Source organism: Acanthochromis polyacanthus, chromosome 6 (genome assembly GCF_021347895.1).
Source record: "Acanthochromis polyacanthus isolate Apoly-LR-REF ecotype Palm Island chromosome 6, KAUST_Apoly_ChrSc, whole genome shotgun sequence".
Taxonomy (NCBI): domain Eukaryota; kingdom Metazoa; phylum Chordata; class Actinopteri; family Pomacentridae; genus Acanthochromis; species Acanthochromis polyacanthus.
Window position 1 is genome coordinate 38,339,029 of NC_067118.1, and position 137,148 is coordinate 38,476,176.

The 137,148-nt window shown below is 41.4% G+C and overlaps 10 protein-coding genes and 1 long non-coding RNA gene across 16 annotated transcripts; 6 read left to right on the forward strand and 5 right to left on the reverse strand.

Moving 5' to 3' along the window:
• Positions 1-16,289: 16,289 nt before the first annotated feature.
• adora1b (adenosine A1 receptor b) lies at positions 16,290-21,786 on the forward strand. The gene is made up of 2 exons (XM_022215379.2): positions 16,290-17,466; positions 19,003-21,786. The coding sequence occupies exons 1-2, from the start codon at positions 17,126-17,128 to the stop codon at positions 19,808-19,810; spliced, it is 1,149 nt and encodes a 382-aa protein (XP_022071071.2). The 5' UTR covers positions 16,290-17,125; the 3' UTR covers positions 19,811-21,786.
• A 5,852-nt stretch (positions 21,787-27,638) lies between these two features.
• On the reverse strand, positions 27,639-33,288 carry LOC110966131 (uncharacterized). Its single transcript, XR_002596722.2, has 3 exons — positions 33,192-33,288; positions 30,411-30,471; positions 27,639-28,607 (listed from the first exon to the last, which is right to left on the reverse strand). It is a non-coding gene; the product is annotated as an uncharacterized LOC110966131 (long non-coding RNA).
• mmp9 (matrix metallopeptidase 9) lies at positions 31,919-36,353 on the forward strand. Its single transcript, XM_022215388.2, has 13 exons — positions 31,919-32,278; positions 32,533-32,771; positions 32,909-33,057; positions 33,175-33,303; positions 33,404-33,577; positions 33,685-33,858; positions 33,947-34,120; positions 34,215-34,370; positions 34,477-34,657; positions 34,753-34,892; positions 34,978-35,128; positions 35,399-35,502; positions 35,619-36,353. The coding sequence occupies exons 1-13, from the start codon at positions 32,141-32,143 to the stop codon at positions 35,741-35,743; spliced, it is 2,034 nt and encodes a 677-aa protein (XP_022071080.2). The 5' UTR covers positions 31,919-32,140; the 3' UTR covers positions 35,744-36,353.
• A 337-nt stretch (positions 36,354-36,690) lies between these two features.
• On the forward strand, positions 36,691-50,460 carry LOC110966129 (zinc finger protein 335). Of its 4 annotated transcripts, none has more exons than XM_022215383.2 (28): positions 36,691-36,876; positions 38,751-38,944; positions 39,066-39,351; positions 39,477-39,554; positions 39,830-40,951; positions 41,033-41,215; positions 41,336-41,500; positions 41,596-41,854; positions 41,948-42,125; positions 42,216-42,328; positions 42,430-42,448; positions 42,792-42,908; positions 43,109-43,185; positions 43,301-43,461; positions 43,562-43,782; positions 44,286-44,385; positions 44,481-44,569; positions 44,683-44,939; positions 45,090-45,204; positions 45,296-45,493; positions 46,349-46,491; positions 46,596-46,735; positions 47,387-47,484; positions 47,605-47,691; positions 48,084-48,170; positions 48,273-48,332; positions 48,450-48,555; positions 49,759-50,460. In XM_022215383.2, exons 2-28 carry the CDS (start codon positions 38,753-38,755, stop codon positions 49,878-49,880), a joined length of 4,773 nt encoding a protein of 1,590 aa, XP_022071075.2. In that variant the 5' UTR covers positions 36,691-36,876; positions 38,751-38,752; the 3' UTR covers positions 49,881-50,460. The 4 variants fall into 4 exon arrangements, with proteins under 4 accessions (XP_022071075.2, XP_022071078.2, XP_022071076.2 ...); XM_022215386.2 differs by having other exon boundaries at positions 39,881-40,951; XM_022215384.2 differs by having other exon boundaries at positions 39,066-39,342.
• Positions 50,461-51,167: 707 nt separating this feature from the next.
• Positions 51,168-53,201, forward strand: LOC127534542 (uncharacterized). The gene is made up of 5 exons (XM_051949916.1): positions 51,168-51,467; positions 52,143-52,269; positions 52,371-52,489; positions 52,619-52,665; positions 52,764-53,201. The coding sequence occupies exons 1-5, from the start codon at positions 51,347-51,349 to the stop codon at positions 52,920-52,922; spliced, it is 573 nt and encodes a 190-aa protein (XP_051805876.1). The 5' UTR covers positions 51,168-51,346; the 3' UTR covers positions 52,923-53,201.
• Positions 53,202-53,619: 418 nt separating this feature from the next.
• LOC110966123 (pepsin A-like) lies at positions 53,620-56,453 on the reverse strand. The gene is made up of 9 exons (XM_022215378.2): positions 56,350-56,453; positions 55,931-56,072; positions 55,701-55,818; positions 55,005-55,123; positions 54,704-54,900; positions 54,498-54,614; positions 54,239-54,383; positions 53,929-54,027; positions 53,620-53,839 (listed from the first exon to the last, which is right to left on the reverse strand). Exons 1-9 carry the CDS (start codon positions 56,403-56,405, stop codon positions 53,705-53,707), a joined length of 1,128 nt encoding a protein of 375 aa, XP_022071070.2. The 5' UTR covers positions 56,406-56,453; the 3' UTR covers positions 53,620-53,704.
• A 2,969-nt stretch (positions 56,454-59,422) lies between these two features.
• Positions 59,423-62,045, reverse strand: prok1 (prokineticin 1). The gene is made up of 3 exons (XM_022215381.2): positions 61,816-62,045; positions 60,242-60,367; positions 59,423-59,868 (listed from the first exon to the last, which is right to left on the reverse strand). Exons 1-3 carry the CDS (start codon positions 61,888-61,890, stop codon positions 59,749-59,751), a joined length of 321 nt encoding a protein of 106 aa, XP_022071073.1. The 5' UTR covers positions 61,891-62,045; the 3' UTR covers positions 59,423-59,748.
• Positions 62,046-65,222: 3,177 nt separating this feature from the next.
• On the forward strand, positions 65,223-70,820 carry lamtor5 (late endosomal/lysosomal adaptor, MAPK and MTOR activator 5). Its single transcript, XM_022215380.2, has 4 exons — positions 65,223-65,373; positions 65,464-65,525; positions 67,533-67,650; positions 70,459-70,820. Exons 1-4 carry the CDS (start codon positions 65,339-65,341, stop codon positions 70,517-70,519), a joined length of 276 nt encoding a protein of 91 aa, XP_022071072.1. The 5' UTR covers positions 65,223-65,338; the 3' UTR covers positions 70,520-70,820.
• A 128-nt stretch (positions 70,821-70,948) lies between these two features.
• Positions 70,949-101,103, forward strand: slc16a4 (solute carrier family 16 member 4). Of its 2 annotated transcripts, none has more exons than XM_051949884.1 (11): positions 70,949-71,567; positions 71,936-72,015; positions 74,928-75,064; positions 84,240-84,372; positions 84,632-84,764; positions 84,948-85,091; positions 85,227-85,388; positions 85,486-86,136; positions 91,755-91,966; positions 96,276-96,369; positions 98,441-101,103. In XM_051949884.1, the coding sequence occupies exons 4-11, from the start codon at positions 84,256-84,258 to the stop codon at positions 98,647-98,649; spliced, it is 1,722 nt and encodes a 573-aa protein (XP_051805844.1). In that variant the 5' UTR covers positions 70,949-71,567; positions 71,936-72,015; positions 74,928-75,064; positions 84,240-84,255; the 3' UTR covers positions 98,650-101,103. The 2 variants fall into 2 exon arrangements, with proteins under 2 accessions (XP_051805844.1, XP_022071069.1); XM_022215377.2 differs by having other exon boundaries at positions 71,939-72,015.
• Positions 101,104-104,918: 3,815 nt separating this feature from the next.
• rbm15 (RNA binding motif protein 15) lies at positions 104,919-109,588 on the reverse strand. The gene is given in 16 exon segments (XM_051949894.1): positions 104,919-106,961; positions 106,964-107,023; positions 107,026-107,260; positions 107,263-107,334; positions 107,336-107,406; positions 107,409-107,712; positions 107,714-107,936; positions 107,938-107,958; positions 107,960-108,051; positions 108,053-108,105; positions 108,108-108,195; positions 108,197-108,267; positions 108,270-108,653; positions 108,656-108,716; positions 108,718-108,977; positions 108,980-109,588. Coding segments are annotated over 16 exon segments (2,526 nt in total). The 5' UTR covers positions 109,422-109,588; the 3' UTR covers positions 104,919-106,872.
• A 2,645-nt stretch (positions 109,589-112,233) lies between these two features.
• Positions 112,234-119,616, reverse strand: alx3 (ALX homeobox 3). Of its 2 annotated transcripts, XM_051949897.1 has the most exons (5): positions 119,375-119,616; positions 117,086-117,413; positions 113,373-113,647; positions 113,113-113,238; positions 112,234-112,968 (listed from the first exon to the last, which is right to left on the reverse strand). In XM_051949897.1, the coding sequence occupies exons 1-5, from the start codon at positions 119,510-119,512 to the stop codon at positions 112,621-112,623; spliced, it is 1,215 nt and encodes a 404-aa protein (XP_051805857.1). In that variant the 5' UTR covers positions 119,513-119,616; the 3' UTR covers positions 112,234-112,620. The 2 variants fall into 2 exon arrangements, with proteins under 2 accessions (XP_051805857.1, XP_022071074.1); XM_022215382.2 differs by lacking the exon at positions 119,375-119,616 and having other exon boundaries at positions 117,086-117,574.
• Between the last annotated feature and the right edge of the window lie 17,532 nt (positions 119,617-137,148).

Genomic DNA, 137,148 nt, shown 5'->3' on the forward strand with positions numbered 1-137,148 from the left:
CCTATACCAAGATTTAAAAAAAAAATGCACAAACAGGAGGAGAAATTATGACTTGGAGGAAGAAACCAACATTGGAACATGTTCAAAATGTTGACTGTTCTCTTTGTATTGTTTGTTCTCCATCTGCTGTCCTCCTATACCCACCATAACCCCTCATCCCCACTCTCACCCCAACTGGTCGGGGCAGATGGCTGCCTTCCCTGGGCCTGGTTCTGTCAGAGATATTTTTTGTTCCCCTCCCTCTTTAGAGAGGGTTCTTTTGGTTCCTTCCCAGCTTCCTTCCTTCACGGGGAATTCACAGCAAACTCTGGATTATTGGATTCTCTGTTCTTTGTTGAAAATTCGTAAGGTCTGTGCCTTATTATGTTAAGTGCTGTGAGATGAGATATACTGGGGAGCTGGCACTTCAGTTCCCAATATATGTATGCATTTCAGATCAGTACTGGCCCTTTACTGCATGTCATTACTTTGTTTTCTTTCAAACTTCTGCACCACAGCAAATACAAGAAAAGCACTCAGAGAGCACAGCACCCCACTAAGGCTGCTCAGTCTTGTGTGTGTTATGCATGTGTACGTTACGCACGGATCGCATGACCTAAATATGTAGCAGCCACTGTTAATTGATGGGACTTGCAAACACTCCCACAATTTAATCAGTTGTTCCTTGACATGAGTCCCGGTCGACTTGTAGTAGGATTGCAATCATCTAATCATCAGCAGGCAGCTAGTAGCGTTCACTTGTTGTCATGGTAACAGTGACACCATCACGCAATGGGAAATCCTTAAGAAATCCGTGGAATCAGACTATAAGCTGCATCACTGTCAAAATCTAATGAGGTGGTCCTTGTGTCATGTGTGACCTTCCCTGAAAATGTCATCCAGATCCGTCATTCCATTTTTGAGCAATGTTGTGCACTGACAGACAAACGGACGGCGATCATCACATAACTCTGCCGCATTCCTTGGCAGAGTAAAAATTGAACTGAATTGAACATCAGCAGCTCAGTTGATTTCAGATCAGTACTGAGCCTTTACTGCATGTCATTCCTTTGTTCTCTTTCTAACTTCTGCACCACAGCTAATAAAAGCCAGCAAATGAAAGAACAAAGAATGGTGCAGAATAATTGTTCCCTGGGAGTCATCATGTAATCTAACATTACTTCAGACATCTTTATGTTGACGTGCTCGTTGGAATTATTATGGTCATATCTCAACTCTTCCGTCAGCCCAATATAATCTCATAGCACAAAAATATTCTTTTTACAGTCTAATACACAGGCATGTTACAACCCTATTGAGAAAATTTGTGGTTTAAAAATGTCAGCGTTCACACGATCACACCATTAATCAGTATTCATGGTACAATGCAGGTCAGCCCAGCAAGGCAGAGTCAAGGAAGAAAAATACAGAACAGGAACCCTGAATACAGCTTGCATCATGAATATTTATGTCACTGAACATGCAATGCAGTTCACATGTACACTGCCTGCAGAAATGCTGTGCAGTTCCCACAGTTCTGAACTATAAACCATTGCGTGTGAGTGGATTTTTTTTTTTTTTTACTTTAACTTATTTAATGAAATGTTAATTTCTTCCCAATTTAGTTCTCTCTGGTAGTGGAAAATTTGCATGCATAAAATATTGCACACCTCTGCAGTACATTTATCACCTAGCACGTAGAGGAGCAGCATGTGAAGATGACACAGAACAATGTGAAAATGGGACCCTGGCTAATCATTAGTATCCACGTGAAGGGATCTTTGAGCTGCTGTTCACATGTTATTGTTTTCTGTATTCTGCCGGGAAGACCGTGACCTTCTCATTCCTAACAACTGCACTGTAAAAGCTGCAATTCATGGAGGAAAAAAAATCATTCTTTTGAATCTTAACTCCTCTGTATTCTGATTTCAATGACAAAACATTAAGGTACCTGCAGTTAGTCACAATGGTTTCCAATTAATTTTGAAATAGAACAAAGGAGAAAATGGTTAATTTATGCTACAGCGAACAATTATATAATCTCAGATCTGCAGACAAAGCTTTTCCGACTGTTCCTATTTGTCGACTAAAGCCAATGTGCACTAAAAGATTGAGCATTTCTTCTACAAACAACCTTGTTTTGCACAATGCCTGAGGTAAAGCTTATTGTTGCATGTGTTGTTGGCTATTAGCACATTCAATGGTAACATTATAAATGTTGCCTCTAAACTGATTGAACAAGAGAAGTTTCTTCTGAGGCAATCGATCCCATTGACCTCACGTATAATTTGTGTGAAGCAGCCTCGTGGTTGAGGGTCATTTTAACCCAGCAGAGTGTTTAGCTTGATGAAAACACTCTGGCAGATGATATTTTATTGTCCAAAGTGTTATTGTGTAGGTGAACGTATAGATTAGGTTTCAAATTGGCAGTAAAGAAACATCTGGAGTATACAAAAGGCTTTACTCATGGGCAAGATCTCTGCATTTATCATGAGACAAGCAGATGTTTTCATAGTAAATGTTATTTGAGGACGAATTTCTCTGGTCAACGACTGCAGCATTTCTCTCTGTTTAATAATTTCATATTTACGTTACCAAGAAGCCTCGGTTTGCAGCTGCAGCTTGTGTCTGTTCAGTTGTGTCATACAGAATCAATTCTTGCACATGAATATGCTAATAGAGGAGGAAGATGCCTCTGGTGCTTTCACTGCCTTGTAACACCTCAGCTTTAGTAGCACTGAGTCAGTCAGCAGTTTGCCAGCATTGATGGTAATTTGTTTGAGGCCCGAGGTGTTCAGCCGATCTTTGTAGTGACTGATAAACTCGTTCTCTCAATCCCTGCGTAATGAAGCATGGGGGCTCCAATAGCCACCAGAAAAAGCAGTTGTCAAACAGAGGAAAACTCCTGCGTAATTCTTCTCAAGGACAGTCATTTTCGGCAAAATCCTGAGATGTTAAAAACACACTTTTCTTTCCACGTCGCTTCACATTTGCTGACAAATTCTGCCGTTTCTTTTTCCCCAAAGGCCAGCAGCCCTCATATGACCCTACTGGTTTGGTATCTTACTCCTACATCCACTCTCCATCTGGTATTTAATGGGCCCACTCACACCTGCAAATAGGAGGTCTTGATCCTTGGTGACCTCTTTCACTTTATTTACTGTCACAAAATCTCTGCAGTGCTGTGTGCATTAACACCGATCACCCAGGCGTAAAACATTTAAGTCGTTTGCAGCCGTGGAGTTAAAACCTGTGTTAAAGGATTTGAGAGGAAATGAGGGGAAAATGCTCACTTGGCGGTTTTGCAAAAGCAGCCTCATCTGTTTTTCTCAATGTTTACCCTCTGAAGCTCCACGCCACTGAAAACTAAAACATTTATCTCGACTTACCCACAATTAAAGACGTGCTGCATGTGTGCCTGACTGGATGTGAGTGATTCTACCACTGAACACTTCAAATGTTCACAGAAATTTAAAAATGGGATTGTTCCCATACTGACGTCTGTTACCACAGGAACAAACACGTATTCCCATCAGGAGGCTGCTGGATGATGGGGAGCGCATACATCAATGGGTGAGGAATGAATTTTTGCTCCGAACAAAGCAGTTAATCAAGAGCTTTTCCACGGTTGCCACATGGGCTGTGAGGGCCACTGGGCCGAGAAGTAATCAGAGGAAATTTCACACAAACTTGCAAAGCCATGAAGCAATCTGCATATAGAAATATAACATACAACAAGGTCAGCACATGCAACCAGCTGCCTCTAACTGGAGACCACGGTCATGTCAGTTATTTTGGTGTCGGTTGTGTTGCTACATACTCCTACATAGGATCGATGCAATGCTTGACAGAAGTGCCTGTAAGAAGGTACTATTTACAGAGTCACTTATCTGAACTAAAAGTCAATCAAGCATAAACATAGACGGATACTGGATGGATGATGATAAACACAATGGAAGAAAGGATGGATGTCTATTGTCCGCCTGAATGGATTGAGAATAGCTTAATGCGTGAGTAAAAGGACTGCAGACTGGATGGAGGATGAACAAACGGAAAATGGATGGACAGATGTATGGAAGTGTGGTTGAATGGATGGATCTATGAATGGATGAATACAAAGTTGGGTGAATTGAGAGATAAAAGGAATCAGAGGATGGTTGGATGATAAAAGAAGCAAGACGGCTACAATATCAGCAACATCTACTACACTGTTAGTGAAATGCAAATGAAAATAAAGACGACGACCACATGCTCCTTCACCAATTAAGCTGCTCTTTGATTTAAAAAGTTCATTAAAACCTGTTTGCGGCGAGTCAATCAAACCGGAATCTAGTGAAGTCTATTCCAGCCTAATGATGCAGGGCATAGTTTACTACATTGATGATTGCCTTGATAATTTAAACATGAAAATTCAAGTGACAGAGTAAAATGGTCCCTGCTCATTCTCTTCTGAATATTAATAATGCATCCTCCTATTTCACTCGGATTTTATCCCCTCCACCGGTGACAGAAGCGCTCACTTTGCAGAACCCTTTTTTTATTGCCTGCTTCTACCCAGCACCTGCACACAAGCAGGAATAATGCATTTCACATTGCTCTAATTATCTCCTGTCCAGGCGCAGATATTTAACCCCTCCTGCCAATTGTGTAAACAGACACGCACCGTTCTCCAAGTGGTGCTTTGCAATTTCAGATCTGCCAACAACTTCTTTAATATGCAATATTGCTTTTATGGTGAAATGGCAAGTGGCTGGAGTGCAGGGCTTTATCTCATTAATAAACTATCACAGCTCCTCTCAGGCCTCAAATGACTTGAAAGGTGCTCAGGGTGGCAAGAGGCCCTTTAAAGTAAATTCTCAGTTTCTCTTCTGGGGACGGCAAAGAAGGTAACTCTGCTATAAAAACTGACAGGGAAGAATTGTGTCCTTGGTTTAAACTATTTGCACAAAACTCACCTCCCTCCTTGTTTGTGAGTCAAGTGCTTGTTTGTTTTTAAGCCTTACAGATAGCAATATTTATGCTCCAGAGGTTGTCAATTTTTAATAGAGTGGCCAAAGAGAGTATTGGTTTCTGTAGTACCTGCCAAGCAGTGATTCTTATTCATAGAGATTTATCAATGCTGGAGGCAGTAAAGGTAAGAACATAAAGTTTTTTCCCCCTTCTGTGTTTACACCATGTGCTCTTTGTGCTATTTCAAAACTCTCAGACCCCCTTTACATATCTCCCTCTCCACATTTTAGTCGAGGGATTTCATTGCTCAGAGGTGGTGAGCGGAAAAAAAATGCTGCAGCAAAGCCACAGAAGCCGGCACGCAGAGTGAATGTAGCACAATGCAGTGAAGCAGGAGTATCTTGACTGCTCATTTTATTCTGTGGGAAGAGCAGATGGCCTTGAGGTTGGACTAAGAGTATATACAAGCACCAACAAATCCCCACGGATTCATAGAGGGCGAGCTTTGTGTCATGGAAACACATTTTCTTTATGCACAATGCACAACATGTTCAGGTATAAAGAAAAACTACAGGATGTACGTTCTCTCTGCACACAAACAAAGGATTCGGATTTTTAGTGGATTCATATTCATATCAGTAAGGGTATATTAGAAACAGCCTCTCAGTGTAATGCGATAAAAACTGCAGCCTCCAGAATGACCATAAAATTTAACCAAACGCTCCAAAACAAAATAGAACCATTACTTTTATGACGGTTGGATTTATTGGAAGGCTGTTTTTGTTTAAGTTGTGTTAGTTTTAGCTTGTGGCATTGAATTAACTGAGTAACAAGTTCTCCAGACTGATTCAGCATATGTGCATTCCCTTCAGTAGAACATGTTTTCTGATCTTAAAGGACAACATCACAATTTGACAACTGTTTTCTGACCTTATGGGCAAAGTTTGATCATCGAAAGGCTGGTATTTCCATTAAAGTAATAAATACATAGGTAAAGTCAAGAAAATATGGTGGTTTGGGTGTAAATTTACAACTCTGTTAATGTTTAGTGACCTTGTGCATGATGGTTATAGCAATATCCCCTTACTTGCAGTATTGGAAACTACAGCAGCCATGGTTTAAAAGGTAAACATGGATTTCATTTTTTCAACTAATGCTCTTGCTTTACACAGAAGCTCTGGCAGAACAATTCTTCCATTTCTGCTGACAGCACAGCTGCCAGCTGACAAAGTAATTATTCTGTGGAAGCCTAACTTTAGCTGTGTTTTTGCTTGTCTTTTTACTGCAGTCTAAAGGCAAAGGAAAATCAGCTCACTAATGCATGAAAATGCAACATTTCTGACTTGTCAGTTTGTGTGTGACTGTACTATACTTTTGTCCAGCTGTCATATGCTTTCTTCTGTGTTCATGTGTCAAAGCATAACAGAGAACAACCATAAATGCAGGTGTAGATTTTTATAAAATAATGAGAGTACTTGACCCTTTATATCCATGCTTACATGCCCCATCCCCAAAGTTATTGTACCTTTGAACAGTCCTATTCCCCAAGCAGAGACTTTTTGGGTTAAAAAAAAAAACAACTTCATTTAAATCCTCGTCTCTGTAATGGAAATGCACAAAGTGTCTCCAAAGGGACTTAGTCTGTGAGAAAAATGAGTCTCCTTTATTACAAGGGGACTTTGGGGGTCACCAAATCAATAGGTCTGTGTAATTACATGCACTGTAAATGTCAAAAAATATTATGTTAGTAGCTATTTTGGAAAATGTAATCAATAAAAAGGTGGTTCAATGACAGTTTGACTTAATTAGGCCACCAAGCAAAAGGTCACTGGGTTGTCAACATCAGCAGTGGTTTGCTTGTATGTTAGTGTTCATCTGCATAGCGGGTGTCGTTCTTTAGAGGAAAAAACCAGGGGAGGAGTTTCAATGTAACAACACAAGGCGCTAACCACGACCCATCAGGAGCAATTAGGGGTTAGGTGTCTTGCTCAGGGACACCTCAACATGAACACAACAGGCCGAGGATCGAACCTGCAACCCTCTGGTTGAAAGACAGCCACTCTACCTACTGAGCCATGCCGCCCCCATGATGGAACAGATGTCACTAACAGGACAACTGGAGGTGGAACACCCAGAAGATCAAGGTTTTATTTTAAAGAGTCTGTGATGTCCTCCACAGTCCATCCAACCTGTTCACATGGTGCAAAATAGAAACACCAGCATGTCCCATGTGTCACCAAGGCAGGAACCCTTTAAACACAACCTGAGGAACTGCTCTAAGGCACTTGGTTAGGACTGCCATCTCTGAAGACACAACCAGGTCCTGAAATCCATCACTGAGGCAGTCAACAAGGGGATCAGGGACAGTAGCTAAGCTCATGTTGGACTCAAGACCATCAGAATTGTCATGGAGACAGAGGCTAAACGCAAGACCTAAAAACTGCTGTGGTGGTTTGCTCACCTTCGGCCCAAAGTGGGTGATGATAGTTGACCTGGAAATGCTGCTGAAAATTCCATCACACATCAGCCAGTCCCCATTAAGACCAAGAATCATGTTGGTCTTCAAAGTCACAAGAAAATAGATCTAGTTTTAGTGCTTACTGTGCTTTAGGAGGAGAAGATGGAGAAGGCATATGGAAATCAGGGGGCAAAATACCAAGAACTGGTGGAGGACTTTTGTAGGAACAGGAGGAGGACCATGCGTGTACGCCAGTGGAGGAGGATCACTGGAGCAGGCAGGAGAGAGCAATTAGAAACAACATGGAGGCAGCAGAGAAAACATCCACATGGCTCTGGCTAAACGAAGGGAAATAGTCCAGGCACAAGCTAAGGTCTGATCAACCTCAGTCGGGACACCCAGAAGAGTGTGTCTGTTGTAAGACCCAAAACACCAAATGATCAGAGCGTTTTCTCCACGGAAAAACAAATAGCCAGACTGAGGCAACCATGTGATCTTCTCTCCAGAGTCCATGGTGAGAAGATCACGTGGACTCTGTGTGGTGCCGGCCACGCAGTGGCCTCTTTTCAACCAAGCTGGTTCCAGTGCTAGTTTGGAGCCAGTGCTTGACTTAACACCAGTTCTTTGTGCTTCCACCATCTAAGCACCGGTTCCAAGATCCAAAACCTGGTGCTTTCTTAGGCACCAACTCTTTGCTGGGTCAGAGTTAAGAACCAGGTACGTCACGGGCTGGGTGGTAACTACTAACTATCTACTAACAGTTTGATTATTTGTTTGTGGATCGCAATGTAGGCTTGCAAAATCAGGAACGGCGCTGGCATGGTTGCGGTGCGCAAACGTTGTTAAACAGCTACACATGCAGTGACACACTAATGTTTTACAGTGACGCAATGATGTGGCTCCAACTTGGCTCCTTGCCAATGGAAAAGCAAACCGGTTCTTAGGAGGCACGAGATTTAAACCCACGAAGCACTAGCACTGAACTAGCATCTGGTTCTTTTTGGTGGAAAAGGGGTAACTGTGGTGCCAGCCATCAGCGTGGTGCCGGCCTTTAACAAACCAGTGCAGCTCTGAGTATTAATAGAACACAGCAATGACTTGCATATTTTTTTTGCTAAAATCAAGACAAGCAATAAATTATGCATCACGTAGCCTATAGACAATAAAGTAAACACAGAGGCAGAGATCCAAATACATTGGGAAATGAAATGCCTTTGCAGCCTAATCAGCAGAATCTAAAATATGTGTGTGTCGTTCCCCAAAGTATGTCAGCATCTGATTAGTGGCATCCAAACTGTTGTGCCTGAAAGATCGAGAATAGTCCACAGTCCCAACCTAATTTCATTGCGTGGTATAGCGAAGAGAATAAGAAGTCACAAATTAAACACACAGCCTTTAGTATGCAAACTGTGTACACTGAATACCCGTGCTTCGTGATGTATCCCGCTATAGAATTAGGCTTGATTATTAATTCTTTCTTTTACAACACTGGCTCCTGACAGCCTCCAAAAATCACTGAGCCCACATCAAAGAGGCTGAAGCTGGAGCACAACATTCTCTCCCACAGAGAACCCAAACTACATGTTTGACCCAGTTTTCTTTTACTAGTCAAGACCTGCTTTTCCAAAGTGTGTCTTCAAAGGAACATCGTGGCAAAATGGGCCGAGACTTAAAAGACACATTCTGTAGTGATAAATGCACAAGAGGCCGCATCAAGTCCTTTGATTCCAGATTGACCACACCTCTCAAACAGATTAGATTCAGAGTTTTGTCATTAACCCACACATTTTTTCCACCTCTACCTCCATTTCCTTTCATCTCCTCTCTCATCTGTCTTGTCGCTGCACAGAGCTTTAACTGATACCTCTCTCCTACTTCTCTATCTAATTATATTCTCTCTCTCTTTCGCTGATTCTCCCCCAGTTTCCTCTGTGGTGCCTTTATAGGAACTGAGAGAGTTCCGAGTTATTGAAGCGAACAAAAACCTGGTTTCAAAGGAAAATGCTGACTTGTGTTTTGACTTTTAAAAGCTATAATTATTCTGTCGTTACTTTTATTCTCCTCACTTCTGATGAATATGAAGTGATTTAATTTTATGCAGTGAATTTATGCTGTAATAAGCACCCACGGACATTAAAAACTCCCCTATTCCCCTAATTATCACCTTTGTCGACTAATTAGAAATTTGCCGTCAACAGCTGAAACAATACAAATCGTCAATATTTCATGAGCAAGCTGTGATCGTGTAAGAGATCTTACTGTACATACTGCTTCCACAGTGCTTCCTGTAATTGCTGTGCAGCACATATTTTGAAAAGAAATTGGCTGTTCTTTCTAATCATCCAGAACCCTTTGAACATGTGTACAATCACACAGAAAAACAATCTACTTCATAATGTTAGCATTGGCTATAGGTTAATGGTGGCTAATTTAAATACCACCAGAAATAACATCACCTTCATGAAAACAGGATGTGGATTCGACACCTACATTTTCACACATTTTCTACATATAGCTGAGTCTTTATATAGTTGTGGGACTTTTTGTAGCACAGTTGATGCTTATCATAGCTGACATTTTTGCTGTTTTCAGGCCTAAAATCAACATGGCCGCCTACAACCAAACACCACATGGCATTTTTACACAAAGATCCTTCTAAAATATTATACATACAATTGACTAAAATTGAACTAACTGAAAGTTATTTATAAGGATATCGTAGTAAACCTGTTGACATGCCATAAATCCAAACTTGACTCACACACTACTTTATATGAAATAACTCAGAAAGCCTGGGAGTCTTTTCTTCAGGAGGAAATGACATCATGTGGAGCAGGTCATGTGATCTGGAATCAACACTTCCTTGAGAGGTGTTTTTGTAATGGGGAACTTAGTGGAAAGTGATTTCTCGGACATAGATACAATTTGTTATTTTCCGTATAAAATTTGATATATTGCCAAAAAAGAAATATTTGTCAAAATGATCTCAACTTAATAAAAGGAGCACAATTTTTGAATGAACTCATTTTATTATTGTTCATCTAATTAGAAAGTGGTTATTACTAGTTAATATTTACGTGACGTTCAGTCATTTTTTTTTTATAAAAATGTATGCAAGACATATACTATGGACTTCAAAAGTCCCTCAGTTATATACTGACCCTGCTCTATATGTAATTTAATATGAGTGTGCAGCTAAAATGTTTTCATCCAAATCAGCTGTTCATTTGCAACCAGGCTGAGCAGTCCTCACTGAATATTAAAAATGCCAACATCCAACAAGAATTATCTGCTTAACCTTGATGCGTTGCGAGGAGCACAGAGCAACACTCACTGCTGTCTGTTTTCTGTGAAGCGCAGTGGGAGATACAGCGGAAGCATTTGAGAGGCTCAGTATTTTCTGCACCGTAATCTTATTTGGGGCTGGTGTTAGATGACAGGGAGACGCTCTCCCCACGGAGCTGCATTAGGGAGCCTGTGGTTTCGGTTTAGCGTTTTTTGCTGGAGTGGTCCTCCTCTTCACATTTTACTGCACTTACACACAGTCATACGCATGAGGAGACACAAACAGGTTGGGGAATCCCCCTATTATGCTCCAGCTAAAGAGGTATCATTGAAACACCAAAGAAAGTCATCACAGAGTAATCCACCAGAAAATATGATGAGATATTTTCTTGTACAAATTGCTAAGGAGGAAGATATTGTTACAGAAATGTGAAGATTGATACCATTTTTAGCTTATAATAAAGACTGAGACAGTGGAAACAGCTAGCAAAAGGTAATAAAATCTACCAAACAGCACCTCCAATGATCACTATTTAGCACACGTCTTTATCTAATATAACCATCCCCTGTAAAAACGGCACAGTGTTTGTTGAATGGATGAGAATTAAATACAATGTGCTAGTCAGTGAGTTTTCAAAATCACTCTCACCCTAACCAGTCAAGGCTGATGACTTCCCTGAGCCTGGTTCTGCTGAAGGTTTTTGTTGTTGTTTATTTTGTTCCTCCTTTTTAAAAAAACAAAGAATTAAAAGAAAATTTTGTATTTGTTGGGTTTCTCTTTTAACAGTCTGTAAGGTCTTCATCTGACTATGCGAAGTGTCATGAGATGACATACTGTATGGTGTGAATTGGCACTAGAGAAATAAAACTTCACTGAACTGAACTGAAATTTCATGGTGCTGATAGACTTTGTTCTCGGTGCTAACCCAGCTAAACATTTGTTAATACAAAAATGTTCCGACAAAGTTCTATTAATGCTTTTAGCGGGAAGCTTTTTTTCTTTTAGGTCTGAAAATATTCTTCTTAAAGGAAGGATAACTAAAGATGTTCCAATAATATTTGGGAATAACACTGTTAGATCATTATGCTCTAACATTTTCAAAACTTGCTACACTGAGAGCGCTCTTCCTGTGTTATTATGTAGCATTGTGAGAGCTTTAGATTCTATAATATGCTGCCTCGACAACACCCTTTAAATGTCCTCAGAACATTACAGGCAGAATGTTCCACCTCTGCTAATATATGACATCATAGGAACACGTTATAAAGAACGTCCTGTCATCTGCGATCTCTATGGCATCTTGAAAACATTATCATGTAACATTGTGAGAATCTTTATAGACAGACGTTCTATAATATGTTTTCTCAAAAAAAACAATGTTCACTTTTAATATATAAAATTACAGGAACATTATTAAACGTTCTGTAGACAAAGCATTCTGTTATACGAGGTCTCCATAACGCCTTGAAAACATTTTCAAAATGTTGCATTGAGAACACCCTTGTTCGATGTTTAATTATATAAACAGGATCTGTGTTCATGTATAGATTTTATTGAAGTTACTAAAGTTTATACTCAATAGATGTGTTTCTCAAACTATCAAAGTATAACTTCCTTTTACAAGCTGCAGCTACTGTTGAGGTCTTGAGTTTGTGGTTGTTACTTTATTTCAAAGATTTACAGCTTCTAAAGCTGCACGTGATTCATGGATGACTGTTAGGGGATTTTGGATATTGTTGACAGCAACTGTATGTGTGTAAAATATAATTTATTGATAATTACAGCTTGAGTCACTTCGATGATCAGAGCTGACGTTTTTGGTGGGTAGTCAAAAAACTAGATGACTCATGATCTCCGAATTTCTAAAGTCTGGCCCACAGCCGCGTCAGCATTTGGCAAAGCCTCCTGTATGCCACGTGGAAAGATTCACACATCAAAATACCCCCGTTTTGATCGTGGGAGGGCTTTTCTATGGTACCAGACAGCAGGCTACCACGCTAGCTGTTGACATTTTTCATTTTCACCCTGTCAGCTCCAGCTTCAAGTGGGAGTGGTGGCAGATTTCCCAGCGATATTGTGGGTCAGCAGCAGGCAAGATGATGTGGGGCAGCGCAGCTGGCAGCTCTAAGAGGAGCTATTGCAAAGTTGTTTTTCCTGAGTGTAAACAGGAAGTCAGGACATATTCAAGTACTTCCATTCACAACACTGCAGCTGAATCATAATGACACTCACCAGTCAGGACTCCAACCAGCTTTACTGTATTTTTGTGAAGTGTAACCTAAAATCTGGGTCACATGGATAATGCACAATTTAATAACAGTAAATGCATTTTCACTGCAGTCAAATGTGCAGTATTTCTGACCATAAAATCACCTCTTCAAAGCTATCAAATGTATTATTCCTGAGGTAGTAAACCCGTCTTCAGTGGATATTCTCAATCTGCAGCATATAGCTCTTTATTATGATCTTAAACAGCATTATGAACTTTAATTTTGCATTACATGCATATTCATTTTGCAAAGGAAACAATCTGTGGTAATGACTGTATTTATATGGGAACAGGGAGCCTCTATAGAAGAGATGACAACACTAATGTTTTTTCTGTGAATGATCGTGTTATGCAGAATTTCCATGTAAATTACACAGTCACGTCTATTCCCAGCAGCTGCAGTCATTTGGAGGCTGTTCTGGTGCTTGTCATATCAGGATTTATGTGAGTGTTCAGCAATCTCATGTTTGCGATTTTCATTAGAGGTTTTCTGATCAGCAGAGCGGCCGGCCTGTCCATGTCCCTGATAGCAACACCGCAATTTTATTCCTCGAAGGCAGCGGTCTTGATTGGAATGACTAAACTGTTTCCTTGTAAAGAGTTTTTGCTAATAGAATGAGATCTGAAGTCTTTAATCATGTTCTTGCTGTCTGGTTCAGTGGTCCACTCAGAAGGCCACCACAGTTCATCACTGGGGCTTTTTTTAATGACAGCAATGTTGCTTTTGAACCCAGTGCAGCAGACACAGGGGAGGAAGACGCTATCTGATCTGTTCTCATTTGAATATGGCTTGTTGTGTGGTTCTTGAGCCAAGCAGCTGAAGCTTTTATATTATTTTGTTTGCATTAGAATAAAGAAGTGATGTTCTGTATACGCTGTTAGGAGGTCACATTATGCCGGTGCCTATTAGTGATCTATCTGTCACCTACCAGGACATGATGATTTACATTTAATGAAGACGTTTCACTGAAACTCAGTATTGAGGAGCTTCCCTTTCGATAATCAAAAGCTCTCGAGCTGTGGTTTTTACAGGCCGTTAATACGCTGTGGCCTTTTGTAACAGCTGAGATATTCTTTGATTCGGGGCTCAGTTAGAAAAGTGCACTGAACTGTGGAATCTGTCTCATGCAGCTGTAGCACCCTGCAATTCACTGGTCACACGCGGCAAAATCTGCCAAAAGCTTACTGAAGCATTTCCTCATTTCCAGGCTTTGTGGACTTCCTGGCAGTTAGTTTAACTGAAATGTCTGTCAAATAAGTGACAGTCAGGGTTGTTGAAATTCACCCCTGGAAGGTCTTGATAGAAGAATCTGTATAAGATGGAGGGAGCGCTTTGCATCTCGCTCACTGTCAGGCTGCAGCGCTGTATTTGGTGGAGGCGCTGACAGTGAACAACAACAAACAGTATTGTGAGCTCTCTGTTGGCCATGTTAAGCATGTGTTTCCAGCTCTGAGTGTCTGAGCTGTGAGAAAACAGTCTGACTCTGAAAAGTACAACTTAAGGTGGCAAACATGCTCCTGGTGGATCTATAACTGCACAAATAAAAATAATAATTTAAAAAAGACGAGAATAACTCGACTTAAATAAAAGATTTATGATTCCTTAATGACAGGAAAAAAATATGGGTCCAGATACATAGTTTTAAATTCCAAATGAGATAAAACAACTTTCACTGATCAAAAATATTATTAAACAAAAAACTGGATAATAGACCCAGAAATGTTAGAACCAACTTTGGCCAACAAAACTAGCAATTAGTACATTATTGCATGGCTATTTAAAGGAATACATTTGAGGAAATACTGCGGTGGCCATGGGTTCAGATCCAGCCCATGGTCCTTTGCTGCAGGTCCTTCCCACCCTTCCTGTCTCAAAAAAGCCAAAGAACAGACATTTTTAAAAGGCACAAAGCTGTGATAAGACCTTCATTGAGGTTTCAAAGGCTTTTCTTGGCCTCTATCTTTGCCTTCCTCACTCTTCTGCCAACTTGTCTTTGGACTGGCTATCTTTTGGCTTTTTATATTAATCCATGGAGCAAAACTAGAAACAGAAGGTAACAAGTCCGGTTCAGCTCGACGACTTCGACGCGTATTTTAAAGAAATGAGCAAAGATTCAACCTGTAAGTTCTCCCTGCAGTTTGAGGAGCTGAAGAACATCGATTTGGATCTTTCCCATGATGCGGCAGATCTTCAACAGACCCAAGAACAGATACACCAACATCCTGCCCTGTGACTTCAGTTGGGTGAAGCTGATCTCGATGCAAAATGCTATAACAAAGTCATACTATAACAAAGATTGAGGCTTATTTCAAAGTGAAAATATTCAGAAACTTGACTGTCGGCCTTTTTGGCTATTAGTTCACACATAGTGCACCACAATAATCTCACTCCATGGCCACCATGCTCATTAAAATGTTCCAACTGGGTCGGATGGCATTAATTGTTCTGAGGCCATATGTCTCCTTCCTTTCTCAGTGAACATTGGCTGACCTGTATATCTCCTGCTGATAACTTTCACCAAACTGTGACGCTCCCGCTGACTGTCGGCCCTCCTGCCGTCTCTCGGCGTAAACACCGACCGCAGCTTTGCCTTTTTGCTTTCGTTTCACTGTGAATCACATGCCAACTGTCAGCTGAAACCCAGGACTTTCACCCTGCCTTCTTCCATATTGCATAAGTTACAGTGAGTGAGCGCAGTGCACCATCTGTGACGCCTACACATCCAATCAAAACAGTCATTCCTGCCTGGTCGGTGATCCTGTCAGAGCTCACACTGCCGCCTGCTGTTGACCTTTTTGAACCCCAGCAAGTGAACACATGACGCCTGTGGTTTAGTCCTGTACGTCTGCAATGCTTGACTTGTCGGGGTTTGTTCTCCGAAAGCAACAGGGAAGGTTATCGATCAGAATCAGAAGCAAGAAATATCCAGATGATTTTTTTAAAAGGATGATCAATAGATCTAAATCCGTCCTAATGCTTCCAAGTCTTGTTTGCTGGGCTGGCCTTCGGCTCAGAGAGGAGGTTTTTGAAGTCTGAAGGATATATTTAGAATGACCTGAATATGAATTTGTATTGCAGATTCATGCTTGTCTGAGGTGTTCTGAATAAAAAGCAACACGAGTGGGCTTTTTTCTTTACTCTCTGCCTTCATATCTGTGTTCTTTATCTAGTCCTTATAGATTTGGTGCCATTAACTGTTTTATCTGTTTTCTGTGTGGCAGAGAACTATTGCCTCACCCCTCTGCAGAACAATGGGCAATTGAGCAAGGTCCACAAACGTTTGGAAGGGCGTGGGAGACATGGTGCTATACAGAAAGTAAGAGTTCAGATCACCTTCTCTCTACTTCCCTGGGACTGTCCCACACACGGCTAGAGTGGCATTTATCTATTTCTGCAAGAGAGAGAGAGAGAAAATGAAGAAACCAGCAAAGAAGGAATACATGGAATGAAGGCAGCAGGACTATATACCCCCATGCAACAAAGGCAGCAAATGGAACAAAAAAGGCGAGAAAAATCACACCGCTATTTTCAGCAACTGCATTATTGCTCTTGCTGAAAGCACAACGTTGGGGGAAAGGAAGTGAGAGAAAGAGAGAAAGAGAGCGAGAGAGAGAGACACAGAGGGAGCGCCCGCCTGCACAGGAGCTGAATCCGTGCGCGCTTTATTCTCCACAAGGTACTTTCTTATTTGCAGTTTAAAAACTGCTTTGTTTAGAAAGAAAAGAAAAGAAAAACAACCAAAAAAGAAAAAGAACAAAACGTGGGTTGATGTGCACGAGTCGCCCTCTTGGATCCAGCATGGAGAGGATGCTGCGCTCAGGAGAAGCAGGTGTACTGAGCCAAGTGGAGGCGCAGGACGAAGAGCGAGGAGCGACGCACCACCACCGCTGATCCACAGCACCTGCTCCAGAAAGGAAAACCCCCTCATTATTAGAGATGCTTCTCCTTAACGCACCTTTTTTTCTTCTTCTTATCCCTCTTCTTCCAGAAATAAGTGGATTTTTCTGCACAACTTCTATCTGACCAGAAGAATGAGGGCGCCGTGACACTGATGAATGCGCAGCTAATTTGGGAAATACTGTGGTGGCAAACGCACCTCAGGGACTAATCTGCTGGCTCGTCACACGGCTGCTTGACTGAGATCAATCTCGCTGCTTATCAAGGACGTTGTTATCTGCAAGGATGTCCGGGGCGCTTCTCTCAGCGGAGACCCTCTACATTGGGATGGAGGTGCTGATTGCTGTGGCGTCAGTAATCGGGAATGTGATGGTGGTTTGGGCGGTGAAAATTAATAAATCCTTGCGAGACACCACGTTTTGTTTCATTGTCTCCCTGGCTCTGGCGGATATTGCGGTGGGAGCCCTCGTCATCCCTTTGGCCATCACTATCAGCATCGGACTTCAAACTCACTTTTACAGCTGCCTGCTCGTGGCGTGCACGGTGCTGGTGCTGACGCAAAGTTCAATCCTGGCCCTCCTGGCTATTGCAATAGACCGCTATCTCAGGGTCAAGATCCCAACCAGGTAAATGCAACAAAAAGAAAGGGAGACAAATCCACATTCACATGACAACAAGCAGATGCATCCAAAATGTGGAGATGTGATGTTGTTTGAAGTCCATCCTGAGATGTGGTGATTCCATTCTTCCGTCCATGCCAGTTTCTTTCTGTGGAATTAGACATGGCAGCTAAACCAGAGCGTGACTAATCAAGCAGCAGGTTTAATTAGGGCCTTGTATCCTCAGGAACATGTGTGGAAAAGTGACACACAAGTGGCCAGATCTGCCCGTCAGTGATGTTCAGCTCAATCTTCCACTTTGTATTTCAGACACATGCCACCAACGGTTTATCATGCCAGGCCCAAACACAAGGCTGGCGAAAGGCTGAACAGATAAGCTCAGCAGAAGAGGGGGAATTTATTGTCTCTGAATACTGTCTGTGGTAGCCTCAGACGCTAATCTCCTGTGTAAGACTTCCAGGCTTAAGATAGCAGTTTATCACGAGCTTTAGCTTTTGACTTCTTATTCTGTATTAAACCATCCAGGATTAATCATTTCCTCTGTCTGCAGCAGCTACATGTGTCTGAGGATTCTGGCTCGGGTTATTAAAATCACAAATTTTGCCGCTCCTTTCCCACCACGATGGACAATAGTTGAAATTACCAGTTGGTCGTGCTGCTTCCTGTCACTTTTTTTCTCACGCTTTCTGTTTTTAGATCAGCATCTGATCTCTTCCGAGCAGCCTGACGCTCAGGCTCAGTGTGTGAATAATGATTTTCTCGCTGTGCTTAAGAGACAAGCCTAACTCAAAACATACATCCCTAATCAATACTAATCCAACACATGGGAGCCTACCTGTGACAACCAGGCTAAATTGCAGCCTCGTGTTTTGCTTCATTTCAGCAAAGGTCAGGGTATTTTTTTAAACTGCTAACATTTCCCTTACAATTATAACATCAGACACGGTAAACATCGCCCATTAGTAACTAAAAATGATCAATCGCTGCTGCACACGCTCTCCACCATGAGCTTGAGCAGATAAGGGTTTTCATCTCTGCCTCGAGGCGAGTATCAGCCCGACTCTCTCTGTGTCATTTCTTGCTCACAAGGCAGGACAGCAGTGATAAGATTTTAGAGCCTCTTTTTCTTTTACCTTCTGCTTCTCACCCACAAAACATTATGCACAACAGAAAAAAGCCAAACCTGTACAGCTGGAAGCCTGCCAAATACTGCAGCTTCGTTGTAGTGCACTGCTGTACTACATTAGAAAGTAATACTGAGCCAATTTTAGCGATTCAGCTTTGCCCTTAACAAAAGAGCCATGAAAAGCAGCAGTGCAGTGAAGGCCAGCGCTTACTGATGAGGGCTTCACAGGCACACTTCAAATGGAACTTTGTGCTGCAATGAGCTGTTAGTTAAGTGTCCAGGGGCTTAAAGGATTCTTGTGAATAACACCTTTTGCAATCCTAAGGCCACATGACAAATGAAGCAAAGAAGAAAGCGTGCGCGTCCCAGCTGTGAGGGAAAGTGCTGACATGATGCTGTGCTGTTTGCTCCTGCAGGTACAAGCGGGTGGTGACCACTCGGCGAGCGGGGCTGGCGGTGGTGGTATGCTGGACGGTGGCGTTCATCGTGGGTCTGACTCCCATGCTGGGCTGGAACAACCTGAAGCGCCTCCAGCAGAACGGCTCCATCAGCTCCGACCTCGTCATCACCTGCCAGTTCGAAAACGTCATCAGCATGGACTACATGGTCTATTTCAACTTCTTCGGCTGGGTGCTGCCGCCGCTGCTGCTCATGCTGGTCATCTACGCGGAGATTTTCTACATGATCCACAAGCAGCTCAACAGTAAGAAATTCTCCACCAGCCACACGGACCCCAACAAGTACTACGACAAGGAGCTGAATCTTGCCAAATCTCTGGCTCTGGTGCTTTTTCTCTTCGCCATCAGCTGGCTGCCACTCCACATCATCAACTGCATCACGTTATTCTGCCCTGACTGCAAGAAGCCCATAGTTCTCCTCTACATCGCCATCCTGCTTACTCACGGCAACTCCGCTGTCAACCCAATTGTCTACGCTTTTCGCATTAAGAAGTTCCGCTCGGCCTTCCAGAAAATCTGGCAGCAGTACTTCTGCTGCAAGGACACACCAGCTCTGGAGATTCAGCCCAGCGACAGGAAAGAGATGCCCAATCTAGAGTCACAGCAGGCGACAGCAACACAGCCCCCTCAGGAAGAAGTCTCTAAATCTGATCTACTACAGCAGCAGCAGCAGCAGCATCCACCAGACCAAGAGCAGGATGAGAAGACCGAACCACCTCAGCAGCCTAAAGAACATCTGCCCATATTAGAGCAGAACACAGTCTAAGCGAAGGAACAGAGCTGATTCCTGGAGAAGTAATGATCGGAGCACAAGTGTTGGCTCTCTCCTCAATGAATGCAGCCTAATGAGGAGCATGAATTGCTGCACAGGGCTACAATGCTTCACTGATTGAGGTGACTCGGATCACTAAAAGATCATTCCTCTTTGCTCAGGAGGGTTGTATTTACTGAAAGTTGGTCAGAGCGGGAAAAAAAGAGAGGCTCAAAGGGTTCCTTTAAACTTGCAATAATGGAAGTCATTCTAACAGTGGCTGTGTGTTTGTCTTAGTGACAGACTGAAAACATTAAGCTTTCACTGTCTCTTCATTATGGTGAAACAGTTGCTGTGAACGTTACAAAATGTGCAATCTAAGTTATTGTGGTTGGTTAGTATCCGATTATCAAATGTTAGACCTTGCTTATACGTTTACCAGAGCAGGTTAATCTTACTACTGTGTATGTAGAAACTGACAGTGGCTAAAAGAATATGAATGTAATGATGTAAATACGAGACTGTAGCATCGCAGCTGTGAATGCTCATCTCTTCTTCAGGGTCTTAATTGCACAACAACGAAGTGGCACTATGGGAAAGGATTTTTTGCAGCCCGGAGGTCCGTGTGTGTGCTGAGCGTTGTGTAACCTGTGAACTCATCTCGGCTGGAGCTGAGTCCTGTGACCCAGCAGCACCGGTCCATTGCAGACGAGATGGACACCGACAGAGAACAAGCAGATGGAGGGAACAGGAGATTGTAACCTTTTAGGAGCTGCGTGCAGAAGGCTTGTAACCGCAGGACGACAGATAGTCATGGGGGAGAAAAACACTCACTGCACTTAAAGCCCATCCTTATCCAGCCTCCATGTGAGCTGCTGCTGCTGAAAGCCAGGCTTATTCCTTTTTATTTTCCCCATGTGGAGAGATAATAACGTTGTGACAACTCACCACCAGAGACGGCGGCTTCCTCGGCCTTATTCACTCCTTTACTGAGAATGAACTGAACTCTGTAAGTGACCCAGAAGTGACAACATGAAGATTGTGAGTGTTTGCTACTCTGTATGCTCAACATTTTTGCATAATTGCCAAACTTTGGCGTCTGTAGATTAGTAATTAAACTATGTTCCACGCCACTGACTTCAAGACACTGTATGGGAATGTACTGTAATTTTCTTTTTTGTCTCTTGTAAAGACTGGCCAAGACACATCAATGCTGTTCTCCTACACTGTTGACAATCTCTCATATAGGATTACATAATTTTCTATTACTGTCATAACAAACATCTCAGTAACAGACAGTGAATATTCTGATTCATTAATGGCTGAAAACACAGCTTAAAGCAATCCACCCCACCTGTATCTACAATCTTATATAGGCTGGGCGGACTGTAAATAAATACATTTAAGAGAAAAGTGGATGAATAATTATATGAATAATATGCTTTCTATTAATAATCCTATATGCAAAGGTTTACAGTTTTGATTCCAATTGAAAAATGAAATATTCAGATGTGTCATTATTATTTTATGTCATTTAACAGGTTTATAAATGACTCTTGGCACAAATTTTACAACACAATCAAACCGTCTGTTGTGAAAGTTAAGACAGAAAATATGATTTGAAGGAAACCCGGTGTGTTTTTTTGCTAATCCAACAAGGAAAAAATGTGAAATGAGACACTTTGCAAGTCACAAAATGTTGACGCTGCACACGTCTTGCCATTTTTAAAAACATTTTACTGATTCATTTATAAGTTTAGGCAAAGGTTGTTGTCTTGGTTGACTTTAAGCAGGAGACACAACTTGCTTGTGAACATTTAACCCAAATTACAACCCTTACAAAACCATTTTCAGAGCACTTTTGTAGGCTGAACTAAACTACAGAGTCTGGGTGCAACCTCCAAGTCTGTGGTGTCATAGTGTGTGCTTTGTATGACAACATTCACCATCTCTATGTGACAATATGTTCCATAAAGGTTCTTCTTCTTTTACGAGGGTTGCCTCCCTGGGATGTTTAACTTTGTGATGTATAACTTACTGACAGGGTACAGGATCTTAGTGCACTTGTTTAGTCATTTGAAAAAGTAGCTACCATCAATATTTTGATGTTAACATGGGTTCTTATCACTGTGTGAAAGAGGTAACAGTTGATTATTGGAAAACTCTGCAGTTCCCCTTTGATGGAGGTTGTGGAGTCTTAGCTTTTGGTTTTCTGGTCCTCAGGAAACCACAAGACTGAGCTGCTTTGGTTCAGTCTGACTAACAGAGGAAGAGGAAAATAGATCTTACTTATTAGTTAGCAAAGATCAAATGAGGGCCAAAAGCTCAACACTTCCTCCAGTATGGTCATGTTGCTATCTATCTTAGGATATGTGAATAGCAGCTGTTTGTTTACAGTTTTTGCCGTATTAACTTAAAGGTCCAGTGTTAAGGATTTACCAGGAATTTATCAGCAGAAATAAAAATAGTAATATTCACAATTAGTCTATAATCAACTGAAATAAGAATCATTGTGTTTCCATTATGTAAGAGTGGATGTAGGTCCTCTATCATACAGTCTGCCTTGTTGCATCACCATGCAGTAGCCCAGAACAGACAAACCAAAGACTGGATCTAAAGAGGGTTTTTACATTATTAGCATTTATTTAGTTACGTACTGCAGCTTCACAGCCAAGTGCCTCTAAATAGTGTCCTTTAAAAGGTAATCACCAATTCTTTTTTTTATTTTTATTTTTTTTTTTTTGGAGGGGGGGGGCATGGCTCAGTGGGTAGAGTGGCCGTCTTGCAACAGGAGGGTTGCTGGTTCGATCCTTGGCCCATAGAGCTCATGCCGAGGTGTCCCTGAGCAAGACACCAAAGCCCTAACTGCTCCTGGTGGGTCGTGGTTAGCAGCTTCCGCCTTCATCAGTGCGTGAAAGTGATGTATCTTGTAAAGTGCTTTGGGTATCTTTCAGGTACAGTAAAGCGCTATATAAATACAGACCATTTACCATTTTAAAATCCTCAGTAAATGTAGTTTTAAAGATTGGAACTTATGAGTTTTCCTCCTTACTCCTAAAAAGTCAGCACTTTCTACACACTAAGAGCGGATTCACCCAAACACACCACGTACCCAGTGCATCTATTTGTGATATTTCTTTTAAAATATATTGGTTCTTTCTACCTGTTCGGACCTTTTTACGAGTCATCACTTCTCGAGTTGTAATTACTCTACAGCAATCAACACTATAAAGCCCTCAAGTTTTTATTGGTACCTTACTGCAGCTCAGCGGTGCTGTCAAAATTCTCATTAACGTGCTGCAATAAGGCAGCGAGTGGCTGGTAGATAACAGTTGAGAGTTGTCACAGCCCTGACAGCCCATTTCTCCTCTCAGTATATGAATTCCTTTGATATTTGGAGACGTATGAAGTTCCTAAAAAGACCGAGTAATCCCAGTGATGACTGCTCACCCTGACTGTGTCTGCAAGGTCTCCTCCTCACAAGCTGTCAACAGACTCACTTCACTCTCCTTTTTTTCACATATAACACATGTCCAGAATCCATAGAGCAGAAGATATGCTGTATGTGCACGTCTTTATGTTGACCAGAATGCTTTTGTAAATCAATGAACTGGTTCAATGACATTATAACAGTAATCGTTCAGTCTGTGAGGCTATTTTTAATCATGCGCACTTTCAGGAGAAGCTAGAATATCAAGAGGATGCAGACTTGAGATAAGAACAGCAAATAAGAGGAAAGGAAACACTGGAGCTGTGTATTTCTAATAGGCCAGCAGAGGTGACCTTTCCCCACAGCAGCCTAGTGTCCTTGGGGGTAATGTGTTAACCACAGACCCTGAGGGAGGGACATGGATCTCTGTTTACACACTTTATATTTTCATTCTGCAGTAAAAAAAAAAAATGCAGTTCAAGCTACTTTCAAGCTACTCCAAATCTATTTAGTAAATGGATTGGTGTACATTTGCAAGGAAAAGTCTAAAGAGATGTATACTGTGGTGTCTGTGTTTTTGAAAAGGATGGGAAACTAATATGTAACAGAAAAGGGTACAGATGACCTCCACACTTCTGAACCTGCCCTCATCTCCTCTGGTGAAATGCACAGAAGTGGATCGATATTTTTTTCTGGGTGGCTTGTTGCAGTTTTGTTCCAGGTCAATAAGGGCTTTGTACATTTGCCTGAGCTCAAACCAACACAGGCTTTCAATCCTCCAAAGACTCCCTGTAGCTCCAGTAAGGCAGGCTGAAAGGGGGGGGAAATGCACAGCGTAATAATTGTGCCCCTTTAAAGAGCTTTTTCCATTAAAAACAGAGGAGTGGATTGATCTAACTGAGCTGTGATCAGGCGTCATGAATCAGCTAGCATGTTATGCCCCCGGTGCCGCAGCACAACAGGAAACACAGCTCCCTGTCAAAGCTCTTTACAGTATATACCATCACAACATCTGCCTTAGGGAAGACAGATGTTAGCTGTAACACGGAGCTGTGGAGACTGCAAAAAGGATAAAACCCTACTTTAAGAAGGTTTTAGTCAAGTCATGCCAGCCCTCACAGCATGGTGGTGTACAGCACGGAGCAACAGCCACTGTCACATAAATGTAATCGTTGGCTTGGTTTGTTCTGCATGTATGACTTCACTGAGACGCAATCAGTCATAAAAACAAGGCCAACAATTCTGCCTCTGCTGAAATAGCATCTGTGTCAGACTCATCTGTTGTGATACAGCAGTGTGGGAACATCAATTCCTGGTTGGCATCGCAGCTAATGAGAGGCTGCATCCAAAATGATGAGCATGAAAATGAGAAGTTGGAAAAAAATACGGGTCGATGCAAATTTGCAACAGATGGAAAATTTGCATTTATCACCAGCTGAACACTGCCTGTTGGGATGTGATGACACACAACATGTCAACTGTCTTTTACTGTCCTACAGAAATGGTTTCCATCCGCTCACTGAACCTCAAAAAAACACCAACAGACTGTCAGAACGTTAAACCGTTCAACAAAACGGCATCGGGGCGCTGCAAATAAAACAAACTCCTTCCCCACTAACAATCAATTATTCACCAAACAGGCTTACAAAATTAGAACAACATCAATATTTTATCTCCTATTTTAAAAGAAAATCCCATTTCTGCCTTGGGAGGTATCCTGACAACACAGCCTTGAATCAGGGTTGCAAAATTTAGAGGAGCTTTGCCTCCTGTGTGAACCCAGACTAAAGAAAAGACAGACAGTAAATCGTTCACACGGCTTCATTGGAATGACATTTTTACAGAGCAGATTGAGCAGTGATGATTTGCTGCTTTGTTAGTGGCGCAATTCACTTCCTACGGGTAAATGAGAGATACTCCAAACGCTAAAGCTTGATGCTGCATTTTCTTCCTGACACTAATTCCCTGTACCAGAGCTCTACTTCTAACGCCCCTTTGCCCTCACTGACTGTCCTGATGACAGAGTGCCACCTGCTGGAAAACTGAGAGGAGAAGCTGCTGTTGATCCGACTCACATCGGGTTCCCTCATGAAGCTTCTCCTCTTCTCATGGGGCCAAGAACACAAGAGGGGAAAAAAAACGACAACAAAAAAACAAGATTCACTTTTGCACATGACGAATTCACTCTTCATCTACAATAACACGGTGCAGATTTAACCACCACATTATAAAGATTGCTGCTCAGTGGGAGCACACACTGGTTAAACTGGACTTGTGGTTCACGCAGTTCAGCAGAAAAAAAACAAAATGAAGAATTTGTGCTCCCGTAGAACTTACTGTCGAATTTACAAGATAGTGTATCATCTGTTTTTATCACAAACAAAGTGTCTGTGGATCTCGTTAGATTTCATGAACTTTTTGAAGTTGTTAACTATCTCGCAGCGATGCTACAGGTATGATGGCGACAATGTTCCCTCATCCCTCTGAGGCCACCCACCACTGTGCTAAAAATGTTGTTCCTGTTGTCGAGGGACCCACTCATGAACTTCAGTGTGATGTTCCTACGTGTAAAATACGCTGTGGATTCTGTTTGTACATTTTAAACAGGTTACTGATGGTAAAATGTTTGCTGTCCAACGTAGTGACACAGCAGAGTCATCAGCAGAAGTGTAACCACAAGCAGTAACGTCAGGGTTACAGGAGCGTTCGCTGCATTACAGTAAAATGACACAGCATGAGCACAACAGCGTAGTTTTTTGTCCCCAGGGAAAAATGGAGCATTTATCTTAGGCCATGCCCGTTCCAACCTCGACAACCCCACATGCGGTAACAGAAAACTCAAACCCCAAGAAACACACATCAGACGGAGGGATAATTGCCTGCCTCAACAAGTCTGAACCAAAGTGTGCCGAGGCAGCTGAAGTGCTGGACCTGACTCACTTCCCGCCTGCTATCAGCTGATTGTCCTTTATCAAGAAGGGGAAATTCCCGTCTCCTTTCCCATTTCTGAAACAGTGGTTTTTAAAACCTGCTGAATGGACTTAACCATACACAGCCATACACAGCCTCTTTGGTCTATTTTTGGGGGGAGTAATAGGTCACAAATGCCTTTTTTTTGTTTGGGTTTGCAGCCCCGCTGTTCCTTGTGGCAGATTTTTTAAAAAACAACTCTTTAAAAAAGTTATGAAGGCATTGCTCCACATGCAGTTAAAGAAGCAATAATAATATTCAGTGCAATCAGAGCTCCCATCGTGGCCCGTGGTGTCCCTCCTTGTGGCTGTGCCTTGGATGGCACCCGCCCATAAAGGCCACTGCTTATGACTGGCAGTAATTAGCTTTTAATGGTGGTGGTGAAAGATGGCTGTCCATAAAGTCAACACAACTCCGCCTGCCTCAACTTGTTCTGCACTGGCAGCAGACACAGTCTGCCCTCACGCTTGGCTCCGAGCCAAGCCCTCTATTATATAATTACATGAACTCATACAAATTGCTTACAGTGTCACTTAAAATTACATCTCCCCAGGGCTGCCTGAAGGCCCAGGGGGTGGGGTGCCGACCATGAACCACAGTGTCCCCAGTTCACTTCCTGCTGGGGACCTCTGCTCCTTCTCTGACTCCTTTTGTCTTCTGTCACTATCTAATAAGCTTCTGTCTGTCCTCAGGATATTTTCAAACTGGTGACATACGTACACAACTAGGATGACATGTTTGATTGTCAAAGCCCCAGAATGACCCAATGAAGCACCAAGAATGTTATAATCAAGAATATATCAACACAAGGTTCCTGCAATAATGACTTGCATCCCGTTGGTGTACACAATTGCATGAAATCTGTGGGTCTGAGACTTTTCTGTCATATCCTGTTTAACTCATCAGTGCTACTGTGTCCCAATCCTGTGGAGTACCTGAGTGGAAACAGAGGAAGTGCACATTTTTGGTTTGCAACTGCTTCCAAAAGACTCTGAGCCAGAGTTACAGGGAAGAGAATAGTGAAAACCTTTCCATGCAGGTTTTAACAGCCGTGATCAAGCTGCTGGCACGGAGATTTGATTCCTTCTGGTGTAGTAGAACGTCATTTCTCTGTATCATTTGGAGAATAACCGAGATGTGCTAATGACGTCCAGATTATGTCTCCAGATTTCCAAAGCATTACATTAAGACAGCTATACATATTTTTCATTCATTTATCCATCCATCCATCCTCTATACACCGCTTTATCCTCACTAGGGTCGTGGGAGGTGCTGGAGTCTATCCCAGCTGACTCGGGCGAAGGCAGGGGACACCCTGGACAGGTCACCAGTCTGTCGCAGGGCTTCATACATAGACGAACAATCACACTCGCATTCACACCGACGGGCAATTTAGAGTAGTCTCATTCATTTATTTCATTTTTAATAATATTTAATGTCACCCTTTGCTTTATGTTGTTCATTCTGGGCTGGATGTGACAGAAGATGACACATCACTATGAGAATCAGCATTTTCACGATCATTCAGCATCTGAAAGTCCAACAGTGAACTGGAAAACATTAGAATTTATATTTATATGACTAATATCAGCGTATATCACACCCTTATAATCCCTCTTTTGTATCTCCTAATCTTCACAACATATTTATAGAGGGCTATGTGTTTGCACAGTAAAGAAAAAAATATTCCCAAAGGTGAGTAATAGTCTAGATTTTGATAAAGTGATTGTTGAAGCAGAAGTAAGACTCTTGGCTGCTGCTTCAGGGAAACATGAGTCAAAGCCATGGCCTCTTCCAAGCCCATTCAGATGACTGTACACAACTTTATGAAGTTTCTTCATGGAATTATTTCTGTACAACTTTTAGTGTTGACTTGTGATTCATTACAGACAAGTTGCTATATGAGTGACATTTGAGGGCTCAGAGGGCGAAACATGGTTTCCGCCTTGGCGATAGCTTGTTTTGATCACTTTTTGTTTTGGTTGTGTCATTTGTTTTGTTTGTTGTGCTCTAAGGATCTTTGTGTGCCAGTTTCACCCACAAGCATGCATAGTATCCCGACAAATTGCAAAGGGTTACGAATATTCAGACACAACACGTCAAACGAGCTGCTCACTACTGTTTTGGATTCATTGTTATTGTAATAATGAAGCGAACAACCCAGAGTGATCACAAATAAAACAAAAGGAAACACAGAGGCTCTCTGAGAAAGCCAAAATAAATTGCTGTGAGAGTTTAGTGGAGTATAAAAACAAAACTGTTCCCAGAATAACTGTGAGGCGCAGCAGACTCAGCAGGGCCTGGTAAAGTACCTGGACGTGGTGATGGGGTAACATTTCCTCCACATCAAACGCAGTGACGGCCCTGTGTGTTGCACAGTCTCCGAGTCCCACCGCAAAATCAGCAAACCAGCTGTCACAAAACACAACACAGCTGAATTAGGGAGCTGGCCAGGGAACCACATCAACTGGGGCAGACAGGAAGTGATTTTTGCATTTATAACCGCCTGCTAGAAACATGCCATAAGACATAAACAGCTTGCTTTAACAAGGCATTTTGAAACTAAACAAGGCCTGTCACAATTAAGAACAGAGCTGCAAAACTTGCTGTACAGTACTGAACTGTAAACACTACAGAATCTAGGCCAGCTGAGGGAAATTAGGGCATGATATATGCTGAGTTTTGGTGGAATACGCTAGACTCAGAGTTTTCTCCTTAAGCTAGTGCTGACCTTAAAATGCCAATATCCGTGCATGTGTTACGGTGTTTTTGTAGTATTCTGCCTCTCTGTATGCTTTAGCAGCTCCAGGAAAAACAGAGAAATGTTACAAATGACGACTTTTTCGGTATTACATGGCATTTTCATGGTTAACTTAATCATACAAATCCCGCCCACGTGAGTATAGAGGGGCTCGCTGCTCTGCTCTGATATTATCCAGCTCCCCGATGACGCAGTTGGCCACCTCATACAGCTCCATGGTTGGTGCCAACAGGCTCTGCTGCGACTGAGGGCAATTTTGGGAAGAATGCCACACAAAAAAAAAAGTGTATTTTTTCGAGGTTCCATGTGAGACGTCTTTTTGGAAGCGGAGTGGCGAAACCAAATGAAATGTGGCATTTGTTAAAATGCATGGAGCCGTGTTCATTAAACCTTTGACGCCATGCAAAATGAGTGGCAGATGTTTTCAAAGGAGGTCTGGGGATCCTCTGAGGAGCCACACAAAAACCAGAAATAACCTTAGGATTGTGCCTGAATGAAAGAAGAAACACATTACATGAAAGGAGGTTTGTGTCAGCTTACGGTTTAAGTTGGATGTTTTAAAGTTTGAAAATCTGGGAAAAAATATATATTTTTACAGTGAAACTTCTGATGTCCACATTTTCAACATTTTTTGAGAACTATTTGAAAATTTTTAGGTGGAAAAAAAGAATGTTAAAAAAATGTTTCTTAAGAACATTCACGAAAAAATCAACCAAAATCCAGCGAAATTCGATTTTGGTTGATTTTTTCGTGAATGTTCTTCAAGAAAATATTAGAAGTTTTACTGATATGTATGTAATCACTTTAGATATTTTTACTAATTTTTTGAGGATTTTTACTAATTTCTGATGGTATTTACAAGAATTTTCTTGCCAAATTTGGGGGATTTTTTTTAAAATAAACCTTTTAAGGGAAACTTTTGAGGAATCATTGGAATTTTCTTCCTGAAAGTTTTGCAAATTTTCAGAAATTTGGGGGATTTTTCGGCTGAATTTTTGGATTTCTTTTCAGACAGGAGACAATATTTCTTGGTGCACGTAAATGAAGACAACAGGAGGGTTAAAACCATTATATTTTCAGTTCAGGGGCAATTATATTGAGTATTTTCTAAGAACAATGTGCCAGGTTTGAACATCTGGAGAGGTATGTGAGAGGTATTATCAGGAGTAGGAACACACGCGAAAGGCTCAAACTGTACTCATGAGTAGATTATAGTGATATGCAAAAGACACAGTGTGTATTGCTATTGCTGCTGTTTTTGGGGAAAATCACGATAAATATCAGTAATATAATTATGGAAACAGGAAGACGTGCTTAATGTGAAGAAGGTGACGACATTACAGTAAAGGACATGCATGTGAAATGTGTGAGACATCAACCACATCAGGAAACCATTAATTTCAAAAAGAGGAAGCATATCTTTCTCATCACACAGCAGGTCCAAAAATTCTCACCTCCTCTTCACTGATAGGTACAACATCTTCTTTGACCATAAAAGGCAAGCAACTGGACAATCTGTAAGACAAAGGATGTGCACCACTTTTACAGCCAGTGTTTCTGTATGTATTCACATGCAGCCTTCCTCTATCCACTTTACACGGCGTATTTTGACTGTGTGCATCAGTTAAAAAGGCTTGTTTATTTTCCTACAACTGAAAATGCTGCGGAGCAACTAAGTAAACATGTTTGCATGAAAAGAGAGGATGTCAGCAGCGTGTTCGCTGAAACAGAAAGAAAAAAAAAGCCCCTCATCGGCAGCTTTGACCATTCATGTGGGAATGGAATGTGTCATGATATGCTGGCTGAGACACATCCTTGCCCACCTTGATGCTCACAGAACCCAAAATATCAACATATACACAGAATACACACTCCTGTGCATAGCGGGCGCTCTCAAGATTAACAGATTAACACACAAATTGTTTTTCAGGATAGAAAGTTAAAGGCATATCTGTGTTTTGAAGTGTATTTGGCACAAGACTTTAAATGTTACACAACAGAAATGTGCAAAGGAGGAAGGTAAGATCCTCTTTGAAGGAAATATACAAAACACTTGATGCAATATTCATTACCAAACAAGACATGTGAGTTACTGCTAATAAATTGACTCATTTAGGGGATGAAGTCAGAGGCATTATCTGTGCAGTGATGAGGAAACTGCAACCTCCAAAAAATCTGGTCTGTGAACATAGTGTATTGGCAAATATCTCAATTAATAACAATTAAGTAAAGACAAGCTTTCACGGGCAATCTGACCAAATAAGACAGCAGAAAGCATGTTTTTCCAGTTTTCTTGTGAGAATCTACTTTTGGATTGACCTAGTTTGACATTTTATTTGGTGCCAACTTTAGATAAAGAGGAAATAAATTTATATTTATGAAACAAAGAGGGAACCAAGCTTTTTTTATGCCAATACCTTACGCATATAAATAACAGAAGTGTCTGACTGGGTCCCATGATCAGTCTGCTGCACTGTAAAATACATGAATATATAAAATAGAGCTGTTTCCATGAATTAAAAGAATCACAACAATGCACACTGAGCATCTAAAATAAGTGGTTTTGCTTTTTTTTTTTTTTTTTTCCATCAGTTTTAATGTTGCAAATTCCAGTGGTAATAGCAGCTTTAAGAGCTTTCAGACTAATTTGTCAATTGGTTAATGAATTGTGTGGGTTTGCAGGAAACAGGCATTATTTTATTATCATGGCGTAAAACACACATCCTAATTTGCCATAACTGTTCTTATCCACCACTGCCATTGTTAAGGCGGTACCACGCCCTCAAAATATCTCCAAAAAAGTACCATTAGTTAACCACTCATTAGGTGTTAGGTAAGGCTAAATGTGGATATTTTGGAAATTCCCCATGTCCATTCAACCGATACGGTCTGTCAAGATGTAAGTAGGAGGACTGAGGTTAGTAGTAGGCGGGGACGAGGTTAAGTGACTAAGACTCTTTGGTGCATAAATACAAGGTCCACAACCCCAACCAGGAACACAAAGCAGAGACAAGAACAAGAGTAGCCAGTCAAAACAAAGACGGAAGACAACTAAGACTGAAGGAGAAACACCTTTGATCCGCAGGGGAGAAGCATTTTGAATTTTTTGGTGTCACTGAGCACTTGCTGACTGCAAACTCTAGATTTTTGAGTATTTGGGAACAGTAGTACAGTAGATCTCATCATGAGATACTGTGCTTCAGTTGCGTGTTTGCTTTTGGGGATAAGTGTGCAGGTGATATGGAGCGTTCCCCTCAAGTCCAAGTATATCACCTTCCCAGGAGACATCCTCAAAAACATGACTGACTCGGAGCTGGCAGAAGTGAGTAGCAGATGGTTTATTTTGTCCTGATTGATATTCAGAAACAAGATGCAATCAAGCTGTGCAGGAAACTAATTACCTGCATGGAGATGCCTATAACAATACTAATGAAAATTTATTTTTTCTAAAACTACATGATTGTGTTAAAGTGAAAGCAGATGTCATATTACATGAGGATAAAAAAGTTTGTTTTAGTCAGATCCATATGTAATCATCTAGTTGCATTCACTGATGTCTTTTTTCATGTGCTCTAGAATTATTTAAAGAAGTTTGGCTACATGGAAACCCTGCACCGCAGTGGCTTCCAGTCGATGGTGTCCACTTCCAAGGCTTTGAAGAGGATGCAGAGGCAGATGGGGCTGAAGGAGACTGGGGAGCTGGATAAGTCAACCCTAGAGGCCATGAAACAGCCTCGCTGTGGGGTTCCCGATGTGGGCAACTATAAAACCTTTGATGGAGACCTCAAATGGGACCACAATGATGTTACTTATAGGTGAGTAGAAAGCAAGAGTCCGTGACATTTTGGCACAATTTAGAAGGTATCTCCATTTTCTGATGAGACTTTATCACTAAACATCTTCATTAACACCATCAGTTACACTTCATATGTCATTCTACGCTCCTCCACAGGATATTAAATTATTCTCCAGACATGGAGAGCTCTCTGATCGATGACGCCTTCGCCCGAGCCTTCAAGGTGTGGAGCGACGTGACCCCTCTGACCTTTACCCGCCTCTTCAGTGGCGAGGCTGACATCATGATTTCATTTGGAAAAGCCGGTATGTGCTTGTAGATTTAAATCCTTTTGTACATACGGATGTCTCACACCTGCATTTTGTGCTAAACACAAGTAGAAAATCAAACATAGATGTGCTATTCTTTGATTTATTATTTAGATCACGGAGACCCATACCCATTTGACGGTAAGGATGGCCTTCTGGCCCACGCCTACCCTCCAGGTCCGGGTATGCAGGGAGATGCCCACTTTGACGACGATGAGCACTGGACCCTGGGAAAAGGACCAGGTAATCAGACTTAACATGTGGAATCATGTACAGTTGCCTCCCCCTAGTGTTCACTTTAAGGATTTTTTCACCACATGTACAATCTTTTCTATCTCCTCAGCTGTGAAGACTCGCTATGGGAATGCAGATGGTGCCATGTGTCACTTCCCCTTCACCTTCGAGGGCAAATCTTACACCACCTGTACCACTGAGGGCCGCACAGACGACCTGCCATGGTGCTCAACCACAGCCGACTACGACAATGACAAGAAATTCGGCTTCTGCCCAAGTGAACGTAAGCCTGACAATTTACTCTCCAAAGCAACACACAGGTCAAAAGGGCATTTGCTTTTGCGAGATGCTGACTCACCTATCCCTGCCTTTAATTCTTATACCCGACAGTTCTGTACACATTTGGAGGAAATGCCGATGGAGCTGAGTGCGTCTTCCCTTTCATCTTTCTGGGGGAGGAGTATGACAGCTGTACCACAGAGGGTCGCAGTGATGGCTACCGCTGGTGCGCCACCACAGACAACTTTGACAAAGACAAGAAATTTGGATTCTGTCCCAGTCGTGGTGAGTGGCAGGAAACCCTGTGCAGAAATGCTGCCATAATGGCTTGTTTTTGTGTTTAACTGTTGTTGTTGTGTCTCTGTTTGTCCAGACACTGCTGTGATTGGTGGAAACTCAGAGGGCGAGCCCTGCCACTTCCCCTTCGTGTTCCTGGGTCAGAAGTACACTTCATGCACAAGTGAGGGACGAGGAGATGGCAAGCTGTGGTGCGGCACCACTGACAACTATGATGAAGACAAGAAATGGGGCTTCTGTCCCGACCAAGGTAAGAAAGACGGAGAAATTTGTGCAGATTAAAATTCAAGAGATTTTGATTTTTTCTAACCATTCTTTGATTATGTTTATGATATGTTTTCCAGGTTATAGTCTGTTCCTGGTGGCAGCCCATGAGTTTGGTCATGCCCTTGGCCTGGATCACTCCAGCATCAGAGAGGCTCTGATGTACCCCATGTACAGCTATGTGGAGGACTTCTCTCTGCATGAAGACGACATCGAAGGCATCCAATATCTCTATGGTAAGGTCACGACAAACTGCTGTATTGTGCTACATCACATCAAAATGTTAGCATTTCTAATTTCTTCCAATTATCCTCAAACAACACTGTTTTAATTTATTTTCAGGAAGCAAAACAGGCCCTGACCCCGAACCCCCAACCCCCACCACTACCACCACCAGCGCCACCACCACCAGCGCCACCACCACCGCTGTAACCCCTGTGGATCCGACCAAAGACGCCTGCAAGATTACCAAGTTCGACACCATCACTGTGATTGCAGGAGAACTCCATTTCTTCAAAGATGGGTGAGCAAATCTTTCTAGTTTATATTTGTCAACTATGTCAGGATAAGACATTCAGCTTCAGGAATACTGATGTGCTCATTTTGCTCGATCGACAGACTTTACTGGAAGATGTCCAGCGGCAGAGAAGCAGAACTCAAAGGACCCTTTTCCATTTCTGACAAGTGGACAGCACTGCCAGCTGTCATTGACTCTGCCTTCGAGGACGTTCTGACCAGGAAACAATACTTCTTCTCAGGTAATGATGCCTCACATCAGCGTTTAATGGACCACTGACACATTAGTGAAAAGTGCTGATGATCATATTAATTTTCTCTCTTCAGGGACCAGATTCTGGGTGTACCAAGGAAACAACGTTTTGGGTCCTCGCAGCATTGAGAAGCTCGGCCTGCCCAACACCATTCAGAAGGTGGAGGGAGCTCTGCAGAGGGGGAAAGGCAAAGTGCTGCTCTTCAGTGGAGAGAACTTTTGGAGGTGAATCAAAATTATGCCTTTTGTATAATTAAATGTGAAACACTCAAGCAGATAGTGTGTTTTTTTTTGCATTTAAGTGAAAAATGACAGGTTGTTTTTACCTTTTCTTGGGGCAAACCTCAGGAGGTGTGTTTAAACTCTGCCTTTAGTGCATTTAAATGTGTAAATCTGCTGGATTTTTTTATTTTTTTTGCATCAAACAGAAGAACAACCAATTGTTTTGCAATTTTAATGCATTATCTAACATGATTTTGCATTCGATCAATACAGGCTTGATGTTAAGGCCCAGAAAATCGACAGAGGCTACCCCAGATACACTGATGCCCACTTTGGTGGTGTTCCTAATGATGCTCATGATGTGTTCCACTACAATGGTGAATAAACCTATGCATCTGCAATATTTATCCACTCATCTTAATAATTAAAATCTGCAAAAAGTAGGGACCCTCATCTGCATTCTGTTGCTTTAATTCCTATTTTTCTCTTTTAGGTCACATCTATTTCTGCAGGGATCGCTTCTACTGGCGGATGAACTCCCGCAGGCAGGTGGACCGTGTTGGCTATGTGAAATACGACCTCCTCAGCTGCTCAGATTCCTCCAGCACTCGCTACTGAGGAGATGAATGCACAGATGAGCTGGGAATTGTCTGTAATGCGGCAGCACCTATTTCTCTCTTTCTCTCTGTGCAGGTGTCAGGGAGAATGTGATGCAGTGTTTATGTATAGCGCCTGTTGTAAGATGCGTGTGCTTTCTGAGATGTGAATAATTAGGCCTTCACTAATGTTGACCAATTGCAAAACATGCAGCATTGGCCTAAATATAGGTACAGGAACGCAAATTGCGACCTTTGGCACTGCCCTGCCCTCAGTCTGATAATCTGTGAACTGATGGTAACTGTGGCTTGTAACCACAACTTTCCTATTCTCAAATGCTGTCTGGATCAGAGTCTAGATTTGCTGAATAATTCTGATGTCTGACAGGCTCAGACTCTTAACAGTATTGGATTATTTTGGTATTTATAGCAATATCTAATATTATTTTTGTGTCTCAAGCTTATTTGTTTTGTACATGTTTGTTGTTTTCTGAAAATGGCTTCAGGGCCACTTTACTTGCACTGGAAGACAATGCTTGTCTCCTTCACTGAAATTATTTATGAGTCTAATAAAATTTTTTGTATTAAAGTTTAAACTTTCAATGCAATAAACATTTCATGAGAACAACTTACCCCTGCCTGCAGTCTCAGTCATTCACTAAAACTATGTATTTTCTGACGTCCACAAGCTCATCATTAAACATTTGAATCCAAAACTCCATTGCAGTATAAATATATACCATTAAGCAACAGTTTTTGTCGTAAAAATGTAGCTTTATTAGTTTTAAATTAGGTCACAACTGCTCTAAGTGGATGCATATTACTCCGCACCCAATTGCGTAATACGCCTTCCTCTAAAAACAATAGTCCACTAAGTGATTAAAAACAACACATTATCCACAAATATCAGGAGCAACATATGACATGTAAGAAATTAGTAGAAACATATTGTTAAAATGGGAAGGTATACCAAGTTTGGGTTTAACAGAGAATCAGTTTTCAACAAAAATAATAAATAAGATCCGGTTGCGCTGACAGGAAGCAAGGAGAGACTCATGGCGCCCGACTAGAATGAAGCGACAATTATCGGTTACAAATTCCTGTTCGATTTAGCGCCTGTCCACTAAAGGACGCCCTTCTACTCGAAAATACACGGTAAGAAAAATTTGCAAAGATTCCAGTGTCGGGGAGAGAAAATATTTTCATTTTCTTCAGGGAGAGTATTCGGACGGTCTGCCGCAGCTCAGGCCCTCGAGGTCCCCAGTAGAGCTTTAAGAATGCCTGAGTGTAAAACGGGGCTGCCTAGTGGAAAATGGCGACGCGGAGCAGGCAGGACAGAGGGCAGCTAGGCCCGTTTAAAAGCGGCTAACATACGCAGTTGTGGACGTAAATACGTGTGATATGTCGACTTAACCGTGTCGAGTGCAACTGCATTGTAGTGTCTAAACACGCAAGCTGTCACTTTATAAATATAAGCTATTTATGTTTGGTTTTAGTCTCATCAAGCACACCATTAAGCTAACAACCGTACTGGTTAGCATACTGGGAGCTAACTAGCTAGCTGTTGTGGTCATCGTGAGCTAACGTTACTGTCCGTTGGCCTGTTTCTAAATAACTTTGTGTCCGTGGCAGTCATACGGTATAACAGTGAGCAAATTCATTGAGTTCATAAAAAAATTTGGTCTATTTATTAAAGTCACAGAAGAAGAGTCGTCCTTGAGAGGAAACGCAACACATGGCTAATGTTGATAAGCAAACTCATTGCGTAAGCACTTAAAAATATAATTGTTATGTGCATGTCATTGGGTTATAACTAAGGGATGCATAACAAACAACATGTTTAATGCAGTTGATGTTGGAAAGGACAGCTTATAATGTACTTTAGGGCAAAAATACCTGCATCCAGGTGTCTGAGTTTAGCATATACTGGAGGTAGTATAACACATGAGCATTAAATTTAGTGAGTAAAGGTATAAAGTTGCATAAAGCCACAAATGTCAGTTTCTCTAAGTGTACCTTAATAAATGTATTTTTTTACTTTCCTCTTTAATAGGGTGACCATATTTTGATTACAGAAAACGGGGACACTTGACCCATCAAAGATGCCTTATAATTTCAATACATTTAAAGTATGCCTCCTCTGTATGGATAGAAAATTGTTATATTACCAAATTATATCTATAGCCAAAGACACAAATTCAGATAGGCTCTTCAGAGGTTACTCAACATTTTATTATCGCAAGTTTCAAAAATAGCAACTGAAAAAATAAAGATAGAAATAATGTCTCCTCTGTATTAAAAAAAAAACTAAAAAAAAAAATGCCTCTGTTATATTAGCAATCCAACTTCAACAAAAATAGCTCTCTCAAACTTACGAACAATATGTATAGCTGTACCTATAGGTCAAGTTAGTGGCCCAATAAAAAACAATGAAATGCAAGACATTTTCTACAACCAGGACAGCCAGGACAGGACATAAAAACAGAACATGTCCTGTTAAACAGGATGTTTGGTCACTCTACTCTTCAGGACACATAACATGGACCAGTTTGGTGTACTTTGTCCTGATGTGTACTTTAGTCGGTTCTTCACGAGGACACACTAAAATGTAAGCTGTGTACAAAATCCAAAGTGACCTTGAAAACCTAAAACCAGGCTGCAAACACTCCAGAGTTAAATTGTAGGTTCTCCCTCTGAGTCAATGATGAATAGGCAGTATACAATAACCAATAACTATGTTTTCCTTAGCAAGTGTTTTAAAGTTAGCTTTCCCAACTTCGACACTTTTAGGAAAGTTGGAGACAGTTTCTGTTTTTGCATCTAATATGTCTCAAAGCCCTGAGTGTAGTCATTCCATACATTGCTGTTTAATGAGTGACAATTAAGCTTTTGCTATAAAAATATCTTCTAGCACTAATAACCAAAAATTTTCTAGTTTTGACTAGATATGAGTTGAGGATCTTGCAGTAATGCTAAAGGAAACTTTAATGACAAGTTTGATATTGGATTTGTTTCATTTCTGTGGATAGTCATGGATTTGGAGGAGAATGAAGTGGAGAGCAGCAGTGATGCAGGGCCCTCAGGGATGGAGGAGCCGTCTGAAAGCGGTATGGGTATGGAGTCATCCGAGGCCATGTCTGCAGACAGCAGTGATGCCGCTGCCTCTCATGCACAGGCCCCAGAGTCTGACTGCCATGTTGGACAGAGCTCAGAGGGACTTGTGGTGAGTGCTTTTGTTTTGTTGTTCAAGAAAACAGTATATTTAACTTAATTAAAAACAATGCAGCTGTTTACACTAAACCTTTTTAGACATGACCATGCTTTTCTTACTCCTCCCTGTGAAGGTGTTCATCCCAGAGACCAGTTCCAGTACAGATGTCAGAGTTTCATCAGTCCACCTCCCAGATTCCTCCTCTGTGGCCCAGTCCACCAGTGTTTCCAGCGTCTCCACGGTGACTCAGTCAGTGCTGGTGTCTGAGTCAGCCCAAGTGCTGGTCCACTCCAGCGCTGTGTCTGAAGGAGCAATGATGGTTTCAGACTCGACTGCCTCTACCTCATCAGATCTGGGTTCTGCCATTGACAAGATCATAGAATCCACCATCGGCCCTGACATCATGAATAGTATTTCTAGTGATTTCTATTTTCCTTTATATCCTTGTTGATGTAGTTGACTGAGGCATTTTGAGTTTGTGTTATTTTGAAAACTTTATCATTAAGTATCTTGTATCTGATCTTGTCTGCTACTTTGCCATTAGGCTGCATAGCTGTGACCAGTGCAGAAGATGGTGGTGCAGAAACAACTCAGTACCTGATATTACAAGGACCAGATGATGGTAAGTGTGCTCTTACTGTTAGCACATTAGTCCCTCAGTCAGTTTCAAATTATTTTAAACTCTGAAAAAAATCACCCTCATCTTCATCCACAGCAAATGTTTGCATGATATAAATTTAAAGCACCAACTTTGGTTTAGTCCTCTAAGAAGTAAATTTGGACTTTTTACAGTTATTTAAAATCTCTTGAGGCTGATGACTCACAGCAACTCATAAATATGGGAATCCTTTTTAATGAGTTGCTTACAGTTCATCTACATGTGTTTTTCTGGTGCAGGGGCTCCTATGGTAGCTCAGATGTCATCTTCTGCCCTGTCCAATCGTATAGCCATAGAAGCTCTCGCTGAAGGTCCCACATCCACCTGTCTGGACCAGGGAGACCTGCAGGGCAATCTGGAACCTGACCAGCCCGACGATCAGCCCGGACACTCAGGTTACCCAGAGGACAGCAGCAGTCAGCCTGACCAGCCGCAGCATTCCCACCCATCCCAGTACATGGATTGCAGTGCAGATGGTCCTGACCAGACAGAGGAGTCTTCGTCTTCCTATGTGGAGTGTTCGGGTGAGGAGCCTGACCAGACACGCTCTCAGTCCGGCTTCCCTGACTACAGTGGTAACAACAGCGATCAGGACTTGCCTGGATACGTGGAGTGCAGCGGAGCTGACTCAAATCCCACCAGCCGAAGTCACTATGTTGTGGAGTGCAGCGCTGGCTATCTTGAGTGTGCAGAAGACGAGGAAGAGCAGCCACATCACTCACGCAGTTACATTGACAGTAGCGCAGATCACCGGACACAGACAAGTAGACAGTATGCTACTGAGTACGGGGGAGAATGTGTTGCGGCTGCAGACTCTGAGCAGCCAGGTTGTTCTCGTTACCAAGCAAGGGACGAGGATGAAGACGACGAGCAAAATCAGGATCCAGATCAGCCACAGCACTCTCAACAGCAGCCACAGCACTCCTGTTACATGGAGAGCAGCAATGGTCCAGAGGCCTCTCTCTATGCTGATGACAGCTCCTCATCAGACCACCCTCTGGCAGACACGGCTGGTTCAGGCGGACTTCCCGAAGCACTGGAATGCAGTGAGAGCCAGCCTGGGCCCTACATCAGCAGCAGTGGCACGTATACCTCTAATCCAGAGCCTGAGCTGGCCCAGCAGTGCTCACCGAGCCAAGAAGAGCCCCAAGGCTCCCAAGATGAAGCTGGAATGGTCGGGGACATGGAGGCATCAACTGTGGAAGAAGGCTCTGGAGACCGACCTCCGAACCTCGCAGAGTTAGAGGAGATGATGGAAGTAGTGATAGTACAGCAATTCAAATGTAAGATGTGTCCATACAAGAGCGCCTCCAAAGACACACTCATCAACCACATGAGAGATAAACACTTCAAACCTGCAGGTACACTAGTTTATTATGCATTACAGTGATATATCGCTGAGCAGACTTGGTAGTTACTTTTCCTTTATGTCTGGTTTTTAGGAGACACACCAAAAAAGCGTAAACGTGGACGACCTCCTAAAAGTGAGACGTTGGCCCGTCAAAAGACAGAGAGGGAGGAGGCAGGGGAGAGGAAGGAAGCAAAGGTGAAGGCTGCTGAGCCCCAACAAGCAGAAGAAGAGGAGGATGATATTGTAGATGCTGGTGCTATTGATGATCCTGAAGGTCAGTGGGAACAATTTTCATTTCACACTCAATCAGGTCTTTCCAAATAGTTCAGAACATTCACACTGTCCTGAAGATGAAGAATTACTTTCACTTATCCTTCACCCTGTTCATCTCCAGAGGACAGTGACTACAACCCAGCAGAGGAGGATAGCAAAGGAAGACCACCCACCATTCTGAAGAAGCCCACTACTCCCATTTCCTCCTCCTCTCAAGGACGTCCTCGACGTAAGGTTGGTCGTCCGAGGAAGTACTGCGTTTTAGATGAAGGCTTACGCAGCAAAGGTACGTTTTCATTTTGACCGAGCAAAAGAAAAAGCAGCCCATATTTAAACCTTTAGATTGCTGTGACTTCATACTTTTTTGCTTGTTTGTTTCAGAAGCAGAAAGTCTGAGTAAGAAGTCCAGGATCAGTGCAGATACTAATGCATCTGAAGAGGCTAGCTCTTCTGGGCTCGGGACTGGCCCAGGTGTCATCACAGATGGAGACACAGCTGAGGCAGCAATAAGCCAATCAGACTCTGAAAACAAAGACCCTTCTTCCAACACACAGCCAGAGGAGGAGTTCTTCCCGAGAAAACGTGGCAGACCATCCAAGCGCTTCCTTCGCAAGAAATATAAGAAGTATATGAATCGAAAGTAAGTGTTCTGTTATTAGGATTTTGTAATAAATTGTATAAAAAAAAGGTTTCACAACACACTAATTGCATTTTCCTCTTCATTACTTTCCAGTCGGTACTATAAATCCCTCAAACCACTCCTCAGACCTCACAACTGCTGGATCTGCGGCTCACGTTTCCTCACCCAGGAGGATCTGCGCTTCCACGTGGACTCTCATGAAGGCAACGACCCAGAGCTCTTCAAGTGTCTGCAGTGCAACTATCACTGCAAGCGCTGGTCCTCGCTCAAGGTCAATAAAACGGGTCACAAAATTCAGACTGCCTTCAGTTTACATGCATGTTTCCACAGCATTTCAAAAATCACTGGGGTTGTTTTGCAGGAACACATGTTCAACCATGAGGGCACCAAGCCATTCAAGTGTGACGAGTGTGATTACACAAGTGTTTATAAGAAAGATGTAATTCGCCACTCAGCAGTGCACAACAAAGAAAAGTAAGTAGCAATGTACACACACAATAAATAACTGCTAAAACAAAACATGTTGTGTAGATTTTTAGATATCATGACTCATTACTTCTTATTTTGTTCTGCAGGAAAAGGAAAACAGAGTTGGTAAGATTTTCATTTTGGTCACATTTGAAATCTATGTGAAATGCTAATGGTGTAGGAGTAATTTTACAGTGTTAGAAATGCAGCAACCATGGGGGAGTGAGTGGCGAAGGAGGCAGGGACGTCATAGATCTGCACATTCTAGAGGAAACAACAGTGTAGAGTCATATTTAAGCAGTTTATTTTCATGGAAACGGTCTTCTAAATATGACAATTTGATTCACAGAAATGAGGTTTTGTGCATTATTACAGTCAGTTTCTGTTGTGACTGGTTGCTGCTGTATTTTGGACTGTTGGCAGAAATAAAAAAAATGTGATGTAATTAAACATATTCTGATCCTTGCAGGTACCAAAGGTTTTAGAGTTTCCCTGTCCAGTGTGTCACAGAGTTTACCCCATGCAAAAGAGACTGACCCAGCACATGAAAACCCACAGCTCAGAGAAACCACACATGTGTGATAAGGTCAGAAATGAGACAATGCAACTTAAGAACAATTATATTTCATATATTTGATCATTTTAATTTAGATATATACCTTGCATTATGGCACTGACTATTGTAAATGGTTACTAACATTTACAAGAGACATTTCCCTGTGTTTGAGAAAGAGAGATCAGGAGAGATCTAAATCTCTTGTGAATGTTTCTATTCTGTCTTTGCAGTGTGGCAAATCCTTCAAGAAGCGGTACACATTCAAAATGCACCTACTGACCCACATCCAGAGCCTCGGAGACAACAAGTCAGTACTCAAGCTTCTTTTCTTTTGTCATGTATTGGTCTGTACTCTTTCAAAGATGAGTAGCTGGGAATTTTGGGTAGAATAAGTTGCTTTGTTTGATGTTTCAATGTGCCAGGTTCAAGTGTGAGTTCTGCGAGTACACTTGTGACAACAAGAAGCTGCTGCTCAACCATCAGCTGTCCCACACTAACGACAGGCCTTTCAGATGTGACTACTGCAAATACTCCACATCTAAAGAAGAGTTCCTGGTGTCACATTTGGCCATCAAACACACTGGTCAGTGCGGCAGAAAGGCCTTATTTTAAAAAAGCATAATTTTTCTGTTTACCTCCTGAATGTCTAATGCCTGTTGATGTCGCTTTATAAATCTCTACAGGCGAGAAGCCGTTCTCCTGTGAAATGTGCCACTTCATGACCAAGCACAGGAAGAACCTGCGTCTTCATGTGCAGTGTCGCCACCCTGAGGCGTTTGAGGAGTGGTCTGTGTCTCACCCTGAAGAGCCTGTGAGGAGACGACGAAGACCCTTCTTCACCCTGCAGCAGATAGAGGAGCTCAAGCAACAGCATGATGACACACAGGGCATGCAGAACACTATTGTAAGTCTGTTAAAGATCGAATAGAATAGAATAGAATGTCCTTTATAAGTCCCATAAGGGGAAATTTACATCACAGCAGCAAAGTGACAGTAAGAAAAATGAAGAAAGCACAACTATAAATTAAAGACGTGCGATATAAACTATACATACAATATTAATAAGAAAAACCGAAGAACAAAAGATATTGACAACACAAATGTAAGAATAAATACAGAAATGAATTGCACTTTGGATTATTTGCACATTGCAGTTTGCTAACTGTCATTAAGTGAGTGTATGTGTGGTCTGGTGGGTGCAGTGCTGATTATAGAGTCTGATACCAGCAGGAAGGAAGGACCTGCAGTATTTCTCTTTCAGTCTGTCCCTAAAGGAGCTGTCCAATGCCCTCTGAGTGTTGTACATGGGGTGAGAGTCCCTGTCCAGCAGGGATTCTGCTCTATTGTTTTAATATTATTATCCAATGATTATTAGTTGACTGTAACTGCTTCACTTTGCTCCATCAGGTTGCCGTGGATTCTGCAACACTACAAGCCATGCAGGGTATGGAAAATGCCTCCGTGTCCCAGGATGCATTGGGAAACACCACAATCATCTATGAACAAGGTCAGTTCGGATTTCTAAATAAACCTTTTTAATAACTATGTTGTGGTATATTACCCTAAGGACCAGTTCTAATTTTTCCTCCATTTGCTCCTCAGCTGAATCCAGTGATCTGTCTGCTCAGAATGCCCTGGACCTGCTGCTGAATATGAGCAATGCACGGGAATTAGTTGGAAACTCCTTACAGGTTTGCTCATGAAAAATTCCTGTTAACATAAATCAGCATTTATGTAGAAGCCAGGCTTTAGTTTTTTTTCAAATAAGTAAATGGTGTCAAACTGCCTTGATTGTGTTCTTTAGGTAGCAGTGCTGAAGTCAGAGGGAAAAACATTGGAAAAGGGTACTTGGAGTACAGTGGCCACAGCGCCAGGCCAGGCCCAGAAGATCGTGACCTTCCATGTGTCTGAAAACGGTGAGACGGTGCTACAGGAGGCCTACGAAGCAGCCACATCTGAAACAGGAGAGCTCACCCACATCGCTATTGAAGCGTACGAGAGGGGAGAAGAGTTCAGTGTGGTGGAGCAGGCTGCTGAAGAGATCCATAGCCCAGAATACAGGTAATATTATGCACAATCAATATTTCCTGCTTAGGAGCACATGCTGTTACACTGAGAAACACTAAATTACAACGAGACTGAATGCAGATTTGGCATTCTGGTTGCATTTATGATGTCTCAGCTCATCCAATTAAACTGCTGTGTTTGTAGCAATGGTGAGAGCAGTCCTTCTCAGGCTTTAGAAGTCTCCGGGTCAGAAAGCCAGAAAGGTGACAAGTACTATCTTACTTCAGCGCTGGGTGATGGCGTTTTGCAACAAGTGGAGGTAACTGTCAGCCGTAACTTTGAATTTGCTGCATGTTCAGATGCACTCTTCAGTATCCAACTTTCTGACTGTGTCGTTTGTTTTCTCTCAGCTGAGCAGTGAAGCTCCGGCCTCTCCCTCTGCAGTGAGCTCTCCTAGTCTCAGCACCAAAAGGTTTTCCTGCCGAATCTGCATGGAGTCTTTTCACGGACGCTCTGACATGGAGAACCACAAGAGGGCGCACTTGGATGCCAACACCTTCAAGTGTCCAGACTGTGACTTCACATCAACCTCCTGGCCTGAGGTCAAGGTATGTTACCAGTAGAGGCAGCAACAACATGTATATCTTATCAAATAAAATCTACACAGGGTAAAAGATCACAATTTTTTTTTTTACATTTTTTATTTAACCTTTATTTATCCAGGAGAAATCCCACTGAGATTAGCAACCTCTTTTGCAAGGGAGTCCTGGCCAAGATAGGCAGCAGCAAATACAAAACACAGTTGTAAAATTACACAGTCAAAGCATAATTAAAACACAACCAAAAACAAACAAAAGGGACAAATAAAAAATTTAATTTACAAGCAAGTTATGAAAAACAAGTGCATGCTGTGGAATCGGCCTCAAGAACTCGCAGTTTGGATTTAAAAACACTCAATGAGATTAACTCAGTTAATTTCTGGTCTTTCTGCAACCTATTCCATGCAAAAAGCACAGAGTAAACAAAGCCTTTTGTACGAACAAGGAGCAGAAAGCAACAAATGATCTTGTGAATGGAGGGAGTGATCAGAACTGTTGTGTGCAGTCAGAGAACAAATGTAGGTGGGCAGTAGTCCAAGTACTGCCTTGTCTAGGAAAGTATACCAGTGACTGAAGCTTCTGGTGGTTAAAGCAGGCCATCCCAACCGAGAGTCACAGTGGTGTGTTGATATTTTACAGTTTGTAATAAACCTCAAAGAAGCATGGTAAACGGTGTCAACATTAGAAAACATTGAGCAGAAGCATTCAGATACAAAAGATCGGACATCAGATGAGTATTTCCATCCTCATATTTATGTACTCAAGCACACTTGTGTCTTTAAAACCCTTCCTGTCATTTTAAACCCATTTCTGTCCCGCTGACCTTTGCTCCTGAATGTGACTGATGTCCCGTTTCGTTTTTAGTCTCACATGGGGCTGCATTCCTACTTGCGTCCTCACAAGTGTCCAAACTGCAGCTTTGCTTCCAAGAACAAGAAAGACCTGCGCAGACACATGATGACCCACACCAATGAGAAACCATTTTCATGCAAACTTTGTGGACAAAGGTGTGCGCATAACACACATATCTGTCTGTTCCAGTTAGGTATAACAGGTACTGAACGGCTAGCAATTACAGTGTTTTTATGTTTTTTTTGGTCCTTCATCCCAGGTTTAACCGTAATGGCCATTTGAAGTTCCACATGGAGCGTCTCCACAATCAGGATCATCCCACTCGGAAAACCCGTACCACGTCATCTCAGCAAACCATAATAGTCAACAGTGATGAGGAGGCCTTGGCCACACTACAGTGTAAGAATCACAGCTTCATACCACTCAAGACTTACAGATAAATGTGTCCTGGAAATAAAAATATATGATAAAGAATAATGCAGTGTGTTAGGGTTCATATCAGGTTTATAAATATACTAGTGCATCTCCAAAAATTAGAACTTTGCAAAAAAGTTTAATATTTTCCATTGGTTGTTTATGAAATTCAAGACTGAATATATTCTATTTCCATTACATATAAAGTGAAATATTTAAAGCCTTTTTTTAAAATTGTATTTAATTTTGATAATTGTGGCTTGGATCTCATTAAAATCAAAAATCCAGTTTCTAAAATTAATAAAGATCAATAAAAAGTTGGATTTACAGTACAACTTTCAGAAAGTATGTTTATTTATTCTCTCAATATTTTGCTGGGGCTCCTTTCATACAAACGACTGCATCAGTGCAGCGTGACATGGAGGTGATCAGCCCGTGTAACTGCTGAGCTACTGAAGCTCAGTTTTGTTTTGATAGCAGCTTTATGCTCGTCTGTATTTTTGGATTAGCTGTTGCTTATCTTCCTCTTGACAGTTGTTTTGAGATGCACTAGAGCACAATCAGTGTAGAACAAAACCACAAAAATAATCTCCAAATTAATGTCTGTGTTTGTGTGTTTTGGTGGCTTTGCAACAGCCCTACAAGCACATCAGACGGTGATCACTCCAGAGCGGCTGCAGGCTCTGGGACAGGAGCACATCATCGTGGCTCAAGAACAGGCTCTATCAGACCAGGTATTCACACTGAACCCAACACACTTGTAATTTATCCTCTTGCAAATAGGTTATTTTTAGCTGCAGTTTAAAACCACTCTGCATTTTGTCAATAAATATATTAATTTGTGCATCTATCAGGAGGAAAGTGCATACATCCAGCAGATAACCACCATAGATGGACAGACTGTGCAGCACCTGATGACAGGAGACAACCAGGTGACTGAGGTAAGATCCTTTCTGGAAATTCTACCAGTGTTTGTTTTAATGGGCATAAAACTGACTGTTTTACAAAAGTTACAAAAGCATTAATTTAGGGGGATGCGTTAAGAAATGCAGTGAATGTTGTTTATTTGTCAGTTATCGTTATACAAAGTGCAAAACCAGAAAAAAAGCATGAATAAAATGTGTTTGCTGATTTGTTGTAGAACTCTCGCTCCATGTGTGTGGGCTGTTTTCAAGTTGCAGAAAGAATTGTAGACCTATCTGCTGGTATTATGCAATAGATATCAATCCTAACATCTAAAGTGCCTTAAACTTTTGTATAACACTATATATGTTTATTGCAGAGTTATTATTATATTTTAAATATTTGATTTCACCTTGTTTGTCTGTTTCAGGTCCAGTATATCATCTCACAGGATGGAGTACAGCACTTAATTCCCCAGGAGTACGTAGTAGTAGCATCTGATGGCAACCACATACAGGTTAGTGTGTCATGTCCTGAGACCTAATCTTAACTGATCAATGTGTGCAGTGTTTGAAGGTGAGAATGGCTTCTTCTACCTGTTTCCTCTTTTCTCCCTCAGATGCCAGATGGACAGATCATCCGATACGAGCACGACAGGGCCTTTGTGCAGGAGCAGCAGGTGAAGCAGCTTGTAAAAACTGAAGCTTGTTTTGTTCAGGTTAAGCAGAAAATGATCTGCACTGAGAGGTATTTGTTTTGTCCATAGCTCACTGCTCCATGTCTGCTGTGTTTTCAGATTGCTGTGAGTCATGACGGTCAGATCCAGTACCTGCCGGTCAGCTCAGAGCAGCAGATTGTGAATTCTGAAGATCTGGAGGCTGCTGCTCACTCTGCTGTCACAGGTCGGCTCTTTTATAGAACAGATTAGTTTGATATTCACATCTCTCCTACACTGTTTTTTATAGAGGCTCCCGTTCAAAAGTTTGGGGTCACTCAGACAATTTCATGTTTTCCATGAAAGCTCCCACGTTTATTCATGTGCTAACATAACTGCACAAGGGTTTTCTAATCATCAATGAGCCTTTCAACACCATTAGCTAACACAATGTAGCATTAGAACACAGGAGTGATGGTTGCTGGAAATGTTCCTCTGTACCCCTGTGGAGATATTCCATTAAAAATTTCCAGCTAGAATAATTATTTACCACATTAACAATGTCTAGACTGTATTTCTGATTCATTAATGTTATCTTCATTGAAAAAAACTGCTTTTCTTTCATAAATAAGGACATTTCTAAGTGATCTCAAACTTTTGAACGGTAGTGTCTACTATTTTGTATGTAACATTTTTCAAAGCATACCATAACTTTCAAAAGTTGCAAAGTACCTCCACTTACTTTAATATTAAAATCTATCAGTGCAAAAGCATCATACTTCATTTATTATGCAGCGATCCATTAACTGTACATTTAGTTGTTGCTTTTTAAAATTTGCAACATTACAATCTCTTGCAGCCAAGAGCATCGCTCGTTTTCAAAATGCTACCTGGTGACGTGTTTAAAAATGCTCCCACACAAAACCGACAGTCAGTTACCAAAGTGCATTTTATTCATAAGCTCTGATGTAAGTCTCTTGAACTGGAAGCCTGCTCCTGAATATAAAAAGCAAAAAGATTTTAGGTGAGAAGTAAAATGTGTTTAGGAATCGTTGAGCAGAATCTAAATTAAGCTTTCTAAATTGTTATTTTAGAATCTGGTTGACAACCCTAAAAAACACAAAACCAAATTAAAAAAAATAAAGCAAATGAAAGTGTTGTGGTTATCTTTGCTCTACATGTGCACTGCTGTTCAAACGTTTCGGTTTAACTTTGGTGAAATGGAACATGAAATTGCTAAAATGCTTTTGAAAATTGTCAACATCTGTATTTAACGCGGTGAAACTTACTGAAATACCCGTCTGCTCATTTTTGTGGCTAGCTCAGGATCTTGTTCATTATTAATAATTCTAGGCTTGACAGTAGCGTGCAGTCCTCATCATGAAGAGGACTGGTCAGCACAGCAGCCTGACAGCAAATCAAACTAACAGAAGAACGTTTGCTCTTGTAGCTGTTGCAGATGCAGCCATGACGCAGACCCAGACCGTCTACACTGAAGCCACGCCTGAACAGCTGGAGCAGCTGCAGCAACAGGGCATCCAGTACGACGTCATTACTTTCACCAACGAATAGCGTTAAAAGCGTGCGCAGAGCAGGACCAGTAGAAACCACTATGAGCTGATAGAACAGTGACCTCAACTTATTTATGCATTCAGCAGGCTGTGAACTTAAAGCCTTATATTCTCCACAGCATCACCTGCTCGGTTGTTTCAGATCAACAGCTTTTTGTACATTCAGATTACTGCACCCACTGCTTTTAACTTACCCATAGGGGCTGTGCATTTAAGAGTTAATTTAAGCAAGGCTGATCTTTTCTGTAATTGCTGAACCAGATAGATGCTTATGTGCCTCAGCTGCTTGGATTTGCAAGGCAATGTTACCAGGGGAAAATAAAAAGGCTTCTATCATGATTGAGGAAAATGCCCGAAAGAACATTTTAGTTTTTGAATGAGTGAAATGAAAAGGGAGTGTTTATTTTCGATCTGTAATAAGATATAACTGTTAGAATGCTGCAGCGTTGTGTTTACTGAATGAAAATGTACATAGGTTCTGACTTTATGTTCTGTCATGTGGTGGAAGATGTGGTTTGATTTGGCAAGTATAAATGTTTAATAAGTTGAAAGCTGACACCAAATAAATCATGTTGTTTATACTTGTGTTTATTCTTTAAAAGTCTGATTCTATATAAATGAGTTGCTGCAACTCTGGAGTCATTTTGATGATGCATAATGTTGCGTCTTATTGCATTATAATGTGCTAATGGAAATCCCAGAGGGTGGCAATGTTCTTGTGACAGACATTTGCACAGGAAGTTGACGCAATAGCAAGAATAAATGTGCAGCGTAATGAATCCACAACACACCTACACACACAATTGTAAAAATTAATCAGATTCAGTCAACTCGTTTATGAGAGTGTTGAGCTCATAATTTTCAGCAGAGTTGTTGTATTTGACCATACTCAACAGGTTTTGCTCTTTTGTCTGTCCCTCTACATCTCTGTTATGGAAACAGTGAACATGTTTGTTCAAGACGCTAAAAATGGAATATAGAAGTGTACTGCAACGGTTCTAAAAGGGCCAACAGCCTCGTGAGCAACATGTCTTTCTCTGTCCTCCAGCTGACACACTGACAACTTCCTCATCTTTCCTCGGGAGGAGCTTTCAATCCTGAAAAACTGCAAAAACACTGCTTAGATCCAGTGAACGAAACAGTCAAGATGAAGTTTTCTTTTTTCTTCTTACTTTTATTGGGTAAGATGAAAAAAAAAAAGTCCCATTTTGCAATTTTCTGCACTCTAGTGTCTGTAAAGGGACATTAATTAGCAAGAAATATGTTTTCTTTCCAGATATCCCTCTTCTGAAAGGGCAGCAGAGGATCGCGGCATTTGATCAGATTTTGCTCAGGCTCTCCTTCCCTTCATTTTATAACAGCTACAGCAAGTCCTGCTGCAAACTCTATCCGGGAGGATGTTACAAGCTGCTGGACAGTGCAGGGTTCACCTGCGAGTTACTGAAAGGAAGACTTACCAAAACTGAGATGGATGGCTGGATTGAATTTAAAATATCAAATGTGCGATTTGGGGATGGAGGCTTTTACAGATGTGGGGTGCTGGGAACCCAAAACCACATCTACATAGACTACTATGTGGAGGTGCTTGGTAAGTATTTTTTATAATTTTCATGGACATGATGTGTTATAAATGTGTGTCAAATGTATTTAAAATCATACTTCAATAAATCTGCATCCTTAGTATTATTACTTCATAGTAGGGATGTCAGTCCGCTGATATTATCGGACCGATATTGGCATGGAAATGTAATATTGGTCAATATCGTTATCGGGGCTTTTTTGCCAAACACGAAAACCGATAAAATAATGCTTGGATTTTGCCTGCATTTATCAGCTCATAGAGTGAGGGAGTGAGAGTGAGAACATTTGTTCTAGACAAAGAAAAATAAATATGTCATAAATATAGCACTTTTTCCATAACTTAAGCTGAAGTAATTTTCTTATTTTCCACAGACAATGTTTACATTTGGAAAGCCTTGTTGCATTTCAGAATGCATCCAATGGGGCATCACAGCATGATGTGTTGATTCCACAACAGGACATATGTGATGCTAAGATTAGTTAAATAGCCCACGTATATCGGTATCGATTGATATCTGAATCGGAAATTGAGAGATGGACGATATCGGCATGTCGATTATTGGATAAAAGCCAATACTGGACATCCTTTCTTAATAGTCATACATGCATATTTCAATGGATACAAAGATGATTTTTTTTTTTAGGAACTCAGAATAATTATTTAATTCTCTTGCAATTGCAGAAGCTTCACATCATCACAGCCAGTCTCAGCCTCCAGTCACAGCAACCATCAAAGCCCTCAACGCTTCCACAGCACTCCCAGACTCCACTGGGGCTGCCCTGACTCAGGACCACAGCGACATCAGCGGGTATTCACACCGCAGATTTCTACTTTTTTTGTTGCTTACTGGTCAGAATGGAGCTGAAATTAATGGTTAATCTGAACTTCTCCTTCTCATCGTCTTTCCAGAGTTCCATGGAGTTTAGGTCTGCCTCTAGCTATCAGCGTGTCCATAGCAGTGATGATCTTCATCGCTTCAGTTATTGGGGTTTTTTGCTGCAGAGTCAAGGCGAAATATAAACAGTCGGGTTAGCGGTTTTCTATAACTCATTATTGCAAAAATGTGATGGTCTGCCAGGGTTTCTGACAAAAATACACTCTTCCTTTTTCTTTGTCTTTTTTAGAATAATGAAGCAATGTGATGTTTTTCTTTGCAGACGAATATGGGGAAACTCGGTGTGAGTCAGTGAAACCAGAAGCCCCGGTAGGCGCTAAAACAGGACACATGTAGACTCCGTGACTCATTGTCAGGTTAAATATGAGACGCTTCAGACTTGTATTGACAAAGTTTGTCTCCTCTAGGAAATGAGCGGCATCGTCTACTCAACCGTGGACTTCAGAGCGCACCAGAAACCTGATGAAGTGTACGCAAACCTGAGCGTCCACAAAACACGAGCAGAGGCCCCCGACTCAGAGCATGCTGGCATGGTGGAGTACTCCACACTAGCAATCCCATATTGAATTTCAGATTTGAATATACTTTTTGATTTTTCTTTTTAAAGGGTTTTTAACTTTCAGTTTACTTTGTAAAGTTTCTTAAACAGCATTTACCAATGCAACAAAAAGCTGCAGTTAGTTGCATTATGGAAATGTAGGATCTATCATATGCTGGCTTCAGCTGTACTGATTTATTTTTTGTTTGTTTGTTTGCTTGTGTTCCAATCTTTATGGAAGTTTGTAAAAATTATTGTTGCCATGAAAAATCGAATTATAATGACATTAAAGGAATAGTGAAAGTGATGGATTTGTGTTTTATCTGGATTTTTAACACTTGTGTTCACAGGCTGAGACAGCAGCAGAGTTGTCAGATCATGTCATCAGGTTATCGTTTGTTATATCAGCCTCTGTCCTTATCAGCTTCTTTTCGATTACAACGACAGCAGCCGCCTGCACCTCCGCTATTCTGAGAGCCTCTTGGCACTTTGTTCTTGGCTGGTTCTTCCTTCGCACAAAAAAAGCTGGTGATTTCCTTTTTTGTATCCTTTGTTAAAGGTCAAGTTTATCTTAAGAGCGGATGAATGAATGAACGAATGGACCGGACTGATTCTTTTTCCTGTGACATTTCAGCACAATGCAAAATTCTTTCTGTACTGATGTAGGATAGTGTTTGATAGTCACTAAAGTCAAACTGTCACACACACACAAATGCACAGAAGGCTTGTATTTGCTTCAATATGTTTAATGCAAAGGCAGCTACAACATGTTTTCCACAACCTTCCTCTAGAGGGAAATACATACTCATATTACACAGACTGGGCCAGACCGATGTACTGAGACTGGGGCTTGAAGATGGCGTAGTACTCCCTGATGAAGACATCTCCCAGGATCCAGAGTCCCATGTCACTCTGGCCAAAGCCAACGTTGCAACCGTAGGAGCTCTGTGTGTAGACAAGAGAGAAAAAGGTTTACTTCCTCAGATCTTGAGGAGCAAATTTCATTTTCTGGTGCCAAAAATAGTCTGACTGACCTGAGAGACGTAGGCAGATGCAGGGACGGTGAAGGCATTTCCATTGATGTTGAAGGTGACAGAAGGCATGCTCCCGATGTTCTGGCAGCTCACGGTGCTCTGTTAGGAGAACAAAGTTGAAAACCATGTAGTGGCAAAAGCTGTGTTTATTGGTATTTTAAAGGCTTACAGCTGAAGCAGCTAACCAAGTCCTACTTAATCATTTTTATTTGAGAGTTTTGACGTCAGAGCATTAAATGTCAGTTTACTCTGGGTCCAGAAAAGAGGGAAAATGTTCGTCAAACTGTTATGGCACCGTAGTATGACTCACATCTCCGTACTCGTCGGTTGAGGCTCCAATCCAGGAATTAATGTTGCTGATGGCATTGGTTGGGCCAACGATCACAGAGGTTCCAGTGTCGAGGATGGCCTGGCAGCCGCCAGAGCAAGCCACGGTCTGTCCGTTGATGGTAACACTGAGAGGAGGAGCAGCAGGACATGGATTACAGTTAAAACAAGAGGCAACTTATGTTGGTTCACGATACAATTGCCAGCAGTTTCACTCTATGTTTGAATGCATTTCTTTGTACCTTTCCATGTTGAACTGATAGTAGGTGGCAGAGGACAGAGGGATCCAGGCGATCTGTCCAGTGAAGCGGCTGTAGTCAACACCACCAAAGACCACCTCGCTGCCCTGGGCCTCGTTGCTAAGAGAAACAAAACCAAACATATGTAAACCGAGAGTGAAAATAGTACAAAGACTCCCAACCAACAGATTTCCATCTTGTTTCTGTACCCGCTCAAGTAGACGGAGAACATGGGCTCAGAAATCAGTCCCTGGCTGACCATGTTGTCAAAGACCGGCACGACATTGTCAGAGGCAATGGACTGGAAGGCCAATCCCAGGATGCCGTCAGCCTGCATGTTGGCCATGAAAGAAGCCTCTGACTGGCTCAGTCCAAACACCTGGTTGGCCACAGAGATGCCACCCACCTGGACATATGAGACAGCTGTCAGTCACAGTTCAACAGACCACAGAGACACGCCCGTTTGAAGTCTAAATAGACTATCCATTTTGTTCCAGAGGTTACGGTTACCTGAACAGTGTCGCTGCCCAGAAATCCAGTCATGCTGCCAGTGCCATACTGGATGGACAGAGACTGGCCGTTCCACTGAAAGCTGGAGGACTGCTGAGGGTTGAATCTGTTGTGGTTCTCTGTAGACAAATGGTATCTGAACTTTATGACAATGCCAAGCAACTTGGAACCTCCTCTAACCAGGCAGAACTGCATTCAGCCTCCTACCACTTACACTTAATAAACTTTTAATAAACAAGCATTTTAATCTTCTTTAAAATTATCACTACAACAAACTATAAGAAAGGGAACAAGCAAAATGAACAATTAGAGAAAATTAAAAAGTAGTATGAAAGCTGCAAGTGGTAATACTGTAACGAATAACTTGTGTCTGTATAATACTGCTTTGGAATTATTAATAAATTAATTCTGAAGTTTGACATGTTCTAATCTTTTAGCTACTTTTTAGCTTTACATATGGTCAGATAATTTAATCTATGACAACCTAAGAATTATATATACAAGATAATTGAAAGTTTTTTACAAAATGACAAGTTACAATAGTTGCCAAGTAAACATTGTGCAGAAAAATGAACAAAGCAGCATATAGTAGAAAAAGAGTTTTGATGTTAACTTCATTTGTACTTCGTCACACTTTGTACATCAGTGTAAAACAAAACTTTCAAAATGTTTAAAATACGTGTAAGTGACACTCACGGCAGGCCTGGTCATTGCAGTAGGTTGAAGGAACCCACAGGTTGGAGGAACCGCTGTCAAAGATGACAGTGAAGGACTGAGGAGGGGTGCCAATGGAGATCACACCATAGTAGGACAACTACAGGGGACACAAGAAGACAGAATAACAAAGACACAGATAAGCATTAACCTTATTTATATTTTTTTTTTTTTTTAAACTGTCCGAAGCTTTTTGCTTGGTGTGGACGTACGTCAGCATCGTTGGTCATGGACTCCACACCGGTCTGGACGAACTTGGCCTTCGGGTTGAACGGGTGCTTCTTCCTGTACTCCTCCCAGAGGCCTTTCTCCTGCAGGCTTTGCCTGGCGGTCTTACCCTTGATGAGAGGCATCCTACAAAATGCAAAGAGAGCAAAAAATCAGCAAAAACATATGCACACATTCCCTCCATTTTACATCCAAAGAAAAGTTAGCTCTACGTTCAACTTTGTTTAAAAGGTGTGACAATTCAAAGTAAGACGGAGCGAGACGGCCTTCAGATTTCCCCCTCAGGAACACCACATGGTGAGACCATCTCCCACAGTTAAGCCAAGTCAAGCATAAAATCTCAAAGGAAAAATGAAAGTAAAGAAACAGGTTGCTTTTGTTAAACCAACCAGGTCGTACTTACTTGTGGAGGCACTCGGAGAAAGCCACGAGGGCTGCAAGGACGATGAGCAACTTCATGTTGATGTCTTTGCTGTTGGACTCAGTTGAGTGAAGTTCCAGCAGCAGAGTCCAGTCCTTATATACTGTAAACCAAGGTCGTGTCGACAAAATGCCCTTCCACGTACCGTGATAGCAAGTATCAGCTGAAGATAAGAAATGAGTGATATGGTGATAAATGGTTTCATATCGGTGAGTAAATATTACAGTAAACTGACGAACACGCAATTGTGAAATTATTCTGTAGCACTCATTCCCTCTAAACGAAAACTAACTTTTTAAGGGGGCACTTGTATCTTATGTGAATATATAGAATGTTGTTTCCTTAATAATATTAAGAGAAATTATCCTGAATATATTTTTAATCACGACTTACTGAAATGTTTTTCTACTATTGCAGTGAAATCTTGCTGTTCTCAGTCTCAACAACAATGAAACACACTTAACCCTCATCAGTATACATGTGGCAAAACCTATTAATCTGTACACTTGGTATTTCATCTGTTTCACAGTTCTGTACCTGTCCATATCCTCTGAATATATATTTTACTAAAACGTGGGGCATCTATAGATACAAATATGAAAGAAACCATGACATGACTATTGATGATTACTGACATAGGCTGCACAGTGAAGTAGTGGTTAGTACTTTCGCCTTGCAGCAAGAAGATCACCAGTTCAAATCCCAGCCTGGATCTGGGATCTTTCTGCATGGAGTTTGCATGTTCTCCCTGTGCATGCGTGGGTTTTCTCCGGGTACTCCGGCTTCCTCACAGTCCAAAAACATGCTGAGGTTAATTGATTACTCCAAATTGTCTGTAGGTGTGAATGTGAGTGTGATTGTCTGTCTGTATATGTAGCCCTGTGACAGACTGGTGACCTGTCCAGGGTGTCCCCTGCCTTCACCCGAGTCAGCTGGGATAGACTCCAGCACCCCCCGCAACCCTAGTGAGGATAAAACGATGTATAGAGAATGGATGGATGGATGGATTACTGACATGTAATGCTTACAATATTAGTTTAAGAGCTCCTGAATTGAAATGAAACACAATGCAACTGAAGCAGTCATCACAAGAGCAACACAACACAAACATACATAAATAAAAGATGCACAGTCCAGCTGGGGTCTGGCTGGGGTCCACATGGACATCAAACAAATTTTTATATATGCACCACAAACCCAATTGCAATCAATTAAGCTTTGGTGTATGTGATGAGAACTAGGTGGGTGACAACTCCCCGAAGGGACTGAAAAATCCAACTTGCAATTCAAAAAATATGACAAGTTATATACTCCTGTGGCCCACATGGACCCCAAGTGTACTGATGAGGGTTAAGAAAACAGTTTAGTAACATGTATATTTCTAATTCTTAATCCCAGGCGACAGATTTTATTATCTAACACAGTTTATTTTCATAAACTGTAAGTGTTAAATAGATGGTTAGACTTCACCAACACTTAACATGTTGATTTGCAGATCAGGTGATATAAAGACTTTCCACACAAATTTCTAAAGGTGTGGCCTGAGGTGACTTGGGCAGGGTTATCTGATAGCAATAATACAAAAAACAAAGGTACAGTGACATGAGGTGTGAGCAAAGAATAACAAAACAGTGACTCAGTGACTTTGCAGACGCTTACTCAAAATCCAGTGTAAACTTTTGACTTTGATCCCAACGTTCATTTCATGTCATGTTTACATAATTAATCTTACATGTTTAAGTAACTTTTGTCCAAGCACAGTGGTGGAAACAGCATTCATTTACATTACTGCAATGTATACAGTGTTACTGCAATAACACAATGGAAGCATACTTAAACACAAATCCTGTATTCAAAAATGCAACCTCATCGTGAAGAAAATGGCTGCTGTTAGCCATTTCAAATCTCTATCAAGTAAGCCTGCAAAATAAATGGATTTAAACTTCTGTTCTTGATTTCACAAAGAACAAATGAAGAAAAGTTAATCAGATGTTTCTTGCTGGTTCCTGTTAAAGCTCTGGCTGGAGCATTTTGGATCAGCTGGAGACTTTTTAGAAAGTTATTGAGACATTCGGGCAGTAAGGAATTATAACAATCCAGTCTAGAAATAAAAAAATCCTACACTAGTTTTACGGAATCACCTTCAGAAAGGATGTCCTGATTTTGTCAGTGTTGCCCAGGTAAAAAAAGGACGTTTTAGAGATTTGTTTTATGTCTCAGTCAAAGGTTCCTTACAGCGCTGAAGGTCAAAGTAACATCATCCATAGTAAAAGTAAAAGTTCTTTTAATTATCTCTTATTTTTATTGCACTGCTTTGAGAACAGTCACTTTACATTTCACTGCACAGACTAACTAAAAGCTCTTGAATCTTGAAAGAAGATTGCAGGTAATCCAGCCCTTTATGTTCTTCAAACATGATTTAAGCTTGAAATTTGATCCATCTGGCTTCATAGATAAATATAGCTGTCATCTGCATATTAGTGAATGTTTATGCAGTGTTTCTAGTAACAAAACTGCCTCTAATATAAAAAAAATTGCTATTATCAATAATAATAATAACATACGTAGCCATGAGATCCGTATGCCCTCAACATTTCCTTCCATAAGAGAGGGGAAAAAGGTTTTGGTGACATAAATAAAGATCCTAAAACAGGACAAATATCCATTTAACTTTTAACACTGGCTGTTTTAACTTTAATTGAGAAGTTACAGGAACACATCTTTCCAAATGAATGACCTTTTCTCTCAAACAACTGCAATATGATGTCACATTGCTGCTTTATTCGGTTTTTATATATGTTAAAGCTTCTTGGGCTTGTTATGCTAAAACAATTTCATCTGTTTTTTTTTATAAAGCAAAACAAAAACGCTGTTAAAAATGTTCCCCTGAATTTACCTTTGAATAGCACCTGCACAGATCAAATACGTTCGCCAAGGTCGTCGTTTAACTCTCGATGTGTGACCTTCATCATAATCACACTGCGATTAAAGCCACTTTATGTCACAGACAGATTAAACATGGAAAAACCTCCACGGAGCACGAACCAGACGATAGTGTTGTTATACTTTTATTGACAGTAACGCTCGTACATTTTCTCTTGATAAATTAACATAAAATTAGCACACAAAAAAAGGCAGATGTTTTAATGGCTCACAAATAACTTTCTGGGTAACGTCGGCTTTTATGATTACAAAGTGTCTCACATCTATAGAGGCTCTTGTTTAATTGCCTTTACATCTCTTTTCATTTTGTTGTTGAGTGCATCAGTAAAATCCAAACTTCACATTTCAACACAAAGCGAACAAACGAAGAATACAGTCGGTGAAGGTGATTCTGGTTCAAGTTGCCCTCTGCAATTCTGTTTTCATCTCAATGTTTGGTTAAAAGTCCATGTTTTTGAAGTCGTCAGTACATCTGTACTTGCTGTCGGCGTACCTGGTGCAGACCAAGTGGGGAAGACAAGGGCAGGTGTGGTGTTGTCTTTTCCCTGCGTAGGGCACCTGGAGGAGTGAGACAGGAGGAAATGAGTGTGGGAGGATAATCTGACAGTTTAAATCCTCCATCAGCTGACATGTAGAGCTGCTAGATATAAAAAAGTTTCCTTTAAAAGTGTGAATTTCTGTGATGGATGTGGTGTTAGCCGAACTGATTGTTGCCTTGTCCAGATAATCAAAGAGATGTACGACTCTGATTCACTGTCGAGAAGATCAATAGTCTCTGCACTTATCAGCAGCTTTTCTAAAGCTTCAGCCGACCTGCCAGCACTTGATGCAATCTGGATTTTTGAAAACAAGAGTGGGAAGGAAGGGAAAAGACATTCGACTGTGTGTGTTTGTGATGCAGGAAGATTATCGACTTCACGTTTCTCCTCACCTTGTGGCTGAAGGGGTGGCATTCATCCCCTTCCACTCCTCTGGGGACGCACATCCTCAGACCCCTCAGCCACAGACTAACAGCACAGCAGAGACCGAAGCCACACTGCCTATCTCTCTCACAGGCCTGCAGGGCAGATGGAGAGACGAGATGGTGGAGGTACACACAGGAAAAGATAAAAAGGACCAGAGATGCAGAACGTTCTTTTAATTGCAGTCAATTTTATTTTTGTTCATGCTGACAGAGATAGACTGTTAGGTTTCAAAACATTGCATTTTTACTTGTTGCGGCAGAGATACCTTCTCATGTTCGTACAGTTAAAGTCAATTCATCCTTTGCCTGTCATCTCCCTAATCCATTTACAAATGAATATCAATCAGACGGCTGAGATAATTTCCTCTGGTTTTTCCAGCGGAGGAGGATGTGGACTCTTGATTGTAATTTCTAATCATATATAATAGAATATATATGTGTGTATATAGACACACACACACACACACACACACACACACACACACACACACATATATATATATATATATATATATGATCAAGAGCAAATAATTTGGATAATCCAGCCATTGTTTGCTATTTATCTTTCAAACTTGTCCAACAGTTGAATTTGCATCTTTTCTCTGTTTTTTGTTGCTGCAGACTTCAAATCTTTGCGTATTTAGTTTTACTTCAGACTAAACAAGGCACTTTGAGGATGCTGGCTTGGACTCACTATATGTCTGATTAGCATCTTACAATATTATATGTGTTACAAAATGCATGGTTTAGTAATCAATCAAAACAATTGTTAATAGATATTAACAACTGATAATCTTTGAAAACAAAGTCTATGTAAATCTTGATCAAACTGATCTGCAATGATCAGCCCTAGTAAGTAACTCTAGGATTCATGTTTAAAACACAATTTCTTAATACACATTATAAAAGACGAAGAAAGAAAACTTCTACAGAATGAGTGGATAACAACAAGGTAAAATGTTATTTTAAACTTGACGGTATACTCAAAGGAAAAATTAAAGTAATTCTGATCAAAAACTGAAAAGGACTTTACTGGACACACATCCATATCGCACACAACATAAACACTACACTCACAGCACATATTACACATGACATAAACACACATTCATGCATGCCTTTTGCACACTTTGCACATTTCAGAAGAGCTACATAAAGACTATATTCTTACATTATTAAACATGACAACAACAAGACTACAGTCACTTTGTATTTAAATCTTCATACTCAGTTGTAAATATTACTACACTTTTTCTGTATATATTGTTTATATCAATACGGATTCTGTATTTTGTATGTCTTTTTTGTTTGTTTGTTTTCCCCATTCCCTCCTCTGTGTGCTGTCACTGTGTGTACAAGCCAGATCAGGTGCACAAAACATTTCACTACGCAGCGTACAACTGTGTATGTGACAAATAAAATCAGATTTGATTTGATTTAATTGATAATTCAGACTGATTAAACATACCTCTGAAAAACTGGTCAGCTAATAAAATATTACAGTTAACAGTGAGCAACCGAACCAGAAAGTTGTCACTCACCCCTGTGATGACGGCTCCTCTGGAGCAGCTCAGAGACACCAGCAGGAAGGACAGCAGCACCGCCCTGAAGCTCATGACAGCAACAGGAGAAGTGGACCCTCTCGACGCCCTCAACGGTGAGCAGCAACAACCACGAAACAGACTCTCCGGCACCTCGCACTGGATCCCTGACTCTTCAGCCAGTCATGAAGGTTCCCAGATCTCCTTAGAGAGGAGCCTCGGCGTCTCCCTCTCTTTATCCACCTGCGACCCCCCACCCAACTCTCTCTCCTCCCTCCCCTCTCTGCTCCCTCCTCATGTCGAACATCTCCCCTCCCTGCCTGTCTGGTCTGAAGCTTCGTCATCTTACTCATCCAGATGACAGCTGATGAAGGCTCACTGTAGTTGTTGCGCAGCTTTTGACTCCACACCTTCCCTTTCCACCAGCATTTATGACTCAAGTAGTTCAAACTAACAAAAACATGATAGAAACAATATACAACAAAACACTACTAAGTTGGTTTCCATATAAATTTCATCACTTGTTGTGGAGAGCAGATCAGAAAGTGATGAACTGGATTTGAACTAAAAAGAATCTGGCACCTCTTTGTGAGACAGAAGGGCACAGGTGGAATGAAACCCTGAATTATTTGTCCGTCTGAAGGGGCCAAGACAAAACGAATCAAAATCAAAGCTGTATAATGAGTTTACCAAAATTACCACTGGCCGACTCTTGGACGGGGCATTATGTAAAGCAGTTATAGGGAGGGAGATGATGTTCATTATATTATATTGAGATATGTGTGCCTTGATGCCATGCACTGTGACAGCCGTCGTCAACTATCGCTGCACAGCACAAATGAATCCACACTGACAAAAAAGAAGACAAAAAACCTATAAATATATAAAACCAATCATCCTGGCCCAGCCTTCCTATATGCTTATCATTGGTTCTATTTTTACTAATAATGCCAGCGATATTTTCCACCTTTATTGTAAATATCAACAATTGTGGCACCTTATGTCTTCAACCAGCACGATTTTCACTTTTATTGCATGTTCTTTGTACACTTCTTTCCTTATCCTTCTTGAATGCAATATATGTGAGCTACTGGATACCTTGAATTTCCCCAAGGAGATGAATAAAGTCTCTGACGATCTCTATCTCTCTATGCCTCTATCTGCAGCAATACATTTTCATAGTGTGTGGAAGTTACAAACTACTGGAAAAACACTTGTTTTGATTGTAAAATATGCTATTTGTATTCAGAAAATCAAAGAAACTGCAAAAAATGAATCAAAATTGATCAAATTGCTCGCACTATTCTTCACTTGGATTGCTTACTAACCTATAGTGTCACTAAATGCATCCCAGAATAGTTGTAACAGGTCTTGATATCCCTGAAATATAGCAGCTGTTATACAGTACGTCAGGGTGCTGATACACTGGCTCTGATCTCTATTTGGGTTCCAGCTCATTTGCAGATTTACAGCAGCTGTAAAGTGGATATTTGCTACAAATAATGGGATCGAGTATTTATGTCTGCCTCACTTTGAACAAGACTGAAGATCCCTTGCATGTGTTAAAGTGTTTAATGTGTGTGCGTTATGCGAGTGACAAGGGATGAAGATAAGATGTGATTCTAGTAAATAATTCTGCGTTCATAAACTTAGACTGGTGTTTTGCCTACGTGCATACTGGCATGGTGATGGGCAGCTGGTTGTCAGTGGAGGCGGGCGGGTTGTGATTTAAGCTGTGAGGAGAGAAATATGAGCGTGAGAGGAGGAGAGGCTAAGATAGAGGAATTAGAGGGGAGGAGGGGGAGCGTACCCGTGGGTTAGTCAGCAGGACATTACCCTGCTGCTGCTCAGGTGATGGATTCCTCCAATGCAGCGGCCACATAATTACATTCAGCCATTTCTGCCCCGTCAGCAGGAGCACTGAAGCCTCACCGTCTTGGGACAGCCAGCAGAAATCATGCAGGATGGTGAGCCAAGAGGCCTCAAGCTAACTTTTGAAGAAAACACATTAAGAGAATCCATCAACAAGAGGCTGTAAGAAACGAGGCTTAAAACTCGTAGTATTAACACCATATTTTATGCTCAGTAAGAAAGCCATTGGTAAAGATCACATTATGTCGGTAAATGTATTAAGCGTTTATTAAGCTGAGTAATGTTTGACTCAGATGGTAACAGGGGTGGTGGAGATGATTGTGTTTCTGCACGTGATTTCTCAGTGATTAGATGATAACGTCAAACAAGAACATCACGTCCAAATAACTGATTAAGCCTGAGAATCATGTGGCACTGGACCTGTGTTTGGCATCTTCAGCTTATTCCAGAAAGACATCATATGTGCTTCCTTGTGCAGTCCTTTAGAACACAGTGGAAACTGGATTATGTATAAAATTAAGTGAAGATAAGTAATCTAATTTTATGTTAATGCATCAAAATTCATCTCTTGTGGAGGCTGGTAATGAAGACAGATCAGTGATGAAATATTGAGCAGCTGAGTTTCTAGCCAATTCAGGTTAGAGGTAGGTTCTCTGTATATTTGCATATCTTTCTCTGTTAATTGTCACTAATTGTATGAAATTGTAGGATTATGTTTACAATAGTAAACTTCAGTGTAACTGTTTCACTATTTCATTTATTTAATGAAAAACAAATATTTGTAAAATTATAAATTTGTAAATTTTTCTTAGCATTATTTAATTTTAAAAAATCTTTAGAAAAAAATTATTTCTCTCTTGTCATAATTGCATCTGCTTTTTAAGCATAATTGCAGTATCAAACTTGAATTTAACAGTCTCATCTATTGAAATAAAATATATATATTCACACATTGTTATGCGTTTAATTGTATTGTATATTTTTGTGTTTCAAAAAAGGAGGGAAATATTAAAAATTAGTTAATGAAACGTTCTGACTTTCTGAAAATAAAATTGCAAATGTATTTTAGCAATATTTTATGTAAAAAAAGTTTTTACAAATTTATATATATATATATATATATATATATATATATATATATATATATATATATACCCCAAAAAAGAACGTTTTGTGTTATTTACTTACATATTTTTTATGTAATTTTATATATTGTTTATTGTATTGTGTCTCTATTGCATTTCAAAAAAGGGAAAATATTTGGTGTGAATTATTGAAAAGTTACAGTCTAGTTGTTGTTTAATTGCTTTTTATAATTTGATATGGACTATTAAGTATCTATCTATCTATCTATCTATCTATCTATCTATCTATCTATCTATCTATCTATCTATCTATCTATCTGCAGTATAATAAATAAATAGAATATGATACACGCAGCAGTTTTTTACATTCCTAAAAACGACTGGGTTTACAGATACTCGTCTTGCGCTTCAGTTTCCGCGTTTCGTCTATTTTGGTCCTCATGAGGATCCTTAGTGCACGTAACGGTCACCTGACTGCACCCGGAAACGTTAAGGAAGTAGACAACAACAAGAGCAGACCTTCATGCAGAAAACTTGAATTTCTGAGTTCTTTGGGAGTGACAACGATGGAGTCGACCCTCGAACAGCATCTTGATGATACGTAAGTTAAAACCGCACCGTGACTGAGTTTGTATCATTAAGTTTGCTCCGTTAACGACAACTTTCCGCTCCTTGTCGGTGTTTCTGGCAGCATGAAGAACCCAGCAGTGGTCGGTGTGCTCTGTACGGATCAACAAGGACACAACTTGGGCTGTAAGACAACACTTCTTTTTTCTTTATACGCTTTACAGTAAGAATGCATTTCAACTGGTTTCACATTGAAATAACTGACTGTTTGTCCGGTTCCTGTTCCTGTTCCTGTTCCTGTTCCTGTTCTTATCCCAGAACAGCCCCCTCCCCATCACACCACATAACAAAAGTAAACACATAAAGCCATTAACTAGCCATTAATTAAAGCTTTAAACCCCCAAACCAGAGCAATGGTACCTTATCAGAATGTGATACCAGTATACATTTAGCTCTAGAAAATCACTCCAGCTCAAACTCAAATAAATCACACAGTGCTATGTAATTGTCCAGGCATAAAATCCTAAAATTTACTAGAATCTGCTTCTCAGATTAGAACGTTTTTTTTTGTTATTCTTAGTCTTCTATGACAGTCAGTCAGTAAGTTTTTGATGGCATTCCAATGTGTCGCCGATAAATCAGGAAAATAATCGGCATGTTGATAATGGAAATAACTCAAAACATTTAGTTCATGAGTAAAAATAAATGTCCGAAGCATTTATTGAAAAGTAAAGATATTTCTCAGATGAAACAAAACCTAATATTTTCTTTTAGGTCAACATGATGAAAGCTCTGTAAGCCACAAAGATGCATTAGATGCTTTTAATTTTTCCAACAAATGACGATAAATGTATTAGCTGTTCTTAGGGCTGATCTAATAAAGCGAGCATCGCCCCTCACATTGACAGGGAAGAGATACCTACACATTTGAATTCTTTTTGAAAGCAGAAAGAAATGCAAAGACAGTTGTGAGAAAATGAACTTTGACTTGTTTGACCTTGTTTTGATGGTTTGTGCGAATTTAAGCAACTAAAAAAACATGAAGTAGACCATCATTATAAAATGCTTCAGATGGAAAATGCACATTTTTAAACTTGTATGAAACAAACGGCTCATTTTGTTCTGTCCGACCGAGTCACGAACACTGAACGGTTTAATCACAGACACCAGGGCAATAACTGCTTCGTGTCGGAAATTACTTTGGAGAAATTCGTGTTAAATGAATTACTGAAGAAAAATGACAAAGTGAAGTTATTTGTGAGCATTGCTGATAATAAGTAGCAAAGCCAGGTGTAGCAAATGACCACCTTTCTGTGCACTGACATGTGGACTTTAATGACTAAATATCACAGAATTCACTAGTCTTGCGTATGCTGTATCATTTCATGTAGTTTTTTTAGTCATCTTAAAAAATACTTATCTGATAGAGATGAGGAAAAACCTCAAAAAACTGTAACTACATGAGCTACATCCTTAGAAATACACTCTCACTATTTAACTGTTTGTTCAAAACAAGAGTCAGAGCCAGCTTTACAGGCTGCATACAAGAGGAGCTTAGAAGAATAGTTACATATCCATGGAAATGTGCTTATTCGCTTTCTCACTGAGATTTAGATGAACAGGTTTTTTTTAGCTCTCTCATGTCTCCATAGTAAATCTGAATATACAGGCAGCTGCCAGTTAGCTTAACATAAAGACCGAAAACAGGAAGAAACAAAAAGCCTGGATCTTTCCAAAGTCTGCAACCGTCACTAATTAACACCTGATACTGTAGTAGGTTGTTCTCATACATACAAAAACTGAAGCCTGCAAATAGCAAATTGTGTTTTTTGGAGTTTATGTGCCAAAATCCTTGTGTGTTGTTATCATTATGAGTTTGCTAAGAAACCAGCAGAGACTCCAGGAAATGAGTTTGCTCGTCCCAAAATGTCTGACTGTTCTTTTAAGGGCAGCCAGGGCGACTTCACAGCTGTGAAAACTCAATCAACTCGTCACCTTTATGAAAAGATGTCAAATCGTTCATCGCAAAATGAAGCCGAAAACATGCTGATTTGGCTGCTTGATTGTTAAATGTTACGAATTTGGAGAGAAACATGTTGAGTTTGCAAATTTGATTTTAGTTATCCACATGGATTTTTAGCACCATCATCGCCGTTTCTTTAATATTGTGTCGTAACTCTGTGTTCTTTGCAGGCCGTGGGTCCCTGTCGGATGAACATGGTGGAGTCGTGTCAGTTCTGGCCAAACAAGCTGCAGCTCTGACCAGAGACCCGACCGACACCCCGACTGTGTGTCTGGAGTCTGAGTCGGGGTGAGAACTGACACAACCTCTTGTCTAGTTTTGCTTGACCGACTCGACTCGTTTATCTCTGTCTCAGTGGATTTCAGGGGCGTCTTTGCGGGTTTTGATTAATATGTGGGGAGGTCAATAACTCGTGAAGGAAGTGTTGAAAGAGATCCAGAATCAAAGATTGTGTTTCTACCTCCAAAGCCTTGGTGAGGGAGCTTATTTTTGTGGCTGCACTGCCACCTTCTGGACTCTGCAAAACATCATCTGCTGATCCGGCATCAGTTCCTTCAGCTCTCAGCTGTACTTCTGATTATTAGAGAGAAGTGATCTGTAATGTTAAACCTTCTAGTGATTGCATACAAACTGTGTATGGACCTGCTATTGGGCTGGCATGTTGGCTGCTTTCAGTTTGATGACACGGTTTGTAAATAGATGACTTGATAACAAATGTGACAAGTCATTTAATTTTATCCCATGATGAAGCATTTCTATCCCGGTGATAATGCCTCCATCCAAAAAGCTTAAGGGCTCACTGAGTGGTTTGATTATAAAAATGAATCATTTGTGACCTTTGCAGTCGCCAGAGCCGACTGAAATGAATACCTGCTGGAGATTTTGGATTGACACGTTAGCTCTCTGAATGACTGACTATCTTTTGGAAGAATGGAGTTCATCCCTCTAGTAAGGTTCTGGATACTTCTAGAATTAAAGCCACGATGCACTGAAGCTGTAATCATGTGGCCCAACACCTTACAAAGACACTCCTGTTGGTTTCTCCATTCCTTTGAAAAATACCTACAAGCATTTCTAAACCTTTAAAAAGCAGAACATTGTTTTCATACAAAAAATCCTAGAACGCTTCTTAAATGATGAATCTAGTTTAAAGCATGAGTGGGGTATGGATTTCAAAAGGCAGTGTGAGTCCCTGTGACCCCTCTCCAACAATCTATATTTCACAAACACAACAATCATCCATATTTTCCAATTTATATTATACAGAGAAACCTTCTTCCTGGTTTTAACAGATGACCTCACATCTCCTCTATTCTGCCTTCTCTTCATCAGCTTCCTGTCCATTTTAGCATTGATTTTAAGATTTTACTGATCACTTTTAAAACTCACCAGGCCCCTGAATATATTTTAGACATGTTAAACCCGTGCATCCCTTTGCGCAGCCTTAGACCCTTGAGTGGGTCCCTCCTGATCCTTAAATCTCAGGGTGACCAGTCCTTCTGTGTCAGGACCTCGGCTTTGGAACCACCTGTCTGAGGAGATGAGGCTCGCCGAATCAGTCACTTCTTCAAACCCACTTCTATAGACTCGCCTTCAAGTAGAGTTCTCTTTTATTTCTCTTTTATCACTCTGCCTTTTTATCCTTTTTAAAATTTCCACTGCTTGTAGTCCCTCATTCTAACCTCCTGATCTTATTCTATTTCTTTTATTTTCTCTTCAGCTTCTCTCTTCACCCCCTTGTGTGATATCTTTTTTTTTTTTTACCATCTTTTGATTAGCTATCTATTCCGCAGATTTTTGCCATTTTTTATGTTCTAGCTGTTAAAACACTTTGTGAATGTTCTTCCTTAAAGGTGCTATACAAATACAGTTGCTATTGTTATTTTTATAAACCCAACAATGCCCCTTGAGCAAGCATTTGGCAACAGCGAGGAGGAAAAACTCACATTAAGTCTCCTCTCTCTGCTCCTGTCACATTTCTACTCACTGTGGGCTCATTGTTTTAAACTGCAGTATAAGATCCTGCACTTCTATGGAAAAGGGAGAGATTAAAGAAGTCCTCTGAGCAACATGACGAAGCTATAATGAAACATTTTACAAAAATGTAAAATAATTTGGATTCAATGTGCACATTTTTTTCAAGTGTTCATAGGTGTTGCCAATACTGGAGAAAAAAACAGTGACTCTACATATTGTAGCTATTTTACTACTTCCATTTTTTATTTGTTTCCTGTCTGCTCTGTGTAAACACAGCCTGCAGTTCAGCTGAAGTCCCTGAATCCCTGAGTCACTAATGGCTCCACAGTTGCACCAAAAAGCACAGCATTTTTTTTACTTTCTTGCAAATGTTTTATTTTTGGACTTTTTTTTTTTTTTTTTTAAATAAGCCAAGTAGAAAGTCGTACTTCTGATGAGCTACAGTGGTCTTTGGTGTGGTTAAGTTACCTCACTGAATGGCAGTTAATGGATGTGTAGTTTAAGTTTTTGTTTCTCTGTTTTTACAGTGTCTGGCTCTGATAAATGCTGTCATTTTGATGATTTAAAAAAAAAAAAAAAAACAGATGCCATGCCTTTCAAACCTCCTGGCAGAGTTAACCAGAATAAACCAAACAAAACCAGACTCAGGAAGATCGGCTGTCTGCAGACAATAAACAAGGAGCTGGGTGGTGCAGCCTGTAACTGCAGATCAGAAGTATGCAGCTCTGGAGCAAGAAATACCTGCTGAAAGGTGCAGAAAGAGAGAGAGAGAGAGGACGGAGAGGACAAACGGCGGGAGAGACACAGTTAATAACATGCAGCAGTGGCATAAATGCATGCAGAGGAGAGGTGCCCGGTGCATCATGGGAGCTCCCCCAGCAGCCCGGGCCTCCAGCAGCATAAATAAGGGATGCTTCATGAAGATGATGTTGCTAAAAATAAGTCGCAGCATCCCAGTAATATTGCTTTTTAGTAAGTTTTGAGGAGAGAACGTAGTATTGATTGAGCATCCAGTAGCTGCAGTGGAGGTGAACGACTGACTTCATCACTTTTAATTTATCGCTGTTGTTTATCAGGGGAATGTTTGTCTCAGTGTTTTTATTTGTGTTTGTTTTGTAGAAACATCCTGGTGAGGAGTCACGGCACCATCACAGTAGCAGTTCACAAGATCGCGTCCTGAAGTCAACCACTGAGGAGTTTTATTGTAAAGAAAGTCACACAATCTGAGAAAGAGGAGTTTCTACACTGATCTGCTGTGTTCTTTTTGTAAATTCATATTCCAAAAGCTTGTTAACTTTGTGTGCTCTTCCTGTCTTTCTGTAAGTAATGCTCTTCTACTGATGTCATGTACAGAACAGGGCTTGTCTCATGCTGAATGCAGCCGTGTTGTTGCTGTGTGTATGTCCCTTGTGTTGTCTTTTATTCCCAGGCAGTCATGCACAGTCATGAACAACCCTTAATAAACTTTAACCTGACTTTGAGCATGCCCTCTTCTGTGTTAAGTATTCATTATTTTCTCCTTTGCCTTGGTTATCCAGTTATTTTTCCCTTTGACACCTGCGAAACATTCATGCAAGTTTTGAAGTTTGTAATCATTAATCACAGTGCCATGAACCCAGTCCTACTCTGTACTCAGCTCTGCTTTATATACAGACAGAACAGCAGCGTGTAGGAACCGGCAGGATTGTGTACTCTAGATGATTCTTGGGTATTATTTGTAGAAGTTTCTAAAAGGAAAACCTGCTTTCCCCTTTGCGCATATTAGATTGCAGTGAGTCTTGGTGGCGCACCGCCTCCTCTCCAGGACCTGAGGAAAGTCCTGCGGTGGCTCTGATGTTTTGACCGCAGAGCTTTTTCTTTTCTTTTTTCCCCCCCTACTTCCCACCCTCTGAGCCTTCAAATGGGGTTCATTGCTACGTCTCAGTCACGTGGCTTCCCTCGGTGAAGGCTTTTTGCTCTCTGCGGCTCCTCGGCACAGCGAAGCGATGCTGAGGCTGAGGTGTGAGATGCAATCCAGAGGCTCAGGCGCATAGAGGCGAAGAAGTTATGGCACGGCCATCCTCGGACAAACAGGTCCCGCAGCAATCCCTCTCTGTGTCAGAAAGCCCCTCAGTGGTGCCGCGCAGGTCTTTCAGGGACGCACAAGCCCGGAGCGAGAAAACGCCAAATTACGCGTCAAATTAATTTCAATCGGAGAAAAACAAGTCGACGGCAGGAGGAGAATCCAGGTATGTGCTGCTCCTTGTTGTTCTTCTGTCTGGTGTGAGAATGGATAACTGACAACACATTTGAACGATTTTAGATGTGAAGAAGACGCTGTGTTTAAAATTTAATTCATTTCTTTCTGCGCTGCCCCGTGCGTAAAACATAAATCTCCCCCCCCAAACTGTTCTCCTCTGTGACCCTCCAAAGTTATTTTTGGGTGTAAAACTTTCACCCAGATTCCGTCAGTGCTGGTTTTAGAGCCTCTATTTTGTGTTTTTGCTCAGATGGCACCCAGATGACTTCTTGAAATTCACCCGTGAAGTGTCTGAAATTTTTTCGCATCTGCTTTTCGACCCCCTTTTTTTCCTCCTCTCTCTCTCTCTCGTCCAAGCAGCAGAGTTGAGTTGAGCTAAGGACGCAATGCAACAGGCCTGCGAAGTGAAGATAACAACTGGCTCACAGCTACACACGGTAAGACCACCCTGTTCTCTCCCCCCACCACCAGAATAATGCGCGTTTCTGTGTTCAACCTGCGGACTAAGCCAAAAAGCTTTGAGCTAAACAGCCTGCATTTACTACATAATCTCACAATTCCTCAGGACTGATGTCCGGCTTTTCTCAGTGCAGAAGTGAAGCTGTGGTCAGAGTTGGAGGCTCAAGGTCGGGGGTTGTTTTGATGGATGAAAAAAATTCGAAATGATCTAAAAATTAATTAGAATATGATGAAAGTGAGACTTTCTGAGAGTTAGAAACTTGCTCAGACCTGCACAAAAGTAGATTACTAGTGTTGGAAGAAGCTCAATTCCTGTTATTTTTACTTGTGGGAGTACTTTTTCTATTCCTTATAATTTACAAAACCGTCCTAAATGGCATTAAAAGATGCTATTGTTTGCCTCTAATGATCAACTGGCAGGTCTGAACTGGACGTTTCAACTCCAGTCAATAAACTGTCACTGCTACAGGCTCAGTGAGAGTTTTACAAACAACAGAAACGCTGCACAGGTAGAACATTTCACCCATCTGGTTCTGTCAGATGCTGCAGTGGATCTATGATGAAACATGATGTGTATCTTCACTCCAACCTGTTTTCCAGAATTTTTACACAAATGCAGCTTTGGATGTTTTCCAGGAAAATGTGACACTATTTTGAAAGTCGTGATCTTTATTTGACCCACTTTTTGAACAGTTGCTTTGCCAACAAGAAGCTGATCTTCACGTTTTAGCTCGGAGCTCTTACAGACAACCTATACGAAGGACAAAGCATTGGCAGACTTCAGGTTAACAGCTGTTAATGCTGCAGCTGACGTCAGTGCAGATCGTTTTAGGCATGCTGACCTTAAAGTGTCTGTCACTGACAGTTCTTGTCAAAGTACTGACATACATGTCATCAGTCTGACACAGTTAAAGACACACCTGTATTTGAATAATCTAGGGGAGAAAAGTATGTTATCGTCTTACTGACTCTCATAACCTGTAGAACCTGGCGGGTGAGGTGTAGCCGCTTTCCTCTTCAGAGTACAGAAGTCAGAAGAATCAGGCCAACTGGATTTATGGTTATAATTACAATTTTCCTGCCATTGAAGAAATATATACATAGAACAAGGGTGTCAAACTCATCTTAGTTCAGGTTCCATATTCAGACCAATTTGATCACAGGTGGACTGGACCAGTAAAATCACAACATAATGTCCTATAAATAACCACAACTTTTCCTTTAAGTGCAAAAAGGTACATTATGGAAATGTTCACATTTAATTAATTATCTTTTTACAAGCCACTATGAACAACCTGAAATTTCTAAAGAAAAATAAGTAAAAGTTCAACAATATTATGCCTCAGTTTATCATTTATACATTACAACCTGCAGATCACAGAGTGTCTACAAAGGAAGAAAACATTTAGTCATCTGGAACTGAACAACGTAGTATTTGCCTTTATGATCAAAATGACAGAAGTCAGACAAAAACAAGAAAAACTATTCCAAAAATGAGACACAAAGCAACAAAAAATGAGGCCAACAACACAAAACACAACAAAGATGAGCCAAAAAAGTTACAAAGCGACAAAAAAATGGACGAATGACAAAAACTAAACAACAAATACACAAAATGACAAGAAAAACGATGAATAAAGTGTAGCACAAAATGACAAAAATAACACAAGCGAGACAAAAAGGAAACACAAAATGATATAAACATGAGACAAACGATAAGTCAGACCAAAAACGAACAAAAACAAGACAAAATATTACAAAAATGAGACACAGGATGACAAAAAATGACAAAGGCAAGAAACAAAACAACAAAAACATGAGACAAGCAACAAAAGTCAGACAAAAATATTACAAAAATGAGACACAAAACGATAAACGAACAATGAACAATCTAGTATTTTACTTTAAGATCAAAACAACGTGTCATGATCGAGAAATTATTTTGAATTTATAGTTTTGCAAATTTACAATCTGCAGTTAATGTAATTTTTACACTTTACAAAGTCATCCAGCGAGCCTCTGGCGGACTGGTTTTGGTCCGCAGGCCAGATGTTTTACATCCCTGACATAGAAGAAGCCTTCATTTGTCACAAATACATTTTTACACCACTGTGAAATGTTGTTTTCACATATCCCAATCAGGGTCAGAGCCTGGAGCAGGAAGGCTTTTAGGGCCTTGCTCAAGGGCCCAACAGCAGCTGCATTGGGGTTTTGATCCTCTCACCTTCTGATCAGTAGCCCAGAAATGTAACCGTTGTGCCACCACTGCCCCAAAAACAGTTCATTCCCATACTGGGAGTCAAACCCTGGCTGTCTGGGTGAAAACCATTAATCCTAACCGCTACAGCATGGGATAGAGAATAGCAGGACATTTCAGGGGCACTTTTCTTCTTCCTTAGGTTTAATTTGGGCAATAATTTGGTTTATGACAAAACATTTTCAAAATGAGTGATGTTCACCTGTACTTTTCACACCAAGTTCATGAAAATTGTATAAATTCTGCCTTATAAACACGTTGTGATGTTCAGCTTCATGGCACACTTCCATTAGCATTTAGCAGCTGAATACCCCTATAGGCTGTAAATAGTGGTTTTGTTCAGCAAGCAGCATGAACAGCATTTATTAAATCACCAACTTATAGTTATTTAATGTATGGTGTGTGAGTCAAGTGTGGATTTATGGTATGTCAACAGGTTTACTACAATATCTTTAGAAATAACTTTGAATTTCAATTTTGTATATATAATATTTAGAAGAATCTTTCTGTTAAAATGCCATGTGGTGTTTGTTTATAGGCCTGAAAACAGCAAAAATGTCAACTGTGATACAAAAAGTCAATTATATATTGAGCCTGCTCCTTCACTCATCATCGCCGCCTTTCTTATTGTAGGTCTGAAGCTAATCTTGATGCAACCGTAGTTTCAAGTGCCCTTCAATCAGCCGGAGAATGTCGCTCAGAAAATAGGACTTCTGAGCTCTCCCTTCACCTCCGGTGCCTTCAGGCTTTCTACCGACACAGCACAACAGGTAACTCCACAAACCTCTAGAAGTGGTAGATTTCTGATACAGAGAAGCTGTGATGTGCATTAAGTTAGCATTCAGAGCAGCTGATGTGCAACTGAGCATGACTCCAGACCAATAAATCTGCCCGACTGAACGTAAATTATGCTTTGCACACAGTGAGGGGAGGCTTTTATTGATTTTTTTTGTTGTTGTTTTGACACTGTTGTCGAAAAAATCTTTGCCATCGCTTTTTTGATCTGAGCTAATACAAAGATTTGTAGCTGGTAAAATATTCTGGTAAAATCTGATTATGAGAACCCAAAGAGGAGGATTGATATCTGCACAGTTTGGCTGGATAAACTCATAACACGCTGACCCTGATCTCTGGAGCTTAGTGCCATTTGTTTCCACAACTCAGGTGTGTGTGTTGTGTAATATTAGCTTCACAGCAAACTGCATCCACAGAGTGTAAAAGAGACACATTGATTGTAGTTTGACAAGGAAGAAGTATGAAGAAAAGCACTTTGAGGTGATTACATCCTAGGAGACAGATGCTGTAGTTCTTCCTTCTGTCCAAATCAGTCACAACCAGCACAAGGTGGACGATGAAACGCAACAATTTTTCTCATTTGATTCCTTGTAGACTTGTTTTAACTTCAATTGGACGTAACAATGCAAGAATTGTCAATTTTCTTCCCATCGTTTTCATGAAATTGCATTAGTAGGGGATCTCCCTTCAGCTACTGCGGAAAACAGGATCAACTACAGCAAAGAAAAACACTTTCTGTGCACATATTGACATGAGAACATCACTCCGGGATGTGATTTTTGAGACAATGAGCCTTTTTACGTCTTCATTCTTAATGTGCAGCTTCTGTCTTTGACCCCTTTATGCTCCAACCTGAATGAGGGCCGAGTGAATATTCTGCGGCTGTATTTTTAATGGCAAAGACCTCAAATAGAAATCATTTGAAAGCACAAATCTTTATGACTCAAATGGTGAAAAATGCTTTAAAGAAATCAGTGGCACAGCTACAAGACCAGCAGCAGCAAAACACGGTAAAACAGCAGTTTCTTATATTTTCTGTCATTTCCAGAAGTATAAATACTTGTTGAGTCACCATAAGAGTCTGACAAACAGCTTCTTTTTTCCATTTTCATTAAAAACAGAAATAAATGTGAAAGAGTCTCTTATTTAGCCCCTAAAATCAATCTATGTTTGTCAAATTCCCGTCCTGCTCTGAAATGACCTGGATGTAGCCCCTCCTTTAGATAATGAGGATGGATGAATCTCAAAATCTGGGCGTCTATTTCCTGCAGTCCAATCATGTTTTCTCACCTACAACTCACACAATGGCGAGCCGTAATGCTGGGGTGATTAAGGCGTACATGTTTAAACTGGAAACAAGGATGACACAGATGACACACCTGCAAGCGGACACAATCTGGTCCTTTTGGTTTATTACAGGTGAAAATCTGCAAATCTGGTGGAAATATTCAGCTGTAAAGTTGACATTGATTCAGTGCTGATTGATTATTTCCTTTATGATGAAACACCATATGGGCATGTTGACTCCTCAGGTCACTTTTATTATTGCACCTTATAGTGTTTTAATATTTTACAACATACTTTTAGATTCTAACCTGTGCCGAGCCAGTTGCAACGGAATTTCGCTCTTTGTCCACTGTTGTGTACTGAATGACAAAAAAGTGTTCAGATTAAACACTTGCTTTTCATTGCAAGGAGTCTATAAAGTTTATTTTGTAAAAACTGTAAACTTTAATTGATGAAATGTGATCAAATTTGTGCAGAAAATGTCAAAATTAAGTTTGATATCTAAATATGTCCAACGTATTCTTATAAAGAAACTGAAATGGATGTCATCTGATAATATAAAGCATGAAATCCCCCCAAAAATGAGGGAATTCAAATACAAAAGGTTAGATTTCTGTCTGCTTTAGCTCACAGAAACACTCCCGCCTTCAGTACTTAATTGTTCTTACGCAACAGTTTTGATGTGAACAGTTAAATAGAACGGACTGACAGGTGGAGCATCATTCAGCTCTCACTTGTGTAACTTTTATCTCACGCAGAAGTCAGACAGAAAATGTGACACGCCACGGAGGCTTCTCACTGTGGAATTTCACTCTTTACAATCAGATTATGTGTCAGTGTTCAGCTGGTAAAAATCCTCATTGAGAGATTCAACACTTCATGGTTTGACATTTGTCCCAAAGAAAACGCTTATTTAACTGCTTTTTTGTGCTGTTTTATTGCACCACTGCACAGACTGTGTAATCAGTTTAGGCTCTAGTTAGTGTGTGTGCACAAGACTCACTTTAAAGTTAAAGTTGAAACTCTGACTTTGGGCTTTGCAGCTCCAGGACTTGTGTCGGACTAAAGCCAAAGCTTTTGGTGTCTCTGCTGCTATTACTGCTACAGGCTCTAAGAGCACAATGGCTTTGTGACTACTATGAACACACACAGAACACTCACTATTGGACAGAAGTCTCCACTTTAAATTGTAGTTCGACATATTGGGAGACATTTTGTTGCTGAAAGCCAGATAAGAAGATTCTTATTCTTCATTCTTATAGAACAAATTCCTGTTTTGTTTTAGCATTTTTACCAAAAAAAGGAAAGTGTAGAGGCCAGATAAAAAGATTCTTATTCTTCATTCTTATAGAACAAATTCCTGTTTTGTTTTAGCATTTTTACCAAAAAAAGGAAAGTGTAGAGGCTGACAGGAAACGAGGAGAGAAACGTTGCACCTATAGCCAAAACATTTTAATTTTCATGCTTCTGGTTGGCTCTTTCGCCTTGCCGCTAGAAGATCCCCGGTTCGCGTCCCCACCTTCCCGTGATCTTTCTGCATGGAGTTTGCGTGTTCTGCCTGTTCTTCACATTCTCCGGCTTCCTCCCACAGTACAAAAACATGCTGAGGTTAATTGGTAACTCTAAACTGGCCGTAGGTGTGAATGTGATTGTTTGTAAAAACCAAAAACTATTCTTTTGGTTTTTACAGTTTTGACTTTCTTAAATGGTATAGTTTTGGCAAATATTTTTAAAGATGAAATGCCTTTCAAATCTAGTGCCAAGTTTTGGGGTTGAGAGGGTTAAGATGCAGTAATTACTGAGTTTTCAAGATGCTGGATGGTGGGTTCTGTTACGTTTGCCCTGTCCAGTGTTCATCCCTTCTTCTTAAAGGTTTCCTCTGAAGTTCTAGTAGCCGTACGGACCTTCTCTGTTAGCTGGTCCTCGTTTTGTTATCCCATCCATACGTCACAGCTCTACAGGTGGTGAACAAAGATTTAAAGTGATGAGCCAACAAGGAACAGAAAGACGGATAAATAGATGAGATAAAAGTGGAACTGCAAGTGTTTTAAGGAGCAGTAAAAGCATCCAACATATTTGTTAGAACTGAAGGAAACCAAAACCGTTCATTGTTTATAAGAATACCTCGAAGACTTCTGTTTCCAGTTTGCTCAGTGTAGAAGCCACACATGGTCTTGGCCTCATAAATCAGACTTCCAGGAGGTGAAGGTGAAAAGACTCGTCGAATTCATCTCATTGTTGTTTGACAGAAAATGTGTTTTCAGTTGCAGCACTGTAAATGAAATGTAGGTTCAACAGGGACATATTTCGAAGAACCTTATGCACCAAGTCTATAGAATCTGCCATGAGACCGTAAACATGCGGTGCGATGTAAAGCTGGAGAGAGAGAGAATGTCCCCGTTTAAGTATGCAGTAACATGATGTCCATACCACAGTACAAGTTGCTGAACTCCAATCCCCCCATCGCTCAAACCCCTCAGCACATTCACAAACATGCACTCAAGCACACTCTGAGGAGAACTTGTTAACAGCACATGGGGGGGAAATCCTTTCCTTGCACTACACTGGCCCAATTCATTCCACTTTTAATCCGCTCTGTGCTCTCCGTCTAATTTGGTCCTGGCTTCTTATACATGTCTAAGTCACAGCGAGTTAGTGATGCAGGCTACAACAGACCGGCAATAAACACAAGCTTTTACTACGACTTCAACCTCCTCTACGTTCTTCTAGGGGACTTTTCTGTCCAGCATCTAAGACCAGGTCGCATTTGTGCTCTTTACGTGCTGACAATGAGGTGATAAATGGCAGTTTTTGTTTGTGACATTCGACAAATGTTTCATTTTGTTGGTAAAAATCAAGTTTTTTATGCTGCTGGTTGTTTTAAAGTACTTCGTAGATAAATATGACTTGACTTTGACTTGACATCATATACTGGAAAACAAAATAAGCAGTCAAAGCCACGACTTCACATTTCCATTTTCACTCTGAACCAACACAATCCCTATTCTGATATTACATTATCTTAGATTTTATGTTTATTATGTTGTATTTTATTTCATATTTAAATAACCTGTGCTTAAAGTGCCATAGCTTGAGAAGTTATGTAGCTAGAGTGTTGAAATTGTGTAGACTCATCGATATATACATATGGTCTTTAACGATATAACCCTGCTTTGATAGAACAATACAAACCAATTATATTATATTATTATAAAACATTTATTGTTCACCTTATGAGACAACATTTTCCCCTGTGACTGGCACCAGTAGGAAGTTCTAACAATGTAGAGTATGGTGTAAGCCAGAGGCAGACTTTGCGATAAAAATATATTAAAATTAGACTTTTTTTTTTGCATTTGTAGCCAATATTTAAGCATGCATTGAGCAGGTATGATGGTGAAACCCCTCTGAAAGCAGTACCAACTGGAAGAGTTATATAATATTGTTATCATAGTTTTCCATCTCATAGTTCTTCAAAAAACAATTATGAAACCTTCACTCATTCAGAATTTACATCTCAAAAACTAATAATAGTATAATAAACTTTATTTCTGTAGTGCTTTTCTAAACCACAGTTACAAAGTGCTTTACAGTACAAAATCAAACAATATAAGAACGAAAAGAAATCAACAACATAATTAATAGAAAATGCAATTGAAGTATAATGTAGATATAAAATATATATATATATGCATACATATAATACACACACATAAATATGCATACATGCACACAGGCATATATTTATATATACACACATACAAATTAATATACAATGTTATATGAGTGCCAGTGTGTCCTGATGGGTTTTTAAAAGCTGAAACTTCTTTTACAACATTTGATTCTCTGATCTGAGGAGTCTTGGAGCAGAGTAGTGTGTTATGAGCAGAGCCAAACATGTAAGGATTTAAAAGTAGTCTCACCTATAAATACAGAGTTTACACATTGTCTACATAATTAATCTTCTCCACTTTAAAAACAATCATCCAAATTGTAGGTAGTCAGACTTGGGACTTTTGGTGAACTTAATGACAGTCTCATAAAGATTCAGACCTCCAGAGTTTCATATGTAACAAACCAAAGGAATCGATCTCGTCTAGCTGCCTTTCCATACCGTTATTCTTCCTCAGAATCACTTTCCAGTCTTAACACGTGAGACTGAATTACTCTAACCTTAAAACTCGCCGTTGTGCGGCAGCTTTAAAGGGTTGGAGCAGAGTTGTAGATGAGCAGGTAGGACTTTCATACATCCTCACATTCTAAAGGAAGTGTAGTGTTACATCTGAGCCATTTTAAGGTGGGAAAGGATTGTTTTCATGGAAATAACTTCTTAATATGTAACTGATATGACGCAGAGATGTGTTTTTAGGGGTTAAATCAATGACTGGAAAGAGACTTAAAGATATCAATAATACTGTGTTGACTCAGACATATTTATACACATCTGTGGAGGAGGTAGCGTCTTTACTTGAGAAGCCTTTTCCTAATGAATATGTAATTATTTCTGTTATAGGTTTAGGTTTTTAGCACTGTTGGCTCTCTGTTTTGGGTTTTTCCTTCCTTTAAGTTTGCATGTTTCTCTGTTTATCTATGTGGATTTTCCACTGTGTAAAGGAGACTATGAATATTTGAAACTCTGTATGTGTTCACTTCAAATACAGTCACATTACACTTTCATCCTGCCAATATTCATGCCCATGTTCCATATTTTCTTCACCTCACACATTTTTTCATGCCTTTCCTGTTTCAGTGAAACCTTCTGACCTTCTGCAGATCTAAATTGGGAAAAAAATATTACATGTTATTGCTTTAATTCATTATTTGGAGTTTAGGATTGCTTTGCTTAATATTTATTCCACACACGTCCTTTTTCAGGGTCGGGGCGGTTTAATGTAATGAAATGTTTGTGTCATGCTGTGAACTGTTCAGGACTCCCACGGTTCAGGCTCAGGATAAGCAGGTATAGATGACATATACGAGGATTAGCTAATTTCACACCCTGCAGCCGTTTCGCGGGCTTCCTTTCGATAAAGCTGCTCGTATCTTAGCGCGAAGCATCATCTTCATAGACACACAGAGAGAGCTTATGGTTAATATTTGATCTGATGTTGCATTTCTTTGCTCTCCAGGTGCAGCAGAATAATACTGGCCTTGTCTATTTTTACATGGAGACAACACAGTCTGTTTGCTTGGTCCTCGTGGACAGCACATGTATCTTTGGTTTAGGTTTCATAGCTCGATCTCAAGTCAGAGCTAGAACAACCACATGAGAATATCATGTAGGACGAACTGCGTTTATTCACGATCATTTAAAATGTTAAATTCTGCCAAAATGATGATTAAAGTCGAGAGTTTGTGGAACAAGCTGTGCGGTGTCGAAGCTGTAATTGAGAGGTATTTGGAGATAAATGATGTGTAAAACATTTATTGCTGAATCAGGGCTGGCTAAACTCAAAGCTCATCTCCACAGAGGGATGAAGATCTCTCAGGAGGAAATGAGCGAGAGCCAAGTGTTAGAAAATGCAAATAAACTACAGCAGTGTGGTGAAATGTAGCAGATGGAGCAGTCGCCTGATTTTAGTGTGGACAAACACGAGGTTAAATCTGTTTAGTGAAGTAGTTGTAAATACACCACTGACTGTTTTCAGTTATTGAGTCTGTATAAAAATTAAACTAGAAGTTCTCCCAAATCCCATGATTTGTTGTAAATCATTCTTCAAAGTTGATCAGGGATAAAGTTGATTAAGCAATGAGTAACTCAGAGGAGGCAGTATTTTGCACTGATAATATGCTAAAGTACACCATAGATGATGCATCAGTGCACGTGTTTCTGTCTCCTTGTGATTCGGTGCAGGTGGTTGAGTTTAAATCAACAGCAGAGGTGAAGACACGTGACATATGTCCGCTATATGTAGTGAATACCAGAGTTTGCTTATAGCCATCAGCTGTGATGTGAAAGGCGTGAAGCTCTCTCATTCAGCCGGTGTTTGCCTTCAGGCTTCATCTCCAGAGCGGCCCCTGCATCCAGCTGTGGGCTTGGTCCTTACAGAGAGCTGCACAAGTTCATTTTGACTTTGGTAATCCTTATGTTAGCCAGTGGTTGTCTTGGTTGTCCTTTTCTTTGGAAATAGTTCCCTGATTGTTGTGTTTTTCGCCCTATATTTAATGCTGTTGAAGCTCAGGTGTGAGTGCACGAACAGCTGCATGTTTCACTTTAACGAGGCTCATTCTAAATCTGCTGACACAAGTCTTAGGATCCTGTAGAAGCGTGCTCCAAGATGCACTCAAAGTGATTCAAGGTCACACGTTGCCTTTTGGGATGGCAGGTCGAACAGCAGTACAGCTGGATCTCACAGCGCTGCAGCTTCTGAATCACTTCTCAGCAGGAGCACAGGTTCATTTCACAGAGCTTACAGCTTAAGTCTTAACTTCCTTGGTTACACATATACATGTACATAAACACACCTGTGAACCCACATGTGAGCCACAACAATATGGGTGGAAATTTAGTGGAAAAAAAACATTTTATTATCAGTGAACTCAGTAATCCATTGTTGTCCTCTTTGACCTCCTCTGCTGTCTGCCAATACAGACATCAAACTGCGTTATCACACAAACCATCAGTGCTTTCTGCAGTAGCCTGGTTTACATTAAGGTTACTTGTGAAGGTGCAGTTTAGATTTCAAAATCGACATTGTTTACATCTGCATTTATCTGCATACGGTCGGCTTCTTTCCCAAATTAGTTGCTGCATGACAGCAGTTTTGTGTGCTGTCACCCAAACGTGCATCATCATGCCTTCATGTCTGTGAATGCCATATAAACTTACAAAACGGGACCCACAGCATCACCCTCTGGGGCTGGTAACGGCCAAAAGCTCCACTGGGTCGCTTTAATCGGTGTTAATCAGAAGAAAGCTGGTTAACACAGCAACATTTTTGCAAGAGAAACCAGATTTCTTGGCCATGAATACACTAAACTGGGCTTTTAAACAGGTTTTTCCAAAGCGCTGCCATGACACCATGGGATGAAAGGGGAAAAAAAGCTGAAACTTGAGCTTGTTAGTCATGGTTCTGGGACTGTGCAGTTTCAAACTGTTGAAAAATGACTTTCTAGTAACAGGTTTTCTTCGCTAAACCAGATCCAGGTCTTTGCGTCTCTTCTTAGGATCTGTTTTTTACTTCACAAATTAAATTGCCACAAATGTTAAGCTTCATCAGCAACACATAGAGATTGTGTCGCTGCTTGCTCTTGGACATACACACTCTTTGCTTTCTATAGAAAGTGTGTGTGACACTGCTGAGACACTGCGTCTGGTGCAGAAGCTGTAATAGGAGCAAAAGAGGTGGAAAAGTAACCAGGGTTCGTTGTACTGTCACTGATCAGAGTCACAGCTCAGTGATTTCACAGGTTATTATAACATCCCTGTCTGCTGTCACTCACATTTAGAAGATCATTCTGTGCAAGAGTGTATTGATAACAAATCAATGTTTAATAGAAATGATTATATAATTTGATTGACTCTTTGGTCTGCAGTTTTCCGTAGAGCTGCATAAAGCAAAACTGGTCAAAAGTTTTATTTAGGAAATAATATAGCTTTTTGTTAAGAGTCTGCTTGTGTTCCTCTTAACTAAAAATGAATTAAACTTTAATGTTTTGCTATTACTGTTGCTGCTGATGTTATTCTGACACTAAGACATGGTTGAGCTCTCTAAATACAGTACTGAGAGTGTGTGAAGCAGGTGGATCCTGACATTACCTTAAAATGGCGTGCCTCAAATAATCACAAGTGTGGTTTCATCCACATTGAGACACCAGACGAACGCCTCGGCTTCTATTAATTTTTGTCTTTTTGTCTTGAAGTGAAATCAAGGCCATCATGAACCTGTTCAGGAAGGACGTCATGGCCACAAAGAAGGACAAAGAGAAAGACATCCAGTATGAAGATCCTCCAGATGGAGGTTGGGGCTGGATGGTTGTGCTGCATTGCTTCCTGGTTTGTACTCCTCAGTTAAAACCCCCGTTTCTCTGCTGAATGTATTACCTTATTTTATTATTAGGATGGTTTTAAAACTTTATCTAATACCAACCATAACATTGATAGATTTGGATAGGTATAGATCAGACTAGGAAGCCTCATTGTTTGCATGTGTCTGAAACTGTTGTGTGTTAACCATGGCATGGTGTAACGTAAAAAGAAATTACCTCCACAGGGTTCATTTTAATCCATGTTTTTGGATTTTGTGTGTGTGTAGGTAAATGTCCTTGTGATGGGCACTCTGAAGAGCTTTGGGATCTTCTTTGTGGCCTTCCAAGACGAGTTTGGAGGTTCAGCAGAGAGCATCAGCTGGATCGGTTCCATCATGTCCAGTCTGCGTCTATCTGGAGGTTCGATTTGAAAACTGCCAAAATGTGTCACCCATTTAACTCTTTCATCTGATTTTGCCTTCTTTCCTGCTCGCCCCACCATTTATTTGCACACATTATCATCAAAATGCTTACATTTAGGTACTGGATATTAGACAACAGGAGATATTTTGTAGCTCTGGTGTCTTTTTGTCACTTCTGCAGCACCCATTGCCTCTATTGCCTGTGCCAAGGTGGGAACCAGGGTGACCTCAATCGTCGGGGCGGTTCTGGTTAGCGGAGGTTTCATCATGAGTATTTTTGCCAGCAGCGTGGTATTCCTCTACATCAGCATGGGAGTGATAGTTGGTGGGTTGAAATGCGTAGTAGGCAATAATACCTCAATAAAGCTGTTTTCCTGATGACTTTTTTTCCCATTTCATCCTGTGTGATCCTGTGATTGACCCAGTGTTTGATAGTCATGACTGTGTTTACTCCTCCCAGGAATGGGTTTTGCACTACTATACCAGGCCTTCTCAGTGGTCACAGCTCTGTACTTCCGAAAAAGGTTAGCAACAGCGTATGCGATCGGCCGCTCTGGGATGGGACTGACCTTTGCTCTCGCTCCGTTCACTCAGCTGCTTCTGGACCAATATGCTTGGCAAGGTAGACAGAACATACCTTTTAATGAGTGTATTTGTGTTGGAATTACAGAATATAAAAGGCGACATGTTAATTTGTGAGCTCTGTTCGTCCCTCATAGGGGCGATGCTGATTCTTGGTGGTCTCATGCTGAATCTGGTGGCCTCTGGGATGCTTCTGCGACCCATCAACGTGAAGCCGCCCGTCTCAAACCCTACCTCTTCTCCCATCCAAAAGAGCCCTGCTGTTTCCCTCAAGAGCTCTGCAGAGAAGGAATTCTCCAAGAGCTGCTTGAGTGGCTCCTCTCATTTATCCAACGGCGTCTCCAAATCAGACTCTTTCCCTTCCCCTCCTCCATCTCAAAAGGACTCTGAGAGTCAGGGGGGGCAGTGTACTCAGGGACCCCAGGACCAGCCAGTGAACCCTGAACTGACCAGGCTGGTCCTCAATGGTGTGAATGGCCACGAGCCCTACCATGACGTGGGTCAGTGTAAACCCACAACTCCAGACAGCTCAGTGGAGCACAATGGCAGCATGAATGGCTCCACCATTGTTGGAGTTTCCTCCCATGCCAGCATACCGAGTGAGTCGACCGTCAGGAAAGCCAAAGTACTGGACTTCTCCTTGCTGAAAGACCCGTTCTTTTGCATCTACACTTGGTCCTTGGTCTTCAGTCAGCTGGCCTACTTCATCCCCTATTTCCATCTGTCCGCCCGAGCCAGAACCCTCGGCATTGATGCCATGGATGCTTCGTTTATCATCTCTGTGGCAGGTGAGACTTCCATTGGTCACTTAATTCAGCTGTAAATGAACAGCGTGGCATTTTGGGAAATAAATTAACTTGTTTTTTCTGGCAAAAGTTGGATGAAAAGTTTGAAACCACTGTCATATGGGTACAGTAAACAGGGAGCTACAACCAGCAGCCACTTAGCTTAGCTCAGGTTAGCTTAGCTTAACATAAAGACTGAAACAGGAAGAACAAGGGAAGGTTTTTCAAACTGCCACCTCCTTTAAAACTTCTCAGTGAACATGTTCTGCCCTCTTTGTTTAATCAGCACTCTAAGCTAAGTGTGAAATTAACAAGTTTAAACCATCTAGTTATATGCAAAACTATTTCTTGGCCGTATGCAGTAAATTTCCTGAAGCTTTACCTGACGAGCTCGTGTACATCATACACACAGTTACAAAAGGCACATGTAATGAAGAAAAATAAGTAGAGAATTGCAAGCCATCTAAGCATATACTGTATGTACACATTCATACAATATATGTGTGAATATATGAGGTATTTGTGCTTATATAAAGCTTATGAAGTTCTTCTGAATTCAGTCTGATCATATTCAGACTCAGCTTCATCTCTTAATTTGTCTCAAGGTTTTCATTAGCTCTAGTCATTATTGATGGTATAATTTGAAAAAGAAGTATGAAAACACAAAAACAGCCTGTCACATATAGAATACAGATGACGGCAGCCAATGGCACAGTTGCTATAGCAGCCCCCTTTTCAAAGAGAAGTTATCATTCGCAGGCTCACAGCTGACCCGGTCTGTGGTCATTTTAATGCGTGAAAGTTTCGCACTCAATTACAGGAGTTAAATGCGGTCTCTTTTCTCCTATTTAAATGCTCTTCATTGTTCGCTGACCTTCATGAAAGTCAAAATCAGTGGGTTTTATCAGTGAAGCGTCTTTACCAACAGAGTCATATTCACTCTACAGATCTGACAGACTCTGGATTAAATACATAAGACTTCTGCCTTCATGTCTTCTCATGAATTTGTGTCTTCTAGCAGGGGTTCTGTAGAGACTGTGAACAGGGAGATTCAGGTTTCTTTAAGACTGGGTCTAAGAAGTGATGCAAAAAATTGCTCGGTCAACTTCTAGGCATTAATTATTTGTGAGCTGCTCAGAGTCTGCAGTCTTATGTAATGAATGCGCTTACATAAAAGCTGAACTTTGGTCCACTGGCGAGGACGGCAGGGTTCAGCAGTATGCCATCGATGAGGCCACTCCATACGAACAGAAAACAGCATTAACATTTTGACCACCGACCAGCCACATGTGCGTGTAATTCTGTAAGAGTGCTTGTTCGGTCTTTGTGAATAATTGAAACGCTCCAGATGGGTCCATGCATTTACGAGATACTCTCTACAGTTTTATAATCTTTCCCTTGGTGATCAGCCATCAGCAGACAGACTGAGGCCTTTGATGAAAGATGATTTCTTAGTTAAAAACAAGGTAACAACACAGGGAAGTTTGAAAGACGCTATTATCTTAGCACCTGACATTTCAAACATTCTTTTCTTTCACATCACTCAGTCATGAAATTGCATTTGATTTTGATTTTGAATTCAAATGATCTTTGTCTAATTTGAGATCACTGTTCAGGCGATGCATTTTGAGCTTTGAGGGAAAAGATCTGGATTTTCTATGTCAGCATTGGTGTGCAACAGCAGCTGAGCACCACACTGCTGCACAAAATGGGCAAGATTGAATGAAACAGGTCTCATGAAAGCAGTTTAACCTGCACAAGGAACACAGCTGGGATGAAAACTGAAATGAGACAATGACTGGAGCTGCGGTATAAAACTACACAAGATGCATCAAAATTAGCTAGAAAAAGGACAGCTAAATGAGTTTCTATAATGTCTGTGTAGATTCTCAGTCATCAAAGTCATCATAGCCCTTTTAGCTTCAGTAAAAAGGGACTGGACTTCTGTTTTAGATGTTTCCCCTCTCATCCAAGAGGATTCAGGTGAAATGTCTTGAAGAACTTTAAATCCCAACAATGCTTCTATCGAGGTGTGACGAAATCCAGAGGATATAGATGTCTGAATATTCCCAGAAGGCCTGTTGGTTTACCAACATGGGCGTCAGTCCAACAAGCTGCAAGACTGACAGATTCTTTTGACTCAGACACGTTTGCTCTGTCACATTTGCTGGTCATGTGCGCTGTAATGAGGGGGAAAGAAGAGAGACAGAGCTAAAGAGACGGGGTGCCACCCACACCACAAAGCCACCATCCCAATGCCCCGCTGTCCCTCTTCTTCCTGACCCGGCCTCGTCATAGAGGCCCATTGACTCGCCTGAGAGAGAGAGTGAGAGAGGCCACTATCATCCGGGTCAGTCCCTTCATCAAACCCTCTGCCGCCAACACTGGAGCTGATGGGAGTCGCTAAGCAACAACTAACTGAGTAAAGTTGTTGGCGTGGCGACAAGAGGGGCTCCCGGTTTTGTTTGAGCCCAGTTCTAAAGTGGCTGATACTTTGCAGAGGAGCACTGAGGCGGCAGTGCGTATAAAAGAGGAGGCAAGACCAGCCAGCAGCGGCTTCAGAGGAGCTGGGAAAACCAACATGCCTTTTATAGCCCCTTTGCTTTAATCTAGTGACAAAACATCCATCTTTACTGCAAAAGAAATGGCATCTCGCTATAGTCTGTTAGCACCCAGAGCTATTCAAGAACCTCTATACCTGTTAGCAGCATGGAGAAACATGACCAGAGCTAATGTCCCTGATGCACTGGACTCAAGGTGCTAAATTTAAATAGCATTATGCTGAGTTTGAACAGGAACAGCTGTAGGGCTGAACCAACCCGCTGAGGCTAAAATACACAAACAAACTCACAACTCGTCTGTGTGCAAGCAGGGGACACCCCAGGACATGTCTTGGGTCACTAGCGGAGGACACATAAACACTGCACAGCTGCCTCATGTCATCCCTCTAACCTCGGTGCAGAGACGCGCTGTAGGTTCTGTTATGTAAGGAAAGCAGAGGTGTTCACTGATGCAGCAGTTCATTGTTTCTTCATTCAGACTTCAATCAAACCCTCAAAGAATGAAGATGTTCCTGATTACTCAACATCTGCCTGTCAATCTGTGTAGATGAATCTAGCCTTTACTGAGATGTGCTTTCAGCAGATGTATTTTGTAGGACATAATGTTCACAAACTCATATTCAACAGGATCTCGTGTGGTTTCAAGCAGAGGTTTAATGGCTGCAGCCTGTGGAGTTGTGTTGCAGAGGCTGTGCAAAGGATGGGTAACTCTGATCTGCATGGAACCAGTTTGTTTCATTGATTAATGGCTCTGCACCGCCTGCTTGTAGCTATTCCTGCGACGGTCAATACGCCACTGCAGTTTCCGCATCGCCTATCGCGTTCCAGTTGACCTCAGCAGAGAACAGACCATATCTGCCCAGTCATCATACCCGAGCGGAGCAAACAATCAGGCAGACAAGGTGGAGCACTTAATAGATAGTTTTCAACTCCCACGTGCCAGAAAGCAAGAGGAACAGGTTGATAGTAATGCAGGCTGCTGTAGTTTCTAATGAAAGCATGACACACTCAATCACTGTCAGGATGCAAGTAGTTAAATGCTCTCATGTCTCTGCATGTACCAGATTACCTTTGGTGAACCTAAGCTGCTCATAGCACTGATGTAACTGACTCTGATGGTGAACTTTCTCTGTCATCAGCTCAGAATACAGCCGGGACTGTTGGCCTCTGACCACAGTATTCTGCTGCAGCAGCACTTCAAAACTTTGCACTTAAGTCCCGGTAGGATTTTCCCAACAATATATAATATAGCCATTTATTTTGGAGCAAGACACAAGACAAATTAAAGTTTTGACCTTGTGAAAAGCTAAGGGTTCACAAAACTTATTGTAGTTCACCAGTGGAAACAACGGTGCATGAAATTAATGGTAACGCATCCTTTAGCTGTCAAGACAGTTCACCAAAAAACTGAAAAAAGAAATGTCATTTTGGTGCTCGAAGAAAAGTCAGGGGATGATCGAAGCGGTAGTCACAACAGAAGACCGGCATGGACATGCTTTCATTCATATTTGTGATGATAATTTACGGAAAATTCTTCAGGCGATCTCCGACTTCTCCAAATAAACACTTGAGTCGTCTCTCAAGTCAAAGCAAATATTTAATTGCACAAGGAATCAACCTGCTGAGAACATAGTCTGGGCAAGCGACTGACAGTGTTCATAAACAAGTTTCACGGTGGTATGATTAGTTTCTGAGCAGCCAGTTTCAACCGGCTGCTTACAAAACCAACTTGTTTTCATGGTGAAAGGTAATCATGGAAATTGACTGAGTAGATGGGGTTATATGATTTCACAGTCACACAGTTATAGAGTAGTTTGAAATCATAAGGAGCACTTAATCATAACGTTATTATAATTTCTAACAATTGTATACATCATTTGGCTCCAAAATGTACAATAAGGCAGATTTCTTCTCATCGATATTCCGTGTTAAACCGACTCCAAACTACTTTAGCTGTTCATTACACATGAATTCAGTGCATGAAACAGAAGCAGTTCAATGAGCAGCTAATGATTTATGAGTCAGCAAGGTACCGGGCGTGTATCCAGTGATCTGCTGCTGCTGTTGATGAACACATCTGGTCACATCTGTAAGTGTGGCAAAGTTTAGGATGATGCAAGTCATTGTTCTTCTGAAAACCTGCAGTTGATTTATCGCTAAACTTTTGAGTTGTGCAAGTGTTGTTGGTCATGCGTTGCAGTTCGTGCACTGGAGCACGCGTTGGGGCTCGTGTTTTTCCAGAACATCAACTGCTGGTTAAAGTTTTAATCCTAAAAACACAAAGTAATGCTGTTGTTGCTCATTTTTTAACAAAGCATGTTTGTATTGCGTGGACATTTGGTTACAAATAGCAGCTGCTGCGGACACACTTCCATCCTCTCAGAAAGTAAATCATGTTTTCTCACTCACCTCCAGTGTTACCCAATCATGCAGTTAATTGTGGTTTTCTTTAAGTTTGAAGATGTTACTCTGCCTTTTTCTTTTCCTGGCTTTGGAGATAAAACAGTCAGAGATGCAAATAAAATCTATGTGCATGGCTGCCCCAGTGTACTAAATGTTGTAGAAAAATCTCTGTACACTATTTATTCTTCGTGTTTTAATCATCAGTGCGCCTTTTTTACCCCCATATCCGGACATTAGTAGCATGGTCTGTTTGTTGTATTCCTTTAAAAACTTGCCAAGCATAACCAGTATACACTTTTCTCCCCTCAAACCTGCCTACAGAAGCTGTTACAAACATCCTCCTTTAATTTAGTCAACCAGTAATTCTGCTTTTCTCAGAGTAGTGTGACATGTATACATTTTAAACAACAATGAGACAATTGGAACAAAAGATAAAAGCATTAGAAACATGTTCTTTTGAATGTCTGTTGCATTTATTTTGACCTAGCTGTACTTGCTTTTTTTTTTTTTTTTACAGTTCTCACTTTAACCTTTATCTCACGGTTTCCCTCACGTTGAACTTTGAATGTAACGGTTTGTAATGTCACCTTTTCCTCTGTTGTCTCACTTCATCCCAGTTTCTCATCCGCTCGTCCACCCGCTCTGACTCTGTTTCAGGTATCACGGAGACCATCGCCCAGTTAGCCTCAGGCTGGGTGACAGACAGGAACCTGTTCCATAAATATCATTACCACAAAGCCTACCTGATCCTCTGTGGTTTGGTCAACCTCCTGTCCCCGCTGGCAACCTCCTACATCCTGCTCATGGTCTACGCTGTCTTCTTTGCCATCTTCTGCGGCGGCTACATGGCTCTACTGCTGCCTGTTCTAGTAAGAAAACCCTTTCTGAACATAGGCATTTCATCCTGTATGAAAGAAATCAACCTTAGTTCTCTGTGGTTGTGATGCTTTAATTTACAAGTTGTGTTGTTTTGAGTAATTTCAATTTTAAAGGAAGGTTTCTGCAATAGGCTGTGCAATTTAATACTTAATGGAGGGGGGTGGAGACAGTATTAAGTTGGTGCAGATGCAGATAATAAATTCCAATCGATTGCTCGTGTCACATGTAGATTCCTTTAGTGAGTGAGCAGCAGGTCAGCAGTGAGGCTGAGCTTATGGACATGCTGATGTCAGCACGCCAGCATACTCACAGCGACAAAGCTAGCATGCTGATGTTGAGTTTAGAGGATTAGTTTTCTCATTTTTCAGGTAGTTAGCCAAAAAACTTCATGTTTCTTGATGGCATTAGATGAAAAAGAGATTTAGTAAGTTATCCCAAAAGTGATTACAGTCCATCCATCCATCCATCCATCCATCCATCCATCCATCCAACCATCCATCCATCCATCCATCCATCCATCCGCTTATCCGTTGCTGGGTCGTGGAGGCAGAAGGCGAAACAGGCCATTCCAGACGCCCCTCCCCCCAGCGACACTTTCCAGCTCTTCCTAGGGGATCCCGAGGCGTTCTCAGGTCAGATGAGATCCATAATCCTTCCAGCGAGTTCCTGGTCTACCCTGGGCTCTTCTTCCAGGCGGACGTGTTTGGAAACCCTCCAAAGGAAACCTCCCCTTAAGCATCCGAATCAGGTGTTCAAACCACTTTAACTGGCTCCTGTCAACCTGAAGGAGCAGCGGCTCTACTCTGAGCTGTCCAAGTTTCTCACCCTATCTCTAAAGCTGAGTCCAGCCACCCTACGGAGGAAGCTCATTTTGGCCACTTGTATCCGCAGTCTCATTCTTTCTGTCACTACCCAGAGCTCATGACCGTAGGTGAGGTCTGGAACGTAGATGGACTGGTAAATTGAGAGCTTCGCCTTGCTGCTCAGCTCCCTCTTCACCACGACGGTTCGGCACAACGACTGCTGACGAAGCACCAAGCTGCCTGTCCATCTCTCGCTCCAGTTTCCCATCACTCGAGAACAAGATCCCAAGATACTTGAACTCTTTCACTTGGGGAAGCAACTCCCCCCCAACCCTAACCTCAGTTTGTCCTGAGGTCAATATGAATATCTCTGCACCATTTTGCACCAATCTATCCAATAGATGTTGAGATATTTTCAGGAAAAATAAAAGTTGATGGCATTAGAGGAAAAGCAAGGTCAGTGCAGTTCATCCTCTGGGGACCATGAATTGCTGATCAAAATTTTATGACAAATCATATAATTGTGACTGTAAATTTGAGTCCAGATCAAATAGGTTCAAAGTAAATGAATAAATACCAGATCATTTCGACAATTTCATGTAGCAGACACTTTTTTCCAAATCGACGTACATCTGAGAATTTCTAAATTTCTCAGTTCTTCTGAAAAACTAACCAGAAATGATCTGCGTATGAACTCAACACAACTAACTAAACTCAATAATTCCATAATTCTTTCCAGGGAACTTGCACACGAATTGCTAGGAAGCGACAAATCCATTAAATTATCTTCACTGGAAATTCAAAGGTGCAAGAAATATGTCATCTAGTAGGCACAGGGCATATTTTTTAATCTATTTATTTTTTTAACATATTGCATCACAGGGCAGAGAGTCAATCCTGGAAAGAATTATATCAACAACTGGCAAATCAATGCAGATTAGTAGAGGTCAGTTACAGCATCTGTGGTGCCTACAGGTAGGACCACAGTCTGCTTTTTCAGATGATCTCACCGGGGTCATTCTCACTTTATCATCAGTCTGTAGTTCATTTGCTTCCCAGGACCTCACAGTATCCAACTCTCCAATCTGGTGAGTTCATAATAAGTGCATTTGCGTTGGGGAACTTTTGTACCCAGTAAAGGTGAAGCGACTTCATTACATTACACCAAGAAATGAAAACGTATCCATAAAGCAGACCGTTGGAGACGTTTCCCAACTGCTGTTTTGGGTGGAACGACATACTAAGTCAGCGGGTATCCAGTATCTTCAGGTTACGTCACTGCTGAAAACAAAAACGTGAGGATGCATGTGGTGTGACTTCACTTGCACGCGGTTTGGTCTCAAAGGCCAGGACAGGCCTCCGGGCTGAAATGATGACGTGTGACGACCGAAATGATGATTTATTTTTTCTGAATCTGAATAAAAGAGATCTCCTCCTGCTGACATAAATGGCTAAACTTTCTGACAAGACTTTCTTAGGAATTGTAAGTCGTTAACTGATATGAATGTAAAAGGAACATCCCACCACTGCCAGAGTTAAGTCATGTTTTCTGTGCAGCTAATTATGTTTGCAGTGCAGCTATGTTTTTGAGCTGTGATATAAAGACACAATGCGTGCTTATCTTTGTGAATTTAGCTCAAACTAGCAAGTAAATTAAGGATTCAACTATCCATCCATTATCTGTACACCGCTTCATCCTCGTTGGGGCTGGAGTCTATCCCAGCTGAGATGAGATGAGATGAGATGAGATGAGATAATCCTTTATTACTCCCCATGTCAGGGGAAATTTCCCGTGTTGCATCAGCAATATACAGGAAATATAATAATTATAATAACAAAAATGTATACAATATATACAAGCACGAAGGATGAAAATAAATAAATAGAGCATTATTACTCAACAAATAAATGATATCAGTAATATAAAGTGAAGGCAGGACAGTCCTGGACAGGTCACCAGTCTGTCACAGGATGTTCTGGACTTGTAAAGTTCACAGCCTGACTCTCAGATTAGACTCAGTCTGCTGCACCTGTGTGACTGAGCTCGGCTGTGTGCTGTTGCCAATCAGCTGGGTGGGGATATAAGGAGGGACCTCCCAACAGCTCGGGTGATTGCGGGTAGGGGATGTGGAAGGTTTGACACCATCAGTTGGCCTTCTTTCTAAAAACTCAGCCTCTTTGTGTCATTAAATGCCCAGAACCCAGCACTTCCTTCCTTTTGTTTTGGGGAATGTTTTTTTCTTTTAAGGGGTTTTACTTCTTGTTTTTTTTTCTACCACCTTTGGTAGATTTAGTGGGGGGTATTAGTATTTAACCATGCCCATCCCCTTTTTGACCACAGAACCCCGTTTTCTGTTAGTTTGTGCAATTTTTTGTTGGTTTCACCCTGAACAACCTTAGTTCATTAGTTTGTCTGAGACCAGAGGGGGTAAGACAGGGCTACATGTATACGAACAACCACACTCACATTCACACCTACGGCCAATTTAGACTTGCCAGTTAACCTCAGCATGTTTTTGGACTGTGGGGGGAAGCTGGAGAACCCGCAGACTCTATGCCCAATGAGCCCAGGCCGGGATGCAAACCGGGGATCTTCTAGTGCAAACCGCCCATCCACTGTGCAGCCCTAGGATTAAACTAATGTGCTTTAACCCTCGTGTTCTTGCCAAAAAATGTTGTTGCCTTGTCTGAAAAAAGTCCAAAAATTCAGAAACAATTTCCCCAAATTTATAAAAAAATTGCATATTCTTCAGGAAGAAAATTCCTGAAGTTTCCCTCAAAAGTTTTATTTTTTTTTAATAAAAAATCCCCAAATTTGACAGCGAAATTCACTGGATTTTGCTTGATTTTTTTCTGAATGTTATTAAACTTTTTTTTTTTAATTTTTTTCCACCAAAAAAATGTTCAAAGATTTCCTTAAAAGATTTTGAAAATGTGGAAGTTTTCACTGTGAATTTTTTTTCCACATTTTTAAAACTTTAAAACGGGTCAATTTGACCCGCAGGACGACATAGGGGTTAAAATTCAAGATTCAGCTGTTTTTATTTGTCACATGCTCATGAGTTCTGTGCAGTGAAACGCAAAGTGACTCTTCTCAATGCTGTGAAATGAGAAGAAGACACTATAAAAAGGACAAATCTTTAAAAAAAACGAAAACTGAAAATTAGGGGAAAAAGTCACAAGTAATAAACAATGAGTTAGACTTTAAACTAAAGTGCAGTGTACGCTGTGTTGGAATTTTCCCTCTGATAACATGAACACATACAGCTGTGCATTGATCTCATTTGGACTGGGGTTGCTATAGGTTTGGATTGGATTGGTTTTCTTTTAACAAAAATGTTTCCAACTTCCTTTAAAAGTGTGTGCTTTGTAAAATGTTTGCCATAATATGGTGCTGATCATTTGCTAGAAAAAATAATCTGTGTAGTCAGAAAGTAGCTGCAAGTCCCAACAGAAGAAGAGCTTTGGGGCTGAATGTGTCTGTTCTGCCCTGCAGGTAGATCTGGTGGGATCAGACAAACTCAACAACTCCATGGGCTTCTCCATGTTCTTTGTGGGCCTCGGCTGCCTCACAGGGCCTCCTTTGGCAGGTGAGTCGAATCACGTCATGGAAAACAGTCAGGACTCGCACATATGTTAACCTACTTTTCCAAAATGTACACAATAACAAGCACATCCATATGTGCTGCAGAGGCTTGTAGCGCTGACGTTCTCTTCTCTGAAGTGATTTGTTTCACAGAGGGTAGGGTGAAGTTTAAACGTGTTTGTTCAAAAGAGCTTCAGACGGGGAAGTGTTTGAATAGCAGTTAGAGGTTCACAGGCTTTTCTCACCAACTTCTCCTCTACTGTATATGTGTGTCTGTGTGTGTCTGTCACGGCAGAGTGTGAAAACTGAAACTCACAGGAGAAAAACAACCTAAAGTTAGTGCTGTGCTCAAGGCGTGCTGGAATTTTAGGTTTGCTGAGAGAAAAATGTATGTGGAGGTTAGTGGGTCAGATTTCATCATTCCTACAAGCAAGTCGAGCCCAACCAGCAGAATAACAGCGCTGCATTCATGACAGGTCTGAGGCGTTCTGTTTAACCCACGGCAGATTGCCTTTGCTAGTGTTAGAGAGCTGTTTCTAATCTGGGATCAGTTTTTAGTTCCAGTGTTTTTGTTACATCAGATTCCTTCTAAGTCTTCTTCAGATCAGCTTTAGAACACCATCGGTACCAGTCATCTGTGTAGGACCTGAACTCTGAGAAACACAAATCCTCACCCGTGCTTTTTGTCCTCGAATATGCGAGGAGGTGCTTCGAGGAAAAATGACATCTCTTTGGCCTAATTGGTAACATTTGGCCCCAGTTACAGCGGATGATGGCCTTGAACCTCCTGACATGACCCCTGCCCTCAGAGGAGCTGATGGATTTCGGGGATTGAAATATGACTAATGGCCCCCTTTAGAGAGGTACGGAAATAGCATGTGGTTCTGTTTACCCTCCCTGCTGTTCAAGCAAGAAACTGACGTTTGGCAAACCGTGGGCTCCTTTGGGCCACAGGTCACGATAACCCCATTTGTCCAAGTCTTTGACTCAGGATCAACAGCTGTCAACTGTGTGAGCAGCAGCTGTAGCGTGATCACACCCACTCAGTGTCCTGTTTCATTCACATTTGCTTGTTTTAAATGAAGTAGCTCATGTAAAGAAGACAAATGGGAACACAGAAGGTGTAGTTTATGGTAAAGAAACACTAAATGTGAGCCTTCACATGTTCTAATGGAAAGTATTTAGAAGTCTGTGTCAGATGAGTAATGTAAAAAAAAAGGAATCCATAACTTTACCTGAAACTTACTGTTTGAAAAATGAAAGGGATTGTATTAGATTGTATTAGAAAGAAATGTCTCCGCAAGTTTTGTTAACAGTTTTAAAAATATATATTTTCATTTGAAGGTGGATGAGATAAGATAAACAAAAAATAAAAAGCAACGTTTGCATTGATGACAAGGGAATAAGTAATATTACATATGATAATGAAATGTTGCACCTGAAAAAGGAAGTATTGGAAATCACACTGGTAAATTGTAATGGTTTTATAAAACAGTTACCCAGAACCCATCTATTATTAATCATTAGAAAATACAGTTGAAAACACACCTTATAAAAGGTGCTGCATTAGAAAAGTGTTTTTTTTTATCTTTATAGTTTTATTTGAATGTGCACATACAGTAAAGACAGACAAGAAATGTGGAAAGAAAGTGGAGAATTGACACAAAAGTGCAGTGAAGGTCTGACTGCCGCATTTTAGCCCGTATAATATACACCTGTATTTAAAAAAAAAAAAAAAAAAGATTTCTGGAGTCGAGGCTCATTTTGGCATTTTTTTCTTACTTCTTATGTATTCGTTTTTGTTTTCCTATTAAAATAGAGCAGGGAAAGTCTTTTTCCATGTTTTCAATTGCTTTTATACCAGTTTATTCTTTCACTGAATCTCTAAAATTGTTGATTTCAGCTTTAAGAATATCTTAAAACTGAATTTACAGACTTAAACTAGGCGTTACTTGAAAGCCTCATGTCCGTACTTCCATCTGGTTCCCCCAGCTTTGCCCCAGCATGATGTGTCAGTAAAGTTATGCTATCTAAAGTAAACATGCTCAGTCCCCGCTGTGTTTTGTGTTTCGTAGGGTTCCTGTACGACTACACTCAGACGTACGACTGTTCCTTCTACCTGGCTGGGCTCTGCTACCTGCTGTCCTCCCTCTCGCTGTTCATGGAGCCGCTGGCCCAGCGCTGGAAGGCCCGGAAGAAACTTTCCCACACCAAGAGGGCGGAAAGCAGCTGTAAGACCAATGGCTGCTTCACCCCTGACCGCCTGCAGAACGGCGCTGTGTAGGAATGAGATCCAGAGGAACGCCTTCGATCTCGGACCAACACGCTCACGACCACAGGCCTGGACCTCAGACTCCAGCTTACAGTCGGACCATTCGCTTCAGCAGGACTCAGGCCGAGGCACAGACAGCTGTGACCGCAGTAACATGATGTCTAAGAACATACGATAGTCGGGACGTTGGTGAATAGAAGATCATTTAAAAAGCCAAAATTTTAGTGCTCTGTGAAACTTTATCCTCTCTTCTTGTTCTTATCAGCATCAAAACTGAGAAAAGCGACACTCGGTGACACATATTGAGCGTAACTTATTGAAAGATCAACAAGTTCTGGTTCCCGATGCGACGACAAAACTACACTGACTTTGGATCTAAGCTATGCAGTCGATCTCCACTCCTCCACAACGTGAACAGAAGCACATATCCATGAAGACGTTCTTTCCACCTGATGTCTTGGGAAGCCGTTGCCTGTAAAACCTGTACTCACTGATATGCACTTTGGGCCAAGTTGTAATTATGCTGCATGACGTTTTCTCTTTACCTTTAACTGCCAAGACAGTCGAGATATCGGACAACCACATAATTGCAGCCTGTTGGCGACAGTGTGTAATTTGTTAGAAAATGCCAAAAAGCCGTGATTGCTCCCGTTGTACCAGTAACAGAAACATGTAATAACTATTGTAGGCATGTGCTAGCATTTAACGGGTATACTCGCTTCCAGCGACGCACACTGATACTCTTATATTTTATATCTTTATTATTAATATTACAGCATACTTTCATAGGGACTCCCAAGTCAACTTTAATCTGCGATTTTTAAATATTCTCCCTCTTTTAGCTGTTTTTTTTTTTTCATAGAAGTTCATCTGCGGAATGTTCCTGTCATCTTTTCTTCTACACTTTGTTCTTTAGCTCAGTTTTTCATAATTCTTCTGGAGTCACAACAGACGTTTGCTGCTTTTTAGAACCTAGTGGAGCATTTAAGGGCACTAGAAAGTTTGACTAAAGCTTCTCTCCACTTAAATGAACCCCCTTTTTTTTTAAACCTTTACCCGGCAACTGACACTTTTAGCTGCTCACATTCCAACATTCATGTCGTATTTTTAAGCTGACATGTGGACTGCCTTCAGCATGTTAACGTAAGCCGACACTAACTGATTTTACTCTTGAAATGAACTCAGTCGCTGTCACTACTTTCACACCAACACTCAGTGAGCTGCTCTCATTTGAGTTTCTTTTGCAAATGAAGATTCAACTACGGATTCTTCTGCTTTCAGCTCTTGACATTTAAACAGACACCTCGGCTCCTTTTACTTCACATTACAACGTAAATCCTGCTGACACTTGGCTTCCTTTAATCACATTTTAACCTGTTTACTGCGATTGCACCTGCAATCTTCCGCACAAGTCACAGCACTTAATTTTCTTGGAATTATTCAATCAAAACCTCAGTTGTGACCTTTTTAAATACCACAACTATAAACTACCTTCATCCTTTTGTGGATCACTAATGATAAGACACTTTTTTTTTCTTGACCTGTTAAACTTGGCAGCACCTGCAGATGAGATGATGGTCACGCCGAGCTCATTGTTCCTGAGCTGTTCTATGCAAGCACACACGGAGCGGCAGATTTGTTTCATGGGATTAACACGCACACGTTTTAACTGTAGCAAATGCACCAGCTCCTGACAGAAGAAAAGGCCTGTTTAGTTGAGGTTTTCTACCACATTTCGATGGCAGTCGGATCGAACAGCAGGGTTTTCTATGCGTTTGTGTGTGTGATTAAGTGTTGCTGCGTGGGCCTCGTGTGTCTGTAAATCTCTGACCAACTGCGTTGATGGAGTGATGAACATAAACCCCATGTGGGCCGTTTAAAACCAGACTCTACAGTGCCTGCAGGCGGCCAGCTAATGGCAATGCAACTTATAATGATATTGTGTTTATACGTGGGAGTCTGTTGGTTTTGTCGAATCTTTTTTATATTGTAGAGATTTTTGTGTTCTCAGTGGATTCCTTGTTTTTCACCACTGTTTGCCTTACAAGGTCATGTATCTTTTACTAACTTTCCAGTAATGTCAGCCAAAGATCACGGTAGAAACCTACAACTTGAAGCTTATTAGCATTAAAATAATGTGGACGATGTTTGTATTTTCAGCCACTGGGGCCATCAGTTACTCAACAGCTTAGCAGTCTTAACTCCAGTGACGGATTCGCTTTGTTATGCTGCCCTCTAGTGGCAGAACGAGGCTTCTACTCAAAGAATGCTGTGTCAATTAGTACCAAATTATTCCCCCTCAGCTCGCTTTCACAATACTGAGCAAGGCTCTTTGTATTGTTTCTATAACGACAAGTCATGCACAAAAGCTCTTCTGGCTCCTGAGCTGCATTCACCACCAGAATGCTTTTGTGATTTAGGGCCACTGAATATTTTGTACCATAATAAATCTTTTATGAACAACTATTTGATGCTTTAAAAGGTAGATTTGGGTTGGGATCATTGTACTTATTTACATCTTGGAGTAATTTTTTATGTTCTTTTGTCTCAAACACCACTGATAAAGAACCGAGTGCTTTCTAATGGCATTTGGTCTTATGTTCTGTTGCAGCGAATGCATCGTCACTTCTCCGGCTCCTGGATTTGTTCACTGATTGACTTATAGAGAAAATGCTTAACCAATCATAGACATTCTGTTGCAAGCCTGTAGAGTTCATTTTTTAAGCCTTGTAACAGTGCACAGGTTCATGTCTGTAATAAACTGTGTGTGACTCAAAGTCTGTTGTTGTGTGAATTGAGACGACTCGGAGAACAAAAAAGCAGCAAGGCCAAGAGAGTTGAAACAAACTGAATCAGCATTTTATTGACACATCAACTTCATAAACAAAAATGATTCATGTTCATTACTACATACACTTTCATCTTTTGGTTTGTTTACAGCGTTTGTCCTATTTCATTTAAAAGTGCCCACATTCATATCAATTCAGGTTGTAAATCATAAACCAAGCGGGTTACTCACAGCAGCCGGCAACCGTCATCCATTCGTTTAGTGTCCTGGAAAAGAAGCTGCCGTCCAAGAGAAACGCTGTAGAGAAGACACAGAAACACGTTTTGAATCTTCACAGTGATATCGTAGTTTTGAAATGCTTTCCAAAATCAGAGCTAAAAAGAGTCTTGTTTTGTTTGCTGTGAGGATTTAAGTGCTCATTAGCATGTTGACAAAACATTCGCATTAGTGGCGGAAGCCGCGCTGCAATATCAGCATGGATGACATGAACGTGTAAAATGTACATGTTGTTTACAGCCTGGTTCCAGTAAAACAGGTCATCTTTTCCACAGAACAGGATGTTAGAACACGCTTCTCAAACGGAGTTCACTCTACCTCCGTTAATGTACACGAGTTTGCACCAAGAAATAGACAATATTAGCAAACTACCTAGTTAAGGTGTCTTGTTAAGACTAACAGCACACATGACATGACTCATGGCACTTTGCCACACTGCAGTCAGTCTGTTATAATGATAAACTTCAGCGTTTTACTTTGTCGAATTTTTATGAAACATAAAAGAACATACTTTCATATTTGTGATTATTTCTTTAGATTTCCTTATCTTAAAAAGATTTAAACTGTTTCCCCTCTGTGTATAGAACTAACGAGAAATTAATGATAAAAAAACCAAAAAAACTTCTTTCTTTACATTATTTAGAAATATTGCATTTTGAACACTTTTTTTCCAAAACACCCCAACAAGCATCAACTTGCTGCTCCAGTAGTGTTTGAATCAATTACATGTTAATGTATAAATAATCTAAAAATATATTGTGTGAATATAAACCTAAATGTCTACTTGATTTCTCTTTATTATCTGTGTTCTTTGACTGTTCTGCTGGTGGAATCGGGCTCTTCATACAGAGTAAAAAAGCCTGCTTTGAATAAAAGACTCGCTGCCAGATTAGGAAAGTCAAGTACCGGCCACAGATTGATTGGGTTTATTTGTACGAGCTACATTTCAGCTGCTACAAGTTGGTTTCTTGGGGTTGAAGACTAGGTTTTGCAATCAATCACTTAGTCAATACTGTCCATTTCCTGAGCTAGGGGTTATAATCTAATAAAAGGTTGTTGTTGTTTTTTTTTGCATAATCAATAACCTCATGTATGACCCTGATCTGTGGGGTCTTAAAAAGGATGAACCAATTATATGACGGGAACACATTTAACGTTTACATCATTTTAGCATTTCAGCTGGTAAACGTGACACTAAATTTACTTTGTTTTTATTTCTAAGAATAAATAAAGTTTCTCTGATCCTAAATTATGATTTTTTTTTTTAGTATTATTAATCAGAATCTGCATAATAACCAGCATGTAAAGGTATAGAAAACCTGTAGTGGGGTAAAGAAAAACAAAACTAAAAACTAGACGTATTGGATCTAAGTATACTTGTATATATTGAATTAAAATAAACTTACTAAAAAATTGTATGCTGACAGTACTTGAGTAAATGTACTTTCCTCACCAGAAGTGTTTAAAGCTATTATTTGCTATGACATGAAATACTAAGACTTTAAACTCAATCTGCATCCCAATAAATTAAGCTTTACCTGCAGACTCTGGCTTTTGGCCGCTCATTTAGATCGTAAAGTGGCCGATAGAAACCCCCATTTAGTCAGAAATCTCTGCTGATCTACAGAAAGAACAAAATGTGCAGAATTTTGTTTCTAATGTAGCAAAAAGTTTGATGGCTGCAGAAACAAAAAAAGAGTTTAAACAAACATCTCAGAATGTAAATGTCACCAAAAGAGTATCAATTAAAGTCTAAGAAATGTCCACTACTGGAGACAAATCCTGTTGCTGAGCTGACTGTGGTTAAAGCAGCACAGCATGCAATATAATATAATGTACTTTCTTATCCTGGCCTTTGGGATTTGTGCCAATTGACATGAGTGTAAAAGAAAACAACCCTCTGTAAATACTTTGTCTGAAAACCATTTTGCATGTGTTAGTGGAAAACATGTGGTGCTGTCACTGGATACTCACCGCTGCTGCCTAAGCCACCGATACAGACCTGGCAGGCTGCGCTCGTTCACCTTACTCACCATCGTGCCGCTTCTAAACAGCAGCTGCAGAGTGATACCGGCTCCGTCCTGGGCGTCAGGTGGTTCGACAGGAAAGCAGGTGCTCCGCGGTCCTCAAGATGGCAATGTTTCTCTGCTGCAGCAAGGCGTCCTTCTCAGCACAGGACACAGCGTTTGTTTTCATACTGCTACGGCTAAAATGGATGGCAGGAGGAAATGGAAAACTTTCTTTTGCTGTGTAAAGTGGCCTTAAAACTTAAAAAGGGAGCTGGCAAAATAAACAAGTCTCCTAGAAGAACGTGGGGGAGGGCGAGGTCCGCGGCGTGGATTCCTTCCAGCGATGTCAAAAAAAAGAAAAAGGGTAAACAATCTGGCCTGTTTGCATTTCGTTTCCATGCTGCAGCAGACCTCAGATGACGTCACAGGACGGCTTCAGGAAAGCAAACACTCGTCTTCACTCGTCTCCTCGGAGTGGGTTCAATCAGAGGAGAGCACAAAGACGGGGGTCAACAATATTCCTAGCTCAGGCTCGGGCCAATCCTCTTCCCTCATTCAATCATTTAGTCAAATCAAATCATAACTGGGCAAAGTACAATAAAGACAAATGAGCCCAGTGGTTCAGCTTGGCCTCTGCAGCGAGACAGCTTGAACTGGAGATGCTATGGAAATTTCAGCGTCACCCACAATCTCCCGAGCGGAGTGTGTGACGGCCGGTGATGGAGCTTCCCTCGCCTCCTATTCAGAACCGGGAACAATGCACATGAAACCTTTTGAGCAATGACACAGGAAAGAACAGGATACAGGCGTGCGCTGCTGCCGTTTGCTCTGGCCCTCGCTTCCCAAACTGCACCGCCTCTGCCACCGTTTCACACCGCAAACTGGACTCTGGCTGTAAAACAAGGGGCAGCTGAGGCTCCTCGGTCCTGATCAGGTGCTCGCATGCCAGCAGGAACAGTTTGAGGACATAACGGGGGATCGTGAGGGAGGAAAGTAATTTATGACGGGCAACTTAGGAGCTCAGAACCGGCCTGTAAGCAAACAGCGATCCTCACACGAAACAGGGGTCTCTCTTCGCTGGTGCTAAAACACACTGCAAATCGTCTCCCCTCTTGTGTGCGGAAACAAAATTTCAAGTGACAACTCCTTCGAAACACAATAAGGCATGGCAGCTCGTTTCTTCAATTCACTTCCATCGAAGAAACAGGTTTCCCTTCAAATGAACAATTTATTGACAATCGGTCACATTAAGTGCCCAAACGCACTTTGCAGGTACGTGAACAGGTTCGCACGGGCTCTACGGATTTTCCTTTCCCATGACATCAAAGTGTACATTGCTCAATTTTCCATTTAAAACAGAAGTCATCACAGGTGCGGATGGGCTACACAACTTAAAAGCTGCCTCATCAGTGAGGACTCACAAACACTAGGTTCGCCTTCTCTGCAGAGGTTTGCGGCTCTGCACTCGTCTCCTCAGGAGTCCAAACGTTGCAGTGGGCGTGGTGTACAACAGTTTTCCCACATGTGACTGTTTTCAATACATGTTAAACCAAAAACTCAGCAAATCATAGTTCACGGTGGGCTACTACTGCATGACAAAACAAAACAGGGGGAAATGTGCAAGCATGAGTGAAATACTGGCAAATTCAGCCCTCTAAAATTTAAATGATTTACTCTTAAGGTACCTCTAAAACTCTAAAACTACACAGACCTACTTAGTGAACAAACAGCAGGTTTGTTACACTGTACCAGCATTTTACTGATTCTGATTATTCTTGGTGACCGACTGGTTTCAGGGAAATAATCAAAACAGAATGTCAAATAACACAAAACCCTCTAAGCTTTTTTTATCTGTTACTAATGTAGTTTGATCGTTGCACAACCATTTCTAAGGTAGAGATGCACAAAATAGAATATTAAGAAAAAAAATATGGAAAAAAGGTGTTAGTATTTGCTTTACTAAAGCTATGGTGTTACGGGCTGTTCCCTGGCGAAGGTTTCATATCTGTTAGTATTCAGCATTCCACACAGAGTTGACATGACAATTTAGTTTACATTGTCTATCTTGCATTTGGTGTTCAAAGTCTGAGGAACACAACACAAACACACTCAATCCAAACAATGAACCTCAACATAGCCTGTAACCTCAAACGTTTGACCTGCCGTCTAAGAGAACTTCAAAATTTTGACCTTTACATTTTGCCAAATTTGAGAACTGCACACAGGCAGACCAGAGTGAGCTGCATCAAAATGAAAACGCATCGCACAACCCTTTTTTCAGCACAGACACACACTCCATTCATCAGAGTTTTTATGCTACTTTGCTAGCATAGGAATATATGTGAGACAGGACATCATTTGGGGAAACGGGGTGTGGTTCACTGGAAGAGTTGTGGCGATGTTTTGACCTTCAAATGTTACCAGTTTTTTTTTTCCTCCATTCACTACACCTTCAATACCTTAATTGAAAACTGTCATGCTCACGTTGTCTTCATCCATCAAAAAGTGATAAAAGTCAACATATTATTGCACTGTAATTCAAAGCTTTGAGAAAGGAAGTCTTCTGGTTCCTTTGTGTAAATACCTTGAAAGGAGGCGACACAATAAAACCACCTGCACCGTATAAAATAATATAACAGCCCAGAACAGATTTGACTTTAAGCTTTTCCATCAATAGTTAACACTGTACTTGTTTGTGTTTTCACTATAATGGAGGTTTTATTGTGTCCACTCCTTCCATTTCAATGTTCTTTGTTTGTTGTAACAGAATTGGACAGTTAGGTTTTTAACCTTAAATGAAGCAAACAATGTTTTGTATGTCTTATCTGTTCAGAATTTAAACTGGAATTGAACTGACTGGACTTAAATTCTTCAAATACTGCTTACATTTAACCATTTTACAGCATTCTGGCTGACTTACTGCAGGTTTGCGACTCTGAACAATTCATACACTCTTTGAAAAGGAATTTCAGAAACACACACCCTTTTAGTTTGCAGGAGGGCACTGTTTGTCCTTTTAGTGGATTAATGGCAACATACAACACTCCAAGAACCATACTAGTGTACCCCATGATGCAGAACCAACAGCATGCAATAGTTACTGACATACGCAGATTTTTTTTTTATTCCACTTGAACTTAGTGTATTGTGATTTTTTTTTTTTTAAGATGCTCCACGAACCACAATCATGACCAGATAGTCCTCCTCACTTTTTGCCAGAGCTTTGGCAGAGGAATCCAGGAACTGCTGGAGAAATCACAGGGAGGGAAAGCATGAAGAACCCCCGTGTTGTCTTTATCTCTGCTCCCTCCACAGGCAGGCTGATGACTCCAGCTGCTTGTTTTTGGTTGAGGTAGGACACCAGGTTACGAAGCGGCCGCTGGGTTGATGCTGCAGGGTCGGATGAAGATGTATCGTCGGTGGTTCCAGGACTGCCATCAGGATGGCGTAGCCGCCGGGACTGCACCTCTGATGCGCCGGGACACTCGTCGAGCTTGGGCTGGTCCAGACGGAGACGCTGCGTGATCTTTAGCTCGCTCACTCTGCCTCCCCGGTCGTGCTGTCGACAAGCAGGTCGCTGGCTACGCTGTGGTCACCCTCCAGCAGGTGCATGTTGGCCGGGAAAGTTGCTGTTCTTCAGCAGCAGCATGCCTTGCCAAGCCAAAACTGAGTTTTGTGCCATCCGGCTTGACGGCTGGCCCCCTTGGAGCTGCTCTCAGAACGTTCTCTCTGGCTGGCCCTTGCCACCATCGCCTGCTTTGCGCTTGCGCTCTCCAACTGCTGAATGGTGTTGCTTGAGGGCCCCTTGTCAGAGAGACTCTGGCTTTTAAGTCTCCGTTCAGCCCGCCTCTTTCCAGGCTGGTGTGGACGCTCTCGGGCCGGGGAGGCTCTCTCGGCCCTCAAAGGGCGTTCTGAGTCACTGAAGCGCCCTCCATCTCTGCTGCTGCCTCCAGGGCTGCCATCTGGAGAAGCACGTCTACGTCGTACTGTCCTCTCAGTGCTGTCCAGGGGAGTGGTCCATATGCCTCCCATCCTCCATCACACGCCGCTTGCGTGCAGGTTCTCTGCCCTGTAGCTCTCGTTCCAAAGACCAGGGCTCCCGAGTCCGCCGCTCACGTTCCAAATGTTCTAGAGGCTCAAAGGGTGAGGCACGTACCCGTTCACGGATAGCTGGGTTGGGCCACTCAGTGCCAGGAAAGAGCTCTCTCTCCCTGAAGTGAAGGCGGCGGTGGAGTTCGTTCCCTGACCCCTCAGAGGTTCAGGTGTAGCACGGTGGACAAATGACTCGGCCACCATGTCAAACGGTGGTATGGGGAGAGGCTGCAGGAACTGCTGCTGGTAACAGATGTTCAGTGTCTGCAAAGTCCACTCTGAGGCGTCTCTCTGGACCCCCAGCGGGAAGCCCCTCATGTGTGTGCAAGCAGCTTGTGCAGCGTCTAAACTTTCATACTGAATGTAGGCCCAAGTGTCCCCCTTTCTATAGTCCTATGGTCCTTATAGTGGCAAAGCGATCAAACTCTCTTGCCAAGGCGGCTAATGGAACCCAGGGTCCGAGTCACCCACCCACAGACGGGTGGTGGGTGTTGCTTTTCCATAGCCTATCTTTATAGGGTTGCGGCCCACTATTTTGCCAGACATACTAAGCTTAGCACGGTGAGCCATATCAAGGTTCTCAAATTTCAGAAATCCATATGTGCTGGTTTGTCCTCGTGTAGGTCTCTTAATGTCCACTTCAGTTATGACCCCGAACCGGTCAAAAGCCCTCCTCAGGTCTGCTTCAGTAACAGATATGTCCAGGTTACCTAAAAACAACGTCCTATTAGCTCTTTGGTCATCTTCTGGAGAAATAAAATCCTCTTCACGAAAAGCCGCTCGCTCTGCAATGAAGGCAGGACGAGCCCGGGCTTCAAACAGGGCGAACTCCCGGTCCCGCTCCAGCTCTCTGGTAAAGGGGGCGGTGGGGGCGGAGGGAGCCGTCCCAGGGCCAGCTGCTGCAGCCGGTAGTCCTCTGTATCCGAGCCCAGTGGGCGACAGGGGTCTCTGCAAATGTCTGTGGCTCTGAGCTGCACTGTACAAGTCTCTCTCCACGGGGGAACGGCTTCTCCTCCGGTTAATGTACACCGCCTCGATCTTCAGCGGCCGGTCGTACAGCACCAGCCGGCCTCTGGCGTGTTTAGCCGCTCTGGCGTCCTCTGGCTTCCTGAAATTCACGAATGCTATCCGCTCGTCGTTACTGCGGCTTATCTTGACGCTCACGTCTCCAAATTTTTAAATTCATGAAACAGACCGTCCTCTATGTCTTCGTCGCTCAGCTGGGTGCCGAGGTCGCTGATTTTGAGCGTTTTGTACTCACTCTCGGTGCTGGGCGGCTGTACGCGCTGCTCCCCCCGCGAAGTGGTCCTCGGCGCGGCTAAATCCAGCGTCAGGCTCAGGTTGTGGTTCTTACCCACGGAGCTAGCGGCTGCAGACTGACAGCTGTGGTTATTTCCAGCCCGACTGTGACCGTCGAAGTCCCGGTCTCTTTTCTCACCGAGCAGGCTCCGTCTCGTCGAGCCGCCGTCGCTCTTCGTCGAACTATTTCCATTATTACTCCCGCTGGAAACGGACAGAGCCCCCATTTTCTTGCTGGTCGGGTGGCATCCTCCCCTGTCTCGAATATCGTCCAAGGCCCGGGAGCGTTTTTTAATCGGCGACCGCTCTTTACCTTTCATCTCAGCCCACTCGGAGTCGACCCTTGGGACACTTGGCGTTTTTTTAGTGCTGTTTCTGCAAACGAGTGCAGAAAATGATTGAAATGAAAAACGGATTTATTCACTGACCCTGCGGCAAAACAACAACAGTCGCCATTTTTGTAAAGATTATCGTGAAAACCCGCCCCTCGCTCCTGATTGGATGAAAAGTGGGTGGAAAACTTTAATGCGCATGTCAATCACCCACTGAGCCACTGAGATAAAAAAAATGTTTATTTCTGAGTTTTTCACATGTGAATCGAGTGAACAGAATAACTGAAATTCTTCACAGGATTATGCGATTCGGTCCAAATAACCAACACAGCATGTTATCATTGAGTTGAGTCTTTAACATGACATAATACTTTACAGTATGAGCAGGAAAAATATAACACTCATCACAGGCCTATTTGTGTCCTCTATAATGTTCTGATATGGTCCTATTATTTTGTCCATCTTTAGACAAATGGCAGGTGTGCTATTACGCTCAAATTTTCTGACAGTAAAGTGAATCTAGAATTTTTCCAGGAGGAAAAACAATATGGATAAGAGCAACAGATAAAGCTTTTGCTTTCAATTAGACTTAATACCACAGGGTGGCAGTATATCTCAAAAAGTACAGTCCCTCTGTCTTTAAAAATAGCATCTGGTAGATAAGGATTTTCTCAGCGTCTGTGTGCACAAAGCAAGCTGCCGTTCCATTTTATGCCCTTCAGGTTAAATTGACAGATTTTAGATTATTCAGTTCTGTAGGTGATTTGAAGGCAACTTGCTGAACAGTCAGTCGGTGTTCAGCTTTTCTATGAGTTGTTTTCCTACATTTTCCAAGTCAAACTTTGGCCTAAGCACTTGCTTGAGGTCACTGCTTTTCTGCTTCTGCCCAGTTGACTATGCGCAGTCAACTCAGCATGGCACTAGATGTTTAAAGGGTGTGTTTTTTCCCAGAAGAAGATGAACTGCTGCACAAATTTTCACTGATAAATGTCTTTAATCAGCTCAAACCACTGCAGTTGAACCTCACTCCACTGTTTTGACTGAGCCGGTCACACTGTGCCGCCACACTGTTTAGCGTGGGGGGGGGGTGTTGAATACAATTATCTGTCGAGTCACAATAGCTGCGCTTTGAGTCCAAGATAAATCTTGTTGAGATCAAAGCTGGGAGCAGTGGCCAGCAGGCAGCTGTACAGATTTTAATGAGCATTAAATCATATTTTCAGTCCATTAATGAGGCCTGGTACAGCAACTTCCAGACTCCGGTGACAGTCTTCACCCGATGACCCTGACAAACAGGGTGATGCCGACTTAATAAATGCTTCCAGCATCGACCGGTGAACATTTTTCATTTCTTTCTGACAAATTCTATAAACCCTCTGTAGCCTGATATATTGACTTAATACAGATCAAAGGTTATGCCACAGCACTGCAGCTTTAATGGCAGTTTGATCAAAATGCATGTCCCCCTAGGTAGTTATTTTTACTATTTTAGAGCTTTAATTTAACAAGCCTTACTGCACATTTAATACCATGAGCTCCTCTAGTACACCTGTCCTGACAGTGTTAAAGTATTAACCAACCAAAATCCCTACTCCACTGACTTTCTGTTTTGTTTATGTGCACAGAGATTTAATTAACTTGCTCCCTATGTAATAAATATCTAAATTAAACACTGTTCCACCATCTGCTGTTTCTTCAGCTTTCCTAAAGATGGCCATCTCCTCAGTCCTTTATCCCTACTGACAGGTCCTCTTATCTTCCCCACTTAATCTGGGATTTAATCAGGGGGAGTATGTAACTGCAGTAAGAGCTGCCGCCTCCCAGGGCCTGGCTGGAATTCGAAGCTGTGGGTGTGGAAAGTGTTTCTGATGGGTTTGTGCATTCTTCTATTGGAACCACATGTCGGTGGCTCTTGCAAAAGCCCGGCACAGACTGAGGGAACGGCAGCTAATCCACTCCAGCGTGGCGCTCACGATAAAGCAAGCGCAGAGAAAAATGAGCCAATATATTCTACCGAAAGCCATGTACACTCCTGGGGAATGAGTGGAGCTCGGAAAGGCTTTGTCCAACAGTGGAATTCTTTTTTCTCTCTCTCAAAATTCAAGCTCTCAGTCTCAAAGAGATTTAAATGTTGGCCCATATGACATGAATATGTTTAGTCATTTCCACCAGATGGGATGGTACCGCGCATTATGCAATTCAATAGAATAGAATAAATTGTTTTGGGGTAAATCACAACAAGGACTTTCCGTGAAAACAATTACGAGGACTGCATTCGGAATGCATGCAAGGCTAAATATACCACAGAAATGCATTAATGTCGTGTTCTTCTTCTACACATGAATAATATGTATTTATAAATAAAAGCAGAAATCAGATGGCCAGGCTTCAGTGGATAATATCATCAAACTAAATCTGTTCTAGGCCGCAGTAAATCCCATTTCTTCTAATAAACGTTAAGTCATTACTCAGATGGTCGGGTTGACCGCCGATGCCAGACGCGAATGAGAAATGCCTGCATGGACGCACAGCCAGCCGTCTGCGGGAGACTTTCTGTATCAACGGTGAAGTGTGGTCACTCGGCTAGCTTTTCCACTAATGAACCTGCCATTCTCTCCTGATGCATGAAGTGTCACCTGAAGGCCTCTTGAAGTGAAGCAATGTCGGCACAACTAAAGCAAATTTGCCTTAAAACCGCATGTCATGTCGGGGCTAAAATAATGGTAGCCGAGATTGTTTTTGCTCCACTTTTTTGATCTCTTTTCCCCCTCAAAAAAAGTTTCCTACTGAACAAGACAGCTGATGTAGACGGAGGCCTTTATTATAGGTCACACTATAAAGGACAAAGTGACATGTCTTTATGACAGGGAATAATATGGCAATTAGATTTGCTTTACATGCTTAAATAAGTCTTCCTCTTTGGTGTCAGCATTTTGATATCAAACTAAAACTGGAAACAAGGAACTTCTTGTAAGTACGCTGAGTTTCGTGCTCAACTTGTCTCCTTAATGTCGATGAGATTCCTGTTCCCAAACATTCTGAATTGTGGAAAGTCTTCAGGTTGGCTTACATAAATGCGACGAGGGAATATTTGAGTCATATGCCGAGGTGGGGGTGTATATCTGGGACAGGAATGTTATATGCTTTGGCTCAGTCAGTGCATAATGGGGAGCTGGCACTGTTGTGGTCATGTCGGCCAGGAGAGGATGCTGCCCGGCTCTTTGGCTTTCATCCGCAGCGCCACCAGACCAGTCGGCTTGTATTCAGCCTCAGGCCCCTCGATGGAGTGGGACCCGAGGCCTCCTGGGAAGCTGTGGAGCGAGTAGAGGCCGTTGATGCCTGGATGGTGAGGTGGGTGGTGGTGGTGCGGGTGGCTGGGGGAGGCGGGCATGCCCATGAAGCCCTGCAGGTTGCTGTGGGGGTGGGGGTACGGACTCATGCAGGACGAGGGGATGGAGTCGGCTCCGAGGACGCAACCGGCACCTGAACCGCCGCCTCCTCCTGAAGCCGCCGTCGGCCACAGGTTGCCCTGCATCTGGACGGGGAGAGATTGAGGATATAATACATGTGGCATCCATCAAACTAAAATATAATGTAAGCAAAGGTTGCTTTGAGTTTGTAAAAAGCAATGCCGCGACTGCCACAAGATGTACGATAAATGAGATCTGCATCAGTCTACCTGGTACGTATCGTGGCGAGGGAGAAGAGAAATGTCATATGTAGCAGCAAAGTGGTTGCGGACCTCCTGGATCTTCCCGTAGCGTTCCCGTTTCCTCCACTTGGCTCTACGATTCTGGAACCAGACCTTTCAAATACAAAAATACAGCATAACAACACATTTCCAGGAGACAACAGATCTTGCTCAGACCTAAAATTAACTTCTCCTTATATCTATGAATTAAAAACGGTGTCAAATGTGAAGTTGCTGCTCAAACACACCTGAACCCGAGCCTCGGTGAGCTCCGTCCTGAGCGCCAGCTGCTCCCGGGCGTACACATCTGGGTAGTGCGTCTTCTGAAACACTTTCTCCAGCTCCTCCAGCTGAAAGGTACTGAAGGTGGTGCGATTACGTCGCTTCTTGTTCTTGCCCGATAAATCGATGGAGTCAGCGATGGAGTCTCCCTGTAAACCGCTGCCCGGCTCCTTCAGCTTCCCACAGCAGTCTGAGCCAATCCCAGGATAGCTCAGGGGTTTTGGAGCTCCTTTCTCTCTGACTGAAGCAGCAGCACACACAGAAAAAAGGCAAACATATAAGATCATCTGCAAATACTGCCATCTTAATTGTCAGTTCATCAGCAACGACCTATAGTTTGTTGGTTTCAGAAGGTGTCGCTTAAATTTAAAATCTATTCATCGCACATGATTTATACAGGTTAATTCCTTTTGTAGAGTCGCCAAAAGATTTGGGCTACACAAAAAACAATTCTGCAGCTTTACTTTTTATTTTTACAGGGCTACACGATGAGAACATAATGTACTTTTATACAGAAAAGCTGGAAATCCAAATTTGTTGCCTCCATGCAAAAAACTTGATGATCAACCACTGGCCTGTTCACTGCCAGACAAAAGATCTGACGCACATTTGAGCTCACCTCCACGTTATTCTGACACACCGAGGAGAAATTTTTAAACCAATATATTGCAATTCTGTGCACTGTTGCAAAGTTAAAAGTACAATGGACAGGGTACCGCGTTAAACATTTTGCTCATAAGGAATGACTGAAAACCGTGAATGTTTTGCTTGTTTCTCATTTTGATTCCAGTGTTCAAACTGCCAAAACAGACTGAACTGTGCTCTGAAAAGCAAATCACACAAACAAGCAACGCAAATTCAGATTTCATTTGATTAGCCCAGACAGCTCTTATGGAGCATACATAAAGCCCACAGTAGAATACGCACAAAAAGCAACACTGAGTTTTTTTTGTTCATGGAAACCTACTGAATAAAAGACAACTAGGATACAGCACTGAAACGTATGATGAAAGCTTTAATAATACATAAATTGTGGCCTTTGCATCCATCAGAAAGGGAAAATGTGAAAGCATTACTGTCCTTCCTGTTAACAGACCATAAACATGGCCGCTCCCTCCCGCAGTGTTTGGATGTTGTTGTCCATGTTCATTACGTTTAACCCCGAGCTCCCAAACAAAACCACTCTCCATCTGTCTGCAGGCGCTCACTCACTGGGGGCAGAGAGACGCTACTTTGCTATTCTCCTAATTCAATATGGGGCCCCAACAGAGAACCCTCTTCATTGCAGCATTAATTTCCTCATGTCCATTAGATCCAACCTTACACCACATGCTGAAAATATTCTCCGTCGCAAGCAGAGGGCCGCGGGACACTGAATAGCTTTTACCTTGTCAAACAGCCACATCCGCTCTGCCTCCACTCCAGTGTAACTGGAGATCTATGTGAAATGCAGGAAAAGGCAAATAGGGGATAAATTCAGACAGTATAGGAATATCATGCTGGGAGCCAGAGGATGTGTTCTAATGCGCTGTGATTGTCGTGGAAGGAACGTGGACGGCACTTTTCCAGACCTTTCACTCTGCACGTTAAGATTTTCTATTTGTGTAGATTCAGCTTTGAAAACAAACTATTCAGCCGGTTTCCTTAATGAATTTAATTGGTTTTAAATTCATCTAAAGTTATGAGAGGAGGAAAGTAAAAAAAAAATAGTAATGATATTATCTCACCATCTATTGGGAAAAATCAGTGTTTGTATGTACAGCTGCATAAAATTATGCTATTAAATGTGAGACTATTTAATTTAGGATAATGTAATGCATTTGCAGCATGTTGTTTAATATGTAAGAAATGTATTATGCATGTGGATTCGGCTGCTGGTGCGGTATTCATGTAAAGCTTTTTTTAATCTTTCATTGTAAAAATCACATATTTAAAAATGACTTATAAATATAGCTAAGAAATTACTAAATCTAAAAAAAATGTTACCAATAAAATAAATACATTTAGTCATTAAAACTGTGCAATGAGGAAAATGAAGACGCATAGCTTAAATTTCAAATACTGGCTCGGAAAAATTAATTCTACACCTCTCTTGTTTTAGAAAAAGTTAAAATATATTTAAATAAATCTAAAATATTATACGAAATAATTACGCAAGAAATTGAGAAAATCTAAGAAAAAAATCCAGAATTAAATGATCAGGAGAAATCACGCAAAATGAGTTTGTTCCATTTTGAAATTGCAAGAATGGAGAGTGAAAAACAAAATAAAACCGTTCAAGGTGCGAAGCTGCTCCAAAGGTGTTTCATGTGTCGGCCTGTCTCACCATCTCTAAACCTTCAGCCCAATGTAGACAAAACAGGAAGAAGAGTCCACCTTTGAAGGGCCGAAACTCAAAAACACAAATGAAAACTAGTGTGAGTCGCTACACACACATACACACACACACACATTATCTATTCTGCCAATGCATGCAAACCCAACACACTCCCAGTAATTTGCAGTAAATTAGGAAAGAATTTTAAGGGACTCCTAACAGCTATAATTGTTAAATGTGTGTGTGTGTGTGAGACACAGGGAGGAAAAGGAGCCTTCTCTTATTTAAACAGTGTTTCAAAGAAAAATAACAAAATCCGCTTTAAAGGAGGAGAGCTGATATTGTTTGCATAAGTAATTGTGGGGAAAAAAAATCTGTTGAATTTATTGGCTGTCTTTGGCAACAACTTGAACGAAACTGTTGTATATTATTCTGGACACTGATATCACAAAGACCTTATCAGAGCTGATATCCTCTGTTGCTTTGCAGAATCATCAGCACCAATAAACACAGAGGAAGACCACAACATTTCTTCAGGCTTCGGTTCAACATCCACAGAACTTTTCCTCCCAAGTTGGACATTTGTGCCGTTTTGTCTGACAGCATTTGAGCACAGGGTCTCAAAACTCAGTCAAATTTTACATTGTTTAAAAAAAACTGTGATGAGAAGCAAAGACTTTAAATGTAAAAATAGAGAAGCATCAGACTGAATGTTGGCCTGCAGAGCTGACGAGCAGTCTAATGACACACCCAACTTGCTGCCAGTCTGACCTTTGACCTCTCTGGCTGTACATCAGGGACTGTCAAGGGAAAGAAAACTTGTTGACGGTTTTATCACATCCATGATTTCCTTTGCACTTTTGTTTCATTATTGGCTGAAAAGACTCTTTAACAAAGTGTGCAAGAAAAGTGGTCAGTTTGGTGAAGTGATCCAGGGATGCGCCCTTCAATTTCTTACAAAAATTTCGAAAAACACTTGAAAAGATAAAGACTATATTCAATATAAAAATATATTATGACTTTCTTATTTTATGAAAATAATTTTTCAGGCTGTTGTGTGAAGGGTGGTCAGTATTATAATTCTGAAACTAAAAAAAAGCAAAGGCTGTGCTCTATGACGAACGAAATTTGTGCGTAAAAAAACTTTGCAATGCCTTTTAAAATAACTTCTGTAAAGTTTAGAGTCGCATTTTGTTAACTGAGCTTTGTATTCCGTAAAAGATAAAGAAAATTCCATCAGTATGATTAATAGAAGTAGAAAGTAGCAAAACTCAAGTTGTTTTTGGCACTTTTGCTCATCGGTTAGCGCGTTTTCTGGTTCATTTCTTTACTTTCTTAACACATACATTTCCTTACACTCACCCTCCGTGTTGTTTTCATAAAACGCCGGTTTCCCGCTTATCGCTGCCCCCTTTTGATCCGGGTTTATACTGTCCAAGAACTTGCTGTGTTTGGACGGAGAGCCGGGCGGGTTTGCCGGCGCGGAGCCGTGCGTAAAGTCCGCCGCGCCGTCGCCGAACCTCCCCATGGCTGCTGCGTACAGATCCCCGCGCAGGCTGAGACGGTGAGGCAGAGGAGGAGGAGGAGGAGGAGGAAGGTGCGAGGGTTTCTGCAGCTCATCGCAGGGAAGGAAGGAGCCGGAGCCGCCGTGCTCGAGTCCCGGAGAGTTTGCCGGCGTCCTCCTGCTGGTCTGCGAAGAGAAAGACAAACAACTCTCCGTCTCCATCTTACGGATCCAGCAAAAGCGGTGCAGACAAACAGCGACTGGGCGCTGTTAGCGTGGACGCCTGAGTGAGAGGGTTTTTTTTCTTCCCTCTTCTGTGTTCATGTCAAGTGGGTGGGATTTAACAGATCAGAAACAAAGACCCGTGAAACCGGGATTGGTGCGTGCGTAAAAGAGAGAGAGAGTGGGAGAGAGAAGGAAAGTCTGCGTGTGTGTGTGTGTGTGTGTGTGTGTGTGTGTGTGTGTGTGTGTGTGTGTGTGTGTGTGTGTGTGTGTGTGTGTCCAAGTCTGATATAATCCGCCAAAAATTCAATCACGCGTGGTTTCTGTCCCCCAATTAACCATTTAATTCCTATTTCATATATCGTTATGGGTCTAATCACCAAATCAGGCAGGACAGCAGGAGCAGACTGGAGGCTCCCGTCGTGCCGTTTACGCACAGATAACTGACAGAATAAAACAAACACTCGACCGGGAACTACGATGAAACGGTCGCATATGTATTTATTTTATTTTATTTTATTCACCTTTACCCTCCAATGTAGATAAATTTGATTGAATTGTAATTTACTTTACGGTATTTTATTTTTCGCTGCTTGGTCTGGCAGTTAACAGATTCGCCCTTTTCTGGTTATTCTGACTTTAGTAAACTTTTTTGCATGCACAGTAACATATGTAGTTCACACACGCTTTATAGCACAGAGGCGAATTTGAAGCATTATCCTACTAAATAATATTCAATAAAATACACAATAAACTCACTATTAGTAACATTCTGCCGCTAAAGCAGGAAAGGAACTTTTAAAGCGCAAAAATACCAATTTATTGTTACCTGACGTTTTTTGTGGACAAAAATGTTTCATAAAAAATTATTTTAAAAACACCTTTACGAAACAGAATAACAATTTTTGAAAATCCAAAAAGCTGCAAAAATCAAACGAAATACGCATAAGATCTTTTATAGGAAAACAGTTTCCTCATTGTGATATATTTTGGGTTTTAAATGGACACTGCAGAATAAAAATCCATGCGTCGAAATAATTTTAGAAATTGTAACTGTGCATATATATCCATATGCAAATAACGTTTTAGTGCGTCCAGCTCTGTTGGCAAATCAGGAAATGTGGAGATAATATAATATAATATAATATAATAATAATATAATAAAATATAAAATCTGTTTAAAATTTTAATACTTTTATGATTTAGTTTTGTATCTATGTGTATACATATAGTGTGTGTGTGTGTGTGTTTATATAGTGTGTGTGTGTGTGTGTGTGTGTGTGTGTGTGTGTGTGTGTGTGTGTGTAATAATTCCTTATTTTCTTGGTACTTGACTTTACATATTTAAAATGAATATCTCTCTGTCTCAATACGTTTCAGCCTCTCTTACTGACCTCAATAAATGACTCCAATTATTTCATCAGTCTTGACAGTAACACATCCTCTCAGAAGCCCAGTTTTAGCCCAAAAAAACAGATTACTGTTAGTGTTGCAATTAAGCAGTTTAATTGGAAAAAAGCGCCTCGTTTAGCTCCCTTTCATAACCACAGCCTCCTGCAGCTCTCTTCTGTTTCCTTCTCCTCTAACTGATGGTGCTGATTTTCTGCGGCTGCACTAAATCACACTGAATGTCTTTTAGAGATGATAGAAACAGCAAAACAACAGTTGTGAAGGTCATAACAAGCTCCAGCGTGCACTGAAATACAGTTCTAATTATTGCAATATCATTGTACTTTTTCTTCTTTTTTAAACTTGAAATCATTCAAACAATATTGCAAACAAAAGCAGAAAAATCATGCTTTGTTTCTGGCTTAGAACTGACTGAATGTCCTGAGAAAGTGTCTTTAAAGGGAAAAAGCTTTTTTTTTTATGCCGACTTGTTATCTCTGATCTGGACAAACCTCATCTAAACACTGTGCACTTACTAGGTTCAGACGCGGTGCCTTTGGTTTTGGGGACATCTCACCATCTCTCTGGATACCTGAGGCCTCGGATGATGGACACGTGTGTAAACATGAGGTCCATTTGGTCTGAGAGGCCTCGCAAGCTCCATTTGATTCCATTTGGAGCTCTGAAATATCAAAGTGTCCGGACGTACGGTCTGCAGATCCAAGTGTAGGAGAGACGGCTGTGCAAAAAGAAACATGTGAGGATGGCAACAAATTCTGACTAACAGAATTTCAAAAGCAAAGAAAAAAGAGCTGAGAAATCTAGCAAAAAAAAAAAATCATGAACCAAATATTTAAAAATTCTAATGATAATTACCTGCATACAGATAATCCAGACTAGTTTTCTCTCTTCACCAAAAGCCGCAAAATGAGAATTCATGCGGACACAAACTGTAATGACATCGCTTCTCACATGTAAAGGAAGAGCCCCTTTCAGTTCAAAATGATTAGCGACCTTAGATACAAGGCCTAATGACATTTATGGGTAACATGACTTAGATTAACATGTGTGGGTCACTAGAGCGTAGAATAAAGGACAGCGCTGTCATGTTAATCACGGCCACGGTGCCACCTTTTACCCTCCCACACCCTCAGCTTATTCCTCCTGCAGCCGAGGTGGAGCTGCCAGCATTTATCAAACAGTCACCATAAATAAACAGAATGTCTGTTAGAGCGGGTGCGTTTAAGATGGGCATAGGTTTCTCAAATCTCGTGACAAGCATGTCCTCTGTAGCCCGAGGCGGCAGAGCTCTCTCGAATTCACAAAACCCGGCTGAGCAAATGCATTCCAGAAATGTGGGCAAGAGGAAGAGCGTCTGATCTCGGAGACGCCCCAGGTAACAGTGTTTATATGAATATTGCATCAAGAGAGCAGAAGATGTATAAGATTATGGGGATGCTATTTGCTGAGGAATCAAAGAGAGCAAAATAGAGACTGAAATCTCAGCCGCTTCGCCCAGAAACAGAGTGCTTCTCCTTCATAGAATAAATACTTTATGTGATATTCTGACTAAATACCCAAGCTGGAGACGTGTGCATGTCGTAGCGGCCCGTTCAAAGAGGAATAAAAGGTGGTTAAAATGGCAGAAAATAGCAGCAACTCACTGTCCATACCATGACCGGCTCCCCTCGCTGCTCCCTGCTGTCCTAAGCCCTTGTCCTCCGAGTCTGTCCTGGGCATGACCCTGCACAGGAAATCAGTTCAGCCTGTCGGGAGTCCCAGGTCCCCAGGTCTCCCCCACCTCTCCTCCTCCTCCTCCTCCTGCAGCTATGGGCACAGACGGCACAGATAAAGGTGACCCTGCACTCTCACTGCACACCCTCAGGCTAAAGAGTCACTTCCACCCCGACATCCTCTCTGAATGTCACAGCCGGGCGACACCTCAACGCCTCTTTTCCATCATTACATTAAATAAGACCTCATATATTACAAATACGCAATGCAATAATGAGAAATAAAGTGTGTCATGTGTGTAGAAAGCAACATTTTCCAGTGACAGTCTGTGTGATCCCCAAACAAGCAAGTTTTTAAGACGAGAACCGACACAGAAAGTCAGCTGGAACCAAACACAACTCTGCACTTCATCCGAGCTGGCCGTCTTTGTCTGGTTATCGCCGCCTGAGGCCTTTCCTCTCACGTACAGGGTGGCGATTCAACCTGAGGTTTGCATTAGAATAGGAGAAGGATAGCTAATTTAATTACCCGCCATGAATGCACAGAGATGATCCCATATGCAGAGCCAGGGCTCCTCTCAGAGGCCTCCCTCACATCCTCCAGTCCGTGTCCAGAAGCTGCAGAGCCCAGCTGAGGAAGTGATTGACAGCCGCCGACCTCCGGGGTCAGTCGGCTGGAGAGGTGCATTCTGGGAAGCTTTAAGGCCAGTCCACTGCAGTGATGGGGGTTGAGGTTTTCTCGAAAAAGGGAAACGGGGAAGCTGGGTTCGCTGTCCTCTGTCTGACCTCGAGAGAGGCGTCACGGTGCACACTGGAGCCCAGTGAGTGTTAGCGGCGAGCCGGGATCCACAGCCACAACACACAGGAGATGAGCAGGCCACAGATCTGCAACGGAGGGACAAAAAGCTGATCTACCGGGCTAGATCTGCTCACAGTGTTACTGCACGAAACAAATATTTTCCACACAGCTGTGCATGAATATAAAACACTGAGAAAGAAAAGTCTGTGCATTGTTCTCACTGCTGGAAAGATTGTGTCATGGATTAGCTAATGAATGAAGCCTCCAGTGATCTTCAAACCAAAAAGAACTTTGATGTTGGGCTGATTGCACCAACAAGAGCTGCAGCATTTTCTCATTAACATGTGAAAATAGTTATTTATACGGTCGGTTTTTAGCTGTTAGAACACATGCTTTAACAATTTTAGAAATTAAGAGCACTTAGTTGAAATTTAAGCCACAACTATCCCAAATGTGCACACAACAGTAACAAAAACCCACTTTATGAAATCTGAAATTTTACTTTGAGGCTAATTTTTGCAGCAATAAAGCAAATCTGGTTATTAAATTATATCAAATGCACCAATTCCCAACAAACACACAAGTGTAACTCCTTCAAACCAAAAAGTCTTGATGCTAACTTCACTAAAAGCATTAAACTGAAGCAGGGTTGTCATAGCAACGAGCTAAAAGGCCCATGCAGGTGCTGTCAGGTGATCTCAGCAGCCTAATAGGAGCATTTAACCTCCTTTATATCAGTTACAGAGGGGTGAAGGAGGCGGCTTCCCCGGCACAGTAGCTTCAGAGATGCTGCCTGTGTGCGGGAACATGCGGGTTATGAAAGCTTCAGCCTGTCCTGATGAATGCCTCCCTGCTCTGAGCGGCTTTAATGAAGGACAGACCGGCGCAGCCTCGCTCCTGACTCACAATCTGCAGGAATCCGTAAACACGCACCTTAGCAAAAACCATCTGGATGTATCAGCGAGGCCCCCGATGCAACAAGACACACGCCAGAGCTATAAATAAATAATCCCTAAATGTGTTTTAAAGCGGACTGGGTGGAAGCGGCCTGGAGAGGCGGTGACGCATGCGTAACGGAGGGAAAAAATAGCATGTAGTTTCCGGTAAAACAAATTTAGTGTCGCTGCTTTTGTCATCTGGCAGCATACGTTTAAAAAAATACTGTTTAAATTAACAGCCATATAGTTCCTTTAAATAATCTGGCACATTATTGGAAGCTAATACGCATCACGGCAGGTTAAAATAAACGAACATCGGATTAGAAATGGTCAATAAAGGCTATTTCCTTGAGGTGGAGGAGCGTGTTTCTCTGGGCTGCTGATATTTGTTCGCTCTGACCACCTCTTGGCCAAGCTTTTAGAGGTAATTGAGGTAAAGTTTATTTCTGGCAGGAGAAGTAGCAACGAATCTAACGCAGGACAAATGATGGGATCAGTCCAGTGGTGAGGAAAAAGGCTCATATGTGATTGATGCCGGTTTTGCTGGTTTTCTGTCCGTGACCCAGAGCCTGGGATTGAATTAGAAGTGATGACCAGAGATGAACGCACGGACTGGAGATCATGGGAGTTTCATTATCCAGAGGCCAGAGGACAGAAACCTCCTCATGTCCAGCAGCGGTGAGTGGGTGATTAAAAGCGTCCAAAAAAAGGGAAAAGCAGCGTTCATCCTGGAAGAGGATTCGCGTGGAAAAATCTGATTTAAAGCTGTCAGATAGGATTAACTTTGCTTTTTGAACATATATTCAAAAGTGGAGAAAAATAAGTGATTCGTGGCACAGCTTAATGACAGAGAATTGAAGTGAGCTGCGGCAGGTATTTATTTATCTGCTTGCGACGCTTTACTTTGTAGCCAAATTGAATCAACATAATCAGCTTAGGCAGCACTTAATTGTCATTTATAACGTTAAAATCTGAAAAAACGGCGATGTTTTTAGTGAAAATGTGGCTAAACATATTTAAAAAATAGCAATAATGTTGTTTGTAAAATGTGCGTAAAACTAGCAAACTCTTCTTTTACGCAGTATATTTAACAACCATTATGGACACATTTCTTTTTCATCGTTAAATAAAAACAGAAGATTGACTTCAAACTTTATTTTTAGTGTTGACAGGCTCACAATTTTTCACATTTCCAGATTAGTTCTAGATTAATTTTGACTTTATTTCCCCAAATTAAAGTAAAATCGTTTTTCACCAGTGATTGCGAACCTCCCAAAAAGCTTCTCACAGTTTTCTGCCTCATCCATCCATTGCGCAGTAAAGATTTGGAGCAAGACGGGCTAAAAATAAATGTGTTTTTGCTTAGTATTTTTAGAATATAAATTCAATGCATGAAGTGTGCTTTTACGCAACGAAACAATGACAGAAATTAAAAATAAATAGGAACCTGTAGCTAAACGGAATACTAAGCTGTGTGTTCACAAAAGGCCTTTATAACCTGCAGCGCTGCAAAATATAATAACATTCTCTCTGAAAAAAAGAATGCAGGAATAGTATTCTTCTGTCTTTTCTTCTTGTTTTGCGCAGTATCACAGGCTAAGCTCTGCCCTACAGAAACAACTGTTTATCTAATTAAAGCCTGAATTTACAGTTTGCTATAAAACTCCAGACTTTCGACGAGGAACATTTCAGAAATCTCAAACGAGTTTTGTTAAGATACTGTTAATCACTCGTCTTATTCTTGGAAAAGGTCGCAGCCTTTTTTGCATTTGCGCGTGTGACAGTCTGTCTGATTTCTCTGGCGCTGACAGACAAACAGACACGGACTCACACAGGTCTGTAATCCGGAGGCTCCAGACAGGACCTGCGGCTTTGGCAGCGGCCTCCGTCTCCAGCGCATCGAATGAGAAAACTCTTGACGCACAGGAGGTCTCCGGTAGCAAACCGGCGTTCTCACATTTTTTGGAAGAAACCTGTCAGCTACATTCTGGATAAATACTTATGAAGAGAGAACAACGCGACTTTCCTTTCTTCCTCTTCTCAGCGCCTCACAATAAATCTGTCCGTTTGTGAGTTCAGCTGAGGGAAGGGATGACAGTTGGAAAAATTATGCGCGATTTTACGCGCCACGAGTGAAGAGATAGATAGATAGATAGATAGATAGATAGATAGATAGATAGATAGATAGATAGATAGATAGATAGATAGATAGATAGATAGATAGATTTCTTTCAAGGGAACTCCAAAAATAGAAGCGTGGCGACGTATTAACATGTTGGTAAGTTTAATAAAAACTTTTAGAAAGGATTATTGGCCATTTAAAATCCACCTTTTCTCATTGGCAGTGAAGAAAGACCGTAAATATAAAGTAAGAGAAGAAGGAAATGACGTGCAGCAAATCCTGCGTCTTCACCACTGTGCTTTTAAAAATCATTACGTTCTCCATGTTATAGCACAAAACAGCTTTTTTTTTTCATTTTTTAAACTTTCTTTAAACATTCTCCCTAATCGTGCTCAGATGATTCACTTTAAATGTAGGTGAAAATGAAGTTGTGATTCTTGTCTGAGAGTCACTTCTTATCTGCTGAATGCCAAACCCCCTGGTGCAGTGCAGCCCTTTGTTCCTGTCCAATCAGATACAGCTGTGCAAGCCAAACTCCAGGGGGATAGCTGGGGTCAACCTCCCAGCGGATGCTCAGGCCCATCCTGCTACTGGTGCCCTGAGGGCCCGGGCACAGAGCGCGACCCCCGAACCAGCCACCCAGACACTGGCCATAATGCCCCCCTTCAGCTCACTGAGGCCTACTAGCATGGCGGTTGTAGTGTTTTGTTTCAGCCTTGACTCATCCTTCACTTTGAAATGTTGTTTTTATCGTGCCTGTCAGAAAGAGGCTGCAAACACAGCATCCACATGTCATAACAAACACACACTGTACAGCTCAAGCAGCAGACAAAAAGATACGTGCAATTACTGGGTGCATTTTTTGATATGCAAAATATACTTCAACACACTAAATTTTACAACTTTGAACTAAGGGAGGAGCTTCATGCAGGTGAAACTGGTCCTGCTTTATTATCAGAAAAAGCTGAATTTGTAAATTAAAGGAACTCTGACACTGACACTGTCACAACTCTGCAGGGGAAGAGCAGACCAGCATGGCGAATTAGACCGAGTGGAGTTCCAGCAAGAAAGGACATCTGAGAATTCTGCATGTTTAGAAAGAGAAAAAGCAAATGACCTTGGGGGCTGAAGTGGCTGGATAGAAAATAAACTGTTTGGAATTACTCTGCACATTGAGGAATAGAAAGCAGCTGCAAAATCTGAACTTACTCAGTTGATTTCTCAGTGATTTGGAAAAGCTTTCAGCAAGCACATCACACTAACCTCGAGGCCTGGAGTGCACAAGCACCAGTTGTAATGTTTTCAACATGTTCCCCACATTTTTAGAACAGATAAATTGTGCTGCTGGGGGTTTCAAGTTAAACCAAAATGAACTCTTTTTTTTTTGTGCATTATATTGCAGGGAAGCAGCTCCTCAGCAAAGCAAAAGAGCCGGGGCACAGCTGAAATCGTTTTAGCTACGTGACAATGGATCGGTAAAGTTTAAGGGATTTAGGTAATGATAATGAAAGCTGCAGCGGGCGAAGGGTGCCTGAGCGCTCCGGTGAACGACACACTGGAGACTACGTCTGCACCAAGTTTCAGAAAATCTAATTTATGACCACTTCGCAGCAGCTGGATTTGCACTTCCGACCAGGGGATACTGTTACCAAACACCATGGAGAAGGCTGATGCAGGAGTTCGGACTCTTGGTCTTGTTCTTTCACCTCCTTCCTACACACAAACACACTGTGCATTTACAGAGACGTGCATACAAACACGCACATGCTCACACAACTGCATACTACACTGCAATAAATGGGACTCGCTTTGTGCGCAGGGATAATGACATTATTTAAATTTGCGATAAGTGCTCTTGTTCTTGCTTCTTTCTCCTCTGCACGTGTAACTAAACTTTTGCTCTGTTCTTGGGTGGCACTGAAGAGGAAATCACACTCATTTTAAGCATTTATATATGTCATGGCTCAACGGGTGTTTTGGAACTAAATAACCAAGAAACTCCCAAAGCCAGACATCTACGGCATTAATCTGTAATACCTCTTAGATCCACAGTCTGGAGCTGCTCCACTGGCCATAAATTGAGCTGACTTTCAGGTCCGTTATGCACCAGGAAATGCTCTATTTTTAAAAAAAAAAATCAAGAATTTGACCTCTCTGTATTGTCGTGTTCATTCTTCATTGAGCCGGATAGGCTAGAATACTGCTTCTATTGTTCCTGTCTATGAGAAATAATGGTAGGCTTGATACAATGCGACAAAGAAAGATCCTTTCTGACTCCATGGTGTATCCCAGTAAGGATTCTAAGCTCTGCTATGGAAAGTCCATTCAGCTGCAACTACAGTTCTTTCTTCAAGAACCACAATTGACCAGATTTGCAACAACTAAGCACCATTGCAGCTCTCACACTGGACCTTCCTCTGCCTGATAAGTGCATCTTTCTCAATCATGAGCTGCTGCATTCTCCCTGAATTCATTATCCGGTGTGCCTAAGATTAGAACAATGTTTAGTAATCAGACACCTGAGATAAAACAAAGCACAGCCTCGGATTTCACATGTTTTCGCAACAACTTTACTTGAATCCTCATCAACACAAAGCCGACAGAGCGGCAGCTGTTGTTGTTCTAAGTCATCCTGAGCAGACAAGTCATCACGGACGCTCTTCTTCTTTGTCAGCTACATATTTGTCGAATGCTTGGGACGCTGGAAGTGACCGCTGTCCCCCTGGTTTGGAGACCTGACAATGAACTCCAAAAAGGCCAGCCGCCGCCCCCCCAGACAGCTTCCCCCTTCTGGCCTGGAGTCTCCAGTCGTTGCCTGGGGACCAATCACCCCGGCTGCCCTCTCTGCCTCCCCTTTTTCCCTTCCCTTTCACTATCTGTCTCCCTTCTTTCTCTCGTTTTCTCTCTCTCCCGCCTCACTCGGTCCTTTCAAGAGCTCCCTGTGTCACCAGACTGATTAAAACAAACACTGACCCTATTTTGCTATCTAATCCAATTGTGCTCTTTTTCTTCTCGCCGGCCCCGGAGCACGCAGAGTATTAGGTGTCCTGGGAGCCACGGAGCCCCCCCTCTGTGACTGATCTTAGATTTCAAACACTCAGGAACATCACATATGGTGGGCAAAGAGTAAATAAAGTCTTATTAAACTCCGTTTTAGCCCTCACGTGCAAACAGGATTTACTCTCTTGATTATGATCCTGTTAGGGTTGCAGCAATGATGCAAAAATGAAATGATAAAATGATGCACGTCCCTTTACACGGCTGCATGTTAGCTTTAGTTGAGAGTAAAGTGATTGAATTTTGGGTTTGAGGAAAGCTCGGCCTGTTGGTGAGGGTTCTGGCTGGGGGGTTATTGAGAGAAGACTGCTGTTTATTGTTTTACTAACGAGGGCATGTTGGCTTCAGGTCAGGGCTTTCCCTTTGACCCCCAAAGGAAAAAGACTAGAGAGTGTGTCAAACAGGCAACTGTGCTTATTGAAGTCTGCGTGTGTCCATGCGCTTTGACAAAGCAAGTGTTATTTTATAAGACACTATTAATTTTTATTGCCTCACTGTTAAGTTTTGCCACTTGCTTTATGCAGTTTTTCGCAGTTGGAATATGTTATTGTAATATGACTGCGATTGCTTAGATTAATTTTTATGCAATCTATAGCTACAGCCAGAAACCAGTGCGTGTTTTGTCTGGCCAACTTCAGTGCTGGAACACCACTCGTGGATATTACTGATATCAGGTATCGCTGTGGATCGTAGGCCACTTGCTGTGTAATGAAACACTGAATGTGTCTTTACAGTCAGCCGGAGCGCTGATTTAAGAGTCGAAAGCAGTGAGCTGGAACGTGTATGGAGATGGTTAGGAGCCAGAAAACACGTCCAGCAGTGCGACATGCAGCTTCTGAGTTGTTGTAAATGAGCAGCAACGCACTGACACTTTAATGTGGACGAACTTTCAAGCCTCCAGCCAGCTAGTCGTCTTCATTACATCACATCCTGAAGCACAGTGACACTAATGATACCATCTAGTGGTGATCAACAGTTTCATCAACCAGAATTTAACACTTGCACGAGCAGCCACCGTTTTAGATTTACTTAGCCTCTGTATTTACATATGAAGGGTGGAAATCAGGCTCAGTATGCGATTAGTAGGTGCACTGGTTTGGCACTGGATAATTTAATCAGTTATTTAATTTTAAATATTTGAACCAAAGTGGAGAATGCTCAAGTACACTCTAAAAAAATACTGTTTGGGCTCAGCAAAGTTTGCATAAATCTTTTTGAATTAAGACAACTTGTAATGAAATTATGTTCAAAAAACAAAATACCTGGAGTTTGGGGTAATTAGGGTTAATATACAATTGCGGGGCTTTTTGTATCATAGTTGACATTTTTGCTGTTTTCAGGCCTGAAATCAACATGGCCGCCTACAACTAAACACCACATGACATTTTTACACAAAGATTCTTCTAAATTTTATAAATACAATTGAGTAAAACTGAAATTGAAAGTCATTTATAAAGATATTGTAGTAAACCTGTTGACATGACATAATTCCATACTTTATATGAAATAACTCAGAAAGCCTTGGAGTCTTTTCTTCAGGAGGAAATGACATCATGTGGAGCAGGTCATGTGATCTGAAATTAACACACTTCCTTTAGAGGTGCTTTTGTAATGGGGAACTTAGTGGAAAGTGATTTCTCAGACACAGATACAATTTGTTATTTTCCACATAAAATCTGATATATTGCCAAAAAACAAATAACTGTCATGATTATCTCAACTTAATAAAAAAGAACACAGTCGAAACAATTTTTGAAAACTTATTTTATTATTGTTTAGCTAATTAGAAGGTGGTTGTTATTAAATTGGGACGGTTATTTAGTTTATATTTTCGTGATATCCAGTAATTTTTTAGTAAAAAGTGATGGTTTCTGTAATAAATAATTATGGAATTTGTAAAGACATGATCATAATGAACACAAAAACTACTTTTAGTATAAATGTAGCAAGATATATCCCATGGACTTCAAAACTACCTCAGTTACATATTTACCCATTAGCTTTTCCTCTTTTTTTTTTTTTTACTTAATAATCTTAACTGTCTGAAATTGGAAATTGGACTTGAAATACTGAACTCTATGTGAGGAAAAACAAATTATCAAGCCAGTTTCATCAAGTTACTTCAACATGAATTTAGCTTTAAATCAATTAATGCTGAATTTTGAGTTTAACTGATATACAATATTAAATCGATGAAATTGCCAACATCACTACATCAACCTGAAAGTTTTATCTCAATCATCATTTTCCAATTTACAACATGCATTTAATCAAGCGGTAGGAATATGTTGCTATAGTACTTCTGTACCTGACTTTTTATAACACTTCATGCTTGTATTTGTCTCCTGTTTTATCCACTACACTGATCTGGCAGCTGTTGAAGGACATTGCTCCACAGGCAAAGATCTTTCATGCTAACTGTATAATTAAAAAACATAAAATAGGACCATGCACAATTACAAATGAAATAGTTCCACTTTGCTCCACCATGACCAACTATAACAGAAAAATGCTTCTTTTATATTAATTCATTACATGAGCCATTTGCTCTATTATGATTACTCCTACTTTAGTACATTTTACTGATAATACTGTATTTATTTGTATTTAAATGAAATTTCCAAAGGGTGCTATAATACCACAGTGTTACTTTTACTTAAAGAAGGATGTTAATATTTCCATCAGCACTATATTTCACTTCTATATCCTGTAAATGTGTAAAAAACGGTCATGTAAAAAGCCCTGAATGTTTTTTTAGATGCTTTGGTAACTGCCGAAATAACATCATGCGACTTAAAATGATTTTCCTCTTAAAGTTGGCACGTATATCGAGAGCTGAGTGTAAAAACTTCACGCAGCCAGACAAACGGCCTGTCAAACAGGCACCTTTACCGTATGGAAACCAGCTTTGATTACGGCCAGAAACTCTTTTGTAAGCCTTGTGAATTATGGCCAATTACCTGTACCCTCTTATAATAATCATTTGTTTTCCCTACTGTCACAAGCAAGACCTTGGAGTTGCTATTACCTAAAACTTCAGTAGGCGACTACAGGTTGAAATATATGGTGATAATCATTCCCACTAATGGCCGTGGAGCTCAGAGCAAAGGCAGGCTTTATAGAGCCCAGAAGTGTACATCAAACCCAGAGACTAGCCAGATTTTATGACCAGGTCATTTCACCCTTTACTCTGTTGTTTATGGTTTTAATGGCAGACTGTTGCCAGCTTTCAAGGCTGCAATGGCTGATTTTAATGAAGGCAACATGCTGCTGACCCCCAGAATTAAGCATCTTTGCAGCAGGAATGACACTCTTGCTTAATCATTTGAACCATCCTGTCAAACCTACAGCTTGTAAAAAGGATGTTAAAATATCGGTGAGTTATCAGCTCTGCTCTAGGCCTGCGGGGAAGGTTTTGCCAGAGCCGACTCCAAAAGAGACATCAAGCCTTTGCCACCCTGCATCCAGATCAATAATGTAACAGGGTGTGAAGAAAACAAGAAATTAAATGAGCTGGAGGTGGAAGAGGAGGGCGAGGCGAGGAGAGGATGAGACGGCGAGCGGGAAATAATCGATGGCGGCCACAGTGTGATGGCAGCGATGAGGTCGTTTGTCTCCGGCAGAGGGAGGAAGAGAGAAAGAGGAGCAGACTGATGGAGCCGGCAGCTGGCCAGGTTCTGTCTGAACAGCCGCAGCATTTGTCACAGTGAACTGCTGGCCTTGCTACTGATTAAGACATTAATCTGGACAAGAGGAGCGAATCGGACTGGAGAGCAGAGCAGGTATATCAGACAGAAAGCCGAAAAAACCCAGAACACACAGACACTGAGTTAGTATCCATTTGTGTGGTGTCCCTGGAACGATGCTAATAGTTTCTCAGCTGGTGATTTTAACCGTACAAACCGCTGTATTCTCTCCTACTCGGCAACAGAGCATAGTTCACTTCTGTTTACTGGCTGAGCTTTTCTGAAAGCACTTCAAGCTGTTGCTGACAACGACCCTTAATGCAGACCTACTGTATGTTAGCTATCACAAATTGGTCAATTTTTATACATAACGTGATGTGAAATAACAGATCTTGTTTATGCACAAACTCCACTGTGTGCTTAGGATCTTTTTTGGAAGCGACTTGCACTTTTGCCACTGAAACCGTCTCTTCCCAGGCAAGCAGACGTCCAAAATGGAATATAAACTACCACTTTACTTCTACAAAATGCAGATGCAAGATTTTTCAGACTCACAGTGAAACTTAAGGTAGTGTTGCCATCCCAGAATAGTTTACAACAGGCACTGAAGCAAGATACACAGCAAACCCTTCTGAGAACTTATTTTGTAGTGACTGACTGGTTTTATGGGTCAATATATAACTGAGGCGCTTCTGAAGTCCACGGGATATGTCTTGCATACATTTATATTAAAAGTAAAACAAATTAATATTTTTTATTTTATTTATATCATGTTTTTACAAATTCGATGATTATTTGTTATAGAAGCAATCACTTGTTAATAAAAAATGGCTGGATATCACTAAAATGTCAAATAAATAACCGTCCCAATTTAATAACAACCACCTTCTAATTAGCTAAATAATAATAAAATGAGCTCATTCAAAAATTCTTTTGTGTTCTTTTTGTTAAGTTGAGATAATCATGACAGATGTTTGTTTTTTGGAAATATATCACATTTTACAGGGAAAATAACAAATTGTATCTGTGTCCAAGAAATTACTTTCCACTAAGTTCCCCGTTCCAAAAACACCTCTCCAGGAAGTGTGCTAATTCCGGATCACATGACCTGCTCCACATGATGTCATTTCCTCCTGAAGAAAAGACTGGCCAGACTCCAAGGCTTTGTGAGTCATTTAATATAAAATAGTGTGTGAGTCAAGTGTGGATTTATGGCATGCCAACAGGTTTACTACAATATCTTTAGAAATAACTTTCAATTTCAATTTTACTCAGTTGTATATATAATATTTAGAATAATCTTTCTATAAAAATGCCATGTGGTGTTTGGTTATATGCGGCCATGTTGATTTCAGGCCTGAAAACAGAAAATAAGGCCAACCTGTCAAGTGTGTTACAAAAAGTCCTGCAATTACATATTGACCCTTATAGATGATGCCTTTGATTTGCATTATGGCGATACCTACATGCTGTATTTCGATGGATTTGGTTTGTCGTGAGCGCCACGTACGTGAAAAATATGCTCTCATTTCTCTGCGTTTTGCTGTGGATGCATTAAGGCTGAACGTGTATCTGGTGCTGTTGTCTCGGTTGCCACTCCCTGCTGCAGCCCAGATGGCAGCGAAGCCCTCCCTCCACAGCAGAGGTCCTCAGCAGCCTGCCTCGACAGCCGGAGTGGAGACGGAGGGAGGAGGGAGGATTACACGGCTAATCGTTCGGAGACATGAGACCGAAAAACGCCCAGTCAATATTTGAACATTTCAGATCCGACTAAGCAAACAACTGTAAATAAAGCAGTCTTGAATGCTAAATCTAATTATATATATAGCATCAATATGTGCAGGATTCTTTGATCATTTTCTCATTTTTTAACACTGCAAAATTAGACCCCCACTGTACTGAAATTAAAAGTAGCTGAGCTTAAAATTCACATTTTATAATGTTGTTACAATTCTAACCAGTAGAGGGCACAACAATCCCACAGTGGATCTTTCAAAATTCTAATTTCATCAATTACTTTCAGTTAAGGAATAAATAAATGACGCACAGTATAGAATGTAACCATGTGCAATATATTAAAGCAATGCTGAGTAATATTATTTGCATTTCTGTTGCATTACTTAGAAGTTGCATCAGAACATACTATCAACAAACGCAAACGAAGAGAAAGAAACTGAAGACATTCTTCAACTCTAAGACTTTTACAGTTGCAGTGATGCCCGTTGAATGACAGGACAGTTAGTTATTTTGCTCCTCCTTGAAAGAGAAACAGAAAAAGTCAAATTTTTTGTGCACTTGATGCCTTTACTCATGCAGTACAGCTCAGCTTTGGCACTGACATCCCTGCAGATTGCCGGCTGAAGCACTGCGGGAAGCAAACATGAATCACCCGGTGGTCTGTATGTGAGCAGTCACTTTTAAATTGCGCAGGTCCATTTGGTGCTCATGAATAAATAAGCCTCACTGTATAGGATTTCTATAGGCACGAGAGGTCAGTGAAATAATGACTTCCAGTGGTGCATTCAGAATACTGATAGACAGCCAATGTAGTGCCACTAAATCAGGCTTTAGTATGGGAACTTTTCCTACAGTGACATGATGTGAAGTCAATGCCATGCTTTGAGTAAATCACAGAAAAGTCAAAAACCTTTGTTGCATCTTCCTTTCTCCACTGTACTACAGCATCTGCTTTGGTCAAGGATGGTTAACCAGCACCACAGGACACCAAAACCACAGCGAGTTTGGTTAAAACAGCTGCACAAAGTACCACAAACCAAGCCCAGGCAGCACACTGCACATGAACACACGCTTACTACCCTTCAGGGAGTGCAGATTTTTTGACAAGAATACAGCAGACAGGGTCACAACAGCCAGGGTGCAAACATTTTGTTCACCGTCTTTTATGCAACACGCTCTGCCTCTTTAAATGCTGTTTTGCCCTCCTGGCTCCAGTCGCCACGGATTAGTCATCATGAGAAGTGTCGGTTACACAGTCTGAGGTGGACTTTTTACAGGCCACCGACTGGCAATGGATGATTTTACTTCACTGATGACTTTAGTGTGGTCCTCTGCTCACAACGGTACACATCACTGCACCGCTCAGGTACTAAAGGTCACACACACAACAAACCAACAAGCAATCATAGCTGTAAGTTGAGTGATTTTGCATAAACCTGACAAACAACAACCTAGACTTAATTAGCTTCTATGTTTCCATCAGCGTTATGCCTGCTAATACCAACAAGGCCCACTGAGTTTTCATTATGCATGATAAGGATGAATGCACATTGATCCATGAGCCAGCAGTAAGTCTGTACCGTTTGCATGTTTCTTTTAGTGTATAGCCTCCAACAGCAGGGCTCTGAACTGCCATCTGGTCTACTGGAGGTCAGAACAAAGAGGAGCAGTGTTCACACCATACTACCAAAACACGAGGGGATGACTTTCATCCCATCGTAGTTTTACTTTATTCTTTTACAGCTGAATGCAGCGCTCTGCCAACACTTAGATATGACAGCTGCGGGAAGCATTCCAAGCGAAAGACTACAATAGGAGAGATCAGTTTCATTTTTTACAATTTGCTGACTCATTTCCACCCATTGCAAAACAATTACTCCATCAGGCGACGATACTATACCGCTGATTGCTCTAAACACAGCTCGCCGCGCAGCACTTGCATCACATATTCAACAGAGAATAGAAGGATCAGTGGTTTGGTAATCCTACTGACACGATACGTTGTCGGATCTATTTTCAGCAGCTCATTCCCCTCACAAACCCACACACATCGAGACAACCACAGGGCACAAGGAGCTAATGGAGGAATTTGGCATTAGTGGCTTGCAGTGCAGCACTCGTGATGTAAATAATCATTGCTAGAGGATTAAATGAAACTATGGTCATTTTAAAACAACGTAAGACGATAAAAAGACGAACAAAAGGCTGAAATTATTCATGTTCATGATTTAGGAAAAGTCGAGTCACAGGATCAAAAGAATATATGATCTCTGAGCTTCTGAAAGCGGAATACTATTATGTATTGCTGTCCTTACATTCATGCAAAAGAATAAGAGCCTCAAACTCAACCAAACCTGAACTGTCTGTCGTCAAATCATCACATCCATCGTGCACCGCCACCTTCATTTTCTGTCCATTATTTAGTCTCAAGGCCAGATCTCTGCTATTGATTCTGCCGCTGCACATTCATCACAGGCGTCAATACTCATGTTTGTCCTCTTGTGGTCGTGACTTTTGTGTATTTTTCTTTATCTCGGGAAGAGGAGTGAAGCTCTACCTGAGTACTAATGAGGCTCTTGTCATTTGGACAGCAGGGAGGGGTGATTAAATGGAACACGGCAAAGGAATATAAATGAGTTGTCTCTGCTGGAAAATTGCTAACAGCAGCGTGCACATTTTAAAAGTTTAATTGAAAAAAAATGAAAATCACAGTGCGATTACATCAAAGGGATTCCTAAAAAGAGTCGGCTGTGGGTCAGTGTGTCTGCTGGTGTTACACCTGAGCCAGTGTGTGACGACCCTCCACTTGGACACCAGGTGTGCCTGCTCAGAAGCTGAGGGTCGTCAGCTGATTGAGCCACACCTGGGATCAAGTGGCTCAGACTGCATAAACCTTCCCTCACTTCCAGCATCTCTTTCTCTCTGATAGGAGCTGCTTCCTTCTTTATCTCCAGAAGCCTGGTTTTGGTTCGTTGTCTTTAGTGTACCTTGTTGGCTTGGATTGTGTGATAGTAAAACCCTTTTTTGTCACCACCCTGTTGTTGTCTCCCAGTTTTGGTGCAGCTTCAGAGTCGAGTTGAAACAAGTGTGACTATAGTCATCCTCTCTTTTCTTGTTATTCATGGAGTGAAAAGCAGTACGTAGTCAGTCAGGGGACTAAAGCGTCCCTCCTCTTTCCGATGACTACATGTTCACACCCAGAGGGGAGCAGGCAAGGTGTCAGTACATCCACCGAGCTGGGACTGCACCACTAATAGCAGGCAACGGGGGGGAGCAGAGAGACAAAGTTGAACCGTGAGCGCCGGCGAGGCTCAGCTGCAACAGAAACACCCCCGAGACACGGATCAGATTCTGCCCGTCGGTGTTCGTCAGCATGTTTAACTTGTGACCTGGCAACCTGGCTCTCCTGAGGTCACACATACAGGTTGGTGCTCCACTGACGGTGAATGCAAGTTCTAATAATATCTACTGTTGAAACGTCACGTCCATTCACAATGTCCTCTCAAGCAGATGTAAAACATCACATCTCATTGAACAGCGTGAAAGGGGAACATGAGATCTCTCACCTGTTCAATCCCAGTTATCACAGTTGGAATAAAATCAATATTTAATGGGGCACTTTAGCAATCTATTAGTGTACATGTGTGACACTATCAGTCCCAGGGTTCAGAATATATCTCAGGGTGTTTAGCAGTCAACTTCCACAGCACCGAGCCTTTATAAATGGTTTTGAAAGGGTCAGTAAATCGCACCCCAGTCTGGTGGCTCATTACCTCTCAATTTTGTGCCCCAATTTAGCAAGTGAAATATAAGGCTGCATCCAAGGCCCTCGCTGCTGCTTCTCCCTCAACTTTCCTCTCGGCTGTGTAGACACAAAAATAAAATCGCCCAACTCAAGGTCAATACATAACAGAGAGCCATGTTGCAATGTGAGTGAAATTTCTCCCAGGGAACCATTTATCTAGTCTGAATCCCCACCCCCCACCCCACCTAGCTCTGCGATTCAATGCCGTCACTCTGAGAATTATGACCTGTGGTTATTCATGAGGCTTTCAGGTGAGTAATGCTGCACCAGCCGTCTGAATATGACAGGAGGCAGAGGGCATTGTGTCTTCCGTTGCATAATCTAAAGGTGTGATAAACTATGTGTTTACGAGTCGAGTCGCACATCAGAAGCAATGATCCACAGGCAGGACAACAAACCCTGCGCTAAGTTGTGTTTTGTAGAGGTGGATGTT

Coding starts and splice junctions, on each gene's coding strand:
- adora1b (XM_022215379.2), top strand. CDS start 17,126: ATGTCCGGGGCGCTTCTCTCAGCGGAGACCCTCTACATTGGGATGGAG. Junction 17,467..19,002: donor AGGGTCAAGATCCCAACCAG/GTAAATGCAACA, acceptor TTGCTCCTGCAG/GTACAAGCGGGTGGTGACCA.
- mmp9 (XM_022215388.2), top strand. CDS start 32,141: ATGAGATACTGTGCTTCAGTTGCGTGTTTGCTTTTGGGGATAAGTGTG. Junction 33,304..33,403: donor GACCCTGGGAAAAGGACCAG/GTAATCAGACTT, acceptor CTATCTCCTCAG/CTGTGAAGACTCGCTATGGG. Junction 34,371..34,476: donor AGGCATCCAATATCTCTATG/GTAAGGTCACGA, acceptor ATTTATTTTCAG/GAAGCAAAACAGGCCCTGAC.
- LOC110966129 (XM_022215383.2), top strand. CDS start 38,753: ATGGATTTGGAGGAGAATGAAGTGGAGAGCAGCAGTGATGCAGGGCCC. Junction 41,855..41,947: donor AAGAAGTATATGAATCGAAA/GTAAGTGTTCTG, acceptor ATTACTTTCCAG/TCGGTACTATAAATCCCTCA. Junction 45,205..45,295: donor GCGTTTTGCAACAAGTGGAG/GTAACTGTCAGC, acceptor GTTTTCTCTCAG/CTGAGCAGTGAAGCTCCGGC.
- LOC127534542 (XM_051949916.1), top strand. CDS start 51,347: ATGGATGGCTGGATTGAATTTAAAATATCAAATGTGCGATTTGGGGAT. Junction 52,490..52,618: donor GGCGAAATATAAACAGTCGG/GTTAGCGGTTTT, acceptor TTTTCTTTGCAG/ACGAATATGGGGAAACTCGG. Junction 52,666..52,763: donor CAGTGAAACCAGAAGCCCCG/GTAGGCGCTAAA, acceptor TGTCTCCTCTAG/GAAATGAGCGGCATCGTCTA.
- LOC110966123 (XM_022215378.2), bottom strand. CDS start 56,405: ATGAAGTTGCTCATCGTCCTTGCAGCCCTCGTGGCTTTCTCCGAGTGC. Junction 54,615..54,703: donor TTCTCCGTCTACTTGAGCGG/GTACAGAAACAA, acceptor TGTTTCTCTTAG/CAACGAGGCCCAGGGCAGCG. Junction 54,028..54,238: donor CAACCGACGAGTACGGAGAT/GTGAGTCATACT, acceptor TTCTCCTAACAG/AGCACCGTGAGCTGCCAGAA.
- prok1 (XM_022215381.2), bottom strand. CDS start 61,890: ATGAGCTTCAGGGCGGTGCTGCTGTCCTTCCTGCTGGTGTCTCTGAGC. Junction 60,368..61,815: donor GAGGAGCCGTCATCACAGGG/GTGAGTGACAAC, acceptor TCTGCCCTGCAG/GCCTGTGAGAGAGATAGGCA. Junction 59,869..60,241: donor GCCACCCCTTCAGCCACAAG/GTGAGGAGAAAC, acceptor TCACTCCTCCAG/GTGCCCTACGCAGGGAAAAG.
- lamtor5 (XM_022215380.2), top strand. CDS start 65,339: ATGGAGTCGACCCTCGAACAGCATCTTGATGATAC. Junction 65,374..65,463: donor GAACAGCATCTTGATGATAC/GTAAGTTAAAAC, acceptor TGTTTCTGGCAG/CATGAAGAACCCAGCAGTGG. Junction 67,651..70,458: donor TGTCTGGAGTCTGAGTCGGG/GTGAGAACTGAC, acceptor TTTGTTTTGTAG/AAACATCCTGGTGAGGAGTC.
- slc16a4 (XM_051949884.1), top strand. CDS start 84,256: ATGAACCTGTTCAGGAAGGACGTCATGGCCACAAAGAAGGACAAAGAG. Junction 84,373..84,631: donor TTGTGCTGCATTGCTTCCTG/GTTTGTACTCCT, acceptor GTGTGTGTGTAG/GTAAATGTCCTTGTGATGGG. Junction 86,137..91,754: donor GTTTATCATCTCTGTGGCAG/GTGAGACTTCCA, acceptor ACTCTGTTTCAG/GTATCACGGAGACCATCGCC.
- alx3 (XM_051949897.1), bottom strand. CDS start 119,512: ATGGAATCAAATGGAGCTTGCGAGGCCTCTCAGACCAAATGGACCTCA. Junction 117,414..119,374: donor AGGCACCGCGTCTGAACCTA/GTAAGTGCACAG, acceptor TTCTCTTCGCAG/ACCAGCAGGAGGACGCCGGC. Junction 113,648..117,085: donor TTATGAAAACAACACGGAGG/GTGAGTGTAAGG, acceptor CTGCTGCTTCAG/TCAGAGAGAAAGGAGCTCCA.